This window comes from Neodiprion virginianus, chromosome 6 (genome assembly GCF_021901495.1).
Source record: "Neodiprion virginianus isolate iyNeoVirg1 chromosome 6, iyNeoVirg1.1, whole genome shotgun sequence".
NCBI lineage: Eukaryota > Metazoa > Arthropoda > Insecta > Hymenoptera > Diprionidae > Neodiprion > Neodiprion virginianus.
The window spans coordinates 8,599,349-8,743,527 of NC_060882.1; the positions used below are offsets into that span (position 1 = coordinate 8,599,349).

General features: G+C 38.5%; 5 protein-coding genes across 18 annotated transcripts; 4 read left to right on the plus strand and 1 right to left on the minus strand.

The window, feature by feature from the left end:
* The first annotated feature begins 1,936 nt into the window (after positions 1–1,936).
* Positions 1,937–8,763, plus strand: LOC124306939 (nuclear pore complex protein Nup58-like). 7 transcript variants are annotated; one of them, XM_046768124.1, is made up of 8 exons: positions 1,938–2,138; positions 2,460–2,812; positions 3,116–3,326; positions 3,453–3,826; positions 3,936–4,160; positions 4,707–4,791; positions 5,575–5,607; positions 7,163–7,302. In XM_046768124.1, exons 1-6 carry the CDS (start codon positions 2,068–2,070, stop codon positions 4,787–4,789), a joined length of 1,317 nt encoding a protein of 438 aa, XP_046624080.1. In that variant the 5' UTR covers positions 1,938–2,067; the 3' UTR covers positions 4,790–4,791; positions 5,575–5,607; positions 7,163–7,302. The 7 variants fall into 7 exon arrangements, with proteins under 7 accessions (XP_046624075.1, XP_046624080.1, XP_046624078.1 ...); XM_046768122.1 differs by having other exon boundaries at positions 4,707–4,781; XM_046768119.1 differs by lacking the exon at positions 5,575–5,607 and having other exon boundaries at positions 1,937–2,138; positions 2,460–2,791; positions 4,707–4,781; positions 7,163–8,763.
* Positions 5,751–12,027, minus strand: LOC124306937 (protein FAM114A2). Of its 3 annotated transcripts, XM_046768116.1 has the most exons (5): positions 11,864–12,024; positions 10,452–11,730; positions 9,485–10,089; positions 9,051–9,380; positions 7,626–8,959 (listed from the first exon to the last, which is right to left on the minus strand). In XM_046768116.1, exons 2-5 carry the CDS (start codon positions 11,629–11,631, stop codon positions 8,885–8,887), a joined length of 2,190 nt encoding a protein of 729 aa, XP_046624072.1. In that variant the 5' UTR covers positions 11,632–11,730; positions 11,864–12,024; the 3' UTR covers positions 7,626–8,884. The 3 variants fall into 3 exon arrangements, with proteins under 3 accessions (XP_046624073.1, XP_046624072.1, XP_046624071.1); XM_046768117.1 differs by lacking the exon at positions 7,626–8,959 and adding an exon at positions 5,751–7,324 and having other exon boundaries at positions 10,452–12,027; XM_046768115.1 differs by having other exon boundaries at positions 10,452–12,024.
* A 2,969-nt stretch (positions 12,028–14,996) lies between these two features.
* LOC124306935 (protein kibra) lies at positions 14,997–76,902 on the plus strand. Of its 4 annotated transcripts, none has more exons than XM_046768110.1 (13): positions 14,997–15,806; positions 36,402–36,511; positions 37,957–38,051; positions 67,378–67,486; positions 67,587–67,746; positions 67,846–69,327; positions 69,649–69,735; positions 70,927–71,116; positions 71,239–71,691; positions 71,808–72,023; positions 72,131–72,609; positions 72,741–73,202; positions 74,261–76,902. In XM_046768110.1, exons 1-13 carry the CDS (start codon positions 15,679–15,681, stop codon positions 74,295–74,297), a joined length of 4,008 nt encoding a protein of 1,335 aa, XP_046624066.1. In that variant the 5' UTR covers positions 14,997–15,678; the 3' UTR covers positions 74,298–76,902. The 4 variants fall into 4 exon arrangements, with proteins under 4 accessions (XP_046624066.1, XP_046624065.1, XP_046624064.1 ...); XM_046768109.1 differs by having other exon boundaries at positions 14,997–15,584; positions 15,666–15,806; positions 72,741–76,902; XM_046768108.1 differs by having other exon boundaries at positions 14,997–15,217; positions 15,309–15,806; positions 72,741–76,902.
* Positions 76,903–94,258: 17,356 nt separating this feature from the next.
* LOC124306936 (uncharacterized) lies at positions 94,259–104,308 on the plus strand. Of its 3 annotated transcripts, XM_046768113.1 has the most exons (10): positions 94,259–94,376; positions 98,156–98,438; positions 98,622–98,820; positions 99,371–100,019; positions 100,540–100,793; positions 101,705–101,898; positions 102,217–102,451; positions 102,692–102,860; positions 103,092–103,320; positions 103,518–104,307. In XM_046768113.1, the coding sequence occupies exons 1-10, from the start codon at positions 94,268–94,270 to the stop codon at positions 103,801–103,803; spliced, it is 2,607 nt and encodes an 868-aa protein (XP_046624069.1). In that variant the 5' UTR covers positions 94,259–94,267; the 3' UTR covers positions 103,804–104,307. The 3 variants fall into 3 exon arrangements, with proteins under 3 accessions (XP_046624069.1, XP_046624070.1, XP_046624068.1); XM_046768114.1 differs by lacking the exon at positions 94,259–94,376 and having other exon boundaries at positions 97,994–98,438; positions 103,075–103,320; positions 103,518–104,308; XM_046768112.1 differs by lacking the exon at positions 94,259–94,376 and having other exon boundaries at positions 97,995–98,438; positions 103,518–104,308.
* A 21,329-nt stretch (positions 104,309–125,637) lies between these two features.
* On the plus strand, positions 125,638–127,757 carry LOC124306941 (uncharacterized). The gene has a single exon (XM_046768127.1). The coding sequence runs from the start codon at positions 125,890–125,892 to the stop codon at positions 126,322–126,324; it is 435 nt and encodes a 144-aa protein (XP_046624083.1). The 5' UTR covers positions 125,638–125,889; the 3' UTR covers positions 126,325–127,757.
* The last annotated feature ends 16,422 nt before the right edge of the window (positions 127,758–144,179 follow it).

Sequence of the window (144,179 nt, forward strand, 5' to 3'; positions counted from 1 at the left end):
GCCTGTATACCTATATGTACGAGTGACCGGGACAGGTAATGAAATTCGGGAATATGAATGAGAAATGCCGGGGGAAATGTTTAAGAACGAAGCGAAAATTTGCGGTTCGATAGACTTTGAGGAAGTATAATATATTTTGAAGTAAAAAATATCCATGTGCAAAGAGTTGCGTAATATTAAAATCATAGTCCGGTTGGAATGTATAGAAATTCAATCAACTTCGTTCGACGAAGAACAGAGAGCCGGCAATTTCTTTACAATTTCGTCAGATGTCCAGGAACATATCCTGAAGTTTGCCAAAAAAGTTCGATCCGGATTTTAGCAGCAAATTTTTTTGAAATTTGAACAAGCTGTAAATTGCGGAAGTTATTTATTTAGTTATTTATTTTTGTTTTTGCTGGTTTCAGTGAAAAATGGTTCCTACAAAAGTTTTCCATCGTATTGCCTTTTATAAAATTAGTCCTATACAAAAATAATGAATCATTGTTAGTTTACTTGAAAAATCCTGACAAGCACTGGGATCGGCCGTTTTGTTGATTGCTATTAATTCGGTGAATTTTCAATTCCATATCCCGAAACTCACCCGACGTGTAGAACAATCTTTTCTCGAATTTTTCATCCAAAGTTTACCCGGCTACGCTGCCTAGTTGATCAACAATAAACGGTCCACGTAAATCCGCACTTCTTCGATAACTTTTGTCAGAGTATTTCTACTATGTGGAAAAAAATAGTCGGGATAATTTTCAGTGCTTACTTTCAAAGTGTAACAGAGAAAAAGTAATTTTTGTCAACAAAGAAAGTTTTTTATAGATTTAAAATTCTAGCTCGTAAAAAAGTGTGAGCAATTTCATTCATTTTCAAATTACTCTAGATATTTTTCAAGACTCCGATGACTTTTTCCAAAACGCGTAATTGAAATGAAAAGTTTCAATAAGTTAATTAGAACCCGAGATATGGACATTACCTTTTATTCATTTAATAATTTGCTAATTACTATGTTCGATCGGTTCAAGTTTGAGAATATTTGTCACTTCTTCAGGTATTACAATAAATATTTTTTTAAGTTTCCACAAAATTAATCCCATTGCAAGCAGCAAGTTTTAAAAATTGTCCTAGAAACTAAATTTTGTTTTTGTTACAGCATAGTTTTTTCTCACCAAACCGAAAATTGGTGGGTTCGATTATTTGCTCACTAACTATAGAAAGAGGTTGTTAGTGACATGATAATAGTGGGAAAAGGGTGACGTGACAAATTTCAATTGGTTATCATCAATCATATATTTCATATTTTTTTAAAATGTTATTCGAAGTAGGTAGTAAAGCAATAACAGCTACTTGAATAGCTGCCGATTTGCCAGAACCCGGCACGCGGTATTCAAGTAATATAAATGGATTTTGAAAATGTCCATATAATGAAATGGTACGATTATTTCGAATGAATACTAAACTAAACGAATTCCGTGTTGCTTATTTTAATCACTTCGTGTATAAATATAAGATGGAAATTTTTTTGTAAGCTTCGTATTTGATGGTCCTCAGGGAGCTACGACTCTAGGATCAATTAAAACTTTTTATCTATCCTTCGATCTAAACCGAGGCAAGCTGATTCATTCGAAAATGTTGTTAAGTCTTTAAATTTACCGGTTGTTAGCAACACATAACGAACTTGGAAGCAACAAGTCGAATCATCAAGCTTGTACACATGAGGTAGCATACCAGCACTGGCATTCGTGACTGGGAAACAGCAATCTCAATACATTTTGTCTCGCTCGCTCCGCGCTGTGATTGGCCGAAACAGGGCGCAGAGCCAATCGCAGCGCAGAGCGACAGAGACAGAATTTACTTGTATTGCCTTGACCCCGTGACACGTGCAAGCATTGGGATGCTATCTCCATGCGTATAAGCTCGATGGTTCAAATTGGCGGCAACGAACAGCGACATCGTGCGACACGCGGGCGATCTTAATCCTTGAGAAGTGAAGTTTCAAGCCATGTCTTGATTGTAATGTTTTGCCGAGACGTAGTATAGATATTTTTAAATATTAGATTGAAAACACTCGCAAGAAGCATGTCGAAATTTGGGTTTGGCACTCCTGCTACTGGAACCACGACAACAACCTTTGGATTTGGTAATCAAAAGTAAGTCTTGTCATCTGACAGCGAACACTCCCTCAAACTTGGCGGTAATCATCCTAACCTCAAAACTCTCATTCTCGTGAAAGATGAATAACTTTCGCGGATTGTATTATCTACTTTAATTTTCTTCAATACTTCATTGTGTGTCATAACTTGAATGCAATTAGGAATACGTTACCTACTAGTAATGCTTTCTGAAAACAAGTTCAAGACTAGCAATTACTGATATTCGCAGTCAATACTTGTAACGCAAATTATCGATTCTATTCCCAATTCTATTACCCTCTGAGACAAACGATTAACGTATCTCAATCCTATTTCCAGACCAGCTCCAGCGTTTTCAACAGTCACACCGTCGTTCGCAGCGACGTCAGCTGCAACTGGTGGCTTATCCTTTAGTACAGCCATATCTGGAACATCAACGACTCCGAACTTTGGATTCGGTAGCACAGCCGGTACTTCGACCACTTCGCAAGCCTCAAGGCCTTTCGGCTCTGGAGGAACAGCCATAACAAGTGTATCTTCAGGTTTATTTTCAACTCCGATTGTCTCGGCAGCCCCGACTGGCGGTCTCAGTTTTGGTACACCCGCTGCTACGACAGGACTGAATTTTGGTACTAGTGTCGGCACTCAACCTACCAACACTTTAAACTTTGGTACCACTACAACCACAGGTTGTTAGTATTGTTCTCTTGAGTATTTTTAGATTATAGCAATGTTAGGAAGAACATAAGGGAATGATTCACTGTAATGCTTCCTGCTGATCAAAATTTATCTCCAAATGGCTTATTACCTTACTGAGCTTGGTAGTAGTTCTCATAAGTAGAAACTCTACCAGGCAAGTCAATTTTTCTTCTATAAACTTACTTGCGTTACAAAGTTTCGCTATGCCAAACGTGTAATTTTTTAGAAAAATTCAACCATGCTTTGCAGTACTGAGTCCTGCCTAATATTTTATCGAACGATTTCTTTACTTTCAGCATCTCTTTTTGGTGCTGCACCTGTCGGGGGTTTGTTTGGTGCCAAACCTGTGAATTCAGCCGCCCTAACGGCAACTACTAATATCCAGGGCCTTGGTGGTGTTGATGTTTCTGCTAACAAACTAGGTTTAACTCAAGGAAGTAGTAGCCCAACAGCAGCTAAGGAAAACCTCATACCCAATGAACTTACACAGACTATTGAAAACTTCAAGTAAGTAATCATGGCATAACAATGAAGTTCAATTTCGAAGACGTTTATTAGCATTTTTGTCAAATTGGAGTAATAAAGACTTTTTTTTTATCATCTTTGTAACGTATCACCCTGAATTTTCACCAGAATATTTATCAAGACCCAGAAGTCATTCACTTCGGACATAGCTCGGGGTTCCGTTAGACCTTTAAATCGCTGCGCCGAAGACACAGCGTCGTTGATGGAACTCCTAACAACTCTCGCTGGTTCGGTACAGCGAGATCGTTCCTTGGCAGACAAATTGAAACAGGACACAGCAAAAGCTTTACAAAATGCAGAAATTGCACAACGAACACACGATACACCAGCAGGACTGCAATATGAGAACAATGCGCCATTGCTGTTCTTTATGGAACTTGCCGATACTTTTGAACAGGATTTATTATTGTTCAGATCTCAGATAGAATCCACTGAAAAACATATACATACCATGGTGACACCAAAGACGTTAACTCCACAGGGTGAGTTTACCTTTCTTATTCTCACTTTCATACATCATATTTACAAAGCTCAATTTCTTATACATGTTTTCACATCATCAATCAGACTGACCACATTTTTTGATTCTAGAACTAACAATGGCGATGAGCAAGCTTCACGAATCATTAATAGCAGTCGCGGGAAAGTTGCAAGGTGTACATGCTAAAGTTCAACATCAAAAAGAACAATATCTCAATTTGAGGAAATACGTTTTAAAAGATAGTTCTAACGTATTTGAAGACAGCAAGTTAAACGAAAAAATGAGCAGGATCAGCTCTGGAAAAATCAACAGTGGTCCTACTCCATTTGGTCCAGGTAGGCTAGACAATTCCATAGGCTAATTTGTACGAATGAAGTTTGTCTTCAGGCAATAAAATATATAATAGTAACTAATAATAAAATACATTTGTTGAACCAGCCTTCGAAGTTTACCTCATTGATCTTCTTCCATAACATTTTGAATTATTGTTTGTCAGATAGCTGTTTTAAATGGGTACAGAACTGAAGGGATTATGATAATATTTAATTGTTTATTTTCAATACTTACTAAAGTGATTCCTGTTCACCTTTAACTTACATGTCATTTTAAACCATTCAAATATTCTAGTATACTCTGTACCTGTGAAGATGAAATTTTCGGAATGGCAATCGTGGGTGTTATAAACAGGAACTCTTAATTTGCAAGAATTCTTCCCCGTTGTGAATAAATTATTACTTTCGAGCGATTTTTGAAGATGCATGAGTCTCAACTTCATAAACGATACGTTTTTGAAAACATCGACGTATCTGATTGAGTTGAATTCGTCTCACTTATCCTCGAATGATGATAAATTTGCGATATTGTAAAATTTTTTATTCTAGGAAACAAAAGTTTTTTATCCTCAACAAACCTAAATACCAGCAGACCACCAAACTATGGAACAGCGAACCCTTTAGGTAAATAGTGGTAAGATGAACCTTTAGAGATACTGTGTAATTTATTGGATTTTTTTTTCTATTTTACATTTGTATAAATTTATATCCTCTTCTTCACTTTACTCACGTATTTTTCGATTAGTCACGTATATAAAATATCCCATAAACGTATCCTATATTTAGGTCTTGCAGGGATTTAGTATGAGGTAGAAATGATTACCAATATCAAAAAGTTGACGGAGAATAGATGGATGTAGTAAATTGATGCTATAGCAAACTTTAAATTTTGTTGTAAAAATTAAACTTGTAATCTGCTCGTCTTCTATTTCGTGCCATGATTGCACAACGAAATATATATCGTTGAATGCGCATAAATTAAAATTGCTACGAAATATTGACGCACAAATTTTCTGAAAGCATAGGTATAGTATTAATTTTCCAACGCACCATTTGCCATTCTGCACTGCAAGCTTTCCTCAGATTTTGAACTTTGACACAAATAACAATTATCAAACAAAAAAATAGTCATAAAATTCACCAAGACTTTGTACAATTATTCTTTGCTACCAAAATATGAATTCATATACGTTATTACTGTGCACGTTGCGTTTATATACTGATTTAACAAAACCAGAGCAACTACACAACTCTGCTACATCCGTTTGCTCTATAGCTTCATTAATTTGACTCCTTTGTTTTCGTTACATAGCAGTTATTCATTCAAGTGTGATATCGTTGATTGACAATTTTACACTGTAGCTATCACTAAATATATTTATTATCTGTTTGATTTGTATTTATTTTGCCTTTACAGGAAAAAAGTAGTGGCTGTTTATTAGTATTTGAGGTATAGCATTTGTTTTTTATTTTCATTATTATATAGTGTTTTGTGTTCGGGGAACCTAGAGGGATTTTTCTTCAAGTAGCATAAATTATCATCACTCTTCATTTTAATTACTTATGTTGCTAATATCAAATTTTTTCAAAAGCTTGAATGTAACGGTATTAATTTTTCTATTTGAAGGGACAGTACAGCTTGAATAGCTTTTACCTTACTAAAAACCTTGCATGGAAAATAACTTCATGCTTTAGATGCTACTATTACAGACATTATTGAATAAAAATTGGTCACCTTATTTGTAATTTGTACATCACATTTGATCTGAAACTATATAATGACTGAACACAAATTACAGACAAGATCTGGTAAAGAAACAAAATTATAAATTGGCAAAGGACCTCTATTCAGTTCGTTTCAATGCTTATGTAAATTACATATACACTCGCTTTCGACTCTGTTATTTAAAAAGTAACCAGACACTTATAATCTTATTGACAGTTGCGAATTCCCTTGAATATGACTAGTGACAGTGGAATACTTTCATATGAAACTACCAAATGTGTCAGATTTTTCAAAATAATTTTGAAACATGCACGAGTTTTTCACTTTTTTATTAACGATAATCGCCAGTAAACCACAAACATACTATCTTGCAGTTCACTAGTGGTTATTCTTGCTAAAATCGTTGAAAATTCATATGTCGATCAATAGATTTTTGAGAAATCTAATATTTCGTAGATCTCTCATGAGTTATGAAGGGAAAAAAAACAGCCGATTCACAGACAAAGACGCGGAATGATCGCATCATTTAATATGGGATGACCATGTGACGGAAATGCTTTAGGAATGTCTTTTTGTTTTAATTTGAACAGTAAACCTTCTTGCATCCATTATAAAGAATATGCTTATGATGAACAACATATTGTTGTATTAATTTTTTATTCACTCATTCTTATGCATAGTTATATAACTGTTGTCTTCGCAATGGTGATTAAAAATCAGATTTCATTAATTCCCTATATCAAATTCATCTGAAATTGCTTTGGCTTTAGGTGAACAGGCTTATGCTTGGACAAGAAAAATGCATGATTCTAACAATGTACTGTTAGGATTCTCCCGAGCACACCTAGATATATTTAAATATTACCCATTTGATTTTGTGCTTTGTCAAATTTTTGTTTTGTTTTTTCAACTAAGGGAGTCTTTAATTTTTTTTTAAATCAATATAACCGGATATTTATCTAGGCTGCTTTTCTTTTATGGAACACAAATCAATACAGAAATGTAATAATGCAATGTGCTTCGTAAAAGTAATGTTATGTCGTTTTAAGTAAGGGGGATTGTATTTATTTTAAATCAAGTAATGGGATACCTATGGAGGCTGCCTTTCTTTTATGGAACACAAATCAATACAGAAATGTAATAACGGTTTTAATATATACGCTGACATTTTTTTTCCTATTTTCGGAGAGCTTAAAAGGTAGTTTACTGCCCTCAAGGTGTGTGTAAATTTAATTTTGTAATACTTTCTAGAGGCGATGTAATAATGAAATTGTTTCAGCTTGGGGTAATGCAACGTCATTACAAACAGCCAGTAGTATTTCAGTTGGTGCGTCTGCCAAACCACCAGCAACAGGTTTGAGTTTTAACACACCGTCAAACTTGGCAACTTCCCTATCAGCAACAGACTCCAACTTCAGTTTTCAACTTCAAAAACCACCAACTGGTAACAAGAGACATAAGCATTAAAGTTGATGAAAAAAAAATCTAAGTGTATTTTGGTATTACATTCGTCGCATAAAATCCAGATGAAACGATTGTATACTGGAAAATATTGTTTCATGGATTTTTATCCCGAGAAATTGGATGTAATAAGGGGTATTACAGTATTGGAAGGACCAAACGTGTGCTCGGTATGAGTACCTGTCTAAAAGTCAAAAATATGTAAAATCATGAATCTTAGGGATATCCGAAGAAAAAAAAAAAATCGAAACTAATTTATTTGTCATTTTTTTAGTCGAAAAATCTGTAATTAAATCCCAAACATAATCAAAGTGGACTTACGAAGAAACAAATTCGATACTTTCATATTTACGATTCGAATTGGGCAAATCTATTTTTAATGAGAAGCAAACTCGCATGAATGCCGAGGGTCATAAGGGAATCTGTGAATAACAGTTGTTTTCGTATCTTTTTGTACACTTAATTTTCTTAGAAGACAAAGTCTTATCATGTCAAGAGTTTTGTTTTGCGAGTAATGTAAGTGCGTAATAAGACTTGTTTTAAGCACATTTCATTTGCTGTAAAAAACAAAAAAATCACTGCAAAACATGAAGCGGCTCATTCTTTGTATTCAACACCGCATCATCCATTTGCTAATTTGAAAAATTGACTTTTGGTATTTTATTATCTTTGTTACAACTTGATTATTACTTGATTCATCATACGTGTCCAGATTTTCTATTGCGACATACTGCAGTTATGCTTTACCACACCATATTTCAATAAGCTCTCATGTGACAGAGAAAATGCATAATATCTTCGAGATAAATAGATGCACAGTTTATATCGTCGTATGAAAAGTGAAACAAATTATTAGATAAAGCCAATGAGCGTTGCTCTTTTATCTACAGTTGGTAGATTATACAGTTGTGTAGTTTTATATCCTGTACAATGTAAATCTGTAGCACTAAAATTTGTACATGACGGTATGGGAAACGATTTGTTATAATAAATGAAAAATGTCTTTTTGTAATTACTCTCTTGTTTATTGATTCATCAGTGATAATTTTGTTAACTGTACATAAACAGTGCAAAATGGAGACACTACTTCTGAGGCTGTACCAAATATTATCCAACAAACATGATTTCTAAATATTATACTATTTCATAGACGTTGTTACATTTGTAACGATATAACAGTATCAAAGCTTTTGTAAGTACACCCTCGACATTCTTCTTGTTTTTAATACGAGTTAGTTGAAAGCATACGGATTGAGTGCAGGGAATAATTTGTTATTATCTGGCCTAAACTATTATTCATGATTTTATATAGACTCTTTTACAAAGAAAGCAAAGAAAGTCAAGCTGGGTTACCGTTAAAATACGAAGTAAAAATTATACCTATGTTGAGAAATTTTTTCGTCAAAAATGAGTTAATATGGTACATATCAAAAATCGATAGCCATCCAATAATATAGCTTAATCTTCTATGATTTTTATTAATCTTATAGTAATTTGATTTCATATACCCTATATAAAACATATACAAAAATAGGTGAGACTATGTAGCTCCAACTTGGAGAACTGGAATCAACAATTTGAAGGCATCTTGAATGTATGAGCTTGCATTTGCTGCCTGTGAACAATGATGAAAATTTCCTTAGAAATATGTAAGTACAACTCAAATGCTTATGCAATCGCTTCTACATGCCAATGACATAACATACCTCGAGGAAAATCGTGGTGATATTAGCATTTGTGGCGTCTGGTTTGTCTGAATGTTTAACACGCTCATTCAGCTTGTCTGCAAACAGGTTAGCAATGACTCCAACTTCGCCTGCTAAAATGTTGGTGAGCTGAACCAAAGCGTCGGCTTCGTTTACAGTGCTACGTCTTTCCTTGACAAGAAGTAATTCTGCCGTTTTGTGAAATCTTTCTACAGAAAGTGCTGTGAATTGAGCAAGAGTCGAAATGGCACGTTGAAACACTTCTCTATCAGCAGGCACTGACTCTGTAGAAATCACAGTTGAAAGGTAGGCCCTTGTTTGTTCCCAAGTCTGAAATGTGACCGATTTAAAAAAAAACAGTAATGCACAAATATTGCTGTGTCGAAATTTCAGGATCAAATTTCAATCATTGTGTAACCATTAACTATTCTCACGTCAATAAGTTTATCGTAAGTCATAGTCACTCCAAGGTCTTTACAAGCTCCCTTCAATCTTTCCTGAAGATCAGTCTCGTGTACATCATCTCCGTCGTCGTCTCCCAAATCACACAGTTCCTTTACCTCATCTAAGGTCTCTTGAACAGAGCACAACTCGTCGGCATTTAAATTGATCATGTGCTGCTGTATCTTGATATCACATTGTTTAGACAGCATTTCTAGCGCTTCCAAATGTACAAGTCCCTGATAGTCATCGAAGAGACTTTCAAAGTGTACTTTTCTAGCCAATTGTTTTTCTTCTAAAGTTTTCTCTTCTGTTTCTGCTTTGTCCTTAGCTTCCCTAAGCATTTGTGATAATATAGGCTTGTCACTGTCTTGCGTGAAGAAAGCTCTTTTCTTCTTGAGTCCGGGATCTCCGTCTTGTAATACTTCCATTGTCTTCTTACCAATTGTTTCCAGCGTGTCCAAACCTCCAGCAATTACTTTGTTACTTGTCGATTCGACAAGTTTTGTTATAGAAGAAACACCGGACATCAGATTACCAAAACCAAATGATGATTGAGATTGTGTATCAGACGGCTCTTTTTCCAGTTGACTTCTTTCTGAAACAAACATTTTGCATAAATATCGCGTATGGCAGCTGCAGTTGATCAACATTGGTGAGCCAAACGATACTATCGCCGATTTAGGAAGAGACGCTTTAAATATGAATCACGTGTTCAACTTCTTCCGACACAGTCTCTACACCGACATTAAAATTAAATGAGTCACGTACCAACCAATTTGCCAATTACTTTGTCCTACACAGTGTTTTAAATTATGGGAATCAGCAATTGCATTTTAAGCCCAAGGTTGAGTCCAGTCTGGTAAACACATTCTTGTCATAGCATTGGTGGTGCGTTCAGGTCAACGAATCGCTAACCGATACATGACCTAATCTTAATACCTATATTCAATATCTTACCGTCGGCAACACCTTCGGTCTTGCTACCTTCGGTCTCGCTCTCTTCAGTTTTTGCCAATTCTTCAGGGTCTGGAACACCGATGCTTTCTTCCAGCATCGTCAATCCGTGACTCACATGGTTCGTTAGGCTAGTGACTCCGGCCGACGCCGTGTTTATCAATGAACTGACGCCCCATCCACCCCATCCCCAACCGGCATTTTTGTTCTGTTCTTCGCCAGCTAAGGATAGCTTGTCTAATACAGGGAGAATCTTTTCCTCTGACATTTCATCAGGGATTTCTACATCCTCATCTATATCTCCCCAGCCGTCGGACTTAAACACCTCTTTGAACTTTTTATTCGATTTCAACTCTTCCGGAACCTCAATATTCTCTTCTATCTCTTCATCTGCGCCCTTCGGTTTCGTTGGATCGTCCCAACTGCTGTCCCACTTGGACTTTCTCTGTTCAATGTCGGGTCGGGGTTTTGACAAAATATCATCCAATTCTTCCCAGCATTTTTCGACTATAGGAGACTTTACCGCCCCTTCAACTTTTCTGGGCTTTGCATCTTCTGAGGTGATCTTAGACCCCAGTTTCTTTTCCCCGAGAGACCTAGGCTCCCGTTGCTTTTGCTGTCTCTGCTGTCTCTCTCTTTTCGGTCTGCTGACGGTTTCTGTGACTGGTTTTTCTACCTCATCCTTGCCGCTGGCAGTTGTCGACAACTCAGAAGTGGCTTGACGTTCATCCTTAGTTTTTGGCGGTAGTACAGAACCGCCTGATTTTCCCGTTTCATTCGAAGGCTCTGGCTTCTTCTCATCAGGTACCGACAAATCTTGGGACGTATTCGATTCCGACGACGCTTCTTTCCCAGCTTGCGATACCGCTGGCGGTTGGCTAAGAGCTGGTTTCGGGTCAACGGTGTCATCAGACTTACCCTCGCTCTCTAGGTTCTTCAAGCTGACTTGAATAGAGCTTGGTTTGTGTTTTGGGAAGGTTGGAGAGGCGCGTTTTCTCTTGGTGTCAGATGTGCCCAGGGTTCCGTAGGAGGGGTCAATCTTTGAGGAGGTCCAGTCCGTGTCGTCCGAATCCGAGTCGACGACAGCCCGGGCTCTACGTGGAGAAACGCGCTTAGCTGGCGCCGAAAGGTTGTCCAATTCCTCGTCAGCGCTTTCGAAGTCGTCACTTTCTGACGTTGCCATTTTACTTGCCAGAGATTAATTGAACGCCAGTTCTCGTCTCTCCCTGCTGTTCGTGGCTGATCGACGAAGAGACACGTAGCTAGAGTGACGCTCGTCGTGCTGGGAATAAAAATAAATAACTTCTTCTAAGTACTCCGTTTTAACTTTTGCAGACAATTCAAAGACTCATTAAACGGCTCGACATTTTAATCAAACAGTTCTTTATTATCTTTTTATATTCAACATATCGAACCTGTCTCAGGAATTCTCTTTGTACACATATACGGATCACATATCGTGCCAAAGAGACTGGTCACGTGGCCGCGAAGTCATCCGCTCCTCAAGCATGCGCCTTCGTCATTTTTCTAACCAGGAACGTATCATTGGGGCACCACGGTGGAGGAGCCATTCGATGGAGAGTGCAATTATCTTGATAATATCGATAATGTCTCATCTGTGAATATGAATCATGTTTAAGTTAGCAACGTTATCGTAACGATTCATGCTGAGGAAAAACCGTCATTCCGCCGTATTCGAATTGTCTGAAATTCAGTAAACCGTAATAGAACAAAACACACTCAAATATCGAAATGTCTCGTTACGGTAGCGTTACTAACTTCAACCTCGTGAATATGGCGTAACTTTATTTGGAAACTGCAGCTGGGACTTAATCAAGTAGAACTCCATTTAAAACGATATCCTTGAAAAGTAACAACACACAAAATTCGTAACAACATTTTTTTAAACCATGTTTTTGCTGCCAAAAGTATATTATTTGTCTAATTTTCATTCGCCAAACTTGGTATTTCATTTTTCGATGACTTGAGAGATTAATTGTAAATCAGAAAATTTATATCTCCATTTCTCTGTGCGGAAAGAGAACTGTGATTCATGGAAATGGTATTGTATAGTTTAAAGTTCTGAAATTGGGCTATTGAATAATGATTTTGATATGTTTCTATTGTTTCATAATTATTTCAAGGGAACATACAGCATAGCAGCATTTATTAAAATTCAACCTCGAGTCGAGCCAACCCACGGGCAAAAGTCTACTGTTAATAATTACATTTCGTAGAATTTGACTGAACGTTGTTTGTAATGAATCGATGTATAGGAATAAAAGAAATTTTGGCAAAATACGAGGTATGTCATAACTATAATAGGAACTTACGAAGACGACGCGTTGTTTGCGAAATGTGTTTTCTTCGCCGTTAATCAAGTTGCATTTCAAAATCGTATTTTCTGATTTCAATGCTTATTTAAAATGGAATTTCCCTAAATAAAATCGGAGAAAGTAAAAAGGCTTTTGCGTAGAAGTTGATATGCGACTTAATCTCGGATGAATAAGGTTGATAAAAAATATGCACAGAATCGTTATATTTTCTGTAATTGGGTTTAGTTTACAATGTTTTCGATACGGATCAAATTCAAAAAAATTTCGACCAGATATTAAATCATTGCGATGTTGGATCCATCGAACGACTATTTGTAGTGATCTACTGTAATGATTTCATAAACTCCTATAAATCTAAAATTTTTCTATCCGCAATATCACCAGGGATTAACATACAGGATCAAAAATCGGGACACTACATGTTAGACACTGTGTATGTAGAACCGGGATCTGTATTCTATAGATATAGCAACACTACACATGCAATATTCATTTGAGAAATATCTTTCCCAAGACTGCCTCTAGGCGCGTGGCCCTTGGCCGTGGATCCGTCAGGCTTCACACTTTCTGCGTGGTTCGTATGCTCAACCATTTTATATGCGCTCACCTTCATATTGCATGTGAATGAAATGAGTTATGTGTTGTACAGGACGAAACGACAAGGTGAATTTAATTTACGCGCGGCTTCTATTGGACAGCAAAATCATGTGATCACGGTCGAACAATTTCGTAGAAAATCAATCAACTCGAGAATTTCAGCCTTTTCTTTGGCTTTCGTACAGCATAATTAATGTCCTCGTATACGCAAGAATGTTTTATCTACAGGCACCCGAATGCTCGCCCTCGTTTCAAATATCGAGGATCCTGCACGGTGCATTTGAATTTGTGCATATATTCACGAATCGTCAACAGGTGCTGCAGACCATCTGGAATTGCATCTCAGGACAGAATATAGCAAACTGACTCATCGACCGATTGCCGACTAAGATTCCGTCTTAAAAATTATCCACAGAATCAAAAATACCCAAGGCAATGAATACGAGTATTTGAACGTGGGAAGAGATAATTCCTTGTATATATTCGTCGATGAAACTTGAATTCCGTATTAAATTATACACGGAGGCGAAATGAGTTGGAATAAAGTACAGATGAAAAAAAAAAATGAATAAATAAAAATAAAAATAAAAAAACGGCGGACACACGTCGCTGTGATGACGGCGTCAGCTAGTAATAGCGGGCGGGTTTTATTCGTCCCTGCGTAAGACAGCAGCGAGCGAGGGGTATAAAAATGAGAAAAAACGAAGAAAACAAACGTAGAACGAAGGAAAAAAAAAATAACGAAAAAAAACGACAAACGTGTTAGCATTCCTCGGCAGGTTGTAGAATCGGCGCGCAGAGGGCGCAGCGATCGTCGTGTGACGGAACAATTCCGAGGCATGTGTGGCGTATTTGGCTTCTCAGCCGCGTAGTAGGGTGAGAGTTGCGCCGAGAGTTGCACCTGTCATGAAATTCTCTTATCGTACGGTGGCGCCGTACAAATCGTATCTGAAAATATTCGAATTTCTCGCGTAAAGGGCAACGCCGGTGTTCGGCTTTCTCCGCTGAGATTCGTGCGCAGCGGTCAGAGACACGAGAACGCATCGCGTGGTGGGGACGGATTCCAAAGCGCGGAGAGCGGCCGCATGAGCCGAAGGTATCAGGCATGTCTCAAACTCCGAACATGCTCCTAGGTAGCAAGAGCTAAGAGATAGCAAGACCGGGTACATCTTGCTTTTAAGCCGGTACTCACTTTTTTTCACCTCCTATTATCGAAACTAACGTTCGGCGATTGTTTCCTTCTGTTATCAATATCAAACTCCTATCGTCGAATCGGTTGTTTGTTTGTTGTTTTTTTTTTGTTTTTTTTTTGGGTTTTTCGCTCTATTCAAAGCGTTTCGCACTTGGACCGATATCAAGTTACACACGATCCTTACATGTTTAAAACCAAACTATTGTCACCCCGTCAACGATCAATCTTCTACGTCATGGAGGGAGGCAGGGAATCGACGGGGATTAAAATCGTAATTACGACCACAGAGTAAAGAGGTTTTTATCCGTTCTATTCTAAACAGTATTACGAAGCATGTGCATAATAAAATCGCCGAGATAGGGTGGAAAGATCGTCGGAAAGATTCCTCGTGTTTTCGACGGTGGGGGGGTGGGGGGGAGGGGGGCGGGGGGTTGAACGTTCGACACATTCGATATTGATGATAATAACATAAACAAACGAATAAAGAAAGAGAGTAACGAAGAAAAATACTAGTGTCGGAAAGTGTTGGGTGAAGTTGTTCGTTTGAATTTAAAAAAAAAATGCATAAATAAGAAAGCAAAAAAAAAAGTGACAGTGCCGAATAGTGTTGAATACGGAGTGTGTGCAGTGGTGGCCTTTTACCGGTATACTTAAACGCGTATAGTATAATAAAAAGCAAAAACAAGTTTACTTCTTTCAAATAGAAACGTACTAGCGGTGAAATTTTTTTTACAGCAATAACTGAGAAAGCTAGAGCAAGACAGAGATAGAGAGGGAGATGCTTAGGAGTGATGATCAGACGAAGGGTGAACCTAATCGTTGAACGCATAACCGAGCGGGTAATGCTGAGCGAATGAATAAATAAAGAGTTTCGATACCGGGGGTCGTCTCGACGAGGAGGAGGACGACGACTACTATGTCAATACTCGCATACCGTTCGCGAGGCGTCTGAACGGTGCCGGGATTGGTCGTTCGGGGCGGCGTGACGTCACTCCCGCTCATGATAATGAGGTATTCAAGATGGCGGCGGGCGAGTAGCTAGTGTTTTACGTGTGTGTGATACCAGTTGGTGATACCTTTGGATGGATTTAGAGCTAAGTGAAATATGCCAAGGAGAAGAAATGGGGAGATACCGCTTCCGGACGGCTGGGATGTCGCCAGAGACTTCGACGGGAAGGTATATTTCATCGATCATAACACGAGGAAGACGACTTGGATCGACCCGAGAGACAGGTACGTTCGTTTGTGTATATTACCTACCATGCAGCAGCCCGCCTCGCGTTTTTTCCTCTTTTCATTCCTCTTCCCTCCTCCCTCCCTCTCTCTCTCTCTCCCCTTTCGTTTCTCTTTCGTCCATTTATCCATCCATCTATCTATCCGTACATCCGTCCGTCTATCTATCACAAAAACAACGACGAATCGGCCTCCGCGTGTCCGACTATCTTCTTCCTACTTCTGCTGCTACTTTTGCCGCCGCGCCGCTTGTCGGCGATGCTGATGTTCTCCTTGTCGCTTCTCGGCTTCGTCGTCGTCGTCGTTCCGAGGCGTGCGTCTTTGCTTGTGTTGGTTGCGTACGTTACCTCGCTCCGCTCCGTTCACACACGCGCGCCGCGCCCGCATTCCATGCAACAGGGCCGCACTTACAACGCCCGATTGTAACGCGGCGAATCCGAATGAAGTATCCTCTTCTCGTTCTTTCCCCGTTCTTTCTCTCGTCTATTGCCGTTTCGATTCTATGCACGATTTTCGACATTATTAGCAGCGCCTCGATTTAATTGCACTCCTCTTTTCAATGTTCTGATACACGCTAATTACACGTCACTGTAGGACTTGTATAACGTTCGAATGGCTGCTCGATTTCGATCCATTCGAATCTTGGCACGGTGAGAAATTTTTATTTCTTTCCTTCTTTTTTACTTTATTTATTTTATTTTATTTTATTTTTATTTTTTTTTTGTAAAGTTGATCAATTTCTACATTAATCTTGACAACTAATATGTCTCACGTATACGCGTGTACGTAACGTTGGGAACTGGTGTTGTAAATTTTACTAGACGGATTTTTCCTCGTTTCGCATCTTTTCATCATCTTTCCTTCTACTTCTCTATCTTTATCTCTATCTCTATCTCTCTCTCTCTCTCTCCACTTGACGTTCAAGGCCACGTGGTTTCACTCCGCATGCCGCGCCGTTTACAGCTGTTCCCCGAAATTTTTCGACCGTAGATCATACTTAAATCATACTGTAACAGCATGGATGTATGTACAGATTTTAATTCTAAACCGAACTTCGCCTTGACTCGAATACATCCGGCAATGAGTCGAGAAAAACATTCGAATTATATCAACGAGGCTCGAATTGAATGATACGAAATTCTCGCTTTTTCGTTGCAATACGATATTTTACATATGTATCGTATCGACGATGCCGAAGGGCAAACCTAAACGAATCTGAAGTTAGTAAAGTCAACGTATAAAGAAACATAAGAGAAAAAACTTGTTATTGTGCAATTTTAGGACGACTCTCGAGGAGTTGGCTTTACAAAACGTGAGCATGTTTCGTTCTTTTATGGTTTACTAAATTTCGGACAATCCCAAAGTGGCGAAGTAGCGATTTTTTTCTGAACACGCATCGTTGCAGTAACGTTACTAGTAATTGCGTACGGAACAACGCGGATCGTTGAGTGCAGAATTATCAGATCTTGATGGTTGACATGATTAGATCGATCGTTCGTATTGCATTACACACCTATGTAACAAGCGTGTGGATTATTAAAGGACGATTTACAATTAGACGTCAACGATGGAGAAATCTTATTGTCAAGCTCTGAGCTTATAATATGCAGATAGCTCTGTCTATGCAAATTCTTGTATAGAGGTTATGTATACACATATACATCATATATTGGATGCATTCTTAAATAACCCTCTGCTTCTGCCGCTTCTGCTGATGTAGATTAAAGTTGTTCTCGAGATTGGCGTGTCGCAGTTTGAAGTGATGATCGTGTACAATTATTCTGAGGACAGATCAAGACAAATGTGCTGCGCACGAGATCCCCCGACTTTACGTCTGCGTAGTAAATTATTCTACCTATAGACGTTATAATTAAAACAAAAAATTTGCCTTGGACAAATGTCACCGCGGCTTTTCAACAACTGTGACACGTTTTTTATTCCTGTATTAAGCGCATTTTTAAATTATAATATTGGAAAACGCGTTCGCTTTTAATAAAAAATACAAGAAATAACGAATTTTATTTTTTATTCGATCGTTATTTAACTCTAGACAAATTTCAAGTATTTTTCAATATTTCTTTGTGCAATACATGCTATACGGTATTATTATATGTATAAAAATGAATCGCCATAATTTTTGTACATCATTACACATACGATCCTCTGTGTAATTAATATTTTCAATAATTTGTATTGCAAAAAAATTTTGTACAATCATTTTTCTCGTCTTCTCTGTATATTTATGCGCGTACCGTTTATTATTCAACGTTCTTTTTATTTCGTTCAATTTCATTACCCGCGTATACACGATGCATGTATAATTCATTTCGGAAGAAAGAAATTAGCCGGTTAGCTAGACACGACGGTATATTAATAACGTACTACATTATAATTAAAATCCCTACTCCAGCTCAAAGAAGAATATTATATTCCCGTATACCTCTCGAAGCTATCGTGTATGTACCTGCGTTGCCGAGGCATCCGTGTACCTGTAACATTACACGCGAGTCACACCCACATACAGAAACATATAAATATGCATGTTTCGATACACGTGTAACAAGTATTTATACTATACGTATTGTACATACATGTATACAATACATAAAAATCGTGCGAAGTAAGAAGAAGCAAAGCGCCTTGCAAATACCTGCATTTACCGCGGCGACGAGACGAGGCTCGCTTGCACGATATGCACATAATACCCTAACACACGAGAGATTCCTCTTACGTCATTTACACACACGCAAAGGCCGGTAAGACACCGGGTATATATACTGTATGAGAGAAATAGAGACAGAGAAAGAGGAAAAGAGGCAAGAGGGGAAAAAAAGGGAAGAGAATAATTATTTAATGCACAAAATGAATTTAATAATTTCGTCAATTTTTGTTTATTAATTCATTTCTAGTTTGATTATCGATATCCCACTTTGAAAATTGCATTTGTTGGGTCAAATTTTCTCATTTTTTTGGAAAAAAATATTGCACAAAGTTTCAAAATCTGAGCAACGACAAAAAAAAAAACAAAAAAAACCACAAACAGTATTTTAATTTTCAAGCTCGTTTTAAGACGTTTATCGATAAGGACTTTCAGCTCAAAATATTGCGAGAAGTTTCGAGTTTTCTCATACACACGCGCGCACACGCACATGTGTGTACCACGCATACGGGATACGCGACGCGTCTTTTAACCTTCGAATCGCGTTGCGTGCACTTCTGCACCGATATCTACCTGCAGAACCGCCACCATTTGGCATTTGCATTGGCGGAAATTTGACCTCAATTTCTCGAACTACCGACCTGCATCTCAGTATAATACCGGCCTCCCACATGCATCGTATGTCTATTATTTATAGTGCATCGTATAATTATGCACCTCGCGACGTATAGATGTGCCATAGAATTTATCGGAATTGATTTTAAATAAATAAATAGAAATCTCTCGAGAAGTACAGGTTTCTATTTTAAACCTAAGCGCGCTCTCGCAAGGTCTGTGAAATTTACGATTTAAAATGTACACGTTTTTACTACTCAATTTTCAGCCTACGGATATTTGATCGTGGGATTATTAACTGTTTGCTAAAAATTTACAAGTGTCAGAAATCGATCAGCATTGATCCTAGTATTTGATCAAAAGATGAGCATCGTCGATTTTCGATTGATATCAGAGAAAAAATACAAAAATCGAATTCTAATCGGGTACTTACAGCAGCTAACGTATAATGCTCCGTAGACGATGCTGCTGATATGTTTATTCAATATTACAAATCAATGCTTACTGATTTCTCACAGTAATTAGCGAGTTTTTTTTTTTTTTCAACCGATTAATTCGGCGACGACATTTTTACAGAAATTGTCGTAAAAAACTTGCGCATTTTAAATGGAAAAATTCACAGCCCTTGTCTGAAGGTTTAGGGTTGATATAGAGTTCTGTGTTTTGAAGGAGATTTTTATTTATTTGTTTATTTATTTATTTATTTATTTATTTATTTGTAAGCAATTTGAGGGGCAGCCAAGTTAATATTCGAAAAAGTCGAAAATAAAAACTATCCTGATGTATATCGTATAATGGAATAATAGATATTTTAAACGAGAGACGAGGAGTAAGTCTGTTGGCCAAAATAGTTGTTCGAAAGTCTTGCAGAATTAGACAAACCTCTTAACGGATTTTCTTTCTCTCTCTCTCTCTCCCTCGTCTTCTTCTTCTTCTTTTTCGTCTTCTCTCTCAGCGCCGATCTTGGCACCCCGCGGAACGTCTTTTGTTGCCCAATTTGTAACCTGTCACTTGTACTTGCACAGGCGGCCAAGCCGAATTTATCATCGAGCCGAATAAGAATTAGAAATAAGGAAGTAAGGAAATACGGTATACATAATTTGCAAACGCAACATAAGGTTCAGATTTTAAAAAGTCACCGACTCCTTCGATGCCATTCTTAAAAATTGCGTAGTAATGGTTTTTTCACCGACGTTTCGCTGCCGTAACGCTACCGACTTTTAGCCTCGTCTGTATATCTATGCGTTGCCGTGTTTATTCGCATCGGAAGATTTTTATGGAACATTATATTTATTCTCTCGACAGGATTATTACCCGGCTTTTTGCCACATTTATTATTTTCCTCGCTAAATATTTCTTTAGTATCTACATACAGGTACGTGTAATACGTATATTACATGTTATAAAAGCAACAAATTATCATCATCTCTAGAGTATAATAATGGCACTCGGACAGCGTAGTTTACTCAACGAGTGGGTGTAAAAAATTTCCGAAAAACCGAAAATCAGAAAGACCACACTGAGAAGAATATCATTTGTTACAGTAACTAGAAAAATTGAGTAAAACAGGTATCGTTAAAAAACTGTTCGAATATCGTTGGAATAACGAAAAACGAGGTACGCGTAACCATTTTGCGCTATCGTCGATCCTTTTTTGGTAATTGCAACGCAAAATCAGTTTGTGAGGTTTACTCTAGTTTTTTAGTTAAATAAGGCTTTAACGTCGATTTATTCTTGCGCAAGCATTAAATTTTCGCAACTGTTGCAAGAAGGTATAGTAACAGTGATCGTAATGAGAAAGAACAGTAACGGATACCAGACTTTCCGGTAACAGATAGAAAACTAATCATCATTTTCAACCTAGAGCTATATTTTTCGATTGTGATAAAAAATGAAAATAGTCAAGGACCGAGCGGTAACCGGAACTAAAAATTTCTCTCAGTGCAGGATTCCGAACGTACAAATATCGAAAATCCAAAACGAAGAAAGATCAAACGTATCGACATTTCACCAAACCAGAAATGTAGAGAACTGAAAATCTTGGATCACTCGGAATTTCGTTGTTTCGGATTTTTTTATTTTCTCATTTCACACTTTCGGAGCTTTGACCTGTCGGAGTTACGCCCTTTCGAAACTTTGACGTTTCGTCCAAAGTTTGATTTCCTTACTTTAAGTTTCGCGACAAAATAATGCGTAATCAATCGCTTTTGGATCTTTTTAAAATCGTAATTTCAACCCCGCTCCAATCCTATGTACGCAAGTGTACCGTATGTCCGTCGTCTAATCGTAATGCAGGCGCGGCCAACGTGTCGGCATATTGCACACATGCCACCGCATACCTCAACATATTTATACTTGCTCTATATAGACGGACGGATTCCTTCAGCTCGCTCGACTCGAATGAATCGCTTTTCGACCTCAGCTTTATGCCTATAACTCTACGGATGCCTGTGCACACGTCGATTGTAACGTTGCAGGCAAACGAAAACGCAAACGCGACGCGTTTCGCTGCAATGCGATCGTTGAAAAATTCCCGCTAGAAGAATGTCGGAGCGTGATCTTCGTTATACGTTTATTACATTTATGTTAAATATTCCGCGTACTTCGAACAGCACGGAATAACATTTTGCTCGTTCTTATATTTTTTTAACATTTTCATTCTTCGTTTCGGTTTCCCGTTCGTATTTAACACCTTTTATTAAGTCTGATTTCGCGATATTGGTAACGTAATTAATCAAACTTTACGGTCATAATTTCACCTGCGCGATTATTCATGGTATATAATTGCGTATAATAGGCATACAGACGAATTTAATCGAGTGAAAATGTTTTTATCATCGTTCGTCGCAGTGAGAACAATTAATTGTTTATGTACGTACGAATGCGTGGGAAATTAAAAAATATAGGAGCAATCCAGTAACCGATGAAAAATTTTGGCGTTAAAATTCTACTGCAGAGATGCAGTTTCGATCGCTAAGCAAACGAGCCAATTCCACAGCACCATTATTCTCAGTGCTTCCACGTAACCGTTCGATTCTTACACAACGCGCTTATGTATTCTCTTAATAAACAGATAAGATGAGTTACGGTTAGACGGACGACGTTTTTATTCAATTTAATTTCTGCAACAACGTCTTGACGGAATTAACGTTCTTTTGCAACATGTAACCGAGAAGGAAACAAATGTACCATGTACAGAGAAAAAAGAAGGTATAAGAAGTACATTTCAAGGAGGTGAAAAGAAGAAATGGGTATCATTACCGCTTTTACACTTTTTTTTTGGGGGGGAAACTGATCGAAACTTTCTTTCACATTCGTTGTTTCTTGTACGTATAAAAAGGAACGGAAAAGTTTATCGTTAGGCAATATTGTTATATGTATAGCTGGAAACAGGAAAGTCCGGAAAAGTTAGGGAAGTTTTCTTGTACTCGGGGGTTTTCTTAACCGTTGAAAATGGAAAAGATACCGAAAGTATATCGACTCGATCAGCATGAACGCTTATTTTTTCCATTTGTTTTTGCACACGTAATATATCGCTCTTATTCTGAGTAAGAAAATTCCTTAAAAATATGTTTTACAAATTCTTCACCGATTGACAGACTTGTTCTAGAAGGAAAACGTAATTGAACGTCAATATCTGGAAGTTGGAAGAATTATTAACATTTCTTCGCGGAATACAGACAAGACATTTGATTAATACGTATGTAAATTTTCATGATATATAATTTTAAAAAGAATTTTACGAACAAAAATTTCACCCTACTTCTTTATTGTTACATACGTTGCGTAAATGACGATGAACGTTATATATTCTCGTACAATAACGATTGATACAGAAAAATTTGGAATATACTACTTCGGCGGCGCGGTTTAAAATAAGTAGCCTCAAATTAATGAAGGAAAGCCAAAGAAGCGGAGAAAGAAGACGGCGAAAAATTGATTGGAAAAGAAAAAAATGTACCCATGTCGGATCTAAGATTGAGAGAAGAAGGAAGACGAGGAAAAAGAGAAAAGGAGATAAAGATGTGATAAAGAGAGAAAGAAGCGGGTATAGCTTCTCGTGTCTTTACGGGGATCCAGGGATTTTTGTTTATATTCTTTGATCTTCTTTCACTACGTTCAGGGGTTCGGGGGGCCCGTCCAGGTTGGTTCGTTGGTTGGTTGGTTGGTTGGAAACAGTTGATGTGTCCGCCGATCCCTGCGAGAGGAGACCCAGGCCTGGAATGTCGGGTTTTACGGGGGAAACAAGACGCATTCGATTCATTCCCCCTCTCCTGCTACGTATCCTCGGGACACCGCGGTGTCTCTTCGGTAGAAAGCTCCTCCGGGAGGGATGCGATTGCCGAGAAGAAGAGAAGAGAAAGAAGAAGAAAAAGAAAAGGACGATCGCCAAGGCGAAGACGAAGACGAAGAAGATGAATTCTAATAATAGATTCGGCCGCCAGATGGTGCGTCGTGACGGTCCGTCCGCTCGATGCCTCGTTCGAGATGCGCGTATTTCTCCTTTCTCTCTCTCTCTCTCTCTCTCTCTCTTTTCTCTTTTTCTTCCCTCTTCACTCTTTCTCTTTCTCTCTCTCTCTCCCCCTGCAACGCGGAGGCATACGGTACCGAAATGCCGGAGAATAAGCCCACGGGGCCAACCAACCAACTGCCGGCTTCGTCGCTCTCTCGCTTACCGTACGTAACGTATAATATTAACGCGTCAGTGTGGGTGCCCAGAATCTAAAAATAACCGGACGTTTAATATATTCTCGAAGAAGAAGAAGAAGAAGAAGAAGAAGAAGAAGAAGAAGAAGAAGGAGGAGGAGGAACGAAGACGAGTGACTCTCTTTCCTCCTTTCCTCCTTTCCTCCTTTCCTCCTTTCCTCTCTCGTCTACTCTTGTCAGTGGTCGAAGGGGCCCCGCGTTTCAGACAAGATAAGATTCTTCGATGTCAGTAAATTACTCCGCAAGCACATACCGTAGCTTTCGATGAACACGAACTCCGCGCACATGTGTATCTGGATATGCTGTGTATATATATATTATACATGCACGCATACATGTATTATAATTATCGACATGCGGAGAAAGAAGAATTTCGTTATACGTTACATATATGTACACCTTATAATGTATCGTGTATTCTTCTTCGTCTTGCTGCAACTCTCGCGTGAAAAACTCTGCACATATATATATATACAATTTATTTCATGACGAGTACTACCATGTGTGTTTCTCAGCGTAAAGTGTGTACGATGTATCCCCGTTGCTACGGCATATTATGTACATAATGTTGCATCGGATGTTTAACTCGGTCTTGAATTATTGTTCGTTACTGAACGTAAGTTGTATTTTTTATTTATTTTTTTTTTATTTTTGTTTGATTTTAACGTACGTACGTTTACTACCATATTAATAATATTCATATTTATTCATTTATTTTTCCAAATCAATTTGTCGACGTTCGAAAAAACCGAGTGAATCTTTTTTTTTTTTTTTTAATTTCTTTTAATTTTTTTCATTTATTTATTTATTTTAAACGATTTTTATTCGACATCGCTAAGGACGCGAATGTGCGGAATTAAACGAACTTATTTACTTGATTTGGAAATTTGAGGCGACAGGTTTTCACGTATTCAAGTTCAGAGAATTAACATCTCGATAATGGGGACGATCATACTTCTTCTTTTCAGTACACTTTCTTTTGACCTTTGGTTCTGGAATCGTTTCATCTTTGAAAATTGATAAAAAAAAAAAATTATATTTACCCAACTCGGTATTTTTACATTTATTTTTCAGACAATTTTCGCAATCCGCCTATTATGCCGGAATTCGTAAATTATAAACAAACGCGGGAGGCTCCTCGCAGTTTTTTTTTTTTTTTATATCTTTCTGTCTTTGAAATTCGTCCGTATACATAATAAACAATGTACATTCATCCGTGTAACGCACTGCAGAGTTGCACACATACAGGGTTGTACATAAGCAAGGGTGGGTGGGTGGTTAGGTGAATGGATATACCATACATTATAGGTGTATGGGTAGCTGATTTTTCTAAACACAGATGGCTCGCAGATGCCATCGCTGCATCTCGACCGCGCGTTTATTATTCGAGCACCTTACACACCGGGGGCGTCCATTAATCACGTGAGACTCACAACAGGAGGGGGGGTTGCTTGAAAAAATCGCGATCTTTCGTATTACTTGCATTATTATTTTGTTTTTTTCTTTACGCATCTCTTCTCAATAAATACCGAATCGATTTGTGTTAAATTATAATTTTGGTATCAATAAAGTTTGTTATTTTTGATCGGTAAATTATGAACAGAGTATACGTTTACGAATTTGCGGTATTAGTAAGAAAAAAAATGTACGTAACGACGAGCAGGGGGATAATGGGTCAGCCAAAACTTCACGGTCGGTCACGAGGGGGAGGGTGGTTGGAAACGAGTTGAAAACGTATCACGTGATTAATTGACGCCACCAATGACAATGAATCTTGATTGCAATCATCAGAGGCGCAAAGATTCATTTCCAAATTAATATTCATCCTATCGTCACTCGCATGATTTGACCTGAGGAATATTGTACATGTAATAAACCTGCGTCTATATGTCTAGTACGATATTATTTATTACATGTATATTGAATTGAACAGTGTAAAGACGGTAATACGTGAAAAGAATGTAAATAAAAAAAAATAATTTTTTTTTTGTAATAAACTAATAAACTACAATCCGAATAGATCGAACCTAGTAGATTCTTTTTTTTTGGAATATAATTGGCCCCTATTCAATGTTACTGCGTTTTTTCGTTTCTCTTCACTATCGAGCGTGAATTCGACATGACCAATTTCTTGTTACGATAATGATTAGATTTACGTACAAATTTGACTTATTTTTGTCAACATCTTTGTATACGCAATAAATATAACGTAGATACGAGTGATTTAGTAGAAAAAGTTGAAAGCGATCCGGATAAACGCATATTCATATACCGGAATATAATCTATAGGTATATACATACATACATACATACATACATACATATATATATATATATAGTGGGGGGTGTAATACGTCGACTGCAGGAGACAAGGCGAGGCTCTACTACATTAGGGTATTAAAAAGTCGTAAAGGCTACGCAAGCACGCCGGCATGTACATACACACATTCCTATATACGAACGTTGCGCGCTACTTGCATATACAAATGGTTATATGTATATATTAGACATATACCTACGTGAACTTGTACACTGGCATAATAGCTACATAGTATGAGTACAGAGAAAAAGCGAGAAATAGAGAGAGAGAGAGAGAGAGAGAGAGAGAGAGAAACGGAGTGAATCGTGCCGAATATATGTGTAGAGGAAAGAGAAGTCCCTGACACAAATTGCGTAGCCCCGCCACAAAACATTCAGGAATGTATCCCCAAACTTGGAAATTTGATACATTCTCACGGCATGACTACGGCCATCAGATATCGTCACGTGTAGTGCGTACTGTTTCGTGTTATAAAATGCGTGTCCGCCATGCGTCTGTATGCCGAACGTGCTTGAGAGAAGCATCGTTTGCATTTCGATGGAAAAGAAATTGAAAAAAAATTATGCGGTTATTGTCGACAATTCAATTATTAACGGGGATGAAAATTTACGAAATAAAAGAAAAGAGATCGAAGCAGTATAATGTAAAATATAAAATCTGTAATTAGCGAGAATTGTATTCGGGAAAACAAATAACGCTACATTTAAATATTGTTTGACTGTTTGGTTTTGATTTTTTATCTTTCGCATTGTTTATCTTTTCAAATTCTTTCGCCAATTTTATTGTCTTCTCGTTCTTATCGCATAGAATTTTTCAACAACGCTTCGTTCAAATATCAACAAATCGAGGTACAACGTAAGAACTTATTCAACGTATTACACGCACGTTAATACCCGCTGGATACCCATTACTTGCCCTTGGCTCCTCGGCAAGACCGCGCGTTTTGCGTTATACATGGGTGTATACGTACAGTAATATACCTGATAATGCACATACATGTATCTAAATTGGCGAAGACGACGACGCCCACGTGGAGAATGTTCGCGTTTATAACAGGTACTGCACGATAAGTAACGTATATATACATATATATATACATATATAATTTATACCTAGAGACAGTAGACATATGCATACATCTGTAATGTACATATACGTATAACGTATGATGTATAATGTATATAAAAGCTCGTGTCTACGTTACGCGTGTGTGAAATACGTACATGGATATATTTGTACTTTTATTCTCACTCTTGCTTCTTTTTTATTATTCTTTTACTTCACTTGCTCGACAGTGCGCGTGTGGTAGAAATTTCTACGTACACAAGCATAAGTATATGCATAAGTGTATACCTATACGGTAGATGTCTGTATACGTATAACAGCGATGCCCCGTAATGAAAAAATCCAACCCATGTACGTCTACCTGTTTCTTCTGTGCACGCACACGCATATCTATTTACGCATATTCTACGCTGCTATAGTGATCCTGTAATGAAACGCTGCAAAAAGTTGTTGCAATTTGTGGAGAGTCAGAGGGAATTTTATATGACAAAAGTCTTCGACGGTAATCGATTTTTCCGTTTTCTTCTTTTTTTTTTTTTTAATTTTCATTACAATTGATCCTTTCATTTTTTCACGCCAATCGTACGCGTGTGTTAAGCGAGCGTTTTTTTTTTTTTTTTTTTTCAAATGGCTTTTTATCTACCTACGCGGTAGCTGTTCTTGGTGCCGAGAATGCGTACGAATACTTACTTACTCGTGTAGGATACAGATACGGATTGTAGTGACGACAAAAATACTGGGTCACTGGTCGGTTAAAGTGAACGTGTTTTCTTTTTCTTTCAAACCTTTGTTAGTGTTCACGTTGTACGTTCACAATACTTATATTTATAAATCGCTTTGTAACCTGCAGACGTTTTTAACCCGACGTTTCATATTGTAAACGCGGGTTTTTTTTTTTTTTTTTGTTTTTTATCACTTAGCTCCAATGTGCTAGGATAATGAAATAACATATGTATTAGATGCAATTAATGACAAAGGAACGATACTTTTTTTTACAAATGTTTATTATTTTTTTTCTCTTCGTATAATACATCGTACAGTATTGTTGGATAGTAAAACACACACAATAATAATAATAATAATAATAATGATAATGACAGTAATAAACAAAAATAAAACAACGTTTCTTAACGGTAAAATTTTGTTTCAAAAATTGAAAATGTTTGATTTTATATTTTGATGTCATTTCGTCAGGCATACGATGATCTTGTCCAGCTGCATAATACATAAATTTTAGAGGCGAGTCGGCGTCACTCGTTCTACTCTGCATGATACGTGTACAGATAAATATACGTATGTATAATATATCCTCACGCAACGTATAAGCGCGTGGGTTGACAAGACGAATTTAATAGCCCCGGAAAATCCCGCGTATAATAAAATAAAATTTTGAAACGATGTGAAATTTGAAAAGTAGGTAGGCTTCTCACGATCGCGTCGAATTTCATTATTATAATTAAAAAAAAAAAAAAAACACACACACACACACACACACACGAAGACAACCACTCACGCGCGAAAATACAGGAATTGAAAACACAAAAAGCAAACGGACGTTGGAGATGTAAAAAGAGTCGAAAGTATCGTAGTAAACAAAATCACAATGATGATGATGATGACGACGACGATTACTACCGGAATATAAAGAACGTACTTAACACTCGAGATCAGTGAAATCGGAACAAGACTCAACGTTACGGGCAGTATAACGAAAGTTTTTCGCGTACAGTCAGGCTTTTAAATTACACGTATCCGCGAGATTCGCAAATCACCTGTCTGCCGGATTTTCTCTGCAGATTCTCGGTAAAAAAAAAAAAAAAAATCACCCAACAACACACGAAGTATCCGTTTAAAATATGCAATCTTATCTATCGATCAAAGTTATCTAATCGAGAAATAAAAAGTAAAAAAAAAAAAAGAAAAATGTAAAAATCGATAAGAACTTTCTTCGTGAAAATCGTGGGGATCATTCGATCGCGTCGATTAATTTGCTTATCGGATTTTACATTATATTATATAAAATTATTCAGTTTGATTTTTGAAAGAAATCACGAATCTCGTAGGATAGGAATTATCGGTTGGTAACTGAAATATTGCAGGCTCAAGACGAGGCTGCCGAGGTTCGCTGGTGTAGCAGAAATACGCGTATCACTTCCGCAAGGAATGCGCCCAGGTTTCACTCGCATTCTTGTCCTTATACCAGTTTATAAAAGTCGCTCGTGTTCTACGCCGAGATTATAAGAGAGCCGGTGCAACGCGTGCAGGTTACTGTGGTACATTTTATTTTATTTTTATTTTATTTTTCTTTTTTTTTTTTTCTTTTTTTACATACATTTACACGTACCGTCGTAACAGCGAAGTATGAGAGAAAATATACATATATTACAAGTATATCGCCGGGTGGGAAAGTTTTGTAAAGTACGGAAAAAAAAAAATTAAAAAAACATAAAAAATTCGTCTTTATGGTGTACCTACGTGTGGTGTAATGTGTTATGTGTACGCGTATCGTGCGTCAGTCGGTTTGAAAAAGGGAATTTTGTGGCGACGAGGCGCTTTCTCCGCGGCAAAGAAGCCGCTGCCTGCATTCCTTCGAACTTTGCGATTTTGTTACATGTAGGTATATATATACACGTGACGATAATTTCCGCAACTTGTTGAACATACGATGTGCATGTAGGATATATTTTTTTCTTTTTTTTTTTTAAAGAATTTTTACCAGACACCGTAATATTTTTCATTTTCATGGAATTGAATTGAGACGTGATTCCTTTTTTTTTTTTTTTTTTTTTTTTTATCGCTTTTGCAGATTTAGTCGGACAAAATATAAAGATTTTTATCTCTTTGCAAAACATAATATTTTCGGAATAATTTTCACCATATATATATATATATATGTACAACACCGCGTATTGCAAGAATATGCGAAATTTATGCGAGATTACAAAATTCAAAATCTGTACTCCGTTAGTTGATTGCAAAAAAAAAAAAAAAGAAGAAGAAGAAGAAAGAAAAGATAAGATCCAGTCAAAGAAACGTGATTCGGAATCACTTGCAACGCGCGATAAAACTTTGAACGCGTATCGTTTCTATGCGTTGATTGTATTTTTATAATTATACTTTCGGTTATCTAGATTATATAAAATCGATCCTAATAAGGCGCAGGTGTGCAATGAGAATATTTTATACCTTGTACCTACTTATAACTCTGGATCCTCGTCGATAATTAATTATATTCGTGCGTATCGCGTGATGCTTCTATGTATAGTAATTCGTCATTTCTAACGAGATTTAAAACCGCGTTCGTTATACACTCGTTTCACTGATAAGAAAGATTGGGCGACAAGTTTGGTTTATTATAACCGATTTGATGTGAGTGAGTTTCGAATTAGTGCCGAATATATTTATCGTTCGTTGCACGAATGAAATAAATGGAAGATTGGAAAAAAGAAATTGAACGATGTAAAATTTTCAAACGTAGTTGTTTTTGAGGGGAAACAAAAAAAAAAAAAAAGAAGTCAAACAATGATAATAATTCAGGCTGATCGATACGACTCGTTTTACAATGCCTGGTGATACGTAATACAATCGGAATTTTGATCCTTATCTATCGATATACCTATAATAATACGCGATCACGGCAAGGTCGTTTGAATTTTTAGTCACATTGTCAGTGTTTCCGTTTATAGGTAGACAATTATTATCGCGTCATCCGATTACTTTTCTTTTTTTTCTTTTTTTCTTTTTCTTTTTTTTTTTTTATCCAGGCATTAGCACACTTTCGAAGCGATGATTTTTTCCCGACATTTATAATTACCGTGGAAGTTTTGGACACGTTTAACGCGAAAAGAAATTATGTTATTACGCAGAAGTTGTTATCGCTGGGTATGAACGTATTTTCGTAAATCGAATGTATTTTCATTTATTCGAATACTTTGAATATTAATGAATTAATTATACCAAATAGACCAGGAATCCCGAAATAGACCTGCGTTAGTTTGTTTTTATAATACTTAAGGTATATTTATAAAAGAAAACACGTTTAATACGTTTTTCTCATCGATTGCGTATAAGAAAATACACGAATGATGTGTATGTAAAGTTGGTAAAAAAAAAAAATATGGCGCAAAAGGCGTTAATTTACGGTGAAATTCGTTTTTACGGAATCTTGAAAAATTGAAATTTCTTAAAATCAGGGAAAACTATTCGCGTTCTTGATAACTCATGTAGACGCGATATTTTCTTACGTACGGATATATATATATACACACACACACACACATACATACATTACAGATATCGCGTATACATGTGTATGTGTTTGTCTCCCTGCAAACAGAGATCGCGTGTTTTTCGATGACGCAATCACGTCGGAATGTAGGGTCAGAAACTCGGAATCTTTGTGGGGGGAGAGATACGGTTCTTCATAATGTAAGCACGCCGGGTAATAGAATTAACGCTCTTTTGCGTCAAATGAATTATTCCCTTGTTCGTGTAATGGATAAAATATATCGAAACACGAAGCGCGCCGGCTTACTTTTTTCTTTTTTTTTTTATTCTTTCTTTTATCTGGAATCATCGTTACAATTCGAAAACTGTCTAATTGTAAGATATTTTCTTTAAAAAAATTTCCAACAACTATAGTTATGTATTCATTTATTCGTTTAGTTGCGAAAACGTTTTTTTTTTTTTTTTGAAGAATTAGCCAAAAAAAATACTACAACGACGAATGTATATTATTGCGATTTGTTATGTGAAAAATTATAGTTCGATATTAATGCAAGTACGTAATATGTTGGTATTTTATATTTAATATATTACAGAGGCGAAATGAAATTCAGATTAATATCGTGATTCTTGATCGAGGAATATTTGCATATTATATACTTAATGAAACTATGTGTGTTTAGCCTACGCTTATTACGACGCCCCGTGATTGCGGTTCGCGATTAGCTGATCCGAAATTTACAAGCTTTGCTTGCCAAGTCTAGAAACTACAAATGGCGTACGTACCTCTCTCTCTCTCTCCCTCTCTCTCGGAGATGACATTTGATCATTTCTTGGAACCGAACGTCATATTGTATTATACATATACTGTACGCTAAAGATTATCATGTACATTTTTTTAAATATCTACTAGCCAGTCAGCCGCCTTTTCATTTTTCCCGCCTCGATCTTTGTTTTCATGTTGTTTTTTTTTTTTTTTTTTTTTTTTTTTTTTTAACGTTTTTTTATAATTCTCTCAAATACTTAAACACGTGTACGTCACTTTTACGTATCTTCACACAGATCGATTGTATTTATATATATATATATATATATATATATATATATATATGTATGTATCACGCACGACAAAGCAACGTGGATAAAATCCTCTCTGTTACTATACATATAGGTATATTCATGTTTTGTTTTTATATACATACAAAACTTACGCAATAAAAATTCTATGACGTCAATGTACAATCTTCGTAACAAGTTCACGGTTATATTCAGAATTTAATCTAACCTTCAGACTTTACATAAAAATACTGATCGTCGCAAGTATCTTTGAATTTTTTTACGAACCCTTGAAATTTTTTAATCACATCTTTGGCAACGAATAATGTTTCTTCGTTCTTTCGAAATTAATAATAACAACAACAGCGGTAATAACGACGATAATTTTTTGAAAAACAATCAATTTCAAACCGTGACACGATAACCGGGTTACGTTTCACGGAAAAATATGAACGCATACGTTAGTTTTTTTGCGATTTTAAATCACGACGATGATTCAGTACGTATAAAATTTGAACATTACTTTCGAAAGGTCAAATTGTAATAATTGGCTTTTTGTAAGTGATTATTTTCCGTGGCGATACTGGTAAATTGAGTTTTTTATTTATTTATTTATTTTTTTTTCTCCCATATTTGTTAATTTATTTGAATACAACTTCCTGTTATTCGAATTTTTGTTTAATTTCTTTTTTGCCCGTGTCTATTAGCCGATCGTCCACATGCAATATCGCGAAGTAATTTATTCCGCTCTCTCGCGAGTCTTGCACTTGAATCGTGTAACCGGGTGTATAATCAACGAGCTGGCATCACACCTTATAATTAGTCTAATGCCCGCGCCATATTACATGGATGAGGTATACGGTAAATTGTATGCAAACAATTCTCAGACCATTGTATCATGGATACAGGCATATGTATCGCTGCGCGTGTAACACGCCTGCCTGTTATAAGAACCGCTGGCTGCTGCTGACTCGACGTAAAATAATTCAAATCTTCCGGGATACACGTGCAGCAGCAGCGGTGCAAGTTCACAGATTAATACACGATCTATGCGAATGATTGAATATACGTCCCGAAAACGATAATTTGAGGACAAACGATACGATTGAGTATAATTGGAAATGATGCGAGGAATGAAATTAAAGTTTTTCATGCCAAATTTCAACGGTTATCATTATTGTTGTTCTATTCGTTTTACAATGATATTCGTTATAAGAGATAACAATAACGAATAAATTCGCTTTAACAGAGAGTGAACCTAACTAATTTCACGTTTAATGTTATAATTGGTCGTTGCTTAGGATTCCATTCCCACGCCGCGAATGACCTGGTGGTATGCGTAGGTATAATCTACGATATATATTCGTAAATGTACATGTATATATAAAACAGATTATGCATACCTACATATACATATACGTACATATATATATATATAATAAATCTATGTACGCGCATATGTGCAATATATATCCAGGTTTTCTTACCGTTTGCCTACTTTGTTCCGCTCTCAATTATTTTTCTCGATTTCTTCTCCTTTTCCCTTTTCTCTACTCTCAATTTCTTCTCGGTTCAATATAATATGTAACACGTTATGTTCGGAAGTGTATATTTGTACGATATGCGTAGCATTCGTATAATATACACACGCGTGTATAACAGACGTAGTAACACGTGGCTGAAGGAATGAAACGAAAGAATACCTGTAAGAAAGAAATCAAATCTAAAAGTGACGAACGGCTGAGGTTACGAATTCGTATTTTTCCTCACGTTAAATTCTTGTACGATGTTTATTTGTTGTTGTTGTTTTCTTCTTTGATGTATAATGTACAATAACCAGCCAAATTTGTTAAACATTTATATAATTATTGATGTACGTAATATTATTTAACCTTCGAGCGTTTCTTCGCAACGCTATTGCGGCGCCGCGGAATGTCAAGGCGAAAACACCGCCGTCAAATGTGTATATATATATATATATATATGCATGTATATAAATAATTAATCGAAGTTCACCTACAGCCGGCAAACCTTAAACAACGAATATTCGCAGCTCGTACGTGATAACATGCAGATTGCGATACGATAACCGTTTCACACGCGAGTAGTATTCCAAGTCTCTTCTTCTACACGTTGTGTAATGATTCTTGTTCGTGTCCCAAGTATTCTCAAAGCAGGTCAAATATGTACATACACTTCGATTTGTGTGATAAGTCGGCTGTACAACAATCGGTATATCGCAAACTGCATGTGTACGTAAATAAATAAATAAATAAATAAATAAATAAATATATGTTGAAAAGTGATTCGCTGTGGCCTTGGCCTTACCGTACGATTCGCGACTTCCAATTTACATTGTACGCTTACGTTCGTATATTTATACATCGTATTTATATACATATATGTATATTATGTATAATTTACAGAGTTTTCATATCGTATCGTACACAGGCACAGATACGTATAACGTACCACGACGACAGGCGAATACACGATGCGTATTGGTTACGTGCAGAGACCTTCGGGTATGTAATTCTTGAGACTCTAGATTGTACGCGAGTGATCATAGGTTGAGAACGACGACTGACAAAAAGACGGAGACGCGTATTGAGATTGGTATGCCAAGGCCATCGTCTTCGGTACCATTATAATCGGTATATCTACGTAAATACATTATACGTATGCAATGTACTATTAACGCGTTTCGATATCATGTATATGTGTGTGTGTGTGTGTATATACATATATATATATATATATACGCGCACGATACACTTTGCAGATGTAGTAACTTTGGTAGACGTATGCCTAATTATACGTATACTCATGATATGCATATTATATTTATCGATAGGAGGGAATGAGACACACCGAGGCGTGCGTCATTTATTGGGCGGGAATTTTCTTTTCTCTTCATTTTTCGTCACGCGGATATTTCTAGATTTGTTTCTTATTTTTCCTATCAATTTTTATACTTTTTCTTCTTTCGAGGCTTATTATTGGTGTTTTTTTTTTTATTTTTTTTTTTTTTTATTAAATTACAACCCATTCATAGATAGTTGTAACGTTGTAACAAAATTATTACCTGTGTTATATTAGTATTTACTGACGCGAAAGTTTATTTATTTGAGTTTTATTTTATTCATATGAAAAATGAATTCTATGTTTTATATATATATATATGTATTTTTCATATATATATATATGTGTGTGTGTGTGTGTGTATATCGTATCAGTTTCATGGATACAGAGATTCGTGTTCGTATGAATTGAAATGAATAGATCTCAATCAATAGAGGAAAACGAGAAAAAGAAAAACGAAATACCGAAAGAAAAAGAAAAATACTTGCAGTATTCATCGGATGATTATAAGTCAATTTGGCGAATTCTGGATTGACATTTGGCATATATATGTTTAACACCTTAAATAATGAAAAATGGGAAGAAATAGTCGATTTAAAAAAAAAAAGTAATCACACGTATCACCTCCCTTTAAATTGATACACTCGTACATTCATAAATACGTAGGAGGAAATTCAGCGTTATAAAGTGTGGAAAAAATTCTTCGACGACTGTTTTCAAGTATGTAGTTATTTTGATTCGGTGTATCGGATTACTTCTTACAATGCCTAAGTATAGGCACGTTATACTGGGAAAAATAACCCGCAGTTTTGCAAAATTATCTCCAACACTGATATATGTGTTATTACAACCTTACCGCAGTGAAACATTTACTTGAAACATTTTTCTGAGGAAAGTGAAAATTCCTGTTTGCCCGTGAAATTTTTTTACACACACACTCGTTTCGCCACTTCTTTTTTTTTTCACTGACCAATGAAAATGAATATCAGAAATTTATGTAAAATTGCAGAGGGTTTTCTGATTTTTTTTATATTCCTTTTCTTTTGTTTTTGTCTTTATCTCATGAAATTTTCTCACTCGATTACAGGTTTACAAAGCCCCAAACGTTCGCCGACTGCATTGGCAATGAACTTCCACTCGGATGGGAAGAAGCTTACGACAAGCACGTTGGAGCTTACTACATCAATCACGTTAACCGTAAGTATATTTCTTACTTTTATACGCTTTTACTTCTTCCGTACGTTTGACGTTTTATTTATTTTTGCTTATTTTTTTTTTTTTTCTTTTTTTTTAATATAATACACCGAAACGGCTTGTTTCACTCCCCCGTCTTTTTTTAATTCAATTATCACTCCGAACACGTGATTTTATTTGTTTTTCATGGGAGTTTTGAAAGATTCTTCAAAATTTCCATGTTTTCTGCTAAATTTGAATGAAGCACGTTATGAATATACACATGTATGTGTTATATTTATAACACGCTGCCGGATTTATTTCTTAAATGAAACTTTTACAATAGCCCAACAATTTACATTAATTCCGACGCAGGAGGAAATGAATCAACACTTGGGAATGTGCTTTTCATGGTAACTTATCGAGTGTGTTTTACGCATTATTTTCATCTCCGCACTCTGCAGCTCACAGCTGTCTCTATCTGTTTACATACATACTCATATAACATCTCTCTACATGGAATTAACCCGCCGAAAGTGATTTGCCGCGCCGCATGATAAATAAATATATATATAGATTATTCAATTTGCGAGAGATATCTCCAAACACTATTTCTGTTCAAGTGATGAAATTTTTCAATTGGATAAATCAAGAACCCCTGCTTCTTGTTAAACAATTTTGTTTTCTCGGTAGACACGACATTAATATATGTAGAAGATGACAAAGATCTATGTGTAGAATAGCTTTGAATCGCTGAGAATTATAAAAAAATTGCACCTTTTATTTATACGATATTTTTATTTTTTTCAAATTCTTAAAGCAGAAATTCATATTCAAACGAATTTGAGACACGATCATGTTTTCACAGCGAACAATTTTAAAAGAATGTCGCTCTTATTTTTGCCGTTTGTTGGTTTGTTATTATTAGTTACGTGAAACGATCATCGAGGAAAATATTCGGCATTCTCAGACTGGATGATAAATATTTCCTCTGTATTGTTGAAAATATAAAAAGCTTAACCCTCGTATATTACCCATTTATCTTTGCCAATTCGAAGGAGTTTTCGCTAATTTTTGAGATCTCATTTTGTATCAAGATTTAAGATTGTGTCTTCCTGCTCCGATCTCCCGAGCTTTCTTTAAACTTTTTGTTCTCCTCCTTTAATTTGGAAGAAAAAATAGAATCAATAAAGTTATTGTAATTGATTAGATCTCCACTTTTCAAGGTCCAGAGAATCACCCTATCTAACCACTAAGAACTGACTAAATTTCGGATTTTTTCGCTCGTGCGGTTTTTCATTTACGCATTTGCATGAAAAATAAAAAAAGAAAAAAAAAAATGAAACAAACGAACGAATTTAATTTCGCAATGTTTTACGGGCTTGAAACGCATTTCCCGACGGGAAATTCTTTGCCTCCGGATACCATCGAGGTCAGCAAAATGAACTGCTCGTTTTTAACATTACCAGAAACCACTCAACTCGAAGACCCGAGATTGGAGTGGCGTGCCATTCAAGAGGCGATGCTCAGGGAGTATCTTCAGACGGCCCAGGATGTGCTGGAGGTGAGTTTTCTACTCCATTTTATTTTTTATTTTCGACGACGCAAAGCCACGTGCAGAAAGAGATTCGACACCACTCGAGGACGCGATGTGATACGAACGATGTTCTTTCCTCGCGTCCACCTTTCGAGAACCTGGAGCGGAATACGTTCGCCGAAATGACTGCGGCGAAATGAAATTTTACAGACGGAATACTGACTTCCGGTTTTGATGCTCTCTGGCAAATCTCAAGTTCCAGTTTAACGAGGTTACGGTTGGTTGGCTTACGATTAAAATCGACAATTCTCTTGCCACATTTGTTACAAGATATTTGTGAAAGTTATAATTTATAGTCGCGAGATACCTGAGATACGATAACATCTTTTTGAAAATACCAAAGTATCAGATACCGAAATTTTATGGACGAGAGCTTGTTCATTTTTCATTTTTTCGCCAGTCAATTCAATAACAACACTTATCAATTGTGATCAATATCGGCGCAATGTTGTGAAATTCACTACTCATCGATGTCAAGATTTTGATAAAAGAAAAAGTGTTTCAACTACTTCGTATAAAAACTAGTCTTCTGAATAAAATTTTACATCGACTAGCGACTAGTGATTTTCAAAAAAATACTATACGATGTCAAACGAAGCGTCGATGTCTATAAAAAAAAAAGCTCTGTATAAACGATGTATAATATAATTCCAGTCATTTTTATTCTTTCAATTACCACAGAGATCTTCTAAGCTTGAAAATATAACGCGCTTAATCAATGTACTCAAAAGTATAACACGTACGGTCATCTAGCGGCGAAATAAATGAAAATTTTGGATTTTTGGCCAAAGCTAAACCCCGTTAAAAGTCAGGAACTCTGCGCTGTCTCCAATTCGTGTCTCGCTAGGTGTATGATTGTACACTTATAATATTCGACAGGTAGGACGGATAGAATGTGTACGAGTGTTGGTTTATTATCATGCCTCACGCATCCTCTGCACGTGTGAATGCGTGACGTGTAGGCATTTCTTCCTTCCTTCCTTCCTTCCTTCCTTCCCACCTACCGATCGGACCTTTTTACCTGCGCCTTTCGCCTCCTCGACGTCTCGGCCACGGGGCTCTGCAGAGTCATGTGTACGTTCGAGAAGGAGGAAGGCGGCAGGAAGTCGTCCCGTGGGAAATCATGTCACTTCCGGTCATTCCAAACACCCTCCGTCGACGAATCAACCGGCCAACGAGCTCTGGTCGTCGGTTGCTTCGGCCTCGATGATATTATTATTATTGTTGTTATTATTACATCATCTATAGATGAATGGATTTCATTTTGACGCTTCGACGTAACGCCCCTTCCTGCTTTTCTTTTTTTCTTTCAACCACACCAGTTTTTTTAAATGCATTTTCTTTATAACGACTCACCGAATATGTTGCATATGATTCAATAATTTTCGCTAATTCGACGAAAAATTTTACAGGACAATTCAAAGGATTATTTTTTATTTAAACTTTTTATTTTCATTTTGTCACAAATTTTTAGTTATAATTCGGCTTTTAATAAATCCAGAATCGAGAAATTGTAGACGTTCGTTTTAACGATAACATAAACTGATTTGTATATAACGAAACGCAACACATAATGTATACTTATGTATACCGTACCCATATCTACATACATAAATAAGACGTAAACTATAAATACGCTTATGGTATCGGTGAGGAACTTGCATTCCGATGCAAATGGTCCTCCACCTCTTCCTCCTCCTCCTCCTCATCCCTTCCCGCCTTTTTCTCGTCTTCTCAGCCTCGAACCCGGCACTCTTACAATTAGCTCGAGGCTCTGATCGTGAGCGAGAGCGAGAGGAAGGGGAGGAAAGGGATCGTGGAGCGAAGAGAAGAGAGGAGCGGATGGAAGGGGGAAATAATACCAGAGGGAAAGAGGAAAGGAGAGGCAAAAGCACGCGTGCGCGTTCCTCGGAGTAAAAAATTCTATTCCTTCTATCCTTTTCCATCGTATCGAAACTTGAGTTGGTGGCAAAAAAAAATCTATGAATAATTTTCGAAGCTTAAGAAAGAGGAAACATGAAAATATAAATCGGTTTATTCCAAGTTTTATCATGAAAATTTTTTATTGGGTTCTCTTCGTACGATTAATAAAGAGATACGGATTTTTTTTTTGTTAGTGCGGAATTATGAATACAGGGAAAAATGCGTAACTCGTTTTTTAAATACCGAATTACGTATGTTATACTTGTTATATACATACGTACAACATTTCTTCGACTAAATATCCTATTTATAATTACGCATATCGGAATCACTTCGATTTATCCTACGTAACAGTAATATTTTCCTGCGACCATAGAAGTACTTAGAATTTTTTTCTCGTTCACCTGCGTCGGTATAAATCAATCGTAAACTAAAATACTTGAGCTATCTCATAATAATAGGATATCACGAGCATAGGCATTTGTGTATGTATATATGTATATATGTACATATGTATGTAGGTATCATAATAATTTATGTGATCGTAAGTATCTATACAGATATATACCTGCGCATAAACTTGCGGGAAAATTCTACACGTCTTAATAGTAATAATAATACACACGTGCGTGAATTATTGTAGAAATAAAAAATACACCTTATACAAAGTTGATGAATGTAGGAAGATCAGGAATTATATTGCCCTAGCCCTGTTTCTAAATTTTTAAAAATTTCTTCATACTTCAATATGAATTACTCAAATGGAACTCAAATCAGGATATAAAGTATTCTTTGGCCCTGCTTGTAGAAGATGAATTGACACACATAAGCGAAGAAGATGAAAAAAAAAAAAAAACTTAGGAAAATTTTCAGACGATTTAAGCCGGCGTCTGTCTCTTCTTGTCTCTATGTATAATGTATGCGTGTGCGTATTGTGTATGTGTTATAATACGCAGGCATACAAGTTGGCCATTTGGTCTGTACATACATACATGCATGCATACGTAGCAGAAGGTATGTACATAAGGCATGGCATCGCATCGCATACGCTGGGTCAAGAATTCTTCGGATTTTGTACGGAAAGAATTTTTGGCTCGGTGGGTAACATTTTACGAATTCCACAAATATTTAGAGAGAACCCTGAGCGAGGCGAGGCGACGCGACGCTGCGGTCGAGACGTTTTCTCGGGCCATTTTCTAATAGCGAGCGATAATAATCGAGGCATTGCAGCAGATCCTTTATCCAGTTTATTCTTTACACATCTATACGATGCAAATGATTTTACAATAACGACAACAATTTTCTCTAATTTTTAGTTTTCTTCGCATTTTTTTTTTTTTTTTATAGAACGTCTCGACGTTCTGTCTAATAAAATTTATTCAATCGCTTATAAATATCCTTCTAACCGTATCAATTAATTGGACAACTATATATATATATACATAGATGTGTGTATTTGTTTTATTACGTAAAATTGCAAACGTCTTTGTTGAAAAAAAAAAGAGAAAAAAAAACAGAATCGTACCTACAACTTGCGGTGAATTTAGAAAAAGAAGACGTGCGAGGGTATATAAGAAAGAATGTAAGAGAACGAAGAGGAGGACGAGGAGGAGGAGGTGAGATATTTCTATTTTTGGTAAAACGCGAAGAGGTTGTAGGTACGTCTATTTTTGTCTGCAAACTTGTGTGCTGCAGTTATTCCGCGTATTTGACCATCGCCGGTATATAACGAGTAGGATATTTGTTTGCCAAGTCGTGTGAAATTTCGCTTGTAATTCATCCGCGGTAAAATTCTTGCACATGTTTCGTGAGCGCGTTTGTATTTTTTATTTTTTTTTTTTTTTTCTTCTTCCACCAAGTCATTACTTACAATACGTCTCTATACCTATTTTCGTCATGGATTTATTAACGTACTCGCGCGACCGGTGAAAATAAAAGTATGAGGAGAGAGGAAATAGAAATAAAACGAAAAAGTTTTTTTTTTTTTTTTTTTTTAACTTGTTTACGACGTCAACAATTAATTTAATGCGTCGCGATAACTGATGAAAAAAATAAACAAATAAAAATAAAAATACTTACAAATATACAAATCTTCCGAATAACATCCGACGCGTGTTTTTCTCATTCAATATATATTTTCTGCCCTTTTCTTTTTATTCAATCTACGTTTGTTACAAAGTTCTTCACGAGTCTCAGAGTAACAATAATGATGATGATAAAAAAAAAATCAAAAATCAAATATGAAACGAAATTTGAAATCTAAAAATATTGTCACAACCGATGATAAATGATTTAAAAAAATTCTTGAATTTTGCAAAAAAAAAAAAAAAAAAAAATACAATTCCACAGATTATTACAATGAAATGAAGATTTTTTTCTTTTTTCCACGACATTGACATCGAGCATCACATTAAATCTCGTTAATCATTACACGATTTGACAATCTTGTCGGGTCATGTCTTCTTCCACGTCCGCATTCATTGGTTTTCAATAGAACGGAACTATCAGCGATAGATTCGTAAGAGTGAGAAAAATTGTTGAAATGAAAAATATATAAATGAAAACGAGCGAATGAAAATGTCACGTACAAGTACGTGTATATACGCACATCGTGCTCGAGGACTTCGAAATGACTTGAATTCCTGCTCCCGTCTCGTCTGGTAGAAGAATTGTACGTGCGTGCGTGCGTGTGTGTGGGTGGGTGATTGATAACGCGAAGCTCCGAGCGTAAGCGAGCTGTGACGCTTGTATCGTGGTCAAGGGTCTATTTTTAGCTCTTAAAATGAAGTATCGAAGTGGCTGGCCCACCTGGCACGCATACGCGTCTCCGTCTACGCAGGTAAGAGATTCACACACGCGTGTGCAGCCCTACAAACGCGGGATGCGGCATACCTCGGATCTAGGAGCCCTCTCCTCCTGCGGGAACAGATTGAAAACGTTCTGCCTAGAACTATATTTTTCGATGGTGGTAAAAAATGATAATGGTTGAGGAGTGAGCGGTAACCGGAACTTAAAATTTCTCTCCGTGTAAGAATTGATGAAAAATTTCGAAAATTACCAAAGGTAGGTATGTGCAATTGGTTATAAAATATCCAAGGATTTAGACGTAGGTATGCAATGTTTGCATTTACAGTGTTGTTGTATAACACGCGACGAACGATTACATCCCTTGATGCTCTACCCCTTTCCTCTTCTCCTCGTTGCCTTTTTATACCCCCATCACGGTGTTGGTCCTCGTCTTAGAACGATGCCAACGACGATGTAAACGCTAAGTACATACCTGCCTATCTGGCCGCAGGTGTTTCCTCTCTTAGTTTAAATATCTGACAACCCGAGGGACCGTGGAATGCGGTGCATTTAGTGATTATAGCCGCCATGCCGGACGAAATCAAACTTTCCGCTTTTACATTCTCGGCCGTGTTACCAAAAACAGTTGTGCAATATAATACGTGTGTATAATAAGGATAATGTATTATCTTGTTGTCAGTTACTATATTTCATTTATCCGTCGAGTGAACTTTTTAATACAGCGGCATTGTAATGCCGTGGATTTCTTTTCTCGTTCGAGATAATTTAATATTACAAAGTGATTTATTCCTCAAGTTATCCAATCGATGCACGGTATAGGTATACATATACCTATCGTACGTTTGTTGCATACCTTCACCTATTATCATACTTCGGAATCATTACGCATATATATATATATATATGATTGGAGCGACCGGTATGCAGAGGTTTTTTCTTCTTTTTCAAACGGCTTCTTTGACTACCTCAAATTCTCAGAATTGTATTTCTCTTGATTTTTCGTTCTTCGCGTAAGTCTAGTATGGATCGATTGTTTCTCTTAACCGTGATCAAATATTGTGCATACCGCATATGTTTGCCGAATTGATGATTCGATGATTATCTTCAACGGCAATTGTTTGTTTTATATTCTAAACGAATCGCGGTATAGGATTATATGTATAGAATATGTTGTGTTACCGAATTTTATTATCGTTCTACTACTACAACGGAGTGCGAATCAATCGTAACTGGTGAAAATTACAGAAATCTAAAAAGAAACTCTCCGGAATTCCCTTGCAGAAAAAGCCTAAAACACTAAACCTTGTAATTTTATTTTACATTTCATCGCATCGTTCATTGGTGCATCGAATTTTGCGTCAAAAAATGTTACAGCTAGTCAAATTTGGTGTACAAAGATTAGTAAATTCAGAATATTTGTCCGATCCACGAATCGTTATTCAAAACTGGTGAAAACACGAAGTGCGCGTATAAAATAAAAACTGCTTTAAATTTCTGATTATCGAATCACTACCTACATGTAGATAAATTTCAACTCGTTAACGATGTAACGTACAATCAATCGCAAAAAATGAACTGCAGTCATCGTGACGATCTTGCGACGTGACAAGCAAGTATCAAAATAGTTCTCCGCAAATCCATGCATTATTATTATTATTATTTATTATTAATATAAATAATAATATGACAATATCGACGATAAAGGGGTTGAGGTTGAGCGCTGTGAAATGGCTGCACCGCGCCGCCGGATCCGTAGTCCGAAGGATCACGACATCGACGAGGCGAGGTGCGGTGGTGGTGACTTGGCCGGCTAACCACGGGAGATCGGAATGTTGTGTGCCCCCCCTTTACACTCCGTCGTCTATTCTGGGTCCCGTGCGCAACCCGCGCTCACCCCCCTCCTCGTCCTCCTTACGCTCCTTTCATCCTGCGGGCGGTATCTTCGGGCCCTCGAGAACCCCCCACCACGACCCACCTTCAGCTTCGCTTGCTTCGTACTCTCTCCTCCCCTCTCCTCTCCTCACCGCACCGTTCTTGCTTCCTTCGTTCCTGCTGCCATGCTCCTTTCAATGCATCGCGGCGGCGAGAAGATGCGCGGGCCCTTCGGTCCCCGTTCTCTCCCCCCTCATTGGGCCCCACGCCACTCGGCTCTCTATCTCTCTATTTCTCTCTCTCTCTCTCTCTCTCTCTCTCTCTCTCTCTCTCTCTCGCCCCCTCTTTTGGCGTATAGTGGCCACTGGTCTTACGCTCGTATATCGGGCCTCGGGCGCTTCACCACCGAGAGCTTGCAGCGGCGGGAGCCCCGGGGCCTTCTCGTATACTTATACAGATAATATATATATATATATATATATATATATATATATATATATGCATGTATATATAGTTTTATGTACGAGTATACTTGTGTACGTATTTGTAATACATACGCATGTATAGGTATGTATACGATGCACGCAGAGACACGTATTTCGTATGGGATGACGGCATGTATGTATGCATGGGTTAATGTGTGTGTAATACATTATACGCTGACAATAAGAGAAAAGCTGACGTGTACGATTGTCGTCAGTATCGATATAGTATACGTATACACATATAACTGTATGTACTATATTTTTACAATCCGTTCATACTTTTATTGAAAACAGACGTACTGTTAAGAGTGTCGTTCTTGTTCTCTTCCTTTTTTTCTGTTTTTTTTTTCCTTTTTTTTTTGTGTACAATACGCAATGTAGAATGCTAGAATGTTCCATAATTAATTATTATTTATACTGCTATAAGGAGGAGGACTTATTATGTAATTTCAACCGTTTTTACGATACATAGCATGTCGTTTGCGATTTTCATTGTATTATGTGGTGAGTGTTTTGATCCTTGGTGGATACAGGACAACAACTTGAACCATTGAGAAGGTGGACATTAAGTTTTTTTTTTTTTCATTTTATTTTTGAAGCAATATTCGGTAATATTTAATATGGTATATTTGGTACAATGTAAAAGAAATAATTACGATTGAAATAAGAATCGTTTTCTACGTGACAGATTCTTCGTCTAACGCTTACATGTACGTAGGTATATATGTAAGCAGGAAGAGTTTGAATCTCTATTTTTAAAACTTGCGAGCGTGCTTACAATATCAATGGTCATTTTTTACATGTATTCTATCGATATTCGATGTGACGATTTCATTCGCACCTTTTACAGCAACAAAGTTTTCGGGTATTTTGAAATTCCCAATATGGTGCCGAAAAAATAGGGGCTCAATTGTCTTATACACTGGAATACAAAAATTAGCAATTCAGCTGCAAATGAAGTATTCTTTTTTTTCTACAGTTTAGACGCTAATTCATCTCTCGATGTTACGTCAATTTCTGCAACTTGTTTAACTCGTATTACACTTGCGATATTAAATCTACGACTATATCGAACAGACGTACAGACTCCGTCGAATCCGTTATTCAACTTCGAAACTGATCGAATCCTGCGTACCGATCCCCAGGATTGTTATTTATTCATCGACCATTACAACTTTATACACCGAAGGTTTGTAAGGAACGTGCAGCAAACGTGTCCTATACTCATACACGTACATTTCGGTCCTTCGGGCGTTGTGTTTGTGTAATACCCCTTTGCCCACGTAGGCTGCATACGTATAACGTAGTAACGGCAGGGGGGAGGAGGACTGGGAGCGACGCTCGGAATCATTTCCCTGGCGGGGCGACGAACTCTCCTGGCATCTCTTCCAGGGGGAAACCTACGCATGCACGCGTCTCTTCTCTCTCACTCTCTCACTCTCTCGCGAGGAACCCGTCTGTACAAAAAATATACACATATACATATATATATATGCTGATAGATAGATAAATATATATATATATATGTATATATATATATATACAGTATGTGATACAGGCGTATATAATACGAACTCGTGTTGGGATTGTTTCATAACTATATCATCGTGCAAGGTACGTTGGTATTATTCACGTGTCGTATTGTGCCTATGCCTTACGATTCTCGGCATCCTCATTTTCACCCCACTGCACAATGGTTCTTAATTACTTTGTCATCCCCGTTTTGGGGATATAATAATATTGCTGATATTATACATGACACTGAATTTTAAAGAAACGTTGCGTACGTTACATTCACAGATGTAGAGAGATATGTATTCGTGAGATACGTCGATTTTCATTTCAAAATCGCTTTGAAATACGACGGTAAAAATTTAGTAGATTCGTTCGATTTCTTTACTCGGGATGACTTAATTTGACGAGTGAAACTAATTTTTATAAATTAAGTTTGTTAATCGGAAATCAACGACGTTGCAATCTCTGACAAATCATATATTCAAATGTACCAAATTGACGAGAAAATGCAACAATAATAAAAAAAAAAAAAAAATTTGTTTCCGATACAGATCGGAATGTAAAAAATGATTATTCTTGAATTTTATTACAATTCACGGAACTCTCCAGATGTTATAATAACGAGATTCCATCGCGTATGCTGCCGAGTATGGATACCACACGTATGTTCATATTTATAATAATACGTGCGTGTATGACGCGAGAGAGAGAGAAACTTGGGTTCGATGGCAAAGGCCAACGGTCGTTATACCATAGCCGTATCGTGTATAAAACTCACCTATGCGTACGGGTATAAAATCATTGAGAATTCCAATGGGTGTCCATGTCTAAATATAACCACCGACTCGATATATACCCCACGAGATTAATTCGGCGTTTTATAATAGACTTTAACCACCTATTCTGAACGTAGGTATATATTACACAAGTCGTATGCACGCACATGTGTATTAAACGTATGCGGGTATGCGCGTTTTATGTCACACGCTGAGACTATCTTTATTTACCTGTATTTACTTGAAAACCTGCAGCGGATGAGAGAGGCTGATAAACGTTAGGAAATAGGTATAAACTTTGACGGTTCTCTCCTCGCACGGTGCAAGAATAATCCGAAGGAAAAATTTTTTCCATCATCTAATTGCGATAAAAATTATCTCACATACACTTGTTTAAATTCCCTGAATAACATTACGAAAAATTCACTCGGTACAGTTGTCTGGAAATTGCCAATAAAAAAGATTCGATGCGAATTTTTTTCTTTTCTTTTCTGTTTTTTACAATTACAGATAAATTTATCGACAATGTTGCGTTGGGGAAGAAAATTTACAACGGTTCTTGTATCTCTTTATCTCCGACAATCTTTTGATGGGTAAAATTTTTACAGCGTACGCGAAACGAACGAGTGAAAGAGAAAAGGAAAAAAAAATTTGCCGGGGGTGCGGCCGAGACACGCGATCGAGCTTTTTAATTATCGACTCCAGGTGTTGCGAAGCTTTGAAATATGCCGTATACATGTATATATACACTTTATACATATATGTGCAACGGGGCAGAAGAAATAATTGACACGTGACACGTACACCGCACCTACACGAATTACTGACCATTGGCCCGATGCCAGAGCTAGACAGAAGCGATCATTTCACTTGATTATACGGCTGTTCGGAGATGAGAGAAACCGATGATGTATCCTCGGCTGTTTCATTTTCGGATAGCTGGTTTTTTTAGCGTTATTTGTATTTGTGTTTTTTTTCTTTTTTTTTTTCTTCTTTTTTCTCTCTCTTTTCGCTCATCCTTGCCTCTCTCCATCCTACGCCTCGTTTACCCTTCTCGCTAATTTTCACTATCAAAACGCAATATAATCGTTAAGTGCGAAAAACTTACCACTTATATATATATATATATATATATAGCAAAGAATCACAGTCATCGGAATTTCCAATAGATTCTTCCAACACCAACATCGCGACTCGTGTTTGTGTTTAAAAAATAAGTTCTTAACGCGCGGATTTATTTTCGCCCCGAATAACAGGGACGGAAATGAAATGGAAATAGATGAAAAAGAAAAGCAAAAATAATAAACACATAAAATAATTGTACGCTGTACGCGTCTCTCGGGGAAGTTGAATCATCGAAAGGTCGAACTTTATCGGACGATATCGGATTGGAATGCGGGCTTGATATCTCTCCGAGGATTTTATCTAGGGTGATAAATTACCTGACATTGTTTATTGTGTGTGTGTGTATACATATATAGATATATATATGTACGATATATAGTATATGTAGTATATGTATGATACGATTTCATTACGTACATTCATGTTATATTCATGTATGTATGTATACACTATAGATATTATATACCGTTCATATAGCTGCCCCTCGCACGATGCCGGAATATTTATGAAATTCGAGTATAACAGCTGCCCCCGGTCTTCGTAAGAATCGCCATTGTACGTTTATTATAGATTATTATAAATTATCTATTGTCTAGAGTGTTTTAGAAATTTCATACACATACATCGATATCGATTTTTTGTTTTCTTCTCGTGATCGTACTTCTGTCCATCGTGTATGTATTAGGAAAATACACAACTGTACACATATAATGTGTATACAATGACGATGATTTATACAGTCAAGATTAAACGAAACAATATATACATACATACATGTTTATATCGATGAAAATACATAGTTGATCGTTCGAAAAGTGACACTTTTACCGTGTAATGAAATATCATGTATAAATTAATTATTCTTGTACGAATATATATATATATATATATATACACGTTGGTCTATAAATTGTAATGAAATTTTATGTATAATTCGTAAATGCAGTTTACATAGAGAATACAGGCTTTTATCCCGTTTCAGAGAAATTCTGTTAAACGAAAACTCTGCTGCATTAAACGCGTGCCTGATCTTTGTTGATCGATCGTCCGACATTTCTTATGCCTGATAAAATTCCTCGTGTATATAAAAGGTAAAGAAGATAATACGTTTAATACGACGCTTCCGTTGAATTTATCAATATTCGATCCCCGCCTCCGCCCATTTCTCTCGATTTCTTATCGCTCGTTATTCTATCTAGGTAAGAATTCTTTTTTAGGAAACGCTGCAGGCTACGAATCTTGACCGTTAAAATTCCGGGAATTATTTATGTTGGAATAACGTCGAAGTTGGTGTAGTGGTATTTCATAACGGCTTGATCGCATTATTAATTTGAATTAAGGTAACGACATTTTTATACGTATTACTTACCTGTAATGGCTGGGCATAATCGATTCGTATCTGACGAGTTTGACGATATCGTATGTTATAATATACGTGTCAATAATACTCACGCGAAGAGTAATCAACCAAGTATCAAATTCTCGGAGTTAATATATGTAATATGAAAATAACTGCCATTGATCACCGGGAAATTATTAAATTTATACACACACCGACGCTCGTCTTACGCTGGGCTGGGCTACTCGTGGACGATTAAATTCCAAACGGTTTGTAGAATCGTTTAATTTTATAATACACTCTGTTCCATGTCTCATTCTTCGTAGAATGATCGTCCGTGGGTTTTATACGGAAATTCTTTCGTCGTGACTGCGACGTTTTCAGAATCTCTGGAAATTATACGCACTCTGTAATCATTGGATTGTCCTTTTTTTTTCCTTCCCCCCTTTATTTTGCGAATGTTGGTGTTTTCGACTCGTAATACGACTAATCAGATTCAGGCCAATGACCCCGATCGGTATACGTCTAGGTATATCATAGAGATTGTAATGCTGGAATAATCACGATGGAAAATTTAATCCTACGCAATTATAACCGAGAAATACTTTGTATAAACTTTTTATTATTTTGGTAAAATGAAATGATGTGTTAAAGTTTCTTTTTTTTTCTTCTTGCTTTACTCCTGCGTAATTATGAGTCAGGCTCGTTATAGTTTTCTGAATATTTGAAAGTCGGCAAGAATTAAAATCGTACCTTTAACATCGAGTTTCAGGTTCACGGTAGAAACGCCGCGAGTAATTATGCTGCAAAAATGATAATAATCGGTCAACGTATTTCTCTGTTTTATAATACAATGATTCGCGTAAGTGATTTGTTTTCATGTACAAGTTGGTATTGAAGAAATAAAATAAAATGAAATAAAATAAAATAAAATAAAATAAACAAATCGAGATGAATCTTGGCGGTCAACTTTTTTCTCTTCTCGTTATTCGCGATACCGCAGGCTGGGTCACGTGACGACCGGTGTACGTAATAAACTGTACACGATATATAATGCAATTCACAATGTCCGTGTGTTGTGAGAGCCGGGGCCGGGACTACGGGCGGCGTATCCGGTCGTTAAAAACGATCGGTCGAAAGGGTCAGGAGTCAGGTACGTGTCGTAGGTATAACTACACGCATTCCTTAATATCCGCTGACCCCATCGTCCGCGGCAGGGTCGGGTAATCGAGCTTAACAGTTCGTTTAAGATTGTCGTGGGCCGTTTCCTAAACACTTCCAGTGAGAAGAAGAAGAATAAGAATAAGAAATGGTAGGAGAGAAAACAAGCTGCACGCACATATACGTAGATTTATGTAAACATGTGCACATTTACACTCTGCAGAGCAGATACCTGCATGCATAAACGACACCCGAAGGAAACCAGCAATGAGATAACACTACGCCCGTGCTAATCGAATCAACTTATTGCTGTCGTTAATATTGTCGTTATTGTTATTTAACCCAGCACCGTCTCGCGTAATTTGCCTCGCATTCCACGGAGAGGAAAAATCCCGGTTATTTCCCTGAGTCTGTGTCACGTATTATTATTATTATACACATAGTACGTTACATGCAGCGGCGAACAAAAAGAGGGGAAAAAAAAACATATACCATGTAACATAAATCGGGGATACTTGTGTATAAACGAATAAAAATCTACTAATTTTTAATCGTCGTTACATTCAATATTATTTTCACTATTTTTTTTTTTTGTCCACACGCCAAGTTTGACGCGTAGGTATTCGAGGAATTTTTAAGATATCTTTTGAGAGGCTAAACACACACACATATACAATGTACAGATTATAGATACGATCTTAATTCCAGCGGTTAAATATAATATGTCTCGTATAATAATTTGATATTCAGATACCGCGGGTTTATAATATATAATGAGATAAGAATACTGTTGTTCGAAAATGTAATATTACCGTGCGAATTAACGTGTTTTTATTACGTTTATTAATATATGTATGCATGTATATATATATATATATATATATATATGTAATATATATTATCGAATAGGACAGGTCAGTGTTGTAATAATAATTACTTGAGTTTGTAAAAATGCTTATAATTGTAATTTTATGATCAGAATATTTCCAATTTCTGAATAATTTATTCCATCGCTGCCGCGGGCGATGAATTAATCTGAACAACATACGTGTTTTTACCTTTCCCTTATTATGCGTTTTATACGTTTGAACTTGTATCGTAAGATGGGTATTCGGCACCGTTTTTAATTTTCGGGCCTGCGTCGATTGTTTTTTTTTTTTTTTCTTCGTGCGTTACTCATCGATATTCATACACGAAGGACTCATTTTTCACATGCGAATTTGAGTCGGAATGAAAAATACAATATTCGTTGGGCGGGTTTCAATAAACTGCATAGATTCACATGAAATGAATAAATCATTAAAGAATCTGTAAACGCTGTGTCCAAAAAAATTTGAAAAAAAAAAGAAACAGGCTGTTTAATACCTGAAATCTGTATAAGCGTTATAACAAAACTCACATTATCAACTCGACTCGCGGTCGGTGAAATAGGCGAATAGAGCGAGAGAGAGAAAAGATGAGGAAAATATCAAGCCGCAGTACATGTTAGTACCTATGTAATACAAGATGCCGCCCGATAAAAAAATCTAATCTGATTTCGGCTAATTAAAATAACAAATATATTTCCGAACTTGCGCCAAAGCTCCAATCTCGAAATCTTTTTAAAGATACGTCATTTTATCTTTTTATTTTCAAACGATTTGAAAAACGATACCATACCCCCCCCCCCCCCCCCCCCCCCCCCTCCACACACACACACACACACACACACATGTATTTCTTCTTACTTGCATCTGATATTTTTTTTTTCAAAGAAGTCGAATAGAGAATGAGAAGCCGATCGAATATAGTTGGATATACGTTATGCAAACTATTATCACAATTGTTTTAGGTATTTCTACAATGATATACATACATGCACGGATACCATGCGAGTACATGTATAATCTACGTAACATACGCGACGGATAATAATTATAAATATTTTCAAAGGAGCAAAATAAATTACAAGTTTTCTGCCGTAGCTCGTAAATTTGGCAAAGTTAATAAAACGCGAAGTATACACATCACGTAGATCGTATGATACATCTACAAATAATATACATATAAGTGTATAATTATTGGCACTATTACGTATATTATATGACTATGTGCACATATGTATTATGATATATGGGTACGTAATGGCTTCCATTACCACCGAGATCCTACCAGATTTTACAAATTCCAACTGGGGAAAGTTCTCCGGTTTATAACCCATGTGTATGTAATACACGTATGTGTATAATGGACGCACAGGTATGCGACACCATATTTATTATTATTTATTATGCACGTATACGTATACACTGTACATGTAATATACGTAACGCAGAGATACGACGTCGATGCCTGGAGCGCGAGTTTCATGCGTAAGGAGGATTATTTATCGTATATATAGCGAGTAGTTTTCGATATTGCTCTGCAGGTTGCACGCATTTCTTGAAAATGAAAAAAAAAAGGAAAGATAATCGCGCACCATATTCGGTACGTGTATAACTAACAATAAATGTATCCACCTTACAAACCGCGGCCAATGGGTTGTTAACTATTTATACGTGTATAATGCATAATGTTATACAACCGGGTCTGTATAAATAACGTCATTTACAGACTGTGCGTCGCCTTTATAAGGTAAGAACTCCTCCTGCGCGTTTATGACGTATTCCCGTAAAGGGCTGTAAACTAGACGCTCAGTTTCGAAGAACTTTTAGCAATTTTGCAGTCAGTGCGTGTCGAGTTTTACTTGCCTGCAACCGACAAACGAGCCATTGCACTTTTATCATCCCTTCGGCACTTTTTTCACATATTGTGCGAGATATTGAATCGATAGTCGTTGTTGGTTTTTTTTTTTTTTTTTTTTTTTTTATCCCTATTTCTTTGACTAACGAATATTTTTTGATAGAATAAAAAAAATTATTCATTTTCGGCGTTACGCATCGGGCGTGGTAAATTTTTTGCACCATCTGTTATTGTTATTATTAAATAATTAATAAACACGGAGTGGTTGCGTCGATAATAATTAGCTGCAACTCCTGCGCTTTGTCAAAATCGTTATCTTCGGTACAGTTGGCTCTTGGAGAGCTGTAGAATTATTTCATCTTCTTCATAACGTATGTAACAAGTTGTGCAGAATATGTTCTTTTTCTCCCATTAATGTATAAATAAATAAATAAATAAATAAATAAATAAATAAATAAATCAAGAGAGAAAGAAAGAAAGAGTTTGAACAAATAGTGTATCATTCGTATAATTAATATCTTTTAATTTTACACAGCTGTGTGTAATGAATTGCACTCTACTCGTACTCGATATGCAACGAGAATAAATTGATACAATAATGAATCAGACGATAACACGAGTCGTCTGCAATTTCATTCGCGTGTAGAGTACTATTATTCATATTATTATTATTGTTGTTGTATTGTTATAGATATGCGTGTATACGACACTCGATGCTTGACACATATGCGTAAACTTACGTATATATATATATATATATAATATATATACGCACACGTATATTAAAAAAAAAAAAATCTTATAACTTATTGGCCAACGATATTCGTCGTGGGCTTTTACCAACCTCAAGTTCTATTTGGCATATGTTATAGCTATTATACATATATACCTGTGTATAACGTTTGTTACCATCCTCAGCCCGCGGGTGTATGTACACATATGTATAGGAATGGAATGCCGGGGATACCGAGCGCCTGGCCTATAATATATACCGCGTCTCGAGATATCGCTCGGTAAATAATTGTAGTCGCGCTTATCTAAAACAAGCAACAAAATATACGTAGAGGTATAATAACTTGCTCGTGAAAATTGACATCCTGCAGCTAGAGACGATTGCAGAGAGTGAGTGGGCTTTGTTTTTAGATTTATTATACATTTTATTACATTTACCTGTATATATAAATGTTATGGAGCCATCGTTCCAACAAAAGAACACCGTTGCGATAAAATAAAGAACAGTCTTTTATTTTCGCATTGAATACATAAGAAATTTGCAGCTTTGAATAATCGCGAGACGTTAAGGGGCTGCCCCCGTCGATTTTGACGTTGACGTATGTATCTCAAATTATCCAATTCCACGTATCTCGAAGGCGAAAAAAGACGCGTCAGCCCCATTGTATATACAATTCTGAACAAAAACACTACGGAAATGTATTGGAATTTTTTTTTAAATTCAGAATTGCATACAGAATCGCGTCGTTATTTCCGTTTTCACGTTCGCTAGATGGGGATCCCCTAATTTCTTTTATGTATGCAAGAATATCGCGCAAACTTATGGATATAATCTTTCAGCTTGTGCCAGTCAGTAATGTATACTCACCTGACGATGAGTAAAATTAATTTTAAACATCGCGCCGTGATGCGCAGCTGCGAGCCTTGAAGTAAGCCACTGTTCCCGTAAGCTTCATTTCGAAATTAATCGCGCCTGAATACATATTTTCGCTCCGGCGTTTATGATAATTGCATTCTCGATGGCGCCAGCGTCGAAAGAACTCTGTAAGACGCGACGCGGCTTCGGGGCCATCTGATCATCACGAGTACTTGGAGCGCATGCGCCAACGGTTTGGGCCAGTCGAGTCGGGCCCGAGATAACCAGCAACGCTGCTGATGCAGCACGCGATTTAAGTTTTAATCAATTACATCTCTCTTCTCAAAATTACTAATGTCTTTGGATGATTAAACGGAGTTAATCGCTCTAATCATCCCTGTTGTATATACTACGTGTATATATATATATATATATATATATATACTTCGTACTCGTATATGTACATCCTTATATGATGTTGCAGAGGACAACCCAATCAGTTTGTTGTATCATCCATCCATCCATCCATCCATCCATCCATTCATTCATCCACTACGGCTGGTTCACCTTAATTTCTACATATGTATTACACATACGTGATATAATATGCACGCACAATATGTTGGAACGGTAGAAATATTGACTTGTCTACTACATACATCATTTCCACCGATTGATTAATAGCCCGCAGGCTGACTGATGTTCAATAGATAGTTATATACACTCGAATATTCTGTCTAGTATTTATTTTTCAATATTCTTTTTCGAATTCGAATGAAATGTGTCGCGTTAGAATTGAAACTATACATATAATATAATATGAAATCGTAGTGATTTACGATCGTATCGCAGTAGGTATTGTCACAGTTTACTTCCTGTACAGTAATATTTATTAATTCCTTAAACTTACGGGCCTTACGGCTAACTTGATTTCGGTCCGAAACAAAATGCTAGTTCGATTCTACACTCGCGTCGGCTGCATCGCCAGTCATTGGCGGATCATTTGTACAGAATCGAGCTCTCGAATTTTGTTCCGGACCGAAAACAAGTTAGCCGGAAGGTTAAGTCATTCATAAACATTAGTGTACTCTGGATATTTAGAAACAATTGACGATGAACGGTTAACCTAAAATTTCAAGCGTACATCGTCAATTTTGCACTATCTGTATGTGATTCACTTTTTATCATGAAACCGGAAGTTGCATGCAATGACACGAGCTTTGGTCCTCGCTTTTAATGTTTATATACGAAAAATCGGATATTTTTCATTTTTTGTTTTTCTTCGGTTGCTTCACTTTTCCCTCGCCCCCCCCCCATTCTCGGCGAGTGAGAGAAATGGTGGCGCACTCTGTGGCAAAACTCGCGAACTACGCTGCGTCGATGTAGAATCCAGCCGAGTTTTATACTCTTGGATAAAACGTGCACACTTATGACACACATACGGGAAACGATCGGTCAATTATTAGTGTTCTGCTTGTTGCAAAGTTCAGGACTTTGATGGTGTAATGTGGCGTTCCTGTTTCTTGGAACCGGAGACGCGGAACTCGGAAGAGTTTCGGAGATAACTTACACGATTGTGAAAAGATATTGGGACTATTTATTATAGATGGTGAATATGTTGGAAGTCCGAAATGTAAATTCAACATTTTTTTTTTTTTTTATACACTTTATCCTGCAGATGTGTTCTCGTCGTATTTGAACTTATTTTTTTCCCCATCCAAGTTTCATTGGGAATATTTAACAGGATGTGGTTGAAATAAATTTAACACGACTTTGAAAGATTTCGGTCTTCCTATTTTTATTTGGACGCGCGCCTTTTTATTTTCTACGCACATGTATTATTTTTTTCTCTTCTTGCTTCCAAAAGTGTGAATTTTATGAAAACCATGCGGGCCACAATTTCAGTCGCTACACGCTACGCATAATATTCAAGTTCGAAAAATTGGAGGAATAATTATACGATCATCCGGGCAGTGTACGGAATAAAGTCTTGTATGTTTAGTTTTCTGATAATTAAAACAAGGTGATAGATTATATACGCAGAATAAAAACAAAAACCAAAAATAAGGGAAGAAAGATAAATAAAAATATATGTTGGAAAAGGGAAACAAAGTAAAGAAATACCGCGGTCTCTCTCTTTCTCTCCTTCTCTATCTTTCTCTCTCTTGTTTCTGAGTAAATTATAATTATAACCGCGAAACGTTGGAAGTTGCCTTTGCACCAGGTGTGTCCATCCACGACGAGTCGAGGTATGTCGGTTCGTGAAGATGGAGTAAAAAAGGTGCCTTCGGCGATGCCAAAGAGGTTAAAAGAATTTAAATCAAATCCGCGTTTACACCATATACTTATATTCGAACCAGTTTCTGCACTGTTTGTCGAAATCATGCTACGAGTCGTTTTGTAACAAACCTCCGAGCAAGAAGAATGTCGAATTTACCAATTAAGATGGTAAAATAATTTTTTTTTTTTTCGTTATTGTTCGTTGTCGTTGTTGAATCAAATGACGTTTTTCTGCACCTAATGAAGAAATCACTTCTTTCGCCACGTTTCGAAGAAAACTTGACAAAGTCCTTTCTCCGTACGTATACATACGTACATAATGTATACAATTATGCGTTATTTCAGTCGTTTAAATTAATATATCTGCCGCAAGCTTGTTGGCTCTTGTTCGTTTTCATTACTTTCCCCACTGTTTTTCATTTTCCGGGAATTTGAATGCTCGTATTGTCCGAAACGCTACGGGGTGGCAGCCGGGGGTTTGGACGTCGCGTGTCTCGCTGCAGAGTTCCCGGTCCGCAAACCCATCGCCCTGACCATCGCCATCGCCATGCCGTAATACCAGCCCGTATATTCTCTCCGAACGGCCACGTGCGCGTCGAGAAATCCTTCTTTTATATCCCCCGGCTTTTGTTCGAAAACTCGGCAGCTGGTCCGACCTAAAGAAATTCCTTTCCAGAGCGTCAGGCCCTGTAACGCTACGCGATCGGGCCTCGGATATGTACTTACTTTTCTCACCAGAGAGATGGAGGGACCAGAGGGAATTGGAAATTCCCGCCTCCCTTATTCCCTTACCATTACTGGCCAACGGAAATCATTATTGGTAGCATATATATCGAACTAGTCGCATAGTTTGAATTCCGTTTCCGTTCTTGCGTCTCACTTACGCGATTAACTTCCGACAAAAAAAAAAAATGTACGTGTTTATATATTTCGACGAATCAAGCTAAGGAGAAAAAAGATTCTTTCTCTCTTCAGCTTCTTCGCTGACGGTTATTCATCGCACACTCGTTATGTATACGTAGTTTTATACGCACGTACCTCGTACACACGCATCGAAACATAAAATTTGTGCACAAGTTTGGGACTTGACTGGCACGAAAGGGGCCTGAAGGTTACGGGAAGAAGAGGAAAAAGGGGGGAGTGTGGCGTGTAGGTTCATAGGCCGAGCCTCGGGGGCCACTGAGAGTACGGAGTTCCAGGGCCCCCCTCGGGCCCATTTCGAACGGAATTCGGTAGCCACAGGGGTATCACGTGAGGCTGTCTCCCTGCAGTAGCGTTCTAACCCTAATCATTTTAATCTCCGGCCGCATTTTGTTCACCCCGATTTCAGACCTCCACGCGTCCTTCGTCAACGCCCATACTCCCCCCAATTCCCAGAAATATTTTGATCGAACGAAATCATCGTATTACATGTAACCTGTATGCGTGTGAATGCATACTCTACGTTTTACGTGTTATACGTACATTAGTACGATGCGTTACACGCTGTGCACGTGGAACGACCATTTTATATATCCCATGGAATATCGTTGAAAAGATAAATGAGAGGAGAGTAAACGGAAACTGAAGGTAAAAAGATACGACCGAAAGAAGAAGAGAGATTTTTTTTCTTCAAATTTACATCGATAGCCAAACTATCATTATCAACCGGGCACAGCGGTGATTTGATTTGATGCCGTAAATATTGAACCGGCAAGTCACGCATCTCGTCGTAGGTATTATGTTAATCTGGTACATACTGCATATTATCGCTAATGTGTTTACTTCCGTGAAAGTTTATTAGTATTTTTTTTTTTAAGGGTTCAGTTAAGAACTCGCGCCAGATGCGACGCGACGCAAGCGCGTAAACAACATTCTTTGGGACTGATGCCGGATTGTATATTATTGTGTATAAACGACTCTCAACTCGCGATGCAAAATTTGAATGTAATTATATATCTTTCGGAAATGGGATTTCGTTGTATTCGTCGAGTTGACTTTTTCTGTTACTTATTTCAATATATTTTTATATTTTTCCGACGATCTGTCGTTTCACAACGATTGAAGTCAGATTTAAAAAATTGTAATTTCTTCAATTTAATACAAGAATCATCGTGAACAATTTACTTGACAAGGCGGTTAAGACTAAAATCATTTTCGGAAAGTTTGAATTGACTTTGCTTGCGTTACTAATTTTTCAACACTTTCTTACGCTGTGTGATAAAAAAAAAAATTCTTGAAAAAGTGAAAAGAAAATAGAACAGAAATAAAAATCAAATTTTCAGAGCACAATTAACATCCTCGCGAGGTAGGAATCTCCATTAATGCTTTTCAATTCGTGCAACCCACATCAAGCCTCCCTCAAAAATATTACGTACGTACACCAGGTTGTTTATAGATATTCAAAATCCCCCCCCCCCCCATAGTCAGGATGACACTAACGTTGCTGCGTTACACACTCTATTCCCCTATAATACATATATATATATATATATATATATATATATATATATATATATATATATATCTCTGTTTAACGTCTCGTTGTTCGCCTGGCTGCTGGTCTGACTGGCTGTCTATCTATCCGTACGTCCGTCTGTCTCACCGTCTGTCTGTCTGTCTGTCTGTCTATCTGTCTGTCCGTCCGTCTGCCTGCCAGCCTGCCTGCTGTGCAGTTCACTTTTGTGTGGGCATACGCAAGATATACGTGCATGCATACATGCATGCGCAACGTGTACGCCTAACCAACGTTTCTATACATATATCCTATGTATTGTATTATATGCATGTATAAGAACGAATTTGCCATCACTGACGAAACACGCAGAGAGGGAGAGGAAGAGAGAGAGAGAGGGAGAGAGAAGTTCTCGATTATAAACACTTGGCATTCCTCGGGTATAGCGTGTCCGTGGCGTAGGTATAGTGGATTCCCTCCCTTGACCCGCCCTTCGCCCCCTGCTTTCCTTCCTTCGCTACCGCAACACGGCACGCTATAAAAGGGGCCTTACCGGGCCTCACTTACCGCGTGCCCGGAGCCGAGCTCAGATAAATATGCGGGAGGGGCCGGAATTCCTCACTCGGCTGCATTCCATCCCTCCCTCCCCCCTTGCCCTTCCCACAGCCCTGGCCCGTTCCGAGCTCGCCGTGCCCTCGCTGCTGCCTCCCCCGCTATCCCCTCGCCTCCGCTGCCTGCTGGGCCTTAAGGCCTCCCCCTCCCCTTGTCTCACTCTCTCTCTCTCTCGCTCTCGCGCGCGCGCACTTGGCCTCCATCGTACAGTGCCGATCGATGCTTGTATGCAATATACAAATATGTATAAATATATACACACACATATACATATGCACACTTCTTTCTCTCGCTCTCTTTTACTCGCTCGCTCGACTCGGACGTTTCTTCTTCTTCTTCTCCTTCTTCTTCTTCTTCTTTCTTTCGTTCTTCACGTCTCTCTGTCCTTCTGCCGGACGAACCTGAGACGTTATTCATTTCACTGGCTCCGCGCGCGCACGAAGAGAGCGCTGTGGCAAAGAGAGGGAGAGAGAGCGAGCGAGAGAGGGGGGGGGAGAGAAGAGAGTCGGTCGAGTGGGCTTGTACCGCGGAATGTGCTGAGATGGAGCCACTGATATGATAGCGGCAGCACACGCGTTGCAAATTATAGCGAGAGAGCAGAGAGCAGAGAGCGGAGAGCGGATAGCAGAGAGAGACGGCGGGTGCGTATCGCGCGGGGTGGATGGAACCGAAGAAACTATCTAACTTACTATCTATTCCTCCCTCTTTCCTAATATTTTATCTCTACAGTCGATTTTTATTCGCGTTCAGACCGCGGTATGCGGTAAATCGATGCAATATCAACCTTCTTTTATTTCTTTTTTTTATCCTCTCTTTCTATCTTTGCAGGAAAGAGAAGGAGGCCTGCGAAATTATTCGTTTCTATACATTATCGTAACAGCTGTACAGTGTCTATCGTAATATAGGTATATATACACATGTGTTTCGTATGCGAGAATATTTTGAAAAGATGCGCAGTTACCTGATATTAATATTATTATACTTACCTGTTATAAGATTCGCTAATAGTTGTGTGAGAAATCGATTTCTCTTTCAAACGAATACCTCTTAATATTTTATTATTATCAGGTATAGTACCTGCGATTATATAGACAGTTATTGAAATTGCGTGTATTTTGTACGTATAATACACCCTGCAGGTATTATATGATATCTACGTTGGTTGTATGTTAAAATGCTGTTGGTATATTCATCCGCGAGTCGCGGTGTTACATAACACATTCCGTTTGTTCCTTGTTTTCTTTTTTTTTTTTTCTTCCTTCTTTCTTTCTTTCCTTTTTTTTTCTTTTTTTCATTCCTTGTCTACACAGGTACGAGCCACTGCGGTACCGATAGGTATAATAACGTTGTAGCGAATCACGAACAGTGCTGAGTGTACGTCTCTAGCAGAGAAATAGAGATGGGAATAATAAACGAAAAAATTGAAATTCCATCGACCGATCGATTGAGAGTGCGGGATAGCGCGTAACCTTATATCTTTCTCTGTACCATGCAATACACACGCATACTTATAGGCACGTATGCATTTGTATTATAGTCGTCGCGCGGGGAAAGAATCCGCGGCAATCAGTCAGGCATTCGAACAGAGGGAATACCTCCTCGGCACAGGAGAGAAATAAATGACTACCGTTAAACCGCGAGGAATATAATATATATATATATCTGCCGATGCTGGCGCTGATGGCATGCTTTTTTAAATTGAAGCCTGTATAATACCGAACCCGCGACTAGATCTGAATTTGTTTGTCTCGGGTCGACATTCCGCGGATGTTATGTGCCTGTATGGGTATACGTAATATAATAAGCCTGCAACCACGTTTCGTCGTCGTTCGATCTCTCCTCGTTCGCTTGTGGGCGTTGCATTCCATGCCATCGCTGGAACTTTAGGTAAAAGAAGAAGAAGAAGAAGAAGAAGAAGAAGAAGAGGAAGAGGAAGAAAAAGGAGGGGAAGAAGGAGAAAGATAGGGAGGAGAAGAATAATAAGAATAAGAAGAATAAGGCCCCGCGAGTTCTTCCGCGTCGTTGCTTTCCTTCTCTCGCGCGATCTTCTGTATATATATATGTATATATATTATACGTATACACACTTATACCTATACGGTGTAGATAAATCAACAATCTCTATACTAGTTCCAGGCTCTTCCTCTTGCAGAAAATCCCCACTGTGTCGTGTATTATTACGTACGAATTACTGTACGAATAACAAAATGAGCAGAGAAAAAGTCGAGAAAGGAATGTAGAAAGAGTGGAACAAGTCAAGTTTTTCTTCATTTATCCCCTGTTATTGTTGTCGTTGGTGTTAATAATAAACTGTGAATCATTCAGCGTTATCTGTGAGAATAATTTATATAAAAATTGACGCGCATCGCTTCTATTAAAAGAAAACAAAGCTCGTACCGTGAAACGTACGATTGTCAGAAATCGCAATAGTAGAAAAGAAAATAAATAAATAAGACCGCAGTCGGTAGGGAGAGGTGGAATTTCGAAAACGAAAGTCACGGCATGTGCAGGGTGTACGATTCGAAACCCCGGAGCAAACCGTTAAGAACAATAATTAGGGTCGGCATGCACACCGCGTAAATATCAACGTCTCCGCAGTCAGGAACGCGGGTCAATAGTTGAGCTCGAAATAAAGGTACGTATGTGTGTGCGAGCAAGCCGGGCCCCAGTTTTGTTGGGACGGCGGGAAGGAGCGGCGGGCGAAGAGGAGGGGAGGAGGTAAGGGCAAGAGAAGGGGGAGAGGGTCCTTACCTTCGCTCTTGGATGATCAGAGACATGCTGATGGGCCGATGGGCTCAGAAATTCCAACAAGGACGAGATATAATGTGGGGACTCAAGGTCGGCCCTACTACCGTGGATCAAAGGGGACGGGAAGAAGGGACCGGTGAGCTACGCTCTCGGCTGCTGCCGGGCTGCTCTTATGTTGCAGTCTTGTGTCGTGGGGCCCGAGCCGCCCCTTCTTCGCTGGGCCCGCTCGCTAACGTCCCTGCATCATCGTCATCGTCATCGTCATCATCATCATCATCATCATCATCATCATTATCATCATCATCATCATCATCATCATCATCATCATCATCATTATCATCATCATCATCATCGTCATCGTCATCGTGTATGCCCGCATTTTCTTTCACGGCGTTCGAATTCCTTGTACAAGCGTGCGTATGTGCGTGTACGCACGCATGAAACGTATGCAATGGTACAGGAAAACGGAGAGACGGATTCTAGCAAATTCTATGTACAACTGACGTTCCAGACACGTTTTGGTCTAAACTCGTGGACTTGTTGTTTATAAGTTGTTAACAAGTAGCGGCCTATATCTGTAGAATATAGATTGTCAATGAGTCACCCGTAATTTGCAGATGCTTGCATACCTATGTACGTACATCTGGTATGTATGCGATGTACAAGGTATAATATGTACCTGTTAACTAGCGACTTGACTTTCTGTCAATATCGTATGTGTGTTTGACTATGACGAAAAAAGATATGATTATGTAATAATAATAGGACGAAAATATCCTGCAAAATTTCTAAACTTCTTCCTATGTACCAAAGAGTCGTACGTATGCACATATGTATATGTATTTTCGGACTTTACTGATATAAATATCAATAGCGAGCTGTACTGAAAAAACTTGGGTTAAAATTATGACTAGATGCACGTATGTGAAATATTTGACAGATGAATTTAAACGTAGGCAAAAAATCAACACGAGCGTAGTGGTTTCACTGTTTATACTTTGTTGATTGTTTAGCATTCATGATATTATTTTCAAAAATAATATGCTCACAAATCATCGACATTTATCTCTGCACGAACAAAAAAACAATGACACTAGTTGGTAGTTTAGTTTTATTGTTTCACCTCCGACGAGGATGTAAAAGCTGAGAACTTAGCATTAGGGGTATGTTGGAATTTCGTGCGAATCCATCAAACCGGAAAACACATTTTAACTAGTTTGCTAATGTTCCGAGTTATGGATATGAGGATAAAGTCCGGGAGCTCGAACATCTGGGTGATGGGCATTCACCGTTAATATGGTATACACTGTACCGTATAACGCAAATCTTTGAAGCATCGATTGTTTTGACGTTCAGTTAGAATAGCTAGTGAGGGAGGATGGTGATTTTCTATTTTAATGTATATATGCAGTGTACGCGATAAATAATGAAAACAAATTTGTTACGTTACTGGGGGCCCACGGGAGACGAGAAGACGAGAGATGAGGCTCTTGTTTTTACGCCGTGTAAAAAGAGGGGAAGGAGAACGAGAGGAAGAAGAAGAAGATGATGATGAAGTAGAGAGTAAGAATAATGTATAAAAAGTACCAGAGAATCTGGAAGAGAGACGGTGGTGTGCCGAGCGAAGAGGAGGAGCCGGATCCGAAAGCGCTGCAGCAGCATAAGAAGCAAGGGAATACGAAAAAGAAAAAGATCGTATGAAAGTAAGAAAGAAAGAAAGAAAGAAAGAAAGAAGAAGGAAAAGAAGAGGAGGACGAAGGAGAATAAAAAATAAGAGATAATAATAAGAAAGAAGCAAAAAATAATGAAAAAAAAAAAAGAACGACACGGCGAGGCGAAAGAAGAAGGAAAGAAAAGAAAAAAAAGGGGGAGGGGGGGGAGGCAAAAAAGGAGGGAAAATGAAAAAGAGACCCCTTAAAAATGGAGGACGGAGGTGGGGATTGGAATTTCGGGTCCATGCCCAAGAACGTCCAGTCTCGAGGTGGCCTTCGTGATGATGAGGTGAGGTGAGCAGCAGCGCGCACCGCTCGGCACCAGAGGAGATCCAAAGAGATCCCCCAGTCAAGAATCGGAGCCGATCGCACCGGCATGGACCGTCAGTTTGCCCTCTGTGTCCTTGTCCCTGCTCAACGATATCAGCATTATATAGAAGAGTACAATCAGAGTTATCACTATCAGCAACAGCAGCAGATATACGAAAACTCCGTCTCCCAATATTACATGAAGATGTGCTACCACAACGATTACGAAAACGAAGAACAAATACAACAGTTCTACTGGGAACAGTGCTACAGGCAGAATTGCAGTGACGCCAAGGCCTATTACTATTGTGAATACGTAAGGAGTAAAGATCGTTTAAATTTCGAGAAGTGATTTTTTTTTCTTTCTTTTTTTTTCATACGTATACATTTTTATTCGGCCTTCTCGATTCACGTTTCATCGTCGAACAAATATTGCTGCCTCCTATTATGGTTCAATGAAACGATACCAGATATTGTTGCAAGGAGAAATGTGCGCGCACGGATCGATGATCATCGCTATTTCGCGTTAATTGCTTTTAGATCTACGTGTGTACAATTTTCTCGAAACATCGTTACATTTCAATAACTTTATTACAGTGTGCACACTCCACACGTTTCACATATCGATGGAATGGATTTTTTCCCGATCAATTGTTATACCGCAGCGAGTATTTGAGTGTTCTTGTTTAAAAAAAAATTTGTTATATTGTCTCGGCAGGACGAGAGTAAAAGTAGATAATCGACGTCTTGCTAAATCAGACGTGAACTCGTTATAGCTTTGACGATGACTGTTTACATACAGGAATGCACGTGTTTACTTGAATAGCAACGTTTCCATTAATATTGACCATATTAAAAATAATAATAAGATTTCTTATCATTTGGAAAAATCGCTTTGTTCTACCTATATGAAAACAATTATTTCAAATGCATCAATTAAAGCCTAATCTATTCGACGAAAGAAACAAGAAAAGAATTTTTACAATTCTTTTGCACTGAACACAGGCAAGCAGTTTAAAGTCAACGTCAGGAATATTTTTTAAAAGTGGAAAAAAAAACACATTTACCGTAAAAGTTGACGAAAACAACGCGAGGTCTTTATACTATTATACAATAAAAACTATTCTTATCGTTTACCAGTATATATTGTGTGGAAAATTTCTGTATGTTGTAAATTTTTACAAACACAAAAGTTGACGTTCTTAGTCTGAATTTGTTCGTATTGAATCTGTGTGAAATCAAACTTGTCTGCAGCTTGACTCTGCGTTCGCTGTCGGCGCGCAACGTATACTGCTCGAATTTTCCTACATTATAAACTTGCTGAGTAGGAAGTTGTGGTTCATCTAGACAGAGATTGCTGGGTGCAGTTAATCGGGGAATTTAGTACAAAGGCTTGATCGTGTTTAATTCGATATATGCAGTGACCAAAACGATCGATGACCTAATTATTGCAAGTCACGCATGTTGCAAGGCTGGCACGCTAGCTGCGGGGCATCGTGATACTCGGACTATTTCGATCACGTTATCCGTAGAATAATAACAGTTATTAGAGAAATGCTTCGGGGAATCAGAGGAAGCTCGAGATGCAATTAACGGCGCTCTCTATTTCTTGATATTCAAAAATTTATGAGAACACATCCCATTTCCTTGATAGAAACAAAACACACCTTGTACGATTTGAATAAAATGCTTTTGAACCTGACAGTTTTTATGAAAACACAATGCAACTGCACGTATTTTTCTTTTGATTTCAACAAATTTAACATTTCAGTCAGCCCGGTGAATTTCTTTTTGTTCGAATAGAGATTCGTTGTGCTTGACTAGGCTATTGTCAAAAATCATTCTAACTTATCTCTGACGTAATCTTGTCTATCTTCTGTTTCAGGCGAAGAAGGAAATCTACGATGTCAAACAGCAGAGGCTGTGCCTTGCTCAAGACGAATACAATCACCTCAACAATGCTCTGACAACCCTAGGAGCATCTCGCACAAGTTGTAAGTAGTAATCACTTTTTACTACGTGATCAACAAAATCGTTATATTGTTTCTTGAGAAGCTGTTTGAAAGTTCCTAAATCCAACGTTTCTTAATCCAGTGTGCTCCAGCTCGAGTTCTCTGAGTACCAAGTACGACCCGGACTTACTGAAGTCCGATGTCGCCCTCGCCAGGAGCCGCGTCTCGCGGCTCAAGCGAGAACTGGAGCAAATTCGCGCAGAGATGAACTGCACCCAACGGGGAGTCGATACTCTTGCTAGGTAAGTCATCCACCGATCCTAAACAGATCTTTGGTAAAAAAGATGTTCGATGAAAAACGAGACTCTTTACATTCCCTCTGTGACTTTTTTTCCTATCAGCGTGGAGCAAAAGTTGAACGCGCACAACGGTGGATGTTACAACATCACGGAGGCTCAGGCCATCATGACCGAGTTGAGGAACATACAGAAATCCCTTAGCTCTGGCGAAAAAGAAAAGGCTGAGCTCATGCAGTCGTTGGCAAAGCTTAAGGACGAGCTGACGAGGCTACAGCTGTGCGAAGGAAGTCCCGACGCGAGCACACTGAGTCTTCCTCAGGAGAAACTAAGCACCGCATCCCAGACCGACTTGTCCGGCGAGTTGGTACCCATCGGTACTAGGCTAGCCGAGATGGCCAGGATGAGATTGCAGTACGACGAAGCGAGGAAAAGGATACAACATATACAGCAGCAGCTCGCCGATTTGGAGGAAAAGGTGATTCCCGGTCAGACGGAAAGCGACAAGGACAAGCTGTTGTTGTTCCAAGAGAAAGAACAGCTTCTGAGGGAACTGAGGAGTATAACGCCGAGGACAAGAACTCAGCAGGACATGAAGGACATACAGGGCGAAATAAGGAAGCTGGAACAGGACCTAAACACCGCGCTTGAATTGTCCAACAGAACAATCACGGACAGGGTAAGACTTCACGAGGAAAAACAGCTGCTGCTACAGCAGCTCAGAGATGCCCTGAGGTCCATGGCTCTGTTGGAGGGTCAGCTGAAGACCCTGAGTGCCAGCACCTTGTCCGTAAGCAGTAGCTCAAGTTTGGGCAGTCTCAGCACGACGAGCAGCAAAGGTTCTCTTAGCTCTGGTCTAAGCTTCACCGACATTTACGGAGGCCCGCAGTATCTCGGACCTGTTCAACAAGAGAGGCCGGTAGACATGGTCGATCTTCACAGACGAGTTGAGAGACTGCTCAGGGGTTCCGATCAGAACTTGGGGAATCTCGGGACGCCGTCCCCTGGCAGATCACAGCCTAGCCTATCGCCGAGGTCAAGTTTATCCAGCGTTAGTCCGCCGGTTTCGCCTCTCTACGAGAACGCGCCTATGGGTCCACCGCCTGCGTACGAACAGGTAGAACAGCAGAGGAGACAGCAGAGGCTTCTCGCCTCGGCTTCGCCGCTGGATCGTAATCAGCTGGAAGACAAACTGGCCGAGCTTAGGCTGAGCCAGCAAGCGATTCAGGAACAGTTGTCGGCGAATTCCGAGCACTCGAAATTGAGCCCGCAACCGCCGGTAGAATTTCAATCCGGCAACATGTCGCAGGGGAGCGGATTGGGCAGGCCGGCAATGCCTTTACCGCAGGAACCGCCGTTGTCACCTATTAGCGAAACACCTCCGCCACACGGAACTAGGTCTAGAGCGAGCAGTTCTGGTACCAACACTAGATCCGTGTCAGCGGCTGTGTCTGACGAAAGTGTCGCTGGTGACTCTGGCGTTTTTGAAGCCTCGAACAGAAGACGATTGTCCGGATTACTCGGCGTCGATCCGCTTGCCCTTGGTGAAATGAACCTGGAGACGGCGCAAGTTCAAATCAAGCTAAGGTGAGTTATTTATTTTTTTAAACGTCCTGGTATTCGTAGCAGTGGATAAGCAAATACAGGCATTTCGAAAATTTCAAGTTTGCAGCCTCTAACGGTTCGGTGTTCCAATTAAAAAACTAAAAGACCTTTGGTAAAAGGTTCAATTGCATATTACTTCGAATAATCCTGCGAAATATGCTGTGTGTAGAAGTCTGTAAATATACAGTGATGATATTTGAACTGCACCCATCCTCTCAACGAGTTCTCTATTCAATATCTAGGACGACATAAAATGGTAATAAAATCCGTGTCATTGACGTTCTTGCATGTCGTGTGTTTCAGGTATTCAGTAAGCGACGGGTTGCTGCACATTGGAATAGAACGTGCAAGAAACTTGGCTGCGCTATTTATTCCCGACAACACGCAAGTGTGAGTAAAAAATTTATCAAGCACAAAGAAGAAAAATTACGAAAAGATCTAGGGTAAACAGAACATTAATTATTAGTAAATATTGAATCCGTCGTTACTGGAAATACTTCTGTACGACTTTTAACCCTGAAGTCTGAAAGTGAATGGGTTTGTACAACTGTGATGTAAACACTGTTAAAGTACGATTGTATGTGTTTATAGTTAGACAAATGCCTTCTGCTTAAATTATGGTGAAAGTGAAGAGCGTGGGCTGCTGCTGATTGTGTGTACTTCCTAGGTGGCACAGTGGACAGACACTTTAATTCCACCGATCTTACATCATATACACTTGTATGCAAATATTTTTACAATCATTATTATGCTTATCGTTAGCGAACTGCTGAATGCACGATTTGTGCTTCGCGGACTTGGAAAACACAACAATTCAGGTACCTTTTGTGCACTTGCGAATTAAATCTTGTTAGTAATAAAACCAATTTATGGTATTCGTTTTGTTATACCATCGGGAGTTGTTGAAAAAAAAAATTAGTGAGTATTATTTTTGACCATCATTTAGAAAAACTGTCATTAAATCTGTAACGAAACCTGAAAATTTAGGCCATAGCAGAAATTTGCGACAGTTTTTACAACTAATTTGTCTAAACTAATAAACATATGTTTCCTGGATGATATGAAAAAACTGCAAAGCTTAAGTTAGTCTTGACACATTGTCACCATATACCATCAGAACGTGAAAAACAGTGAAATTCTTTAGTAGAAAGGAGAATTTTTAAACATCACATGGCAAGATAGCAAATATTTATCAGTGAAATCAATGGATGACATCATTTCTATATGTCATACTATGCTTGTTCAGAAAGTCATTAACATTTCTAGAATTGGAATACGATTATGAAACCAAGCTGTTAGATCAATGACCACCTGATCTATACCTTGGTTGACAATATTATGTAACGTTTACTGGTTCCGTCTATCCTCGGTATTATTACACAGTCAGTTGCCTATTAGGTATTACTGGGCCTTATATAATACGGCGTTTCAATAATTAGCAATATCATAGAATATATTTTGACTCTGAAAAAAAGTATTATTCATATTAGTGAATATCATTTTCATTCACTAATCGACGTTTTTCTGTTATCGCTGATTCCATAAACCGTATATCACAAGGGTAATTTTTATATGTTACAGATATATTAAAGCAGCCTTACTCCCGATGCAACCTCCAGTCAGTCATATGTACTGCACAAAGCCTGTAACAGACTTGCGAAAACCTACATTTGGAGAAACATTTCCAATATCTGTGCCGCTTAACAAATTATACACAAAAACCTTGCAAGTCAATGTTTGGTGCACTGGCGGTGAATCTGAGGAGTGCTTGGTGAGTTATGACTCTTCTGAAGCTCTGAAATACTGATAAAATTTTTGGAAATTTCGGATTAAATATTTGAAAAATTGAACGAATCTTATTAAAAATGAATCTCAAATTTATCTATTCATCAGGGTTCAGCCCAAGTCTCACTGGCAGACTTCAGTCATGAATCACCGAGCGTCAAGTGGTACAACATCCTCTCCTTCCGCTTTATGCAGCCATCTACATCCGATACGACAAGTAACGGTAGTACAGTCGCTAACAAGCAGGGTAAACATGACAAACAAGAGTCAGATATTTCAATGTACAGAAGTACTCAAACCCAAAATGCAAAGGAGGAAAGTAGCGACGAGAGTACCATAATAAGTTCCCAAACTTCTACCTTAACACGGAATCAGGGATGCGAAGAATTGCAAACAGCTGTGGCCCTACGTCTTGAAGAATTGGCCAACTGTCTTGGAAGTCCCGAGGAGGAAGATGAAGATGGGGATAGCGATAGCGGAAGTGAAGATAGTGACCAGGAGGGAATTATTGTAGAGTTTATGTTAGAGGACAACGTTTTAGAGGATGTATTAGAGCATGAGGTTAGTTATCACCGATGCCCTTGTATTAACTTGTCAGTACAGAATGTGCGACGAAACAAAATGTGTGAAAGTGAATTCGGTGCATCGTTTAACTAGCGAACGATATTTTGTTACAGGAAGACGAAGAACTAGCGGAAGAAGAGAATCAAACACAGGACAAGGAAACGAACACAGAGTGTATTTTCATTCCCGAACAAGGCAAGCAGCGAAAATTGTCAGCCGCAGGTGTTGTTCCTGGAGCTATTCATGACGATAAGAATTCCATCGTCATTAAACGCAGCCAAACTTTCTCTCCTAGTGCAGCGGTCAGCAGAAATCATTACATTTGCAGGGTAAGCATGTAATGAATAATCAACCACTATCCACTGTCAAACACATACATACAGCAATTCTATCATTGAAGTCATATATAATGAAAGAATTTTTTTTCATCTTACAGTTGAACCGCAGTGACAGCGATAGCAGTATGCCACTTTATAGGCGCGGTGGTCCTTTCCAGCGGAACTCGGTTGAGAGACGTTCTTTGCGTTGGCGACGACCCTCTTCTGCCTTGAGCTGTAAAACAACTTCGAAAAAATCAAATCATCTTAATTCAACAGCTAGAACTTCTCTGGATCTTGAATTAGACCTTCAAGCGCAGCACGCAAGGCTGACCAATTTGCATGACGAATTGGGTAGATTGAGGGATTTAAAACAGAGGCTTGAACAGGCCAGAGAAAAGGGGGACACGGATCTTGCTACGTGGCTGTTGGAAGATCACAAATTCCAAAATCTTATGGCACAAGCCGAGTGCGGGAAGAACGGGAAAAGCGCTGAGGATAAAAAGGTGGAAAAAATGTTGAAGAAGACATCCAAGGAAATATATAAGTTGCGGAAAACTAAAGCTGGCAAGGGAAAACCAGATATTATTTCTTTCAAGTAAGTAATCACAATTTTCAAACGTCAATTTATTTGGCAAATTTCACTGCCGAGTTTTCCAAAAAAAATCTACACAATCTACTAGAAATGTTTCACATTTTCTTGAACGCATTTACGTTTTATTTTTTTAGAGAAAAAATGGCATTCTTTACACGCGTTAACCTGAATGTACCGGTGCTACCTTCGGAGGATTTGATATCTGAGAATGTAACAACCCTGCCGTCACTTCCGCATAGAAGACATATGTCGGAACCAGCGAGCAGCCAATCTGTCGGAGTTTCTAAAACCAATGTTTATAGTGTGTCAAATAATCTATTGACTAATTTAACAAATAACGCGTCAGCTGCTTCTTCAAGTGGCAGCGCAGGAACAAATAATACTAGTGGTGCGATTAAAACAAATTGTGCTACAAACAAAACAAATAGTGTGAGTCATATTCCCGCGAATGACTCTGGAATCTTGACGGCGGAAAAATTGAGTCAACCCAGCCTGGAAACAGACAGTAGCAATACACAGTGTCAGGCTGGTCAGACTGAAGTTAATGTGAAATCGTCGGAAGAAGCATCGGAGAGTGGTAGCGGAGAACCTAAAAGGTACGAGTACGTTGTAGATCGAGTTCTAGGTGTCGAAGTGTAAATAGTAAATAAATAGAGATATAACACTTTATTTTCAATTATATCAAATGTTAGTAGATATATTATAAGAGTGAATATAAGAAAAGGAAAATTAAATAAAAAAGATCCAATTAACGAAACTTGAGATTTCGTTATTTCTTGTTTAAAAAATTGGTACGTGTAACAGAAGTTTTACCTCTATACATATCCGTATGTTGACACTATTTTTAAATCGTGATATGTCGAACTACATATTACCATTGAAGTGTCTGGTAATATTCACAATAAGAAACAATGAAGAACAAAATAGACGGATGAACAATTGAAAAAAAACTTTATAGTAATAAACGCAAATCACTATACTGTGCCATGTGGTGTATGAGTAACATTACCGCGGTCTATAGTGATGAAACAATTGGGCACAAGTTTCTCTATTTTTGTTAATCATCATTTTGAGCAAAGAACGGTTTCATATCTTTCGACACAAAATGTAATGAGTATGAATATGTCAACAAATGGCGTACCCGTTTCACTTTAAACACTTTTAATGTACGACATGCTGCTTAATAAGGATCGGTTGGAACAAAATTCTGTTACAGTACCATATTATACAATCAAGTGTTTAGTCAGAAACCATGGATAAGCACTTATTAAACAAAGGGAATTGTGAAATTACCACGAGCTAAGCAGTAAAAACGACAAAAAAAAACGAAAGGATTAAATTTGAAAAGTTGCCAACACCCCTTTCCGTTTTAATGAGATTCTTTTTTCTCTTAATACGTAAATAATTTAAACGAATACAAAATGTAGAACTATTAGTTAATTTTCATGAAAATGAAAATGAAAAAAAAAAAAAAAACATAAAAGCAACAAAACACACAAACAAACAAAACTGTCTGTAAATATGCAAGCATAAATTATTTAATTCCAATAACGATTAAATATTTAATTGATAATTAATTAATTAATTAATTAACTGTCGTAATTCTGAAGAATTTTGATTGATTGATTGACGATTATTATTTTGTTTAAACTAGGGCACGTGACCCACCGAGCAGCTGGTCTGCGCTTTGAACAAATTAAATTTTGTGCCCTGGTGAGATGGAGATAAGTTTGGTATTTTTTTTTTTTTTTTTATCATATTAACCTAAACTGGGATTACAGGTAGACTAAAATGAAGAACCGTCAGACTGAATTATTAATTTTTGTAAGAATCCGTTTTTTTTCTATTTTTTTTTTTTTTTTTTTTAACGTATACCTATATATTTTGACAAAAAACACTGATAGACAATACCCCGGAGATCGTGTCGTAATACGAGTCTCTGCATAAAGTAGCGAAGAATGTTGCAAATTTTTTTCTTTTTTTTACGTACCGTGTTGCTATAGCATTTTGTATATGCATAACTTGCATAATTGACGCATGTAAATCATAACTGTATAATAATTGTTATCTTTACACCCGTGAGTTCCCTTGGACAGAGAACAGTACAAAATTATATGAACATGTCTTGTTTGGTCAAATATTAAAGAAGAAAAAATGTTGTAGCAGTCATTGTAACAGTTAAGAACCCGCGACATTAACTGCCAAATAAAGTAATAAATATAAATGATTTATTAATTTTTGAATATATATGTCTATTCAACTAGAGAATGAAAAATCGAGTAATATATAAGGTAATTCGTACATAAAGAATAAAAACATCTGTTCGAAATATGAAAACAATGAATACAACAACACGAATATATTATTACAGAAATACTACAGGTAAATTTATCATGTATGATCATGAGATTGCCTTGTGAATACAAAATGAAAAGTGAGAAGAAGAAATAAACAACCAAACGGCACGGGCGAAGAAAAGAAAAAAAATATCTATTTGATGATGATTCCAAAATACAGATCTGATATGAAAAAAACGAGTAAATAATAACAACAACAACAACAAGAACAACAACATCAACAACAACAATAATAATAATAATAATAATGAATAATAAAAATAAAAAATGCCCATATTTTAATATAATTGTTAAATAATTAAATATACATAGTAAAATGCTAACTGACTGAATACCGAATGTAAAACTCTGTTAGACCTAATTTTTTTTAAACTGTTAACTTTTTGATAATATTGTTACTGTTGGACGTCTTTAATTCAAAATACGATATATAAATTCAAAGCGAAACTGAAAACGTAGTGAACTTTGATAGAAAATCTTGTAAACAATTCGCGAAGCGATCGAGTACCTACCTTTATGTTATGGCGAAACGATAATTTCTCTATTCGATTCATAACGTTCCTAATCAAATCGAATAGTATATATATATATATATATATATATATAATAGACATGCACATGTATACCATTTTGAATTAAGGATCATCCAATCATATTATTTGTTGCTATAATTGTTAAAAAAAAAAATACTCAGCCACTATAAGCTACAAAAAAAAAATAAACGTTTGTTGAATTTGCGTGAAATAAAATAAAAACGTCTTATGCCTATTTTATATAGTAATATGAACTTTGTTAATAGTATATTTTCACATCAATTCAAAGGAAACGTTGAGAGGAAACGAGAAATTTAGAATATTTCTAAGTGTTACCGTTTATAAGCAGTCATTCATGAAAAATTACATTTTCAACAAATTCTTATAACGTTCAAAATACACAATAATCATCAATTAAGACGGTCAAAAACCTATATACTAAAATTACTCGTACTCACGTATGTATGCATACACATACCGGGAAGATCTCTTGAAGCGGAAGTGTCACTCTGAAATTGGGACCGACTGACAACGGTTAATATAAGGCATAGAGTCACCCGTGGTAGCATGAAAAAACTCCGTTTCGCGAGATCATCTCGAAACCTAAGCTTTAGAAGATGAAAGTGGAGAAAAAATGGGGCAAACAGCTTGCCGATATTTGAAGAAAAGTAACTATTGAGATACAATTTAAAACTGTTCCATGATAGGAATTGGTGAAAGATAAATTATAACCATATGATTTAAATTTTAGAGAATCATTTGCTTCTAAGAAACAACATATCCCAGTTATAATTTGAAATAATAAAATCGTACTTTCGTTTCGGGCGGTATTGTTGCTTTATCATTTTTTTCTAATTCATATTTTGCCAGCGGGAGGGCCAACGTGGGAAATTATAAATTCAAGATTTGTACATAAATCTGTATATATTTATAAGCCTCTAATGACTATGATATATTTCATGTAATATGTAACAAAATTATCCTATGTACACATACACACACATCCACATATAAGTATACATGAAAAATTGACTTACAAAATTATTATAAATATTATGAAACATGGTCAATACTTGGAATAATTATTATTATTTTACTATTATATTATTATTATATTATTATTAATATTATTATTATACATTGATGTATACGTGCTGTCTCCCTACGTGTTGTTCATATTAATGTCTATCGGATATCAATTATATTATGTATTATTAATGTTATCTTATGTATTATTACATTATACATCGTATTATTAATTCAATATGATAATTTCATGAGAAGGAAAGAATACATACACACACGTATACACAAATGAAATGCTTTGTGAATATTGGTCCATATATGATAATAATAATAATACTTAGAAAGAAATAATATTAAACAAATTAGATGTCTCACCATAATTTATTTGTCAGTCATGTTTTGATGATTCCACATCTCCTCTTAGGATAAAGTCACGCAATAAGGACCAACAATCGGGTCTACGCAAACGACAATGGATGTACAAAACGTCATTAATTGAGTTCAACTCACTAGGGCATATCCCGAAAACAAAAATAATTCAAATGAAAACACTTTCGAATCCATGCTGCTATGACAATCGTTCTTCAACTTCGATTATACCTTTGAGCTCTTTTTAACATTCACCGAGATGAGCTGAAGAAATCCAATGGTGTTGGCCTTCATTTGCTTTGGAATTTTGGGGAGAGAACTTTGTGTCGCGGATTCAGAGAGAACAAATTACTCTAGAGTAGGTGGACGCCAAAGGGGTTGAAGCAGGAATCTGGAACAGCGTAGAACTTTTTTCGCAATCGTTGGTGCAACAAGTTTTTCATTTTGGAATCAATTCATAAAAACTTCTCTAGTCTAATCCGTCTATCAAGAACGCGTAAAAGAGATCAAAGGATGGTAGAAACCAGCAGTAACGAAACATCGAAAATAGTTTCAAATATTTTGACTGTAACTTGAATTATTCCGTTGCACGCTGCGTATTCAGAAAGCTCCCAATCTATTTAACTCGCCAAATTACGTCAATATACCGCAGCAAAGGATTAATTCCAGAAATTTTCAAAATCGCGAAAATTTTCTCCAAAAATACAATGGCGTTGACTGAAGAATACAAAGAAAGTTGCCCTTGTGGGTTTTGGTGTGTCAATCAAAAATCGTCGTGCGCTAGAGCACCCTGAGATGTTCCAACAACAGAGTTGAGAACTTATTTCAGCATATCAGAGAGTTACCGATTTCGACACGATGCTGGTTGCATTCACCTTCCGAGTAACACAGTCTTCGCAATGGTAAGCCCAAGCCAGTACTCAGCCTGTGTGTGCTTACCGATTTGTCGGCGATACAAGAAATTAATAATGAGAATGAATTTCTTCAAACATTCGTAGAAAAACAGTGATTTAATTAAAGTATAGGTACCCGAGAGAAGAATGTATACTTAAATCATAAATAATAGTAGATCAGATGTAATAACGATGCAGAGACCAAAAAGTATTTATGTATATGCGGTCCATGTACGATATTAATATATATGATCCATTTACGATTAATACGTGATGCATACTATAAATTTTACAATTTTCCGGGAGACAAACTAGATTACATACAATAATACATCTACAATATGAAAATGGAAGAATTATTCATTTCGGAATAGAATTCTATTCGATACGCGCTCGATGTATTCCATAACATTGATATTCATAATTATTCCAACAACTTTTCATTTGCTCGCTCGATCTTCAATTTTCGTAGGCATAGAATCGAAACGCTGTTTTAGCTAGTCGCAAGTGAAGTATCTCCGTTGGGTGGAGAAGCAGAATCGTTTTTCGAAAAGCATTCGGATGGAAAAAAATTCAGAGTAACTGTAATACATCACGGATGCGCTAATTTTGAACAAGATGAAATTGATGCTTCCTATATGAGACAGTATTTAACGCTGCGTAGTGATTTAAAGACCTGGAAAGGTGATAGGGAAAGAAAGAACGACGCTTCTTAACACTTCGAGTGTATTTTAGCACACATTTGAAAGATACGAGCGAAATCTTTCATCATCCAACTGTCGCAGAACGGCAGCGTTATTAGCCGACCCGTTCACTGAAGAATATATCTTCAGTCAACGGCTGACCATCGAAGGGCCTAACCACTTGAGTCTGGAATCGGCAGGAGAGACGAAGTGTGTATTTCTTGTATGAAACGTGAAAACTAAAAGCATTATACATCATATCATATCATCATACATCATACATCATACATCGTACATCATACATCATCATACATAGTATCAAAGTTCGAAACCATAGTTTGGATGTCGGATGTTCGGAAAGTGACGTCACCAATTCAAAATCAGCTAGCCAAATTCCTCAGTCGGGAAACAACCGCGCAGTAGAGCGGACGTATCAGAGTCGCGCTCCGCAAATTTCGAGTACCGGGTTCTCAACCTCCCGGATCCCGCGCTTCGGGTCCGCTACGCGGTGAAACTCAACTTCCAGGATAAGCGCTCCGTGGTTCCTGGTTCACGTTTACAATAAATTATTTCAATTCGTTTTTCGCGCAACCGCAAATTCGGTAGCTGTCAGTCCGCTAATAAAATTTCTCGACTTCCAGGATAAGCGCTCCGTGGTTCCTGGTTCACGTTTACAATAAATTATTTCAATTCGTTTTTCGCGCAACCGCAAATTCGGTAGCTGTCAGTCCGCTAATAAAATTTCTCGACTTCCAGGATAAGCGCTCCGTGGTTCCTGGTTCACGTTTACAATAAATTATTTCAATTCGTTTTTCGCGCAACCGCAAATTCGGTAGCTGTCAGTCCGTTAATAAAATTTCTCGACTTCCAGGATAAGCGCTCCGTGGTTCCTGGTTCACGTTTACAATAAATTATTTCAATTCGTTTTTCGCGCAACCGCAAATTCGGTAGCTGTCAGTCCGCTAATAAAATTTCTCGACTTCCAGGATAAGCGCTCCGTGGTTCCTGGTTCACGTTTACAATAAATTATTTCAATTCGTTTTTCGCGCAACCGCAAATTCGGTAGCTGTCAGTCCGCTAATAAAATTTCTCGACTTCCAGGATAAGCGCTCCGTGGTTCCTGGTTCACGTTTACAATAAATTATTTCAATTCGTTTTTCGCGCAACCGCAAATTCGGTAGCTGTCAGTCCGCTAATAAAATTTCTCGACTTCCAGGATAAGCGCTCCGTGGTTCCTGGTTCACGTTTACAATAAATTATTTCAATTCGTTTTTCGCGCAACCGCAAATTCGGTAGCTGTCAGTCCGCTAATAAAATTTCTCGACTTCCAGGATAAGCGCTCCGTGGTTCCTGGTTCACGTTTACAATAAATTATTTCAATTCGTTTTTCGCGCAACCGCAAATTCGGTAGCTGTCAGTCCGCTAATAAAATTTCTCGACTTCCAGGATAAGCGCTCCGTGGTTCCTGGTTCACGTTTACAATAAATTATTTCAATTCGTTTTTCGCGCAACCGCAAATTCGGTAGCTGTCAGTCCGCTAATAAAATTTCTCGACTTCCAGGATAAGCGCTCCGTGGTTCCTGGTTCACGTTTACAATAAATTATTTCAATTCGTTTTTCGCGCAACCGCAAATTCGGTAGCTGTCAGTCCGCTAATAAAATTTCTCGACTTCCAGGATAAGCGCTCCGTGGTTCCTGGTTCACGTTTACAATAAATTATTTCAATTCGTTTTTCGCGCAACCGCAAATTCGGTAGCTGTCAGTCCGCTAATAAAATTTCTCGACTTCCAGGATAAGCGCTCCGTGGTTCCTGGTTCACGTTTACAATAAATTATTTCAATTCGTTTTTCGCGCAACCGCAAATTCGGTAGCTGTCAGTCCGCTAATAAAATTTCTCGACTTCCAGGATAAGCGCTCCGTGGTTCCTGGTTCACGTTTACAATAAATTATTTCAATTCGTTTTTCGCGCAACCGCAAATTCGGTAGCTGTCAGTCCGCTAATAAAATTTCTCGACTTCCAGGATAAGCGCTCCGTGGTTCCTGGTTCACGTTTACAATAAATTATTTCAATTCGTTTTTCGCGCAACCGCAAATTCGGTAGCTGTCAGTCCGCTAATAAAATTTCTCGACTTCCAGGATAAGCGCTCCGTGGTTCCTGGTTCACGTTTACAATAAATTATTTCAATTCGTTTTTCGCGCAACCGCAAATTCGGTAGCTGTCAGTCCGCTAATAAAATTTCTCGACTTCCAGGATAAGCGCTCCGTGGTTCCTGGTTCACGTTTACAATAAATTATTTCAATTCGTTTTTCGCGCAACCGCAAATTCGGTAGCTGTCAGTCCGCTAATAAAATTTCTCGACTTCCAGGATAAGCGCTCCGTGGTTCCTGGTTCACGTTTACAATAAATTATTTCAATTCGTTTTTCGCGCAACCGCAAATTCGGTAGCTGTCAGTCCGTTAATAAAATTTCTCGACTTCCAGGATAAGCGCTCCGTGGTTCCTGGTTCACGTTTACAATAAATTATTTCAATTCGTTTTTCGCACAACCGCAAATTCGGTAGCTGTCAGTCCGCTAATAAAATTTCTCGACTTCCAGGATAAGCGCTCCGTGGTTCCTGGTTCACGTTTACAATAAATTATTTCAATTCGTTTTTCGCGCAACCGCAAATTCGGTAGCTGTCAGTCCGCTAATAAAATTTCTCGACTTCCAGGATAAGCGCTCCGTGGTTCCTGGTTCACGTTTACAATAAATTATTTCAATTCGTTTTTCGCGCAACCGCAAATTCGGTAGCTGTCAGTCCGCTAATAAAATTTCTCGACTTCCAGGATAAGCGCTCCGTGGTTCCTGGTTCACGTTTACAATAAATTATTTCAATTCGTTTTTCGCGCAACCGCAAATTCGGTAGCTGTCAGTCCGCTAATAAAATTTCTCGACTTCCAGGATAAGCGCTCCGTGGTTCCTGGTTCACGTTTACAATAAATTATTTCAATTCGTTTTTCGCGCTACCGCAAATTCGGTAGCTGTCAGTCCGCTAATAAAATTTCTCGACTTCCAGGATAAGCGCTCCGTGGTTCCTGGTTCACGTTTACAATAAATTATTTCAATTCGTTTTTCGCGCAACCGCAAATTCGGTAGCTGTCAGTCCGCTAATAAAATTTCTCGACTTCCAGGATAAGCGCTCCGTGGTTCCTGGTTCACGTTTACAATAAATTATTTCAATTCGTTTTTCGCGCAACCGCAAATTCGGTAGCTGTCAGTCCGCTAATAAAATTTCTCGACTTCCAGGATAAGCGCTCCGTGGTTCCTGGTTCACGTTTACAATAAATTATTTCAATTCGTTTTTCGCGCAACCGCAAATTCGGTAGCTGTCAGTCCGCTAATAAAATTTCTCGACTTCCAGGATAAGCGCTCCGTGGTTCCTGGTTCACGTTTACAATAAATTATTTCAATTCGTTTTTCGCGCAACCGCAAATTCGGTAGCTGTCAGTCCGCTAATAAAATTTCTCGACTTCCAGGATAAGCGCTCCGTGGTTCCTGGTTCACGTTTACAATAAATTATTTCAATTCGGTTTTCGCGCAACCCCAAATTCGGTGGCTGTCAGTACGCTAATAAAATTTCTATAACTTTATCATCTTCTCATAATCTTTCTGGTAGATTATATCGATAAAAAAATTATAATAAACCTTACACATTATTTTTGATTTGTTCTCATGCTGAAAATATTTATTACTATTCAAGGTATAACCTGAGGTGGTTGAAGGTGGTCGGAGGTGGACGAGGATTTGTGCTGGGTGAGTAAAACACTTTTATAATATTTGATGGCAATTGTAATTATATTTCATCTGAAATATTACAAACTTGTCACATTTACAATAAATTATTTCAATTCATTTTTCGTGCAAGCACATATTCAGTAGCTATGAATAATCTTATACTATTTATTATATTATTCATCATTTAATTAATATTCTTATAATATTTAATGGCATTTGTAATTACATTTCATCTGAAATATTACAAACTTGTCACGTTTACAATAAATTATTTCAATTCATTTTTCGTGCAAGCACATATTCAGTAGCTATGAATAATCTTATACAATTCATTATATTATTAATTAATTGATTAATTACATTAATCCTTACACAATATTTTTGATGTGTTCCTATACTAAAAGTATTCATTACTGTTCCAGGTATTACCCGAGGTGGTCGGAGGTGGACGAGGAGGAGGACCAGGTGGACGAGGAGGAGGCGGGGTGGGTCGTGGGAGAGGACCACTCCTCTCCTCAGAGGAGGGGAGGGGAGGGGGAGGGGCAGGGAAGGGGGAGAGGTGGGCGGGTAGGGGGAAGGGAAGGGAAGGGAAGGGAAGGGAAGGGAAGGGAAGGGAAGGGGCGGGGAGGGGGAGGGGGAGGGGAGGGGGTGGGAGGGAGGGTGGGAGGGAGGGAGGGAGGGAGGGCGGGCGGGAGGGAGGGAGGGCGGGCGGGAGGGAGGGAGGGAGAGAGTGGAGGACGGATGTCAATGCGAGCCTGTTATAGTTAATAGAGCAGTACACGCCCCCCCCCCCCCCCCCCCCCGCGCCCGCCCGCCCTCCCGCCCTCCCTCCCGCCCGCCCTCCCTCCCACCCTCCCACCCTCCCGCCCACCCCGCCCCCCACCCCGCCCCCCTCCCCGCCCCTTCCCTTCCCTTCCCTTCCCTTCCCTTCCCTTCCCTTCCCTTCCCCCTGCCCGCCCACCTCTCCCCCTTCCCTGCCCCTCCCCCTCCCCCTCCCCTCCTCTGAGGAGAGGAGTGGTCCTCTCCCACGACCCACCCCGCCTCCTCCTCGTCCACCTGGTCCTCCTCCTCGTCCAGCTCGTCCTCCTCCTCGTCCACCTCCGACCACCTCGGGTAATACCTGGAACAGTAATGAATACTTTTAGTATAGGAACACATCAAAAATATTGTGTAAGGATTAATGTAATTAATCAATTAATTAATAATATAATGAATTGTATAAGATTATTCATAGCTACTGAATATGTGCTTGCACGATAAATAAATTGAAATAATTTATTGTAAACGTGACAAGTTTGTAATATTTCAGATGAAATGTAATTACAAATGCCATTAAATATTATAAGAATATTAATTAAATGATGAATAATATAATAAATAGTATAAGATTATTCATAGCTACTGAATATGTGCTTGCACGAAAAATGAATTGAAATAATTTATGGTAAATGTGACAAGTTTGTAATATTTCAGATGAAATATAATTACAATTGCCATCAAATATTATAAAAGTGTTTTACTCACCCAGCACAAATCCTCGTCCACCTCCGACCACCTTCAACCACCTCAGGTTATACCTTGAATAGTAATAAATATTTTCAGCATGAGAACAAATCAAAAATAATGTGTAAGGTTTATTATAATTTTTTTATCGATATAATCTACCAGAAAGATTATAAGAAGATGATAAAGTTATAGAAATTTTATTAGCGTACTGACAGCTACCGAATTTGCGGTTGCGCGAAAAACGAATTGAAATAATTTATTGTAAACGTGAACCAGGAACCACGGAGCGCTTATCCTGGAAGTCGAGAAATTTTATTAGCGGACTGACAGCTACCGAATTTGCGGTTGCGCGAAAAACGAATTGAAATAATTTATTGTAAACGTGAACCAGGAACCACGGAGCGCTTATCCTGGAAGTCGAGAAATTTTATTAGCGGACTGACAGCTACCGAATTTGCGGTTGCGCGAAAAACGAATTGAAATAATTTATTGTAAACGTGAACCAGGAACCACGGAGCGCTTATCCTGGAAGTCGAGAAATTTTATTAGCGGACTGACAGCTACCGAATTTGCGGTTGTGCGAAAAACGAATTGAAATAATTTATTGTAAACGTGAACCAGGAACCACGGAGCGCTTATCCTGGAAGTCGAGAAATTTTATTAACGGACTGACAGCTACCGAATTTGCGGTTGCGCGAAAAACGAATTGAAATAATTTATTGTAAACGTGAACCAGGAACCACGGAGCGCTTATCCTGGAAGTCGAGAAATTTTATTAGCGGACTGACAGCTACCGAATTTGCGGTTGCGCGAAAAACGAATTGAAATAATTTATTGTAAACGTGAACCACGAACCACGGAGCGCTTATCCTGGAACTCGAGAAATTTTATTAGCGGACTGACAGCTACCGAATTTGCGGTTGCGCGAAAAACGAATTGAAATAATTTATTGTAAACGTGAACCAGGAACCACGGAGCGCTTATCCTGGAAGTCGAGAAATTTTATTAGCGGACTGACAGCTACCGAATTTGCGGTTGCGCGAAAAACGAATTGAAATAATTTATTGTAAACGTGAACCAGGAACCACGGAGCGCTTATCCTGGAAGTCGAGAAATTTTATTAGCGGACTGACAGCTACCGAATTTGCGGTTGCGCGAAAAACGAATTGAAATAATTTATTGTAAACGTGAACCAGGAACCACGGAGCGCTTATCCTGGAAGTCGAGAAATTTTATTAGCGGACTGACAGCTACCGAATTTGGGGTTGCGCGAAAAACGAATTGAAATAATTTATTGTAAACATGAACCAGGAACCACGGAGCGCTTATCCTGGAAGTCGAGAAATTTTATTAGCGGACTGACAGCTACCGAATTTGCGGTTGCGCGAAAAACGAATTGAAATAATTTATTGTAAACGTGAACCAGGAACCACGGAGCGCTTATCCTGGAAGTCGAGAAATTTTATTAGCGGACTGACAGCTACCGAATTTGCGGTTGCGCGAAAAACGAATTGAAATAATTTATTGTAAACGTGAACCAGGAACCACGGAGCGCTTATCCTGGAAGTCGAGAAATTTTATTAGCGGACTGACAGCTACCGAATTTGCGGTTGCGCGAAAAACGAATTGAAATAATTTATTGTAAACGTGAACCAGGAACCACGGAGCGCTTATCCTGGAAGTCGAGAAATTTTATTAGCGGACTGACAGCTACCGAATTTGCGGTTGCGCGAAAAACGAATTGAAATAATTTATTGTAAACGTGAACCAGGAACCACGGAGCGCTTATCCTGGAAGTCGAGAAATTTTATTAGCGGACTGACAGCTACCGAATTTGGGGTTGCGCGAAAAACGAATTGAAATAATTTATTGTAAACATGAACCAGGAACCACGGAGCGCTTATCCTGGAAGTCGAGAAATTTTATTAGCGGACTGACAGCTACCGAATTTGGGGTTGCGCGAAAAACGAATTGAAATAATTTATTGTAAACATGAACCAGGAACCACGGAGCGCTTATCCTGGAAGTCGAGAAATTTTATTAGCGGACTGACAGCTACCGAATTTGGGGTTGCGCGAAAAACGAATTGAAATAATTTATTGTAAACATGAACCAGGAACCACGGAGCGCTTATCCTGGAAGTCGAGAAATTTTATTAGCGGACTGACAGCTACCGAATTTGGGGTTGCGCGAAAAACGAATTGAAATAATTTATTGTAAACATGAACCAGGAACCACGGAGCGCTTATCCTGGAAGTCGAGAAATTTTATTAGCGGACTGACAGCTACCGAATTTGCGGTTGCGCGAAAAACGAATTGAAATAATTTATTGTAAACGTGAACCAGGAACCACGGAGCGCTTATCCTGGAAGTCGAGAAATTTTATTAGCGGACTGACAGTTACCGAATTTGAGGTTGCGCGAAAAACGAATTGAAATAATTTATTGTAAACGTGAACCAGGAACCACGGAGCGCTTATCCTGGAAGTCGAGAAATTTTATTAGCGGACTGACAGCTACCGAATTTGCGGTTGCGCGAAAAACGAATTGAAATAATTTATTGTAAACGTGAACCAGGAACCACGGAGCGCTTATCCTGGAAGTCGAGAAATTTTATTAGCGGACTGACAGCTACCGAATTTGCGGTTGCGCGAAAAACGAATTGAAATAATTTATTGTAAACGTGAATCAGGAACCACGGAGCGCTTATCCTGGAAGTCGAGAAATTTTATTAGCGGACTGACAGCTACCGAATTTGGGGTTGCGCGAAAAACGAATTGAAATAATTTATTGTAAACGTGAACCAGGAACCACGGAGCGCTTATCCTGGAAGTTGAGTTTCACCGCGTAGCGGACCCGAAGCGCGTGATCCGGGAGGTTGAGAACCCGGTACTCGAAATTTGCGGAGCGCGACTCTCATACGTCCGCTCTACTGCGCGGTTGTTTCCCGACTGAGGAATTTGGCTAGCTGATTTTGAATTGGTGACGTCACTTTCCGAACATCCGACATCCAAACTATGGTTTCGAACTTTGATACTATGTATGATGATGTATGATGTACGATGTATGATGTATGATGTATGATGATATGATATGATGTATAATGCTTTTAGTTTTCACGTTTCATACAAGAAATACACACTTCGTCTCTCCTGCCGATTCCAGACTCAAGCGGCCAGGCCCTTCGATGGTCAGCCGTTGTCTGAAGATATATTCTTCAGTGAACGGGTCGGCTAATAACGCTGCCGTTCTGCGACAATTGGATGATGAAAGATTTCGCTCGTATCTTTCAAATGTGTGTTAAAATACACTCGAAGTGTTAAGAAGCGTCGTTCTTTCTATCCCTATCACCTTTCAAGGTCTTTAAATCACTACGCAGCGTTAAATACTGTCTCATATACGAAGCATCAATTTCATCTCGTTCAAAATTAGCGCATTCGTGATGTATTACAGTTACTCTGAATTTTTTTCTATCCGAATACTTTTCGAAAAACGATTCTGCTCCTCCACCCAACGCAGATACTTCACTTGCGACCAGCTAAAACAGCGTTTCGATTCTATGCCTATGAAAATTCATGATCGAGAGAGCAAATGAAAAGTTGTTGGAATAATTATGAATACTAATGTTATGGAATACATCGAGCGCGCGTCGAATAGAATCCCATTTCGAAATGAATAATTCTTCTCTTTTCATATCATAGCTAATCTAGTAATATAGGTAAATAGGATGGTTGGAGGTGTTCGGAAATGGTAGGACAGTTCAAAAGTTAAAGTCGACGATGATCCGGTGCATCAATTTTATCGTTACAGATTTTCTTTTCCCATGAGGCATAGAGTATTCAACAACGATAATGCAGTCCTTAAAATTCATCATTCATCTCTGTCTGGAAAGCTAATTCGCAAGGCGTGGTATTCTAGATATGTCAAAACTAAGCTAGCGGCACGTGTTTGCATTGTTAGAAAAATACCCGTACTCTACATACACTGTTTCTAATCTTTTGCTACATTTGGTTTAATCCCCATGCTTCCACAGCACGAATAGTCGGAAATGTTTTTGATTATCCGTAATAGAACAGAAGAGGTAACAAAGCTTAAATTTATTGTTAAAGCTCTAATGAATACATCAAACTGCGGTTGAATCAATTCATTTATTATTTGCACATGACCTCTGTACATTTGATAAATTATTCCTAAATACATTGAAACATATGTATTTATAATGAAATATCATGCAATGGGCTGTGTAAACTATAAACTATAATTTCTATCGAATAGCTGCTTTTATGTCAACAGGGCTTTGAGACTCAGTTAAGTTGGATCTCGATTTTTGCCATCGTATGTAGGACATTGGGTTACAAGAACAAATGCGAATTACGAAGAACTCCGTATTAGAGATAAGGATATTTTAGTTCAAGTATACCTATACACAGAAATCCGTATGTGAAGATACTAAAACCTCTGTGTTTATTGTAAAAATCTAGTTTTAAACATGTGGATATATGTATATACACATGCATAAGTATACATATACATATATGCACATACATGTACATAAATAATTGTCTAGAAATTAGGAACACTCGCAACTTGTCGCAAATAGAGTAAAACGTAAGGTTAATAATATACAAATTACACAAGCGCACCATAAAACATGGCAAGGGTAATCCTAGTGGAGTGATTGTACAAACTGAAGAAATATACATTTACATATACATGATATAAATTAATAGACTAGAAAAGGTTATTTAGAGAGCTTATCTAATTCCGATCTTGTCACAATAGATCATTAACATAATCAATATACGGTTAAAGCTGTATTAGCTACATTCACTATTAGAGATAATATTTTTTATCCATTTTTATAGTTATTCAATTTCTTGTACAACAATTTTCCAAATTTCACCGCAAAATGCCCAACGAGTTCTCGTAGTGAAAATACGAGTCCACTCACCTTACAGATGGCATTAAATTGATTTTTGCCTTCTCGCGTCGAGTTATAAATACAGATAAATCTCAATGAGAGCTCATTTCTATAAGATTTATTGCAGTGCTGTATTCGTAGCTATATCTTTTATTCTATATTATATACTGTCCTAAATTTTAAACACACAGCACAACAATGGCTGAAAGCACAATGGCAAGAAGAGAGGAGCAATCTGCATCTCAATAAATCTTTTCTTCTGCATACGTAGCTGAGCGATGTCACGTCGGAGGATATGTACTAGTGGATCACTAGGTGGGGCACAGATCTGAAATATAATTATGTTAAAAATCTTCAACATCTCTTACAGAAGGTTGGTACGTTGCCAGACCTTACATACCAACAATGAATATTCATAGAGGCTATATTCATAAATACTTACAAAAGTAAGCTAATATTTTACTCGCAATTGCTTATTACTGACAACTTGATATGATAATATCCCCTCCCCACATACATCTACTTCTACTCCTACTCTACTCCAACTCCTACTACTACGACTACTCCTATTCCTACTCCGACTTCTACCACTTCTACTTCTACTCCTACTACTCCTACTCCTGATCCTACTCCTATTCCTGATCCTACTCCTACTCTAATGAATATGATAATAATGTTATACTCACAGTGCACAAGTCCTCGTCATCCTCGTCCTCCTCCTCGCCCACCTCGATCACCCGCAACCTCCGCTAACCACCTCGTGTTATACCTGGAATAGTAATAAATGTTTTTAGTATAGGAACACATAAAAAATATTATGTAAGTATTAATGTAATCAATCAATTAATTAATATGTAATAAATTTTATAATCGCATTTGAAGCTACTGAACATCTGCTTACGCGAAAAATAAATTGAAATAATTTAGTGTAAACCTGACAAGTTTGTAATATTTCAGATGAAATATAATTACAATTGCCATCAAATATTATAAAAATGTTTCACTCACCGAGCACAAATCCTTGTCCTCTACGTCCACCTTGTTCTCCTCGTCTTCCTCGTCCTCCTCCTCGTCTAGCTCGACCACCTCCAACCACCGCCAACCACCTTCAACGACTACTGCTAACCACCTCGGGTTATACCTGGAATAGTAATAAATATTCTCAGTATAAGAACACATCAAAAACATTATGTAAGGATTGATATAATTAATTAATTGATTAATAATATAGTAAATATCATTAGCGCTTTTATAACTATTGAATTTGTGCTTGCGCGAAAAATGAATTGAAATAATTTATTGTAAACATGACAAGTTTGAAATATTTTAGATAAAATACAATTATAAATGCCACAAAATATCATGAAAATGTTTTACTCACCGTCAACACAAATTTATTTATAATCCCATACTAAAAGCACAAATCCTCGTCCTCCTCCTCGTCCACCTCCGACTACCTCCAACAATCACCGATAACCACCTCGGGTTACACCTCGAATACTAATTAATATTTCGAGTATTAGAACACGTCAAAAATATTGTGTGAGGATTCATGCCCAATTGCAATTGCAATATGTTTGTTTCTGGTCGTTTGGTTCTTTTGCCGATTCAAAATGTTATCCGGAGCATGCTTATTGGTTCGATAGTACAAAACATGACGTTTCCATTAGTCAAACTTGTAAGCTTGAAAATTAGTCCGCAAGGTCAAAAGTCACCAGGTCAAGGACCTGGACAGCCAGAACTACGGAGCGCTTGTCAAGGAAGTCGAGTTTCACCAGGTCGCGGACCTGGAGCGCAAAAACTATGGAGCGCTCTTCCTGGAAGTCGATTTTCACTACGTACCGGACCCCGAGCGCAGGATCCAGGAGGTTGAGAACCCGGTACTCGAAATTTGCGGAGCGCGATTCTCATCCGTCCGCTCCACTGCGCGGTTGTTTCGAGACTGAAGAATTCGGTTAGCTGAATCTTAAATCGATGACGTCAAATTTTGGTGACGTTACTTTTCGAACACCCGAACATCCAAACTTTGGTTTCGAACTTCAATACTGTGTATGATGTATCATGATGTATGATGTACGATGTACGATGATATGATATGATGCATAATGATTTCAGTTTTAATTTTAACATTTCACAATGAGACAAGAAATACGCATTTTATCTTTCCTGCTGATTCGAGACTCAAGTGGCTAGGCCCTTCGATGGTCAGCCGTTGACTAGATATATTCTTCAGTTAACAAGTCAGCTAATAACGCTGCTGTTCTGCGACAGTCGGATGATAAAAGTTTTTGCTCGTACCTTTTAAATGTGTGTTAAAATACACTCGAAGTTTGAAGAAGCTCTGTTCTCTCTCCCTATGAAAAAAAAACAATCGCCGACATTCACTTTTCAGGCCTTTTAATCAGGACACTGCGTTAAATACCGTCTCATATACGAAGCGTCCTTTTCATCTCGATTAAAATCAGCGCATCCGTGATGTATTACAGTTACTCTGAATTTTTTTCCATACGAACACTTTTCGAAAAACAATTCTGCTTCTCCACCCAATGTAGATACTTCACTTGCGACTAGCTAAAACAGCGTTCCGATTCTATGCCAACGAAAATTTAAGATCGAGCGAGCAAATGAAACTTGTTGGAATAATTATGAATACTAATGTTATGGAATACATCGAGCGCGTGTCGAATAGAATCCTATTTCGAAATGAATAATTCTTCCATTTTCATATTGTAGATGTATTATTGTAGGTAATCTAGTTTGTCTAATAATTACAAATATGAATATTATAGAATACATGGAGGAGCGGGGGGACCAAGAGAACGAAGGTGGTCGGAGGTGTTCGGAAATGGTAGGAGGTGGTAGGAGCTGGTAGGATGTGGTAGGAGGCGGCAGGGTGTGGCAGGAGGTGGACGGAGAAGGTTGGATGTGTTTGGAGGTTGTTGGAAGTGATCGGCGGTGGTCGAGGAAGTCGAGGACGACGAGGACGACGAGGGGGTGGAGGAGGAGGAGGACAGGGACGAGGTGGACGAAGGTGGTCGGAGGTAGTTGGACGCGGTTACGCGTCTTCTCACCGGGATGATCGAGCTGATAGATATTTCTAAGTCGCAGTCGACAAGTAGTCTTACGTATCCACTTTGTTCCGACTTAATCTCAAGCTTCCATACGGACACTACTTTGGCTGCTACGAATGTCGGTGCGAGCCCGTTAGGTAGAGTCGATAGAGCAGAACCCTCCTACGCTCGCAGGCCCACCTGGGCCCACTTGCCGCCGAAAACTGGTGAACAAAATTTACCCAGGGGTATCCATCTTTATATTCTTCAGTCAACGACAAAGGGGTTAGCCTTACCTTTTGTTTGGCCAAAAAATTTTAGGTCTCCGATTCGATTCGTATGACCCATTTCTGACCAATTGAACCATCAGGAACTCAGAAAACACAAGGAAAACAGCATGGGCCCAACAGCAGAGAAATTACGAAGAAAATCTTTCGTTTTTTTGTTTGGATCCGTTGCTCGCAGCGTATTCGGACTGCGCACAGTCGATTTCTCCCGCAAAATCACGGTGATACAGAGCATGGAGGAATTGCTCACAGCATTATTCAAAACCGTCAGAATCTTCACAAAAAACGTAGAGTGGACTCAATTTCTTCTCGAGCACAAATTTTCTTGCTCGGAATCTTCGCCCTATCATTGTCTAGACTTACTGGATCGTTAGGAGTGTGAACAAGAGATTTTGAGACGCAAACGACTATCAGTCGAGGAAATACGAAGAAAATACGGCGAAAAAGGATTTACATCATATTTTCCTACAGGTTGCATCAAATAGAGGCAGTAGAAAAGCATACATCACGTATCGTATATTGGCAGAGGTGTGTTACACTTGTCCGCAGGACGAAACTCAAGCTATATTTCAAAACTACGGTAATAACTGTCTGATATAGTAAGTATTCGTCATATTCTGCTTCAAACAGTGTACACTGTACAACCATTCGCCTCTAAAATAATTAGATTTCTTACGAAATGTTTAATCACAGTATTGCGTTCTCGCAGTCGTTTACTTTGATTGCAACAAAATAAGTACTTCGTAACGTGGTGTCCGCCTTCTTGGATTCACACCTGTATTCGGGGAGACGGGATCTCTCACTGCAAAACCATCGTCAGAGCACCACGTGTAAAATTGCTTCTTCTAATATGTATATTTTATTTACTTTTTCTTTCCGATGAATTCAACATCGATAACGAATAAAATAATTCACTCATTCGAAATTTCCGTTTCAAATAATCAAATCAGAGACATATAAAACATCAACTATACGAGGTATCTTCAAAAATATAATTACAGGGATCTACAATTCAACGAATCTGTCGCTGTCATTGACAACAACGATTGATCTGCTTTACTGGTAACAAAAGATAGGCGATTAATTTTTAACAAAACAATTCAAAACATTGAATCGAGAAAACTTCAACGAAACAATTATAAATTCAAGTGAGAGACTACCTGAAAATGAATGAAGAAAAAGGGAATGTTTAGAAAGATATAAAGAAAAGTTCGAGAAACAATTTTAATGAAAAAAATACGATTCATATTCACAATTCTAATCTACTTCACCTGTTAATCGATGATTCTTGTACTGTATGAGTGAATGATTGAATGGGCGAATGAATGAATATATAATATTATTTCGGCTATTGCTATAAATTTATATAACAAAAATGAAAGAAATATTTACAATTTTCACATTCTATAATATAAAATCTTTTTATAATTTATGCTGAAGAATTAAACCTATATCGACACAATTCTATTGGTCGAATTGTTAAATTACGGCACATTGACACCCAAACACTTGTACTAGAATTAAGGCATATTGAATAAATACCTGAAACTGGGAAGCTATAAATTTGTGATTTTGCTTCCCCACCTTGTTTTCGTTTGGTGCATGGTTATTAATCACTTAAATTCATCTGTGGAATTTGAAAAAAATGGCACTTACAGACTTTCGTAATTATCGTCTTCATCCGTTTTACTATTTTCATATTTGTGATACACATGTGACAAATATACTATACTAATCCCATTTGCATACATTTTTTTTTTTTTCTAAGGGGTGCTCTGAGGTAGCCGTTTAATGATTACCAGTTAATTAAGCAACATCATTTCGTTGACTATAAAATATTTCTCATTCGATAGACTACTTCCTTTGACATCGTCATTAGAAAATTATACTCGAAATCTGTTATTTCTTTTTTTTTTTTTTGAAAATTAAATTCGAATGTTACCGTAGGTGGCTGTTATGTACGTCCGTACGCGATTCGTAAATCGCAATATGACACTGATTTTGACAAATAATTAAACGATTTTCGGACAGCCTTTTCCCTCAAAGTTTCACAACCAGAAAAATTATTCGTCGCCCACATTTGCTTGCACAGGCGAAATTGTACAGGTGCTTGACACACCTGAAGGGCCCTGGCGCATGTGCGATATCAGCTTCCCCGTTACTCGCATTGTCGCCGTGTCGTACCCGTAGTGGGGGAAAATGGCAGAAGTCGAATGAATCGGCGTGGGAGTTTATTTAGTAGGGCGGTACACGTGTACCGCGATGCGTTGCAGTGTTTACAATATTTTACATACTCGCCCGGAATTATTCTGCGTCGTCAATCTGGCACTTTTTAACCTGGTGGTTAGAGCCGCTCTACCACCTGGAGCAGGTTAGTTATACTCCTCGGGTCGATAACGACATTATTTTTAGTCGATTTCTAGGGGAATTAGGGTGTTACGTCCTTACGAATCAGGGGTGACGCGGACGATTTGTATCACGATTTATTCACCCCTGCCGTTGGGTGTGAATGGAAGTGTATGCAAATTACGTCGTTTCGTCTGTGTGTATGTGAAGAAAACGCCCAAATATTGAATTTAAGTCCCTTGGAACGAAGTTAAGTCACCGTTGATTGCATTGTAAAAGTTTTATATTCATAAACACCGTAGCAATTTATCCATCGACACAAAATTGCATTTATTTCTTATTACTCAAAGCAATAAAATTAGAGTCAAACCAGTTACCAACTGATGTTTATCCCTTCAGATGCATAATTATATAAAATAACTTAGCCTATGGTACAAACCTTTTTTTAGTGTATTCATGATTGAAATAATTACGTGAATGAACATTTTATTTACTTACATGAGTATCTATAAGTAAAACTTCACAATTTTCAATCTTAAATCTGGGTGTCAGTGTCGTTCTCTGTGTTTACATTATAAGATTGACGATTTGTCGTTGTACTTAATAAGTAGCTTTACACTTATTGACTGTACCAGTAATGATCTGGTAATGATTAGTCCATTGACAAAATGTGTTAATTATTACCTTCGATCACAAGTACGCGTGTTGTTACGGATTTCTATTTCCGCTTTATGTCACATGCTTATTACACAAAGCAACAAATTTTCCTAATATTAACGAATCTTGGGTGCGCCACAGTCACTCCAGTGTCCTTCTAAACATTTCTGATTTACCATTTTAAAAATACCTGTATCGAACAAACATTTTCACATTATAACCCATAAAAAATTTGCTTCTTTTTCTTATATTGTTACTAGATTTATTTTCGCCCGTTCATTTATATTCTTGTCTTTTTTTTTTAATTGCAAAAAAGCTAGTAATTATTTAAATTAGTAATTATTTCAAACATTATCAGATTAACCGAATTTTCAAAATTGCACGTAAAACAAGCAAAAAAAACAAAGAAGTAAAATGAATCTTGTTTGCCCGTCAAACACAAAAACTGTAAACTCCGTCAGAAAAGGTTTTCACTAATTTCAGTTGTACGGAAATTGAAACTAGAGTACAAGGATTAGAAAGATTGAGAACAAAAGTATTGAGTTGAAGTTAATCGTTGATCTATGGAGTTCTAATTGTGTAAGCAGGTGACTGGCTCAAGGTTTTCAGATTGTTTCATATATGTATACACATTGTATGTGTACAACTAAATAATTCATATTAGTAATCAAGAACAATCTAACGAACCGAACGTTACACCGACAATGTTGTCGAAAGAGGAGCATGTAGGTTGCACGTTAAATCATTAAAACACTCATAGTGTATCTGGGAACTAGGTGTTATCCTAAAAGTCCACATAGCACATAAGCAGTGAGTCTGGCACGTGCAACACGCCATAAGGTCGATATGACAAGGCTGTACAGTCGCTAGCTACCAGCAACTAAACTTGTATACATATCTATGTACTTGTAGGCTGCATGTACGTAGTTTTCAGCCCTGTAACTTCTTTTAGAATAGAAACGGGGTTAATACGTTTTGCCTTGGCTTCTGATATCTGTATAAAGACAATTGAATCTGCTGTGCCGAGATATTTGCATCGACGTCAGAGCGTCGAAAGAACCGATATACGATTAATTGAAAGATACCTTGAAGTCGAGTGGATCAATCAAAGTGACATCTTTCAATTTTTTAAGCAACAATAGTGAAACAATGATTCTTTTCTGGATTTACGCGTCGTTAGCAATAACGTGTGTATTCGTTGTGCCGAAAATTATTTACCTTTGATAATTTTCCATGGTGGTCGTAGGCTAGGCACCGCGTAAAAGAATTGCACAGTTTGTAAAGAATAACAATTAAAGGGAAATTAACAAGAGGGTCGAGACGGATGGCGCTCTGCCAACGTATTCACCATAGGAACTCACTTTTCTATCGATCCAACACCGTCATTGGGGGAGGCTAAAAATACCTACGGTGGATTTCCTACGTAGTTCGAAAGTTTCGATAAATGCTCAGATATTCTACAATGCGGTATCTTTGAATATTCCAATAATTTGTAAGATTTACCGAATTTCATGTTCTTTTAAGATCAGCTGCATACCTTCCGCACTTACAACTAGTCAAATGGAAGTTTCAGCATATAAATACTCAGAGTTTATAAATCGGACATGGATTACAATTCCGTATGGTTTGACTTCAGTTTTTAACGAAACGTGTAACCACAAATTCGCAACGCTGTAGATGCTATGCTGGGAGTTTTTTCACGATGCGTCCGAACCGGAAACGCAGCTGATGCGTGGAATTAGGTCGGTTCGACGTTGAAAACTGACAGCTTTGACGGAGTATGTCCTTTCATAATCATCAATCAAATGGTTTCACATCTCTCTGCGTTGTGTAAACGTGTGTTAGCTCGTTAGCAATTCAAACCGCGAAAGGAGTATAAAAAATTAATGCGATTTCCGCATGCTGGAAAAAATTGCAATGAGAAGACGTGTGTGATTTTTTTTCAGAACCATCAAACTTTTTTTCAAGTTAGGAAATTCGGACGGATTTTCCTTTTCTTCTCTTCTTATTAACTTGACGTTAACATTGCTGACGATATGATGGGACGGAAATTTTTATTTTATTACACGCCACTGCAACGGAGACTGAAAAATAGTGCGTACCAGTAGTTCCTGTCGGCATTTCCGGTAACCAGTGAAGCATTGATATGACGTAGTAAATAGGCTATTGTGCCGTGTGCACGGTGACGCGTACCTCAAATATGTGGAATTAGTTTATTCGGTGGTCAGTCAACGGTAGGCTCACTTACGGATGATACGTGAAGGAATTTTAAACTTTAACATCAAGGTCTCAATTACTGAAATCACCGTCAACAAGTAATCCAGAACGTGAAATTCATGAATAACATACCGCAAAACTCTACGAAGACAAAGTTTTGTACAAAACAATTATACCTCAGCACACGCGAAGTGTGAAAATAATTATCAAGTCTAAACCCATTAAAGTATTTGTGAATTATAACTCAATAATCAACTAGCGAAACAGAAATAAAGAGACAAAAATGTATACAACTATTTTTGACACCGTAAAAGTTCCATTTTTACCTTTGAATTGTAAAACAGTTATTCCCAGTAATAATCTAGCGTGTCATGGCATTGGTTTACTCTACCCTATTTATTATACAGGTAGGTATATACCTTCATGTATACATGTGCACACACTTTTCGCTATATTCATCCCCTGCGTAACTTTTATGCTCACGAAGCTGGTATCAAAACTGATGCTTCACTGATCGTTCTCAGTCACGTGATCGCGTGAACTCAGCTACACGCTTAGTACACGCATCTTCGGAATTATTCATCGTCTTCGAGGCTTACCTACAGGATGAAAGATAAATTGGTCGAAAGACTAGCGAAGCAGCATGCAATTTGTGACTGGTAAAAATTTACCCTTTATATTATTTGTAAACCACCTTGTTGAGTTTTAAAATCGAACGACACTGTAATGGTGGGCGAAAGCAATCTACCACCATGTTATGTGTTTCTCTGCACACGACGAAATTCTGATACTCCAGAATATGAAAATACATATCTATGCGGCGATATAACCGAAAGTTGGAACTCCAAGTCTTTGGTCCGTTTCCAATTAGACTTGACTTCACCGGAATCCATCACACCCGGCCAATACATGACAGTCTTTTCCTTCCAGAGGACGAGGTGGTGGTCATTGAACACCTTCCGGGTCGTCGGGTACATCTGCAAGATTTCTTCTGGACTGGAGCTGATGATGCGCCCCCATGGTTGAACCCGGACCAGACATTGACACTGTATGAACCTCGCACGGTCCACCATACCGCAACTGTTTATCTCCCTGCCGACGGAAAAGGCGAAGACGATGATCAAGGCTGTGCAAACTGCATTGACCCGACGCCAACTCTCTCCGATGTCGATCAGGACATCGGAATACTTATCGGGGACGATCCAGGACCACGGTGAGCGTTCAGAATATTGTACGAATTACCAAAGGATTTACTCTTTCAATGGATGGTGAGGTTTCTATGATAAATGAAGAAGGGAAGATAAACAGAGAACAATGAGATCGTACTATTTTTCACTAGCTATTTAGCAGTTATTTCATTACCAATTTTGGTAAGCTTTCGCTCGCATACATTCAGATACTGGCTACTAACGGTCTTACGAGCTGGCGAGACTGTTCCACCAAGAGTAGAGCTTCGTCTGGCCAGACTTTACAAAGCTGCATTTTCACGCCAGCAAAAAAAGCACCTTGGGATATTGTCTCATTCAGCCCGTTTGCGGAGAGCTGCATGGAGAATAACAGGACGTGACAATCGGCAAAAACGCGATGGCCAACGAGTGAGTAAAATATTCTAACAAAGACGTTTAAAGAGAGAATTAACTGGGGCCCAGTATTGAAATTTGCGTTCAGTGGACATGAAAACTTCGTGCGTTTCCATCTAAGTAAAAAGAACAGACATTGTAAATTATCAGTTATCTTATGCGGGTAATATTGTCGTTCAGCCGTGATCGTCAATCGTACGGGCAACGGCTATACCTTGTCGTTTGGCATTTTCTCGTATTGGATAACGTTAAAGTTTCCTCGCGTGCAGGTATACCTACACTCGTTGAGCGCCGACAATGACCTATCGATTGTACCCGTTGCTAATAGACAGAGTGGCCGGAGACGCACGTTGCTGTATAAATATATTACGCGAAGGAGCAGTGCCCTACGAGATTCATCGCCGTGTTGTTCATTTATTTAACGTTATTTTTTTTTTCTTGACGAGAGAAGGGGAGATTGTATCATATTGGTTACTTTTTCTACAGCACTGATTTTTTAACAACGGTGTAAATCTTATAAAACGTAAAGTAATTTGGTGTTTAAAACCGTTGGTTACATCAACAGGCAATTAGCAAAACTGAGTCCCAGGTCAAGGCGTCCATGTCGCCCGAGTCACTGCTCGAATCCGGCCAAACGGTAACAAAAAATATCGATCCTGCGCCGGAAACTGTCAAAGTGAAGCAGATGCGAGCGGTGAAGATTCCTAGAAGGGATTCGGTGATACTCGATACTGACAACGAGTCCGACTACCTTGATGTGGCAAAAGATCGTCACGACCCTCAACAGTTGGCGGACAAAATACCGATAATAAGCAACTTGGCTCGGCCTGTCAGTCACGACGCAACCGTTCTTCCGTCCGGAGAGCAAGACCCTGTAAACAATTCAACACTTTCTCATTTCCTAAATACTTCTACAATTCATACCCGCCATGAGCAAACTTCAAGATCCCAAGAAATAAATTTCGAGAAAGATGCTAACTCCTCGGAGCCTTTCGAGGCTACCCAAGCAAAATTACGTAACTTGGAAGTGGGTAAGGTTCAAGTGATGATGCAGAATATGAGCTTGACCGAGGACGGTGCGACCAGACTTATTTACTCGGTACATCTTGGCGGTGAACCTGTGCCGGCAGCTAGCGCTGCTCGCGACATGGCTTTGCTTTCTGAGCAAGAAGTCGCCCTCGAATTAGGCGCTCCGGTCATCATACAAAGCGAACGTGAGTCAAATAAGGAATATTCTTTTCTTGGCGTTAATAAATTGTAGTGGGTCAGGAGACTGGAAAATACGGTCAAAATCAAAATAGAACTCGATTTTCATTAATGGGTAGATTCGAGTCGAGGAATGTACTAATTCCGAAGTGAATAACTACGTTGTACGGATTTTCTAAATGATATTCGGTGAAAAATTTTAAATAATTGATCTCGTCAATTTTCCGTCGTAAGCAAGTATTTTCATTTATTTCAAGTCTTTCAAAAAGCTAGAAACTGGGTAGATATCTTATACGATTTTTGTAAGATTACGCGAGGGAAATCGTTTGAAAAACATGTCTATGGTTGTTATCGAACTATGCTGTCAGCCATGACACGTGTCGAAGTTTTGTAATCAAATATAAAATCAATTAGCCAAAAAAACGTACGTTTTGATTCTCAGCCGCATCGCCTCCTGAGCCTCTTATTGTCAGCCAACTGTTCGAGGACGGGTCAATGATACCTGAAGCGTTGTATTTGCTTTTTCAGCTTATCTCAAGGAGACGCGACCGCTAGCTTTGTCACGTCGGAGAGATGCCTGGGTTTTGATTGGCGCCGCAGCGGCTGCTCTGATGATTCTTATAGTAGTTTTCATCGGGCTTATCTTTTTGGCGAAAAGAAAAAGGGCACAGAGCGCGGTGGCGGCACCTCCACCTGAGAGCATATTGAAGCGTCAGACCGATTACGTTTCGGACACACCCGGACTCGACAATACTGGTTACACTTCAGAAACTGAGCAACGGGTATCCACAATTATTGCTCCGAGCTCTGCCAGCACCACTGCACTGCACATGCGAATTCTAAAACAGTTGGCCAAGGCAAAGATTTGGATTCTAACTATGCACCCGCACACCATGCATCGCTGTTTCTGTGTGGTAGCTTTTGGAAATTATTAAAAGTATGTTATGGCAGTGGTATTTCGTATACAGATCATCAACTCACGAATTACTTGCGGCCTATGATTGGAAATGTTTTCTGGATTCTGGACACCGAAAACTCTTAGTGCTTATTTAAAATTCTTCCTTTTGTCACGAGTCGTAACATAAATCACTTGCACTGATGTTTTTATCTAATCCGCAGATTTAGAAAACGAGAGGTACTCGCAATTTCAATGATTTTCACATCGTCATCACTGTAGTCGTTTTTTTCTTTTAAAAAATTTTTTGTTGCAGCATTAACAGACATGGCTTAAATTCCGAGTGAATTGTATGTTACTGCGATTTCTAATATCTCATGCACAGGTTTGAGAGGAAATGTAACAAACGGTCAATAAGATGATTGGACAAAACTTGTACAATCTGCATGGCACATTGGCTGCATGAGATTATAGCTGCGCGTTTTATTGCGTCCGTGCATCGAACCATAATAAAGTAAAATGAAGTCGCGTGCAGGGGTTGGAATTTTGGTAAAGATACTGTTGGGCAAGAGAATGCCAGAAAACGGTATGCAAATGAACCACATAATCGTCTCAATCAGGGGAAGGAGACGAGCCAAACAGGCCAATTTCAAACTATCCGGGTTATAAATATCGAAAACAACCAAATATACCGATATAATTTGATCCCACGACAATATCGATTATAACAAACAGCCCCTCTACGCGTATGTATAAAAGAGCCGAATATAAGGCGAGGTTCCTTTCTTACCTTGTCAGACCGAAGGCACCAGTCAAAGGCTCAGCGCCGGTAGTCGGCACGGATCGCCTCTGACCCCGGGGACTCCTGAAAGTGTGGTCGCCGACATACACCAGGATCTTACCGACGAGGAAGAAGAAGTAGAGGAACTCAAGGCGAGGTCGTTGACTCCTTGGGGGGGTCAAGAGTATGCGGCGGTTCTAAAGAGACAGAGGTATGAGGTTATACATGAAGCTTCACCCGTGAACATTTTTCCTCCAGTACTTTACAGAAAATTCACCAGAAAATTTCCTCATTTTGTGGATAATCGTAAAATTGAATCATCAAGTTCTGTACGTGTCTTATTTAATTGATTCTTATGGGAAATATGTAGGTTTTTGTATTTTAAAGAAAAACTGAACTGATATTGAAAAATGATAAAAAGCCGCAATTTTTTATTTTTGTTGTGAAAACGATCCTTTTCTGCAGAATTTTAATTTCTCAATGTTAACTTTGCTGTTTCACTCGTTCTACAAATGCACATTCGTTTTAGACCTGGTCGTCGAAGAGTCACTCAGACGAATGCAGTCGATCATCCCCGGACACCGGACTCTATGGACGTCGCCGATGCCCTGACAACACTCGAGAACGGACACATTCCTCAAAAAAGCAACCCCAAAGAGGACCTCACCACTTCACCGCACTCATACTTGTCAATGCCATCGTGCAAACAATTTCCGCGAATACGCAGCGTCGAACCTTTGTCAAGAGTCCTCGAGCCTGTTGTGGTAATGGTTTTATTCCTCCCCTGGATGTAGTTTGTCATTAAATTCTTGAAAGTCACGACGTTTAATCAAGCCATACAACGCATGCAATTATTTGATAATGATCTACGCGATATTTCGCTCCTCGACAATAACGACAAACAACAATTGAATTTTATTGGCATGGATGTACGCGATTTCCTGTTGTCTCAAGAGCCGTGGGCTCTGTTCATGAAAGCAAGATTATAGCGAATATATTTCCAGGTGAGACACTTGGACATGGAGTTCGATTCTCCGGAAATGCAAAGAAAGAACGACGACTTTGAAAGGGGGGACAACGAGACGTATTTAATAAGGTCTTCAAGCGTAATGAACGACCCTGGAGTGGTTGGCCCTATAGTTTGGGACCTACGGCGACAAAAAGCAGTGGAAGGTTCGTCGTTGAATTACCGGTTACGATTGTACCTCGACTGAAGTGCTGATAATACGAGCTTCTGTTACAATAGATAAAGAATAAAGTTCGCAATGACTAAATGCAGCAATTTATTGCAAATAACCTCAGCACCGAAGTCGAGTTGAACACTGCGAAGCAGTAAATAATATAGCCAGGGCTGAGTTTTGTCCTGTTCGTCACGATCCCTGAGAAGGTTTCCCATGCTCGCAGAAACAACTTGTTCCGAGACGGATATGGAGCAACGGATTCCAACGATTACGGGTCCCGTGGGTCGCGCCAGGAGACGTCTCCACGAACTCCTCGAGGACTCGTTCACTCTCTTCGGCAACAGGGAAGCCAAGCCAAAAGATTCGGCCCCCCACAGGCCTCCATCGCGTCTCCCGTCACCGGAGTACATCAAAATGCCATCAGAAAACAGGGGCAAGTCTGCCACTGTCAGGTGAAACACTTTTTGCACTGGTTATATATTTATTCGCTCTGACATTGTCTCGAAACTATTTCCAATGACTCGATATGCTTCGAAGTTTTCTTCTTGATCGCTCATGTGTTTTCTCCAAATACCATTCGTATAATTAATCTTCAACTATTACCGGAACATCACGGCATATTTATATCATATCAAAAATTTTTCCTCAGCCCGGTTGCAACTCCTGCATCCGAGACGAAAACCAGGCCCAGAACATCTCTGCCGCGTAGGGGGCTGGAAGTCGACATCCCCGAGACAGGAGTATCGGGGCCTCATCCTCGTGGGGCCTGGGGGTCGAGACCCCTCAGTGCCGGACCGTTTCACAGGCCCAACTTACCAGAAGTAGATACTGTCCGAGTTTTGGCTGACGCCAGATTACCACCGGAGGATCCGGCGATGCCTCTGATAGCAGCGATAAAAAAAGAACTGGAAAAATTCGCCCCGAATTCACACTGATGTTCATCTTCATTATTTATAACTCGTCTGAATTAATCATCTAATCACATCGTACGTCAAATGTAGACCGTAGAGTTTAGTTAACTATATATAATTCTGTGTTGAGTCGTTCTTCGCAAATTTACTTATATTGTTTGTTAATTACTATTTGTTGTTGTTGTTGTTGTTATTATTATTATTATTATTATTATTATTATTACATCTCTGTATACCGTAGTTATAGTTATAATAGCGAGTTGACGGAGATTTTAGTATCACTGTAAATACTCAATTCATGAATCAATATTCTATGCTTACGGCAGTTGATATTTTACCACAGTTTTTCGTCATTTTCCGTTAGGAATTTAGAGATGTGCTTGATTCTTCAGTCACACTGGTGCAGCTATGTTCAGTTTGAAAAACAGAAGAGTTCATGGTTCGAGTTAATTTGTACGTACGTATAATTTTACGGATCATTTAAGTGTTACATCATAATAATTCGATAGCTATATTATTATATACAAATTATACGGATTTGAAATTATACATTGATTCTATATATCGTCTTATACTATTCGTAAAATAAACTTGATATTTCAAGTAATTCTCGCGGAGTTGCATTTTTATTTACGATATGAATTGTGAATGGTTTATTGAGACCAAAAATAATATAATGGGTAAAAGGCTGGCATCCGCTTGTACGCCATAGAAACGTAAAAAATGCGAACAAGTGCATATTTATAAATTGACCGAATAATACATGCTGAAAACGTCTCACTGTAATGGCATTGCTTGGATCGCAAGTGTCATTCTAATTCTAATCTTATGTCGCGAGTGAGCGAATTTCTTTTCCAGATGTTCGTTTGTTCAAACTTGAATCGAGTGTCCTCAACTACTTCTGAAATCAAAATCAGCATAGAGTTTTGCGAATGTTTTTGAAAGAATACGACCGTCTCAGCATCCGATCAGACACCGCAATTGGTTCCTGAATTGTCAAGTCAACGGTCATTCTTCACGTATAAGCGAAAAAAGCCACGGAGGTTGTAGCCGTTAGGAGCTAAAAAATTAGGTTTAATGGCTTAGAATGAAGGGAAAAAAAGAAAACAATAACTAAATAATTTTTAATCCAGAAGAGAAGACTGATATACCAATATGAATGCTGTGAGGAAACTCACAACGCGATACATTTTTCCAAAGTACGATACCACTACCAGTACCGGGGTAAGACATCCGTTGCTATAAGTGTTAGAAGGAGTGGGTGCCATGACGCAAGACGTTAAACTGTAAATATTAAATGAGAATCAGTGGAGTTAGCTGTCATCCGATGACTACCGAGGGGTTAATCATTCTCAAAGGTAGGTACAACGGATAGGAATTTGCGTGAAGGCAAACGCACTGATTCGAAGTCTGTTGGAATCTATGAAACTCATAAAGGGAGCGAAACCCATAAATTTTGCAATTATTCCCTCCATCGCCAAATGCTTAACCCCTATACTGCTACAAATTTTGTACATTTATTGCAATCAAGTGACGCGTACCCAACATTCCCTTGAGCGTGATATTCCATTCCGTGTCTCGAACAGCACGATTCGGGTAAACTGCACGCAAACGAGCCGAGGAAATCTGCGGCTGAGGTATAAATTTTTTGATTTGTATACAACTTGTGACACCAGTCTAGATATCCCTTCACTCCGCAGCACTTGAACTGAGGTGAATGAAGGATCAGACGTTGAAAGAAATTAATTCGAAGGGTGGTGAAATTGTTACGATAAATTTTTAACCGCACGAAGAATTACACACAGTTAAATGAAGATAGTCCCAAATAGTTGGGTCGCCAATTCTTGACTGGGTTTTTGCAAGCATTCGGAACTCGGCGTCAACTTCGACCGCCAGTTGAGCCGCACTTTGAAGAAACGCGAGGACGACTAACACAACACCCATCACTAGGGTGAACCCCGCATGCTGCGGATGTGATGCACGAATTTATTACACGATTACTTATCGCAGGATCGCGAGTTCGAATTGAATGGATCACTAACAGCTGCCGATTTCTTGGTACCAGTGCGTACTAAGCATAACCCGCAGGCGGCAAGGGTCAAGAGAAGAAATGCCAATCCAAATAGACAGACAACGGAAGAAATGTGCAGCGGATAATCCATGACGACTAGAACCAATTCCCGGTGAACGCAGAGTGCAACCGCAGCTCCAAAGTAGACAAATCCCATTACCTTCAAAGAAATATTGTTATAGCGTACAGTGAGTTCCACTGATCGAATCTTATGCGCCTGAACGTGTTTGATTTTGTGAAAAATCATTTATACATACTAGGGTGAAGCAACTTAGAATAACGTAGAACAGTCGAAAGTTGTAATAGCACGTGGTGCGAATCGGATACAGTCTCCGGTTATTTTCTCTCCTCGAATCCGAGGGTAACGGCTGGATCATCACACCTTGATCGACTTTCAATTCCGGCGTGGATGCGGTCGTACTTCTTGGCCAGGGCTTGTTTATTACTAATAACAGGGCGAAACGGCTATCGAATAAAATGATATTGTACAACTCAGAGCTCCAGGATAGGGTATTGTTTCCAGGGTTATCTTGGATTAGGCGAATGACGGTGATAGTGGCATTTGTTTCATCGACGTATGAACGATTAATAACGTACTTGCGGGTAGAGCCGTGGATTTTGTCTTTCTAACTGAATCAGATTTCCCCCAGCTTAAAACGGCGTCTTTTGATAACGAATGGAAATTATGTGATCGATTCGAAGGAGACTTGTGCCTGAATCTTTGGAGCCCGTGACCGGTAGATATGGGATTTTGAAGGTTTTGCTGCTATTGAAGATAATAGATTTCAGATCGCGATTATACGGCTATTGAGATGATTTTATAATAATCTGGTGAGAATATTCAGAACTGACAGCTTCGTATGTTTAATTTTAAACTGAACGTGCGAAGTTCAATCATTCGCTACTAACTGTACGTGATATTTACCTGTTGACCGTTAGGTGATCGTGTCGCGAAGATCGGTGTTTTCGGATAAATTCGACCAGTCGTAGACTCTGCGTCATCGCTAAAAAGCCTAGGTGATTTTTAAAAACACTGCGGGTAAAGACTTGTTTAAATTTACTTCAACTTATCGTTAGAAGGATTCGATATAATGCTTACGCTTTTTTCTGTACGGAAATCTCGTGGATTGTAGATAAGTTCTGAGAAAAGTGAAAATCTTCGTTGAAGATGCTTGAAATATATTATACACATCTTTAATATCATTAAGACAAATGTCACGTCTGGCTTCGCTTTGCAATCAAAGGTTAGATTTGACAAGGAAATTTACATCTTTTTGTTTCACATAATTGACATACGTTGATGTCTAATTTTGAGTTCAACTTCAAACTCGTTAGTTACGACTGTTAATTTATCTAATCAGGGAATTCAACATTGAAATCATTGAAATTTGATACGTCAAAATGTGAAGGAATAACTGACCGGGAGAAAGCGACAGCGGCGATGTCTTCCGGTGATATGATTTCACTTTTGGCTTGAAATTCAATTCTTGATAACGATGCTTGTAAACTTATACGCTCCAAACGGTTTTCTTCGTCATCAATACTCGATTCTAGGGATTCGGCAGACATTCTATTTAACATCGATTTAACGCAGCTTTGACGTCTCTAATGAAATACCGTATACATTCAATTCAATACAGTCAATTTTTTCATCACCAGAATCGACAATTTATCATAAAGAATTCGAGTTATAAAAATGACGATTAAAATACAACGTCATTATATGTTTGCCAGTCGTTTTCAATTGATAAGCGATTCAACGCATATATTAGACTTGCTGTTCAATTAGTATTTCTACAAGTACGGCACCGTATTCGTAATTTCGTTAGTCCTTCAAAATATCAGTGTTAAAAATTTAAGAAGTTTCTAATTTACTATAGCGTGATTCTACATCAGAAATTTATCTCATCGATTACTTGAAAACTTTTTTTGTGTAGTGGAGCCAACAATTTCTTTGTACCTGTGTTGTTTAAGCGTTATGTAACTATACTTGATGATAGATTTCGTTTCGTTCAAATCAGTGAAATTTCGGACGTACGTGGAGAGTTCGACAACGTCCCTAGTGGATACTGTAGGGTAGACGTATCGGACAGACACTAGACGCACTATTTTTTACCACCTTAGTACTGTATATGGCCATCAATCGTACCATTTATGGCCATATCCATTGCGTGTGAAAAAAGCTTGGCCACGAATGACACAAAAGTACTAGGCCGGCTTTAAGCGCTGTAAAGTTGAATTTCCAAAAAATCGATCAGTCAAAAGCTACACCGATATTTACTGCAGAAGCTCTTCTTGTGATTGGATGAATCACTGAATAGATTTCAAGTAATAGAAATAATTGAAAAGCCTCACATGGCTGGCCAAGGATGAAGCAATAACTATAAACGGCATCACTACTCTATACCTCATCCATTAGATACACTTGTCATTCATGTACGACGATTGATCTCATGAATTTTGAAACTCACAATCATCGCGATTAAAAACATACAATCAATATGATCAAAGATCTTCGAGACAAGAAAATTTGTTGGACTATTCAAAACTGTTCAACAGTCGATCAAAACAAAGCTATTTGGAAAGAACTTAGATGTTGCAAACATACCTTCAAGATTTGCAGGACTTTTTTGCGGTGTGATAAATAATATTCCTTGGATACATTAATCGGCTGTGTTTTACACATCAATTACCCGTCACATACTTACTTTCGCAAAAATACACTCACCAAATCAACGGTACACTCCGAATAATACTACTTATTTGACACGACGTTCGACCGCGTTGGTTCCCGAGCGCTTGCCTTGCACGAATGACGCTGGCAATCACTTCAACCAATTCTGCGCACGGTTTCGCGCAAGCGCTAAATCCATGTGTGCCGGGTTGTCGTGACGCGCCACGACAGGCGTATCATTGAATTTTTCAAGTCAACCAATGAACGGACGAACATTTTGATTTCGGTCTATTGGTGGTACATTTAAACAACTTGAATAGCTGCGGATGACGAATAAAAACATATGATTCAATTTCATAATCAACTCGATGGAATATATTTGATGCAATGTATGATAATTGAGAAGGTAATTACATCGATACGTCAGGTGCTTACGTTGGCGTCACAGAAAACTTGCCTTAAGCAAATTAATGAATGTTTCATTCATCCTTTTCAAGGTTCCGTACCTCAAAAGGAAAAAACGGAACCCTCGCAGGATCACTTTGTTGTCCGTCTATCTGTCAAGACCCTTTTTCTCAGGAACGGATAGAGGTATCGAGTTAACATTAATATCAAATACTAAGGTTTAAGGTCCCTTGAGATGTAAAAAATTCAAGCTTCTAAGCTAATGCAATCAACGGTCATTTATGTCACATATTTTGATACACCCGAACTCACTCATCGAAACCTATACGGTATTTCCTGTTGGCCTAAAATAATGAAATTTATAGAGGAGCAAGGTCTCACAGTACAAGTAAAGGAAAAAGTTGGAAAATAGTTCATTTCTAGTTATATCACATACGGAACCCTTAGGGCGCGAGGCCCAATCGCACCTGTCCAGTTTTTTTGCGATTGACAAAAACTCTTTGCTCCGTGATATCTGTTACAGAATCAAGCTTCGCAGATAACATGCGAATCACCGCAAGATTCTGTTTCGCGGGTGATCAGACAAAAATGTCTATAATGCAACAGGAAAATAGCATAGCATCATACGGTTATACAGCGGTCTTTATTGCCACGCGAACAATCGAATGGGCAGTGTGAATTCAATGAAAGCAGAAGCCGCTAAACTTACCGGAAGATGAAGTTACCCAAGAAAGCCAAAGAAGAAATAGTGCAAATTTGCTTCTCTACACGATGTATGATTTTCTTATTCGGATTAGTTTAGGGAGTTATGTTTTAATATGTGTAATCACAGCTGCAGATAAATAGGATACTTATCTGAAGTTGCTTCCCGATTTGGGTAACAACATTTTTAAATCAAAATTGAATGCGTATTGCCTTGCACAGCAATTTGTTTTACTGGAGCAACAATCATCAATTTATTGTTTTAAACAAATACTAGTAATTTACGTGGTAACTAGTTGACCATTTTAAGGGGGGATTTCCGTGAAATGTTGATAAATATGAGTTTTCATTTTCCAAATTACTAAAAAAGACGCAATCAAAAATTTTTAATACATGGTTTACATTATAGTACTACCTCTACTTTTTGGTCTATATACAACCGTAATCCAAGCCGCGTAGAAAAGATTTTTGATAGCATCTTTTTTAATCATTTTACAAAAATGAAAAAATTATTTTTAAACAAATGTCACCGAAATCCCCCTTATCGAAAGAAAACAGAGATGAAATGAAAAAAAAACTTTTGCACAAACTACGCCTCATATTCTACGTTGCTATTTTATGAGTTCTTGAAATAAAAAATACTCAATTGAATCTATGATAATTGTTTTACCATAACGTTATCGCTGCAGTTACAAAATAGTCACCTGTTTTCATGCATAAGTATCTTTAAAGACATGCTTTTGTTGCTCACACTAACAATAAACATTTAGAAAGATATCTCGTAAATTTTCTAGGTCAATAAATACCATAATAACATTTAAAAAAATTTGCAGAACTGATTTTAAATGGTGTGCAGATTAACAGTTAACCCATATTTTATGTAGGTCAATACGAAAGATATTACGAGAAAATCGTTAAACAATGAGCAGAGATGCGAGTTCTACGTGAATCAAAAGTAAAAAACAACATTATTTATAACGTTGCCAAAAATATATATACGGGGGCTTTTGAAGAAGTTCAAGCTTATACTCCATTAAACTAATCTGTAATCGTTACACTGATATTACGAGTCAATGTGTACCGCAGCGTTCGTTCTATTAACTTAGGCTGATAAATAAAGCTTGAAACACCACCGTGTTTATTTGAACAGTAAAAAATAGGCTACATTCCATAGCTCGTAATCACGGCGTTCTGTGGGAAAAGTTGTTTTTACGTCTCTGTAACTGTCGGTATGTTTTTGTTACAAACTTCAATTGATTCAATTAATGACTTGAAATAATCTCGATTATTATTGCCGAATATAAAATGCGCAATATGGTAGCAATAGTTTACAATATATCTATATGACGGATATTGTGGTTCTTTATTTTTATGGAGAGCAAAAGCATTTTGACACGTTGATCAAGGCGATTAGCTCGCGCTCACGAGTATCCAGAGAATTCTGCCACGCCACTTATTGTTAGCGTCCAGTGATCGAATCAACGTGTGAAACGTCTTAAAATATTTTGAGTAGGTGGGAGGAAAGTTTCAATTAGGATAAATATGTCCAGTTCTGGTTTACGTCTTTGGCACGTAGAATCCTAGAATATACCTGTTTCTAACAATATGTTATCGGAACGTCAAACAATGCGTGCCAAGAACATGACATTCGTACTATTCCACGATACGCACTCGAATTTCCACGCAACTATCACATGCGAGGAATTTTCCGTAATATCAGAACTTTCATGCCTCAACTGAACAAAAACGAGATACGCAGACGTTGGAAAAAATTACTGCGTAAAAAATGCTGTATCTCCGAGTGGAAGAAATTAATCGCAATTGAGAACCAGTTCCGTCCGGCTTAAGGGCAGACTCGCAATTAACATCGATAGTCGTGTTTGTTGACCGCGTTATGGAAGCTGATGATCCGCCAGGTCACGATCCGAGAAATAATTGTTATGATACGTAAAACTTGGATCATGATTAACGATCTGTGGGACATCGTCCAAGCGTCAAAAAAATCATAAGCGATTTTTCCAAGGTGGAAGAGCAATTCTAACTATCGATTAAGAAATTCTCAAGTAAAAGTGAACGTTCTTCGTATCGAATGTCTTTTGGATACAACTTTGTGCTCTGTCCCCCTGATAATTTCACTTTTAAGTTTCTAGAGACGCACCGAGTGTTATCGTATCTTCGGTCGGTGCCTCCTCGATACTCTGAAGTTTAATCCCGAAAACTCTAGCAGAGACGGTTGAATATCGAACTCAATAATTTCGTACTAAAATAGGCGATTCTGCGTATGTATTACAGATACGTCTCGAGCTTGCAGGGCTGTTCGTAATGATAAACGCAGCCAGTTTTACGATCGAACGATGTAAGTATAACCATCGCATAAGCTAACGTAATTTGAAAGTTTATGCGCGCGAACAGCTGCAGTGACTATTTTCTAAATTTCGAGCTCCATGCTCGATCGTGCGCTTCGAGAATCGTTAAATTTTATTATTAGTCACGGTGTGAAAATGATCGTTGAAATACTAGCAATCGTAATAGGGAAGAGCTGGTAATTGAGACGTTCGACTTGATCTTTACCGAAGATCGTTACCGTCCTTAGTTCTGTATAATCGATTTCACCATTACAAGAATTACGTAAACAGAGTTTCATCGGTATAATTTTTACGGCTGCGGATGTTGAGCAGCATGCTTTGTCTGCGAACATTCGGCCGATAATCCCCATGAATCAATTGAGTGTTACATGACTTGTCCGAGTCAAGTCTTTCAGCCGCGAAGAGGAGCCTTCGTTTCTTTCTTTATCGAGCATGCAAAGTAATGCTAAATTGTTATCTCCGTATAAACCGCAGAAAAAGTAACTTGAGAGAAATCAATCATTAATCGCGACGCTGGTTTGATGCGGAAATCCCTCTTATCGTAATGACGACGTGCAGAAATCTAACCACGAGTAATTCTCATCGAAACTTGACTGGATCGGTAATTCTTCAAAATTTCGGTACACGAAATCGGTGAAGTAATTTTTAAACGCAATAGATGTTGATAACTCAGATACTCAAAAGTCTAAAGCCTCCGCAGGTCGTTGGTTATATTGACAATAATATGATTCTCAATTTATGGTGGAAAATAAATATCTTGTTATTTTCCGTTAACAATGTAGTTTTATTATAAACGTACGTAACTTTGTCATGTACTCTTGTTGTCCCAGTTTGACCCTAAATATTATTCACTCTCAGATATTTGGAGATCATCAGTCACGTTCTAACAAATTTTCAGTTGAACATGATCTACTCGAAGTACGATATCAATAGTAAACGCCTACTCACTCGGTAATCTTAACTTTTAATTAATAATCTACCGAAATTTTAGAACCAAAAATTTAGCGCTGAATTCTTTCGGCGAAGCGTCTTTCAATTTGCTAGAAGTAACATCCGAATCGAGAGCGAGTATATACGTATAAACAGCATCGCGCGGAGTCATGTGAAATCGTTTGAAACAAAGAGCATAAAAGTGTGGCAAGTTACGTGAATTTACTATGTGAGCCACTTAAAGTCGCAGCACATCGTGTGACGTCAGGCGAGCACTCGAAGCCGTTCGATTATCTCACAACTTTTCGATGGGAATCTTTTTTCCACCCCCTAATGTATATGAGCGATGCATAAAGGCGAAAAGGTAGAATTGCGGAATAAAGTCAGATACGTCGGGATTCTGACGAAACATCGATTACCTTTGAAAAAAAGTGAAAAGATAAGCCGACCGAGTTCGCGATGCCGGAAATATGGCTCAGAAGCAGAACTGCAAATGCGGAATTAAGAACGGCGCTGAAACGTTTAATTAAGCTTAATTCCACGGTTTAAACGCGACGCTGAGTAAATTTCCGAGCTAATAAATCGCGCGCGGTACGTTTCCTAGTAAGTAAACTGCCGGCGGTCTCTGCGCCCTGCAGTTTGTAACTTTGCCAAATAATTATCGTACAAGACAGGCGAACCGGCCTCTTGGATTTCAGCCAAAATTTTCCACGCCACGAACTCCCTGAAGATATCGAGCACCGAAACAGATTTTACGAATAAATTGATCGATCGTAGGTGAATATTACACCTTGGGAACTTACCAAGAGAACAAGCCAACGTTTAGTAGAATTTGCGCTTTACAGACGGACGTTTGTATGCGCTTGAAAATGTGATTGACCTACAAATGTAAGCTACGCAAATTGGATGCAAAGCGTGGCCGTATTGACGTCGAACTTTACGAAATGTTCGAATCGGGATAATACGTCGCCGTCTCTTGTGAAAATATCGCGCATGAGTGATTTCTCTTCGAACGCGATAAGGAGGCACAATGTAACACGATCATCGTTATTATACGCACGGAGAATTCGAACCTGTTGACCGTTTGAGAAAATTATTTTATCGAAAAATAATAATGGTGTATTGCAATCCCCCCTTTTTATATTTGACATAATATTATTTCCGTCAATATACGATGATTGATTTACGAAAATAACAACTTACTGTTCCTGACATTTACCAAACATTAATAATGCAGCGTCAAAAGGTTCGAGACGCCTTTTCAAGTTTTCAAGTTGTAAATCAATGTCTGGCAGAGATCTGTAATTTTCTGGTGAATTTCAATCGGGGTGAGTGAATTCCCTGCTGAGAACTTGTTAGGAAAAATTTTTATTATTCAGATTCTTTACTGGGATTTTTTTTCATCCTTTGTTAAATTGAGTTATCGTTTTTGCAAATTGCTCCTACACTCAACAGTGACGTAACGAACAGAAAAGAAAATATGATTCACTTTTTCCAAGATTTCAGAATTAAAAAAAAAAAAAGTTTATTCATGTTTTTACTAGGGAATTTTGATGCAGATTATATCAGAGGCTTAGAATAAAACGAAAATTCACAACAAAGAAAAAAAATGCGCCGAAACGAATCCGTTTCGTTTATTGGATTAAATGACATCTTACTCTTTTCAAATAAGGTTTCCTCAATCATGTCCAATTTGTTCGAATACATTACTTTCAATAGGCCTAATTTGATTTTCTGTTTCTCGAAGGTAGAGATAATTGAAAAAAATACACGCTTGGCTAAGTTATACATAGCAGAATCCCAAAAAGCTTTCATTGCTGGCGTTAATGCAACGATACTGGAATTGATATATAATATGTAACTTCACATTTTCGATTCACTTTGTACCCGAAGTCTTTTTTCGGCATAAGACAATTAGCGTACATCGATCAGCTGTTCCTAAAAAGGAGGATATTACCGAGAGAAAATTAAGACATGCAAGGGTTTCGTCTGGGAAAGAAATTTCGATGTATACCGGAACGGCGATGCCGGTACGAAGGGCTTCTTTGAGCCTTGAAGGTCTTCGGTTTGGCGGTAGTTCGGCAATGGTCTTCTGCAAGATTCTGGGTCAGTCAGCTTCAGTTATAATTATACGAATCCAATTAAGCGTTCGTTATCCGGGTTCAGTTTGCAAGTAAGTTTATAGAAAAAGGTCTATGTACAGTAATGTTCATTGATACCTTGGGCGTTCAGCTGACTTGTTTTCACATAATTCGTATAGAATCGAGCTCTGGCACTTTGTTTCGGTCCAGAAACAAATAAGCCGGAAGTCGGAAAAGACATTAACGAACATTACCGTACTTCCTCCATTATCCAGAAATGCTTCTTTGCTCCCACTGTTTGTACGAAGCAGTCTCGTCTCGAGTTTACTCCGGTTCATGTTCGCCAAATGTTTCCTTTCGACGTAAAATAGACTTGTTTTTGAGGCGGTCTATTCCGTACCGTGGAAAATAGATAACAATAAACACATCCGTCAAAATCATCTCGTGACATCCGTGTCTCTCCGACGACCCGAAGTGAGCCACTTATAAATTGCTAACAATAACATCTACCTATATCACACACCTTCTGCCCCTTCGCACGTGTCGCTGTGATATCCGACCGATCAACAACAACAACTCGTGCCATTTGTAATGTATGCTGTAGAACGATCGGTGTCCAACCGAGACAAGGGCCTAAGTCCGGAACAATATGTTGTCCGCAGCAACCGCTTTTCGCATCAACTTTGTAACAAATGATCGGACAAAGGCGGTATGAATCCAATTCAGTTATCCGCATAAAACATTTGTTATATCTTTTCAGTTTCCCGCACTTTGTGCCAAAAAAATTAATTTAATTCCAATCGTTGGGTTCTTCAACTCCTGCGAAAACAAGCTCTCGTCGTACGTGAAAAGAGGAAAATTATTCCTAAAAATCTTCGATGTTTGTCAACATTGGGGCGATTTGTTTTTACTAATAACAAACTGTCTCTGCCAAATTTCTTACACAAATTTCCACGATGACCGTACGATAGAGCCGTCCTTGGAAAAAATTACAGTATGTGTATAACATTTCAAGTCAGACTAACATTTCAACTTGGAATTTTGCAACAGCAGCCACGGGCATCATTTTGCCGAAGAAGAGTCAATTTGTGCGATCGTCGTCAATTGCCAACGGTCAATAACCGAAACTAACCGCAATAATATACCTTAATACAATACTTATCGTCCGTACCAAAAAACAAAATCAGTGATCAGCTAAGTATCTTGTAGTTTCGAATTGAAAATTTTCATTTTTATATTCTCAAGCCCCAAGATAGAATTTGTTCGAAAATTATTGTTGCCGAGAAGATGCTGCATGCTCGGATAGAAAAACTGACTGACTGGCTGATTGCCAAAATAGCGTAATAAGGGGAAATACGATGACAAGCACAGGAGATCGGAAAGTCCGTAAGTTACACCTCGCGTTTAAGAACGTTTTTTTAACACTTTGTCAATATTACTAGAATTTTTTTTTTCTTTTCCTTCTAGCGTAAAAAAGTACAGACGATTCTCTTGAATCCACAGCAACTAACAAACGTTGCATGTTTTTTTTAAACAAAGAATCTTGAAACACGGCGTGCTGAATTATCTCGCTGAATAATCGAATTCTAAATGCCATTGGAAACTAGAACCTAAATTGATTAAAAATAGACCGTCGCGGTCGTTTAAACCACCCCCTCAACGGACAATCAAATATTCAATCATTCAGCCTTTCAATTATGCGTTCACGAAATCTGACGCCTATTTCTGTACGTATAACGCATACAGCTGGGTAATAGGATAGTGAAATGCAAACACGATAACGCCAGAGAATTCGAATAAGGTACAAGGGTGAAAATCTAGCCCATTGATTTTCTATTTTAATCCGGTACGTTTTTAGTTTCTGCTTATGTACTTGTTATTGTTCCACCCTCAGCTTGCACGGTCTATTTTCAGAGCAAGCTCATCCATTTAACCAGTGACAGTGAGCAAACAGCCGGCGCCAGGAAATTAGAATAATTAGCAAACTGAGCGAAGCTAATTTTTTTTACCGGGCTGCACCCACCGCTCCTCGCGTTTATCTGCAATTTCACCGAACCCCTCGGTAATGCTCAAGACCTCAAAATAATTTTCGATCGGATTAATCGACCGGGATTTCGACACTGAAATATAAATCAATTTCATAATCTTTCGGACAATCAATGATTCTCTCTATAATTCCCGATGATCCGTAATTATAAAATTTAATTTCCTTCCAATTCGTGACGAGATTGTAATATTATTCCTGGTCCATACGGCCGCGTAAATGACTCGAGAAGAACCCAAAGCAATGGATCGATTGATCCTTACCCGGCACAACACACGTCAGATTGACGCGTATTCACCTGAAGGGGTGAAATAACGTCACGATTACGTCACGCAGCGGGGAGAGCCACCCTCTGGAACGTCGACGAAGATTCAAGGTGAATCTCTAGGTGTAACGTGGGTGTTATCGAACCTTGAAAGGACGTCGTAAAGTATTATCAACCTGCAGCTGACAGCGGCGTAATCACCCCGTAAAACCGTTATGGGCTATGACGTTCGGTGTTACGGTGAACAACGTCTTCGAGGGCGAGGTTGCTCTTTCAATCACAATTTCATGATCATCAAAACTTTCGAGACGATTATTCCTTAAGCATCTCTGGCACTAAGATTAAAGTCAGCAAACATTTTCACACCGTATACCAGCTGCGTTTGTTGATTGAAATATTTGAAGCTGGGGTTATTCTCCTTTGACGTTTATTTCAAGATGGTTGCTTCGTCAATAATCTATATTCTTTGTTAATTTTATCACGATATATTCGTACACCGATTATTTATTGAATTATTTAACGCCTGAGCTACGAAGATCGTGTTATGAATACGATAATATTAAATTTTGGAATTCTAAACGAAGGCTTAGATATTGATACTTCGTTTCAGACCGCTTCAAAGTTGTTAAAAGTTTAGCAAATTTGTTCAATTTCACCACACGACGGCTCATTTTACTCAAAAGACTATTTGCCAACAAATTAACAGCAACACTATTTTAATCATATTGGCATCGTGAAATATTTAATTTTAGCATCGATATTAATTACGATCAACATTGAATAAAGTGTTGAAAAAAATCTGTGTCAGTCACTTTACAGAGAATACTCAATAGTCCTCCTAATAAAATGAGTCATCGTAAAGTGAAATCGAACGAATCTACTATACACTTCGAACAATTTTGAAGTAATTACAGTATATACAGTATACAGTATCCAAGCGTTAATTTACAATTCTAGTATTTTCTAATTTTCTACTTCTAACGATGTCTTCGATACTTACGAATACAATAATTTGATAAACGTACCGAATGTACGACTGGGTATTTGGTAATAAAACTAACAAACAGTATCTATATCCAGCGAACCAACGTCGTTGATCGAAAAGAAAGTAATGAAAAGTAAAATCGCTACTCTGCGAACATTCACGCGGCCCTTTTCGATCGGCATTCCGACGAACGTGTAATCAAGACCTTATCGGTCGTACAAAACGGAATTAATTGCAAGTAAACTTCAAGGCAGCGGCGTTCGGTCCTCGCTGACAAGTGTCAAATGTTCGCACAGACGCGACAGATGTTGTGCATACGTGCAAAGATACTTACACACGGAAATCGTGGGCCAAGTTATTTTCAGAGGGTGAGTACGTGGCCGTTAACTGGGTCGGTCGAACGCGAATCACGGATATTCGTGACGAACATCACGAACGGCAAAGTGGTAAAGATTAGTCGGATACCATAAACTGGCAAATACGTAAGCAGCGGCTGCTGAGAATCACTTTGGTAGAAACTAGTCGCAGTTTGAATAGAGACGAGAAATATTCTCGGAATTCACGCACGATGAAGATGTTTCTGCCAGCTCGTACATTTGTTAGGGAGGATTAGAGCTGGACAGCAAACGTCGCGTGTTGACAGCTTCGGCGTTTCGGGAGTTTACATCTCGGTTTCATCGCGCTGAATTAGACGTGAAAAATATGGAGCTTCGGAATTGTTACATTCTAGAAAGTCCCGGATGATGGAATAACGAGTTGAATTTTACGACGGTCGAAATCGAAGAAATTACCATTCGCGCAGAAAACACTCGTACGACTTGACAAAATCTGTGTCTGACCGATGATCGATACGGCCAATTTTTAAATTCAACTTTACGAAAGACAAAGACGGCGTGTTAAAAACAATTTTCATCAAAATGCGAGAAACGCGACATGGAACGGATATTTTTTACGAATTTAAAGAATCGGAGGGGAATGGAAGTCTAGATTTGAAAGTGAAAGAAAACCTCCTGAAGCCGCGTCGTTTTTTTAACAATACGAATATTCCGTGCAATGCACGTTATTGCACGTAATGCGAACATTACACGTCTTATCAATTGACACTTTCCGATAATGCATTCACTTTGCCATAGATGATCCTGGAAGGTGATTACTCAAACAAAATGCAGGAACAAGTGTTGAAATTTGGCTGAAACTTTGAACAGACGCTGTATATTTGGGATTCCGATAAATCATTATAATTATATTGCGGGGAGAAAAGAAAGATCTTTCCTTTGGTCGTTATCAAAATATCGTTCGAAGGTAACAGCTTTGCGTAGCTTGCGGATTATACGTTCCTCGTCGTATTTCGGCATAAAAACAACTGGAGTTCGATGGTCGAACACACATTTATTGGTATTGTCAAATCCGGAGCTCATTGTCAGTGCCGGTGCAAACAAGTGCATGATGTACGTACCTTTGCACTCGACGAATGAAATTCAAAATATGAATTCCATTAAGACAGGTGTGAGAATAAGTTGAGAATTGGATAAATCATAGGTCAATTTTTAGAAATATTCAAATCTTCACTGCGTAGCATGTCTTTTAATAATCTGTATAATTTCAATAGCTGGGTTCGGATTTCTAAAAAGATATTTTTCTAATAGAAATTTTTGAATAGGAAATTGTTATTATTACCGGTTTATGAAGAACGTCAGTTTTCGAAATATTCAACTTTTGTTCGTGTCATTTCTCATATTTGCTGACAAACGTATATGAAAATTAAACGAATGACGAAATATCCATGGTCGACTACTTCAAATTCTCAACAAAATTTTCTTCTACTCGACAAAGTTCGATGGACGTGAATTTCTTGTTATTCCACAAAAATTATAATAGTAGTCATGCGCTTATTGTTAGGGAGCGATAATTGTGTAGCTATACATGACTTATATTTCACGTGATTAAACATCATCCTTTCGACATTACATTCTCCGTGTTTCAGATACCCATCGAATAGCAAGCGGACTATATTTAGCCTGCGAAGCGATCGCAGTATTGATAAAGTTTAATTGTTGCATATTATCGGTTTGGAGAATCTTCCATATACCTTGTTGAAGTTACGATATGCATCGTATTTGAGCAGGAGTTGAGAAATTGATTAGAAATACAGATCGATTGATCTTCATGACGAATAACATTGTTATAATTGCATTTTCTGCCATACCTATTTACTGTTATTGTTTCGAATATTAATTTACGTACTTTTACTCGCCTGGATAATTTCAGAGTGCCCTAAATACGCCCTCTCACATTCCAAAATCATTATCGACACACCTTTTACCATGCCCAAGAATATTTTGGTCTAAACGCTCGTTGATCACTTAACTTAGCGGATAATTTCACGGGAAAATTCATATCGCCTCTACAATATGCAGGCTTGATTGTTGTCGTAATCTACATCAAGGAACTGTAAACAGAAGGTTAACGGAAGTCACCATCCGTAATCGGCAACTTAATCGATCGCAAAATGTTTCCAGTTTTCACGAACATGAATAAATGCGTACCGAATTTTTTTACATTCATCTGGAACGATAGTCGGTATATTGGACAAAATTTAGGCTATCCCATATTCTCATCGGTATTTTTAATATTCGTATTAAAAGTTGAATTTCTTGCTAGAGCTTCTTGAATTCTATCAGCTTCGGTTTTCACCGTGTAGATACTCGGTACATAATCAATATTGATCGATAAACAATGTTATTATGCGGGAACTGACATGAATCGGATAGCGTTACAGCTGCGGAATTGTGCGGAGGAAACATTTGGAATGAAGCAATCTTCAAAGTGACTAACAGCTTGTGTCTCGGAAAATTTTTACTCCAGTAAACAGCCGAGATAAATTTGTTTTCCTCTCCGCATATAGCTGCTTTCAATGATAGCGACATGTTGCAGTACATCGGTAAGAGTAAAACTGCTGCAACCGCGGCATAAAACGCGTACAATTATTTGAAATCCTGTCTCTACAACGACGATCTGAATGCAATAAAAAGCGCGTTCTCAATGCGGTTTGGAGAACGGAACAAGACTCGACAATGAAATAGAAAAGAATTGTTGCGACGATCGGATTTTCTCTGCGAGTTGTTCAGTCACTCTAGGTATAAATTATACACATACATATACACGTCGCTTATAATTTATGAGAGCGACAAAATACGCGACCTGCGTTAGTCACCGCTCGTTTTTCATGGCCTTTGCAATTTTTTTTCCAACGTATAACTTCATATTCATACGTGCGCAAAAAGCACCAAAGCCGTAAGATATAACGAGTTGAACTTAAAAATATGAAGGCACGAGTGGAAACCTCCGTTGTGTAGGCACCTTGCAAATCGGATTTGTAATTATCAGAGTCGGGGCGAGAAACCGAGATTTTTTTCCGACGGATTGAGATAACGATGCTGCCTGACATTTCCACCGTACGTTCTCGTAATTCATTATATTATATCTCCAGGCGTCTGCTTACAATTGAATAGCTTGCAAATATACCCAGATGTACGTGATGTCGGAAATTCCACCATCGGACAATAGAACGAAAACTGGACGATCTAGCTCCGATCTAGTTCTCAAGACGGGAGGCTACGTAAGTTATTTTCCTCTTCAGCCGGACACGGTCTGTATCAAACTCCCATCGGCAACTTAATTCGTATAACATCGATATCCGAGTCAACGCCTATTACCTTGTGATTATGTCTATGCAGTGTCATCGCACATGTAGGAGTGCATGCTGCACTATGTCAATCAGCGTAAACCATGCAAACAACGTGAATAAAACGAGCACACGGCGTATAGATTTATTGCGTGTCTCTCTCTGTAGTCACGTAATACACACAATGGGCGGAGAAACACCGACGTGGATTGTGGAAATTCACGCAAGATATTGTTTTTACAATTCAATAACAAACCTTCCTACTTCCAGTACGATATATCGTACTGGAGCAATTAATGTGATTAATAAAAGAGCCCAGACGTTGTTTCCGCCCGATGTTTTTTTTTTTTTTTCTCGCTTTATTCGTTTTTCTTTTTTAACAAACAATTCCGCACGCGTGCAATCGATCAAGATACTCGCCTCTGTACGCGTGCGCGTAACGTGAAACCTGTTAGAATAATTCCGGTATAACTTTTATTGTGAAGAGAATGAATCATTTATTGGCAAAAAAAAAAAAATAAAAATCGCCTACACGCTGTGCGAAATATCGCAAAATTCAATTTGCTCTGCATACATATTATATTCATACGTCAACTTTTCCACTTGTCAGATCACCTTATTTTTCTCTACCGGCTTAAGATATTAAGGCATGACACTGAGCTCAAAATCCACCAAGAGTGTTTCGTAATATCCTGCCTTATACATCAAATATCGCCACGTGTGCCGATATATTGGATTATTTATTTAACACGATCGCACAGAGTGCAAAGTTCAGAACGGCTGGGCTGTGCGAACATTTTTTTTATTTTCCACATCGAAGCGTAAGCTGAAAAATCTTCGGTTTTTCGCTCTCGGCGTGTTAAAAATCAGTCGGAAATAATTGAGCCGTCTTTCCATCTTTATTTAGCTAAGAGCAGCCGCTACGAAGAGAAAGAGAAACTCATTCTCGTTTTTGTAAGAAATTTTTCAGTTCCACAAAACAAGATATCTAAGCCAGGTTACGCAGATTCAACACCCGATTTTATTTTTTAAATTTTTTCCTCGTTCTCACAGTTCTTTGTTTTGTGTTCTGTTTGCACGCACGGCGTGACGTGTTTCTTCGGTAGTGCGCGTATGCCTGACTGCAGAATGAAGAATTCTTAGATAAATAATAGTTTGAAAAGAAGAGAAAAAACGTAGTTGAGAAGGTTACAAGTATTGTGTGGCAATGTTAATTGCTCTGCGAATGACTTGGCACACCTGCAAAATGACATTGTCAAGGGACTAATGACGTAACAGCTTTCGACTGATATAATGGGATTGTGCGATTAATCTGCAGGAGAACTACAGAAATCATATTGCCAGGAAAAAAGTTACATCTGCGCAATCCACGTAGTTGATCTCTGATTTCCTGGTATACCGATGCGGGTCCAGGTTAAGTTCAGCGGCATCGGATCACGTCACCCGGGGCCAAAAAAAACCCGAGTACTATTACCACCGTTCGCCAATTTAACACTTCTCGGCTTGCACATTGCGTGTTTTAAATTGTTTATAACTCGCGAATACTGCCGATAGTATTGTAGTTTTTTTCATTCGACGTATAGAAACAGATCTTATTATTATCGTATCTTAAGGTCTAGATTAGATTTATCAATTATCCTAAATGACGGCTAACTAAAGACCGTTGTAAAATTTTGTCAATCGTTTACCGTCGTTCGAATCGTCTTCGCTGTAATCAAAAGCCTAAAATCAAATTTATACCGTGATTAATTGCGACTTTCTCAGCGGTAAACACGAGATATTGATATAAGGTATAAATTGCGTCTCAATTAAGTTGTGAACGGCACGTTTAAGGATGAATTAATGGCCAGTGGGACGCATTCATCCTTAATGTGAAAAGAAGCCTTTTCTATCGCGTACGTGTTGGGCATGTAAAACTGACAACAGCTAATTCTGAAATTAATTCAACGGTTCCTGAGATTCATTGAGGTATGAATATCGCTTCGTGTATCAACTCCGTTACACGCGAGTTGACTACGTGACTCGAAGACGGTCCGCGCGAGAATTTGCCTGCTTTCCAAAGCTTGCGACAATCGATGAAATTCCTTTCGTTTGACCCTAGTCACTTACACCTATGGAAACTTGCAAATTACCTGCACGGGTTCACTCGAACCCAAGCCAACTTTGGAACGTTGTTACTGTACGCAATATTATGTTGTGCACAATTACGACTCGAACAAAGTTCCGAGACAAAACTTGACAATTCAGATATAGACTCCAGTCTTAGTTTTGGGAAAAAACTATGGAGGATGTGCGAGAAATTCTTGAAGCAAATAAAGTAAAACGATACGCAAAACATACACGGGCTCTCTGAAATTCAAAAATTTTTTCAATCAGTCTTCATTTTAATTGCACAAACAACCCTGATCCGAGCACGCTGACTTTAAAATTGTACGTGAAAGTCGGTTTTGGAGTGAAGTGAACCCCGTGTCAGTGACTAGGGTTGAGATCGAAGATTTTTTCATTTGCGAACTCTCGGATATCCTCATTGCAAACACACGCGACGCAATACGCAACTTTATTTCCGGAAACGTGTCCGCATTTTAAATTCGGGAAAGCACGAAAATCGTGCCTACGCGGTCACGGCGGAAAATAAACCCAGATTATCATGCTGATGCGTATATGCCAAGAGTCGCGTGTCCTTCAACGCCTATACTTACCTATACCTACGTTAACTCGACAATTCTTTGACGCTTTGCTCCAGCATCTAGCCTCTGGTTTCTAAAAAGTAATTAGGAGGGACGCGAAATTGAATCCGAGCCAAGCACACCCCAATTTCCATGAATAGCATCCGATCGCACCTCTTAAATCGCGGCCGTTACGTGCTGGCTTTCAAATAAATTGGTCGAGGGTCAACATGTAGAGGTGTGCTAATGGCGGATTTTCCGAACATCCGAAATTCTAATCCACAGAAGCATACTGCGAAAGAACTGCGAATCACCGGAAAAAGTATATAATACGGAAAATTTGTCGTTTTTGTATTTTGGTCGTACAATACATTTATTTCAACCTCTCAATACTCATTGTTAGCAAATCAACTAGTTGGCTTTTCTCGTTTTAGAAAAATCAATATTGCGACGCTTCCGTAGCGTATCGACTCAACTTTTATCTCGACATCCGATCGCCGCTTCTAATCCTTCCGAACCTAGCAAGTGACCAAGTAGATTCTGAGGGTATTTCGTACGCCTTGATTCTACAACTGTATTGTTTATCCTTGAATAACGAGAGAGTATAAAATCTTTGCAATATTGTCCTCCTTGAGGTCAGTCGAAAAGCGTAGAAACAAAATCGTCGAACAATTGTATCGGTAACGATGATGAAAAATCAATTTCCCCTTCGATCGGACGAAATTTGTTTTTCCAACGAATCGACGCGCTATAATCCGTGGATTATTCCCGTGACGAATAACTGAAAAATAGGCCCGCGGATACGTAGTACGCTTGTGTGGACGTACCGCGTACGCACATCCACAAATCGGACTCTACGTAACAGGGTCGTCGACGATTCGCTGTACGGTGGCGCTTGGCCTCCTCCGTGGCAGACACATCGACTCCGGGATTTCCCCCACCGTCGAAAGACGCGAGCCTAGCCGGAGTATAAATCCGGCGGGTGAAAGTTTTCGAACCAGTACGGTTGCAAGCAGCGAGCAAAGCGCGAAGCAACAAGTATCTGACCGAGCTTTCGGAGAGAAAGAGAAAGAGAGCACAAACTCGAGTGAGGAATACATATCTGATCCGCATTACTCGCACGTCTCCGCGATTCTTTCGAAGAAAAATAACAAGCCAACGACGTAAGATACTCGACGAGAAGAGAATCGAAGAAGTTCTGTGTTGTTGTGTCCGAGTGTGATTTTGAAAATAACAATGCCGGCCGACGTAGCGATGCACACCAACTTCCTGCAGTTCACCAGCAAGACCAGCCTGGCCGATTCGAACGTCGACTCGTGCTGGAACACGGAGAACATGAGCGGGTACATGACCCTCGTGGGTCCGAACGGACACCGGCAGGGCGTCCAAGTCAAGGTGTACCGAACCAGCGTCGAACACTTCGCGGTGATCTATCCCCAGAAGAAGGTCTGCCGTCCGTTGGGTGTCCTGAACCTCCGTAACACGACGATCGAGCGTTTCGGCGACGAGGGATTTCTCGTTCGGCAAAAGGGTTTCGACTCCCCGGTAGCCCTGACCTTCCTCGTCGAGTGTAAGAAGGAGCTGGACTACTGGATCCTCGCCTTCACCGCCCGCAACAGTCCGCTGATGCACCAGAGCAGTTTGCCGATAGTCGAAGAGGAGGAGATATAAGTCGGAGTGGCTGGGTTCAGGGCCGAAAGCCACCTCGAACGATTCCCTTCGTCTGAAACAGTCGTGAATAGACGAATATTTACAAGCCAATATTTTCCACATCGACGTCGACGTCGACGTCCTCGACTCTGCGCGGTGTTTTTCTACGATCGTCGCTGACAGCGTCTGCATCGGAATGTCCGAACGGAACGGATCGCCGATGATCGGAGTTGTCCTGCGCAAGGATTGATCTACCACGAGGGTGAGCGGTCACGATCACTGGCGACGACGACGTGTAATAACGGAGAGAGAAGATTCGCGAGACGACATCCTCAGCCCGGATCATCCGCCAGAAGGCGAGACAAAACTCCAAGCGGGGCCATGTTTGGTTGGTGCGACTGCATCGATCTGCTCCAGCAGCGACTCTCTCTCCTCCTATCCAAGCGGCAGGGAGCAGAATTGTGCACCCGTCAGTCGGCAAGCCTGCATTTACGCATATCGTCGCTGTAGTATGTCGTGTGTGCGTGTGTATGTAATTTATAGATCATATTATGGATGAAAAGGAGACGGAGGTCGTGTATTTTATTCTTCGTTCGAAAATGTAACAGACTATGTCCGCGCCCGTCGCTTTCTTTCCGCAACGGCAACGGCAACGCAATAACAATAATAGTAATGATGATAATAATGAAAAGCCGCACCGTTAGCTCTAGCTTAGCAACGCCCGACGGCGGAAAGAGCGTGCCGAAGATAAGAGGAGAGGTGGAGGATAAGGTGGAAACGGGGGAGGCAAAAAGTCACTTTGATGTTCTAGATTTTTGCGATACCCTCTACAGCTCTCCTCATTCGTACTGTTTGTATCGTGTGAAACCATTGACGAACGTAGTAGTTTTCATTTTGTCTTGTGTTACATCGTAAGAAAGAAACATTGTTAATTAATTTTTATCATCAATGTAATTATCGCTAAGATTGTCTGTGATATCGTTGCACGTCGACATTTTCTTTTTTCTTTTTTGTTTTAATTTCTTTTTTCAATTAAATTCAACAATACAGTAGCGGACAAAGCAGTTGAGATGACAAATATTCAACATTTTATAATTCGTTAAAAATTAATTTGTACCGCGCGTCAGAACATTTACCGACCATTGTACTTTTAATAAGAACATTCATTGATCTGTTCATTATTCTCGTGCATTTTTATCCTTATACCTCGTATTCATTTTCAAATTTATACTTACGATTTCAGTCGACTTTATACAGTGTAAATAGTAAATGTTTGGAATTACATCATAGGTTTTTGATAAACGGATGATGGCCGTAGTTTTTAAGAAAATAGTATAAGGATCAATTATATACGTATAGTAAATCGATTTGTATAGGTCTCCATGTTCATCCCGTGTTATTATCATATATATAACAATGCCAAGTAATGAAAAATAAATACCAAATGAAAAGAATATTTCAATCTTTCAGTTTCGTTGCATAATGTGTAGAATAACCTTCCCCTAACCGAAGTTTCCTCTATCCTGTACATTTAATATACTCCCAACATTACTCTTGGAAGAGAAACAAAAAAAAAAAAAAAACGAGAAGATTTAATTTAAAGCGATACCGCAGTGCAGATTTTCATAACGAAAACTTGATTCGTCGAGTATACGTTTTACACGCTTATACGAAAACACAACGTGACCGAAGTAAAAGCATCGAAAAGCGTAACTTCTGTTCGCCAGCTGTGTGGCAAACAGTTATCAGTCACCATATATATATATATGTATATCATATACCACTTGAGAAACGACATGTTGTGTGCCCTCATTCGCTGTGTAGACGCAAGAAATAAAAACAAAACCGAGTACGCGGATGGGTAACTAAGAATACTTGTAATCCCTCCGAGAAACATTTAATTTCCGTAATTGCAAGTTTATACATCGTGCACATCAGAGTTGGATTTTAATTTCGTTTTCAACGTTTCGCTACTACCGTTATCCCAGACATCGACTTTCACACAATCGGCTCTCCCGTCTCCCGTTACTGTGTTCAAAGAATCCTCGACCGAGAAATAACAACGACAGGTAAACACTCTGATCGAAGTCGTAAGCGTGCAGTTATGCTTTAGACTAAATTTCTTCACTGAAAAAAATCCAACAATTGATTATAGAAAATCTCGTCGATGAACGGGCACAAAGATGGTCGTTAAAGCTGCGATTGTCCACCTCTGGAAGAGGCTCGAACGGCCTTGAACGACCCTACCTTAGAATTCCCCTGTCTGAGAGGCATGAGAGGCCCGTTGCTGGGTATGCACACCTACGTGAGAATCACGTTGTGCCCAACGTCTTGCGGACAAGCCTCCAGCCTACTCGGTTTCCCTGATTTAATCTTATTATTAGAGCCCGCGGTTAGTCTTTTATTAACGACTATCCCGCAGAACGGACCATGTACTCACGGTTATCGTAACGAAGTCGAGCCGAGAATTGGATAAAAATAAAACTTATCCCCGCTGCACTTGAGTTGCAGCAACGTACGCGAATGCAGCTCTCGATGTTGTTCCTGTAAATTATATTCATTTCCACAACGTTGGATGCGATAGCGACTAATTGTAAGAATCCAAGCGTTTTCCAAATTCAGGTTAACAAACGTTCCCAACTCCTGCCTAGGCGAGAAGAACTACAATCTATGGACGACGGATTCACTCAGCATCTTCGAGCGATGAACTCGCCGAGAATTTGAACGCTCTTTTCTTCCCATTGGAACAGCCAAGTATTTTTTGATCAATTTCTTTCCGCTTCTGAGAGGGGATCCGTACCAACTGTAGCGGAATTCTTGCCATCGTCAAGAACCGCTAAAAAATAAGATGAATCAGACACGTGTTGTTTTTAATCCAAAACGATACGATGGGCGCTCGAAAATGTAGCGAAGTGCGCAGAAGATTGTTCACCCCGATAACATCTTTTCCCAGTTACATTTTATAAATAAGTGGAAAAATCACTGGTCAAAGACATCACGGTTTTGTAAATTATATCTCATATCCATCCGACTCTGCGGTATATTTACATGCAGACTTGTCTGCCTCGGCGTCGCGGGAATCCAAAGTAGAAAAAGGTGAAAACGAATCATTATTTTCCCAAATTGTGACGCGGAAATAATTATTTGACATCAGCCGAATGTTTTGGATTCAATTCAGCTCTAAAGTAGGCTAAAGTTAAGAAAATATATACTTGTCAAATAACATTCGTTGATAACTAATTCGCAGACCGACGCGACATCCTCATTAAAAGATGATTCTCAGAATTCATATATGATAAATAATCACGATTTATCGAGCAGTGTTTTCACACTTAAAAATAGTTTACCAACTACGTTCATTATCGTTTCCAAGTTCCGTAGCGCAATTTATTTCTCTGCATTTCTCAGTTCGATTCCTAGATTTTTCCACTTTATCCAACCCCACGAATTAATTTAATGAAATCAGTGTTTCCGCGGAATGGATTTTACCCCGCAGTGATGTAATCGATGAATAAGAGTCGCGAATGAGATGGAATTTGGAACGCATACACACACACACACACACACACACACACACACACACACACACACACACACACTCACCAACAGAGTTAAATGGAAAATGGATAACGCATCGCGTTTCGAATTGATTGATTCGATTAAATCTAAGGAGTCACGTTTCCGAACCGGGGTAAAAACTATTTCCATTCCATCACCTATACACGTAGGAAAAACCATTTGTCGTCACATTTAACGTGACGCCGCGGTTAATCGAGTACAGATATCGATTTAAATTCTTCGATTGCGAGAGAACGAATCGGCCCCCTTCCAATTACCCACCAATTAACATCGTTTACGTTCTCGCCACATACTCACGCGTCAATACGATGCGTAATCTTTTACTTTTCTTCAATTTTTCCCTCGTCTTTGTGTCTTGTACAAAATGAGGTAAAACATTAAATTTCATAAAATACTTGGAACATTCGTTCGAATACTGTTATAAGTACGAAACAAAATACTCCAAGTGCATCATTGTTTCTGTTAATTTCCTCTTTCCCCGTATCACAGACACAAGATCGCGGAAACGAAATGTTCGTTCCTTGGGGTCGAATTTTTGTTTGTCTCCAAGAATCGGAGCCCCTGCTCCGATTTACCGCAGCCATACCGTGGATGAATTTTCAACGGTTTTTTTCCTCCGTCAGCTGTACCGTGGGACCCAAGACGTGCACGCCGCCCTTGTACGAACGACGAAGAGAACAATTGTATACCAAGTTGTACACACAAGCCTTAGTCTGGATCTCGCTACCTACCCTTCGAAGTCTGAGGGTTGGTGACCTTTGTATCTCACACACGAATAAACGGTGCCCTTCTATATATATATAGACAGGGAAGCCGAGCAATGACAAAACAGGAAACTTAGCTGGTGAATAATATTGACCACCGATCGTTTTCACTTGAAACATTTGATATGGCGGTCTGTATAAACGTTGATAAGATTGTCCGGTCACGGCTGGTGTAAATCACATTATCGAACTTGTTTATCACTTACGCGTACCAATCGTTCGGTTTCGATTCATTTAACTTTTTTTCTCCATTCAAGCTGGTAATTCCGCAACGTCTTCGAGTGGGAAACGAATTTATTTGCATTTATTGCACCAATGAAATGAAACTGATCGATAATCGATCAATTTCAGTTACTTTCCAGACTGTTAAGCGGGCTCCATATTATATTTTGGAAAGTTAAAATTGACGTGATTCTTGCACACGAAATTAATTTTGAAAAAAAATAAAATAAAATAAAAATTGTGAGAAAGTTGAAGCACCCAACTTTTTGTACCCACACTATACAAAGTTTGAAGATAATAATAGAACAAATAAGACAGAACAATGAATTAGAAATTTGACTTTCTTCAGATCAATATCTGATTCGTTTAAAATCAAACAGCGTTACATAATTAAACATTTCAGGTTACTCTCAAAAACTAGCACATACACGCATATAAATACGTGTATAAACTCCGTATTACAAGAATTCTAAACAGCATAAAGCAATTGTCAAGAGCGTTGAACCTTTCGAAAATAGATTTTGTTTCACGTTTGTAGAAAAACTTTTTTAAATAAAGTCCAATTAGCCAAGAATCAGGAGTTTAAATCTCCTATATCAATTAAATTATGAATACAGTTATTATTGCAGTTAAAAACCAAGTCGAAAATCATTAGTGCATAAAAAGTATCCTGCGTTTATTACCCGATCGTTCGTTGCATTTGCTTACGTAACAACGGCGACTCGGCTCGAGCTCAAGCAGTCGGACGTACGATAACTTTTGAGCTGAAAAATTAATACGATAGTATAAAAAATGCATAAACCGGTTGAATGCGGCGCATTAGCAATAATTATTTTACGTCGCGGTCGGGCTCGCAGGCAGTCCGTGTTCACGTTTATTCCGCGTTCGCTCAGGATACGAACGCAGGTCGCTCAACCGCGGTGAGTCAGCGATGAGCAGTCAACGAACACGGTACGAGACATCGTACGCATTCTTTTCTTTCCGAACAATCGTGTGTTCGTGCTGCCGACTCTTGTACCAACATCGACTACGAGGTACATACGTACGTCCGGCCGAATTGCCCGGAACATCGGAATTTTCACGAAACCAAAAAAGCCGGCCGCCAATGTTTGAAGATTTAAAAAATTTGAAAATTCGCGGAATTTTGTGCATTTAAAAAATCGCTACGACCGGGTTGAATTTGGATTGACAATTTTTGCACATACGATATTCTTCTTCAGGGTTAAGTCGGTGCGCAAATGAGAGATGACTTTTGGCATGCTAATGCACACTGTCCAAACTGCAGTATTTATTAGAGAGACTCGAGGTATACGTTGAATCGTATATTTCTGCCGGGTCAATTGATTCGATGGTCGATGCTCGAATTGAAATAACGGTGCTTCTATTCGTGTGAAAGGTTGTTGGTTAGAAGTGGAGAACATCAGCCGAATATGGTGAGGTTTTTTCTCCGTGCAGCGACCGACGAATATAGATCATTATATAGCTAATTATTGCCAAATAAAGAAGTTTCTTTGATAGAATTTCAGTTCCAGTTCATTCTAGGTCGTGAACTCAGTTTTCAACTTCGTATTCTCATTGTGAGCACACGATACGAAACGGTCTTTACCGTCTATGAGGTAAATGCGAAAATTTCAATAAACAGATTCCAAAAAGTCGCAACAAGATGAAAGAATGTAAACATTGAAGGGTATAGCTAGCGGTACGAAAACTTTTCAACTAATTTAATTAGCCCAACTTTCATTAGTCAGAAACGTTGATATAAACTACGAGATGTTGTGACGAACGCAAGTTGCTCCCTTCAACCTGAAGAAGAAGTAATGAAACGGATATTCGATATCAGCTATATCGTTTTCCTTTATAATGGCAGCGTTTGCTTGTTCCTCTGGAGAGATACCGACAATAAACACAGCAAGATAGGAAAAAGCCGAACCCAAATTCTTCGAGTTACACGCGCGAGCTTCATGAATATGCATTATGGGTTCGGCATGATGAAGTAATGCACATTCCTTTTCCAACTGATCGTAAACTAATGGTCCGAACGCAGCAGTTTTCGTTGAGGAAATCATTGATTTCGAAACATCACAAGTCACTTTTATCAGCGAGTACCGAATATTATCAATGACTGTTAGACACCTGTGCTGATTTGTTTAAAAATTTGATAGAGTATGGGAAGAATTTCAATGATGAAAATGTATCGGCCTAGCCGTCGAACTCAAATCTTACTATCTGAAAATCGTTGGAACCAGTTTTAAGTATATCGTCGTTGGTAACTTACACAGAATTTGAAAAATATTATTCAGTGTGTAGAAAACCGAGGCAGGTATACCACCTACACGAATGACCATTAACTGAGCTTTGAATTCACGTCTCGTGGACATAAAGCGCCAATATTAATTACACGTCGGACTTCATTGTACTGTCGCATTGTGTAAAAGAAGTAAAAACTTTTCGCATCCATGCACGCTAGGGTGGTTTTTTTCTTCTTTTATTATGTACCCTGCAAAAAGTTAGTTTTTTTACCTCAAACGAAGAAACGCGTGAAACCGGAAGTCGGTAGTAAAATTCTAAAAGGTACCTCCTTCGGTTCGAATATTTTAAAGACTCTAACCGAAATATCGCGAAAACTATGAAAAAAAAAAAAAACTGTACGAAATATTAGGAAGCTGTTCTTGGTTTCAATTTGTAGATAACCAAATGTTCTTTAAAAAATGTCGTGACTACTGCGTGACATTATTTGTATGAGCTTGGAACATGGTGAGGTATAAATTTACAACGTAATAAGCATCTTCGTTCATTTGTTCAATGCACTCGACTTTGAACGTTCGTATTAAATACAAGATGAACATTTAGGTGCATGGTAGTCTGGACCGTTTCTTTTATGGAAAATTTGATTATCTACAAAATGAAACCAAAAACAGCTTTCCAACTTGTACAGTTTTCGAGACCTTTTAGAATTTTGCTACCGACTTCCGGTTTCACGAGACTTCGTTTGAGACTAAGAACTAACTTTTCAAACGGTACGTAAGAAGAACAAAAATAGTAAAAAAAAGAAACACCCTATCTTTCACCGTACTTAGTCTTGGCATAAAATAACAATACAGACTGTAATAATTTGGCTTACAGAAAGAATCAACGCGTCACTGTAATGATTTCAAATCGCCTCAGAGTGGCTGAAAATTTGAAAAATTAACAAATCGATGCTCTTCGTATACTAAGAAACGCGTGAAAGTGAAACGATGAAGGTAAATTAAACTCGGGTCCAAAAACATGAGACACCTCACCGTGCTTAAACATGTCATAAAAAATTTGAATAATTTTACCATACACCGGATATTTTTATCGTTTCTAATTTTCGTCCACCAGTTCCACGATCATTCTTGTATATTTCAATGACTCGCCCTGGCCTGGTCAAAATTATTTCATTTTACTATATTTGCTGTTTCTCCTGATCGAACCATACAGGAAAAACTATGCTTGAGCTGCCGAATTCTCTGTTATCGCCGACCTTATTGTTTATCAAAAAGAAGTGACTCAGCGAGAATACAATGGAGGAAAAAATACCGTGGAGAATGTTAATATGTGAGTTCTGAAAAATTGCCCGACCGTGACTACTTCCGGTAGACTACGTCGAGTGGGAATTACCACTAGCGATAAGCTCGCCGAGGGGTCAAGCCTGAAACCCGGAAACTACTGGCGTGGGCTTGAAGATGTTAAAATAATCTTGGTTGCGGAAAAAGGCAGGTAAATTGTTTGCGCGGTGTGTGTGTGTGTGTGTGTAGATAGATGAATTCGGCATCGGACCAATTTTCAATGCCTGTTTGTTCCAAACTTTGATACGATGCACGCTTGTGGAAGAGGAAGGTTAAGCGATCGGTTTGAATAACTTTCAAAACATCATGCCCTTCGATAATGAAAACGTACAGATTACATCGTCGTAATATCTAATGCCTTCGGGTATATCACGCCCTTCGATAATGAAAACCTGTAAATTACATCGTTGTGATATCTTTATATGTAATATATACATATGTAATACGTATAATTCTGTGAGAGAATAATAAGCGGTTATGGCTTTCGAAAGGTCAACTTAAAGGTTCACCATAAAATAGCAAGCGATCGAGGATAGAGGTATGAATATATTATACTAATCCGGACATTTTTCATATGCCAAACTGTTCGTTGTGAGAAATCAATAGTGATCTGCTGTAATAATGCCAAATGTGCTGTATAAAAATGACCGAAACGTTCTGCGAGTCATGTATGTTCTGTATAGGGTATTTAAAGAAAAAAGTTGATTATTTATTGCAACGGAAACAAAGCGTTGCGTCGTATAATATGTTATAACGCCGTTTAAACGAAAGTTCAAGCACTTGGCCCCTTCTGCTTTGCATTGAATTACTAAAAATATGATGAAAATAATTTCACACATATGTTTACTCTTTTAGTATACAGAAACTTCAGGCAGTCTCATTAACAGTAATTAGTATGATATATCGGATTTTTTCAAGGCTAAGCTTCTTACGAATAAGAAGATAACACTAACAGTTGTTTACAAAGATTTTAGCACAAAGATATATTACAATCGTTTAACCGTGTTTATTATTTTGCGTTCACGTTTCGTGAATGTAGAATATTGCAGCACGTAGAAAGTCGACAAAACTTTCTCCATTAAAAAAAAAAAAAAGCAGCAAAATGTTCTTCTTACCTCGCGATGTTATCAAGAAAAATAACTTCTCGAACGGCTAGTTGAAAAATAACTCACAATCCACAATGGATAAGGCTTATTTCGTATTCTAGTTACTATTCTCTGTTTCCAATCTACGAATTGGAAATAAAAGGGGACCACGGTGGAAAGAGAAGAAAACAAAAGGGAAAAGAAAAAAAAAAAAAACGTAATCGTTACCGTCGATTGTTAAGCTTCGGAATGAAATACCGAGTCGCAATAAACAGATTTTCAAAACATGCGAAACTGACAATAAGTGATCCGAGTATTGAGAGTTGCGAAAAAAATGACGTAGGCAGAAACTTGTTTCTCGCACGGTTCGACGAATGTCATCGAATACAGAATCGCGTTGCTGTTTACGCGCAGTCGAATGGCAAAAATTTTTCATTCATAACCGCGAAGCGTCGCTTATTTCTTGCATCGCGAATTGAGACGTGCAGGCAGAAACATTTCAGCCAACTTTGCTATTTTGTACAAATTATAACAATTGTGATGCACGTTGAAGTACGTGGGCAATAATACTTCGTCAATCAGACAAGGATAAAATATTAGAATACATTTGCTCGAAGTGCGAATACATTTTTTTTAAATTTGCAGTTCGAACCTTCTTGCGAGTTCAACAAACATTTCGCCAAATTGATGTCAAGTTTTCCCGTACACGTATCAGCAGTGAAATTCTACGAAATTTCGTGAAAAATCTTTCGTGAAAAACCGATGCTGTTACGGATTCCTGTAAATATTGCTTCGCACGTTGGACCTCTTTATTTTCGACGGTAAAAATCTGAAAATCTCTTTGACTTCAGATACGTTTTTCTTTATAAAGAATTGTAGGTAAACATATTTACGTATAAAAAAAATTCCAGCGAATGTTAATTAAATCGTTTGCGTGATTAAACTACGACATGTTGCTTGCTCGAGAGTTAGATTTATTGTTAGTTGAATCAATTAACAGTTCGTTGAACTCGATGGAAAAAAAAAAATAAAAATGGAGATCCCGTCAGGGGAACACGGCAATTATTATGAAGAATGACTGTGAATGTTTCGCCGATTTTTCCGTGAAGAGTTTCGATTCAGAGATCACATCATTGCTGAGAGAAGTTATAGCAGGGTATAATTTTTAACTTCTCTCTAACCCAAATAATTGAGCAGTTTTATTTTGTAAAAGAAAAAACTTTTTTGCGAATTGTTCATAAAAAAATCGACCAACTCTTTCTCTCGGTTCGGGCGAAAATCACGTTGTTCGTTGCAAAACAGATAATCATACTAAACCGGTGTAGTAAACTCGTCTACGTTACGTAAACGACGAGTCAGATTTTCTCTTCCGCAAATCCCTGAACCATTAAAGTTTATGCGACATGCCTTTATCATCAGTGCTACAACGTGACTGTGTAACACGTAATAACAAACGTGACGTATCTTGTGGAAAATTCAAATAACCGTAACGTGACCGTAACCGTAACCTTTCGGCGATCAGGGTCCGTTGCCTAATGATCAGGATAATCAGCTGCGTCGAGCGACGGTCGGAGATTAACCCGTATCGTTACGTATCGTCATACGCATTGACGAATTATCGGAATCTCTAAATCAGCAGATGCTGCAGCGACCAGGGATGGAATTTTATCCGCAATTTCCACTCACGTGAGAGGTCCGTGAGGCGATCGTCGCGATATCTAATCAATTGTAAATCAAGTAAACAAAACATAATCTCTAAACGTACAAGTGGTTACATCGCATTATGTATAACCGATGGAAAAACAGACGTACATGTACGTCCATAAATATGTATGTATTCGACGATAATTTATTCGCATAACGTTTGATCGATAAGCTGTTTTTCTCAAAAGTTTGCTTTGCAAAAACCTTCGGGAGAGAAGCAGACATTTCAACTGCAAATTTGAATAAACCAATACACGCACATTGCACACACGCGCTTCACCGTGTGTCGGACTTAACGTGCGCGTGTTAAAGATAAGAATGAGAACGGGGAGCCGATTTTTTTAAACCCAGCGAAAAGAGATTGCGGGACATAGTGACGTCACGAAGAGTTACGTCGCCGTACCTCGTAACCACGATACCTTATACGTGTGCCTTATATCGATCTGTGACGTCGGCGTTGCAACGAGAGTTTAGCCGTGCTTGACTTTTATTTACAATGATTTTCCTCCTATCTCGTTTTCGCAAATTTACAATTAAAAGGTATTTCCAATAAGTTTGAAGCTTCGGTCATGAGGCGTCTGTGCACAATGTACATAACGTATAATGCATGCCGCATGCCACATGAGTGGAGGCGAAAACAACATACACAGAGAATTGAAGTAAAATGTTATTGTATAAATCAGACTTTGGTCTTGGATTTGATTTATGACTGCACCGATCAACCCGACGTATTACATATAATGTAAGTGTGTGATAAACTTGCTTACCGGGATTCTTTGCTAATATACAACTCTGTACGCCTTATGCTCCGAAGTTATCGAGCGATTGATTTATAATTTGGCGAACAAACACCCAGCTTATGGGCTGCTCTTCGATATTCAGACTCGACGGATAATTTCATCCGCGCCCACGGTTGTGATAATCAAACCTCTTACACGTCAGTCATTCGCATAGATCGCTATTTTTCTCCCATTGCAGGTCTGCGATACTCTCGTGACATTTCACGTGGCAACTGTCTACCATACGTACCTTGATTATCAAAGCTGCGTGCCATTGGAAATAATTTATGTAAAATTTATTCACCTTTCGTTCTCGCGTCGTTTTTCGAGTATCTTTTTTTAATCACCTTTGCGGCAGTTAAATCGTAAGCATGTATTGTTCCGTCTCGTTTTATCGAAAAATCAACATCTTCGTGAGTCGATTTGTAACCACTAATAGCAAGATGTTTAATATTACGTATACACCTACATTTTCGTTACAGTGCAATTCCTTGTTTATAATAACCTCCATCCGCCGGCCTGCCACTTTCATTTTGCTCAATAATATCAATTTTTACCAAGTCGTTATACACGTATACTGTACAATAATAGATTTCGGTGAGTTACATTTGATCGCAGAGATGAGACGGAGCGAGGAAAAAGTCTATGCTCGTTAGCACCGAATCATTCAGAGGCTTCGACAAAGCAAAACCAATGATTCCTAACAATATAGGTATACACAAAACCTGTAACGGAAATAAAGGCGAAGAAAAACGTGAGCCTTGCAGACAATTGCGGTATGATGTAACGAATACCAATGAAGCGAGATGTATAGGATCGTCGTCGACTTTTCGTTCGAGGAGAGGGGAAAAAGTAAGATTTCCGGTCAGTTATGTACCACAGAAATTTGTTATTACCGCGTGGAGAAATCCGAGTTATGAACAACGAGGATGATTAGGAGAGATTTTCGACAAAATCCCGTATCCTTCTTCCGTTTATTATACTTTCTCCCAATCGGGGGTCAATTAGGGTGCGCACACACCTAGCCTCTCATGACACGTATGCGAGCGTAAATTACGATCAAAGAAAGACGTTAAGAAATAAATTGCGGACGTTACTTGGAAGCTTTTTAGGAAACGATGTAACTTCGACGCAGCTCTGAGAATGAGCCGCGTATTGTTTATACACTCGATAAAAAATGTAAATGTTACGGTTTCAAGTCAATGCTACGACGAATGCGACGCGCACGGGCATCGTCGATATCCTCCAACCAATCTGAGTAAACATATTGATCTGAATACCAATATTTTCAACGAAAACGGTAAGGTTTTAAGCAAAACAAGGTCATAGGCCAAATTCTTTCACTGTCAGATTACATACGCACACGTGTGTATACAACGAGACAAATTTTTTACGCGCAACATATTAACGCTGGCGTTAAATGATAACGATTAATAACTGTGTGTTTAGCTGTAACATGAGATGTTAGCTTAGCTCTCAGAAAACTTACGCACTTCGTCGTAACCAGTAAGGTTTTGACTTTATAAGAAACACTGGAATTCCACTTTAATCGTATTATCGCGATTGAAAATCTACCCCAGTCAAAAACGGTTTCATCCCCGACTCAATCATAATGTTCACTTTTTTTTTACCTGAAAAGCGAGACGAAAGTGGCATATTATTCCCTCCTTTACTTTTTTCCCTCATCCGTGGGACAAAAGTAGTACTTTTTTCCCGCATTTGGGAGAAATGTGACGTCGTACTTCCCGCAAATTGATTTTTCAATATTTCTGTTTCTCTCCCTTTCTTTGCTATTTTAAACAACATCTCGCTGTATTATTATAAACTTTCAATAACATTATAGTTCTCAGACTGCTAAATTACACTTACGCATAAAAAGAAAACACTTTCATGTCAATAATGTGGCCAGAATTGAATCGGAAATAAAGTCCTGCATGTAACACAGGAATAAAACTCAACTTTATTCCCTCGTTACATAACGTACCATTATTCATATACAGTCGCGTCGTCCCTGATACCGTTACGAGAATAAGATACTGACGAAGATTCGTACTTTTACTTCGCAAGGTCTAAGAAATCGGAGAATCACCAAGAGCAGATCGAGCAAAAGAGATTATACCAATAGGTATAGAAATATAAAAAATATTACACGTGTGAGAAATAAGTGGTTGTGATTATGACGCTTGTTTTCGGCGATATCGCGACCCCGTTTTGGATAATTTCACATATATTCTGCATTTATTCTGGCCGCGGGAGGAGAGTAGGAGTCCGATTGAATTATTCATTCGTCGGCATAAATCAGCATTGAGCGCCGATCGAAAAACGAGGTGTAAACCTGTTCAAAACGGCCAACTGCAGCCGTACCGGTTCAGCGATATAGTTATGTGTGTACAATAGACCGCAATCGCAACCGCATATGTTGTGACGTAGTCGCCTATTTACACACGTCACGTGCACGCACGCAGGCTATAATGAAATACAAAAAAAAGGCGTGATATTGCGGACCGATTTCACGTGCGGTTCAATTTTTTTTCTTCGCTTCTGTTATTGCGTGCGCGCACGCGTAGAGTTTCACAACCGAGACGACGATTTTCCTAATTTGGGAAGCCGCGTTTCTGCACTGGAACTACTATTTATCATAAGTGGTATTTATCACACTCCGTCACGGCGGCATCAGGAAATTAATCAATATCGTTTCACGCACGAGGAACAGGTTAAACCTGATGTCTATTCATAGCGTTAATCTTTACGTGGTTATGTACGACCTGCGACGATGATACGTCGAAGATGATCGTTCCCTCGAGAATTCGATCGATATTCGCATTGTGCTTGAACCAAGCTTTCCCGCAAGCGTCATTCGTTCAATCATTTTTCGTTGAGCTAATTGCTATAAAAACGGAGTTTTAATATGTTATTGAAAATTTTATAACTAAAGACTCGCATGTGCGGATGATTTTCAAACTCGTTTTAATATCAGTAATTACGTTAACAAAGGACATTGAACTTTCGCAGGTTGTTTCGCATTGATTTCCCGACAATTCGATTACGGTGAAACGTCGTTTTTGACTGTCCGAGGTAAATTTATCGCTCTAATTTTCAGCGGTAGGATCTTCTTCGTAGCAGACAGACTGCCGATAGCGATAACAGCTGAGTGAGTGGAAGTTATCGCCAAGTGTCGCCTCTTTGAGCCGTCCAACGTACGGTGGAAATTGAAAAACTTTTATCGGTTATTTTTCACCGTCCACAAAAGCGATCGAGATTAAACATATTCGATCGCATAAGCTTGACCTAAATAATTAAATTGTAGAAGACGTTTTTAGCCTCGATAAATTTATCGAATGTATGTTATCCGTCGTGTGAAATTTGTTTTCCAAGCATTCGTGCGAAGACGGATTTGCCAGCTGCGAACTCTTAACTCAACGAGAAAATGAGTTTTCAAAACGCCTTGCTAATAAACATCACGTGAATTTCGTCAAAATTTGTTTTCAAATAATATTGACATAGTCTTCAACGGCCGAAAATACGAATTTTCAACAGCGAACTGCCGTCTATCCGATCTTCATTTTTATTTCCAGAATATTTTTTATTATCCATTTTCTTTGGTACGAAAAACATTTTCTGCCCTGCGGTTAACCGGCTGCACAGATTTTGGCACAGGGTGAAAAATGACTGACGATCAGTTAATGCCGGTTTATTTACGGAATCGTGATAGTTTGGAAGATAAAAAGTGTACACTAACAAATCGCAACATCGAAGCAGAACACGACTTCGCCCGTCCATCAAAAAGCTCAAGTTCAATTCGCACTTACAAAATTGGCCGACAGTTTTCGGTAACTTTGACAGGCAACCGAAGCTGCAGATGATCAACTTAAGCCGTAAACCGCAAACCTCATTCAGTTTCTCTTACTGCACGGAATTAAAAGCTAGATAAACATCGATGGAGAAGCCAATGAACGACTTAATTCCTCAAAGCTGATAGATGTAAAAGGTATACGGGTTCATTCCGGTTGCGCAACGTTAACCGATGGCCAACGGATTATCATAGCGAACATAAATGAAGTCTAAGCGAAGAAACCTGGTCTACAAATGCAGTGTGAAAAGTGCGCGGATGGCACTTCCAGATACAAATTATTCGTCATTATTGAAATTGGACATGTGGTGTGCGAAGAGAAACGTACCTACTTACGACTTCTACCTTCATTATATGTATATATATATAAAATACAAGTCACCTGCTCCCCAGAACTCGTAGATCTGGTCTCTGCAACTTTTTACCTACTCTCTAACCGCGATTATGCAAAAGGCTGCCTCGTAGATGATCGTGTGGTACATAATGCATCAAATACACGAATCAACTTCAATCCTGACGAAGTGAGGTATCTGGAGGCCTGAGAGGATGGACGTTGCACTTTTTCTCTATCCTCGTGGGAAGAAAAGAAAAATTTCTTCTAACCTAACAATAAGAGTTACTTGTTTCAAGTCAAAGGAATTTCAATTCCACGGTTTTACATTCGGGAAAAAAGCAAAAATTACTTTGTAGAACTTTTCACTTGTAATATTACATTATACGGTTTTCCTTCTTACCGGAGAGTGCATTTCTCGAAATCCTGACATCCTGTTGCAACAAACAATATGATAAACTTTATTTTTTACCTTCAACTAATTAATTGCTAAAGATTGAGGTTCGTCGTGTCTGCAGTATGAGATCAGATATCTATTCACAATTTTTCACTATTCTATTTCACTTTCAGAAGTTCAACGTTCGGATGAAGAACACTTAAAGATACAGTTGAGACGCGCTAAGATACAATGTTCAAATAAGTAATATTTTTTCTTCCTACCTCGTATATTTTTCACTACTGAACAAATATCAGGCGCTGTTTATAAAGCAGTGTCATTTTATTACTTAAAACAACGTCACGGGTTATTGTTTGTTGAAAACTTTTTACAATTTGCATTTGTAATATTCTTTCAAGTCTGAAAAGTTTCAAAATTTTTAGTTCGATCCTGTATTTTTCTTTCAATTATTTAATTTATTCTCTGTTATTAATTTTCAAACAATTCTTTCCTTCTCTGTTACTGCGTTAAGTTTCTCTGCTCGCATCTCTTTTAATATGTTCCAAAACCTCTCGACCAGTTGTAGCTACTACGTTTCCTACATCGTCTTCAACATTATCTGCTGCAACTTCACACATCTGCTGATCTTCGAGAATGTTTCCTCTTAATGCGTTAAATATTGACACTGCATACAGTGCGTTCATACTTGGTACACACGTAAATGTACGTATTTTTCGACGAATGATTATTGGCAAGTAGTCGTGGCAGTATATACTCTAAAAAATTATTACTGCTGGGAACTTGCCGTTTATCAAGCTCACTCTCCCTGGTCAAAAAAGAATCTGTCACAAATTCTTACGGTAGTTTATCACCGGATACAGCATTAACGTCACTTGGTAGTGTTTCGTTCGATTGAATAACATGTCCTCCAAATTTCACGTATCGCGACAAAAGCATTGAGCTTTGTTACCCGGTGAGTTTATCCGATCCTCTGAATCTGCCAGTTCAATGTAATCAAGTAATTTCTGTGGAACGTCGGAGCTGAAGGTTTCTGCAAACTTACTGAATTGTAGGGGTTCGTTTGGATTATCGTAACTTTCGGTATCTGACTTGGTCTCACTTCCTCCTCGGCCGCTGTTATAATTTCGCGAGTTGCATCAGCAAATGCGGGAAACCTATATTTATTCCAGAGTCGAGAAACGTGCGGTATCTTGTTACGCTTTGCTGTCAAATTCACAGGTCATTTCGTTGTGACGGGACGTAATGTCGGTCTTGGTCGTTCGTTTGTTTTTTCTTTTGCTACATTCAAAAGATAATCAACCAAGGCGTATTCATCATTCGTCACCGCTTATTCAATTATATCGGCACAGATGTTTTTCAGATTACAAAACTCACGATAGTTTCGCTGTAATCATCGTTTCAGGTGACGTTAGCAAAACAACGACTTGCCCTAACGAACCACGTCATCGTATTTATTTTTTAATTTTTCACGTTCGCTCATTACCAGGAACAGCGAAAATTGCCCAACTGTCCCTTGACGTCATGGATCAATTGAAAAGTGAAACATACGCGTCCGAAACTGCCGTTTTAGACCTT

Excerpts from the sequence above, each read along its gene's own strand:
- LOC124306941 (XM_046768127.1), top strand. The coding sequence starts at position 125,890 with ATGCCGGCCGACGTAGCGATGCACACCAACTTCCTGCAGTTCACCAGC.
- LOC124306935 (XM_046768109.1), top strand. The coding sequence starts at position 15,679 with ATGCCAAGGAGAAGAAATGGGGAGATACCGCTTCCGGACGGCTGGGAT. Across the intron at positions 36,512-37,956 it reads CTACATCAATCACGTTAACC|AAACCACTCAACTCGAAGAC; the intron begins GTAAGTATATTT and ends TAACATTACCAG. Across the intron at positions 69,328-69,648 it reads CAAGTTCAAATCAAGCTAAG|GTATTCAGTAAGCGACGGGT; the intron begins GTGAGTTATTTA and ends CGTGTGTTTCAG.
- LOC124306937 (XM_046768116.1), bottom strand. The coding sequence starts at position 11,631 with ATGGCAACGTCAGAAAGTGACGACTTCGAAAGCGCTGACGAGGAATTG. Across the intron at positions 10,090-10,451 it reads GACCGAAGGTGTTGCCGACG|AAAGAAGTCAACTGGAAAAA; the intron begins GTAAGATATTGA and ends TGTTTGTTTCAG. Across the intron at positions 8,960-9,050 it reads TCACCACGATTTTCCTCGAG|GCAGCAAATGCAAGCTCATA; the intron begins GTATGTTATGTC and ends CATTGTTCACAG.
- LOC124306939 (XM_046768118.1), top strand. The coding sequence starts at position 2,068 with ATGTCGAAATTTGGGTTTGGCACTCCTGCTACTGGAACCACGACAACA. Across the intron at positions 2,813-3,115 it reads TACCACTACAACCACAGGTT|CATCTCTTTTTGGTGCTGCA; the intron begins GTTAGTATTGTT and ends CTTTACTTTCAG. Across the intron at positions 3,327-3,452 it reads CAGACTATTGAAAACTTCAA|AATATTTATCAAGACCCAGA; the intron begins GTAAGTAATCAT and ends AATTTTCACCAG.
- LOC124306936 (XM_046768112.1), top strand. The coding sequence starts at position 98,041 with ATGCGGCGATATAACCGAAAGTTGGAACTCCAAGTCTTTGGTCCGTTT. Across the intron at positions 101,899-102,216 it reads GCGGTTCTAAAGAGACAGAG|ACCTGGTCGTCGAAGAGTCA; the intron begins GTATGAGGTTAT and ends CATTCGTTTTAG. Across the intron at positions 103,321-103,517 it reads GGCAAGTCTGCCACTGTCAG|CCCGGTTGCAACTCCTGCAT; the intron begins GTGAAACACTTT and ends ATTTTTCCTCAG.